Genomic DNA, 144,179 nt, shown 5'->3' on the forward strand with positions numbered 1-144,179 from the left:
ACAGGTGTGAATCAGGAATTAAAAAACAAGAAGAAGAGCTAGTTTTGTTGTATTCTTTAATTATAAGTCAATGACAGACTTATAATCCACAGCATAGGCTGTTTAAGTAACAATCTTGATGGGAAAAATCAGGGTTTGAATAAGGTGGGGTTATATGACAGCAATTGAACTTCATTTTTTGTTTGCACTGCCACTTTCCTAGAAACTGAATTCGGCATTGAAAAGAGCCTCAAAGCATCCAGTCCTTGCATAAAATCTTTTGTCCACTCAGAGGAAGAACATGATAAATGTCACAGCAACTTTTCTCAAAACATGATTAATATCAGAAACATGTTCTATTAGCCGTCCTCAAAAAGCTAGATATTGTTTCACAGTTTTGTGGTTCTTCTCTCAAGTGTACCTAGCAAAATTAGTGCACATAAATAAGGGGCACTTGAATTGGCTCAATTTGCTTCCACTTCTTTAGCAGCGACAGAAATTACTAGGCGAAGACGCGTAGAGCAGCCAGCACAAAAAATTACCAAGCATATAACATCAATGGTCTTGTCAACGACTTGTGATAGCTACGTCATACATGCTCCTCCATTAAGAACTTGCTGACAATACATGCCCAATACTTGCTGACAATACACCTGAACTCTTCTGAAAGAATCCAACAAATTTTATGCTCCAAAGAGCGAAGCTATCATCCGATGATCCCTGGGGATGTTACCTACTCTTTCTTCTCTTTCTCAGTTCACGTTCTATTGCTTTCTTCCGGTTGTTCTCCTGTGTATCTTCCATTTTTATTCCACTGCTGCTGCGATGTCCAGCTCCAACCGCATCATTTCTTTCTCCAACAGATTTTTTCCCTTTGCTTCCACTGCTAGCATAATTCTTAACTCTCCCCTTGTCAGGCTTGTCATTGTTTCTCTTAGCCTCAGTTGAGCTGGTGCCTTCATCAGGAGTAGAGATTACTGCATGATTGGCTTCCTTGGCGGAGACTCGCATGCTATGGCGTGCATTCTCAAACCATTTACTGATCTGTAAACACATTAGCACAGTAAGGTAATCATGATGTGTGTGTGAGAGAGAGAGAGGCATAGAGTTGTTTTATGAGAGATCAGACCTGCCTACTGGTCATCCCAGATTCTACTGCTAGCCTTTCTCTCGTCTCCCGGCTAGGATATTGGTTTTCGTTGAAGTAATCATGAAGTTTCTGCCAAAAAAAGAAGAAAAAAAATAACTCTAGGTAATTTTTGCTGACTAATAAACATTTTGAAGAGATCATCAACTTCAAGCAGGCATTCTTTTGAGAACTGGGAGGGCAGAGAAGGCAGGAAAAAAGGTTTTTCTTCGTCCCAGTTCACTTAAGGTGTGTTCATCCCGAATCACCTCCTGAACCAGAACTCTCAGATCAGTCTGTCAAAATAAGTGCAGACCTTAGCCGCTAGCCACTGTATCAGATATACCATGGACAGGATGAAACAGGACCCTCCATCATCTCTTCACATCCTTCTTGACACACACTCATGAAAAGCTCTCTTGAGTGAAGAGATATCATTTCACGACCAGGGCCTCCCCAAAAGGCAAGCTGGAAGGAGTTATTTGAATTCCTTGCCTTGTATAAGTACCCAAGATATGCCCAGTGGCTAGCTGATGTAGTACTAAAAATACGCCCGCACGGATCCTCATATAAATCAAACTAGAAACAACTTGCAACAAGTTTTCTCAAACAGGCACATGCTTAACGAAAAATTCTATGGCAAGATGGTTTAAGGATATTCACTGCACTAGCTACTTAAAGTGGTCATTCATCTTCAATCTTCACCCCAAGGTGATGAACATATTAATTCTATTTAGAAAAAATCTTCAAAAAATAAGTGAAGAAATTATCTTCCTCTTTAGAGATTGGATTAGAGCTATGTCCAGTGGCAGAAGTGGGAGATTTGAAATTTTGAAAAACTCCTTGATTATCAACCCCAAAATCTGTACATGGCCCCCAAGAAATCTCTCCATAGCAGCATGGCCCCCCTCTATCCACAATTCTGGTCTGGTCCCTGCATTTCAGCAACTACTCAAGAATTGAGAATGTTGGTCAGATCACAGTTGTTGTTGTTCGTTGTATTTAAAATATTTTCTGGAGAGAGATTTGTATTTAGAATTTTTTGGTATTCCTAAGAGAGAAGCATGTATTTAGAGTCTTTCCTTAGTATGACAAATATAGACTTCTTTTGAGGCTTGACAAGTCACGATTGGAGGGGACCCACAACAGCCACATTAATTTTCACATTTTATCTCCCTAAATCTATATTATTTCACCTTCTATACTCAAGTTCCTGAAGTTTTTGATTGAAGGGGACTCAAAACAGCATCATTAACTTTCACATTTATCTCTATCAATCTTCATTTCTATGCCCATTGACCTGGAGACTTTGGACTCTCTCTCTCTCTCCCCATCCCCATTGGAGAGGATTCAACAGTCTCATTTCCAAACAGCCACCTTTCGAAGTCTTCCAGCTCCACTAAAAGTCTCGCGGTATATATTCAATAAATTTTGTAACTTAGTTTCTCTTGTTAAATGTATAAAAATTAGTTTAAGTATTTTTTTTGTATATGCAATTAAAAATGTGTTAGTTTTATTCTAAAAAAACACACCTGAAAATCCCTTATATTCTTTAAGCATTAAAAATCTTTTCATTTTACGGACAATCTTTATCAAAGTTAAGATTTATCGATCACCTGCATGATGTCTATGTAGTTATGCACATAAACTTATATTTGTATAGTACTTTATACATAATGCTTTTCTGTTCTTTCATTTGTTTATCCATGATAGCTGAGCCTAATTGTGAAAGCAGCAGACTAGAAATTAAATTAGAATAACAAAGAAAAGCTAGGGAATGCTATGTAAATGTTAAAATTTTAGAATTTGAGTTCCATTGGCATAATAGCTTTTAGAAATATTTTTATCAACAATTCTGTCTATGGTAACGGCAGTCTTGCTTTGGCATTCATCTCCCCCACCCGCGCCCCCAACCAAAAAAAGGAGGAAATTCCTCATTCTGTCCCTTGCTATTGATGAAACAACAGAAGATCTCCTCATTCATTATGAAGTTTGGTTTACTCCTATCTTTTCCTTCTTCCCCCTCTCCATTTATATCACTGGTTTTTCCTCTCTTCTTGTTTCCTTTTTTTTCCTCTTCTCATATCATACATCCTTCATAACATTATGGAGGCATGTTATTTGTGATAAAGTACAATTTTCAGACAAAATACAGAGTCATAAGATCTTGAAGAAATGGGTTGGTAATCTAGCACGCAGCAAAACCTGGTGAATGAGTTGAATATGCATCTAGCAGAGAAACTAAGAGTAGGAGAGTGAGCATGCCAATGGCAAGACACAATCCATCTCATCAAGCCCTTGGTGAAGATTAAACAAACATTATCCACTTGTGTGAACATGTCAAAAACCACAAACCCATTACTTACTCATCGACTTTCACCAAATCTGATATTATTCTCAACACATAAAAATATTCAACTCGCTCTTATGCTTTCAAGCCAGTTTGAAAGGTGGTGATCTGCCGGTCAACACTTGAGTAATAGCATGATTTCCTGCCTAACAATTGGTTTCAATGTATTAAGGGTATTCTGCAAAAATGGCTTCACACATTTTCAGATTTGCAGGATCAGCCCCTTTTTCCCCCGATCTACAAGATCAACCATTTTTAAATTTTTCTGACCAAATTGCCCCTGGCTTCATACATAGATTCAAGGGGACTTGTGCACATATTATTACAGTTTACATATTTAGACTAACTATTGCACACAGTTAAACTAGGTACATTTAACAAGTGGTTTAATCTAAAATAGCTAGCTGCATACATTTAAACTATATGGTGCTCATAGATAAATAGGTAAAAAAAAAATGTGCGGTACACACATTAATGCATTATAAGAGATGCAGACATATAAACTAATTAGTGTATACATTCATTGAGATACACAAATGTGGATCGATAACATGCACCTCAAGGGTGATTCTGAAAAAAAGGTGATTCTGCGATTATGAAAATGTGCAAGGTCGTCTTTGCAAAATGCCCATACCATGATGCACCACTAAAGACAAAGAATCTGTGCCCCCAAGCAAATAATGCAATATCAGCCAATCAGCCATAAAAGCACATCCATGATCACTCCAGTTATGATACCTGTATATTTTACCAAGGAAAAATTTTCCCTGACCATATCTTGGGACTAAAGGTGCCCCAAGGTCCTAAGAGTTCACAAGTTGCATATTCTCACCCTTAACCTAATATCTTTATATCATTTACAACAATTTATCTCCCACTTCATTTGTACCAACATATGCCCAATGAGTTTCTCATTCTGTATCCTTATATAGTAAACAATGTGAAATCCATCATTCAACAATTAACAACACCCACATGCAAAATCTGCTGAACCGATACTGAAACCCATACTGGTCGGAGACAGATTCGGTACCATACCGACATGCGGTACAAGTGGCGTGCCGGTCATTTTTTTTAATGGTGATCATTTTCTTTATTTTTTTCAATGATTTTAAGTATAATTTGATGTTTCTTGATGTTTTTATCACCCCAATACATCCTAAATGATGCATGTTGATGCTTTAAAAATGATGCAAAATATAAAATATTTTTTAAGTTTACTTTTTATTTCTAGAATGCTTTGCATGCTAGAAGAAGCAACATGAAATATCCTAAAATCAATGTGAAATATAAAACAAAAAATGATACAATCAATTACATATATTTAAAGTACAGCATAAATATTTAAAATCTCGTCGAGGGGCTATGTCTCTCGTAAATATTTGGATCATTTGCATAATCAGGAGATACATCAGCCATCCCTCTAACCAAATGGTGTTGTAGTCTTGTACGCTTATCCCATAAGGAACACACTCCGTGTTATAACCAGTCTCAGATCTCTCACTGAAACTCTGGCTCTGAGAGGTATTCTCTGATTGATAATACAGTTGAGAAGCCCATCTAAATATGCCGGTAGCAAAATCTGACACATAAGATGCTCCGAACTGCGTAAGATAGTAGCCACCGAAAGACGCCTCAAACGCACCATATCCATATTCGTATCCGAATGGATTATAAACTACCTATGGCTGTGGGTAATAAGATCTAGCTGCATCGTATCCTCCTGAACGACGTCGATAAGCACGTTTTCTATATGCAAACATATCCTCACGGACTCTACTAGCTCATGCTCCGTAATCACTATCCTGTATGGCATGCATAAACTAGAACTCATCCGTGAATCGAAGACCATCCTACACTGTCTTATAAACGGTGGCTTCATATCCTCCACTCCTTGGCTACTAGATCCATGATCACCAGAACTAACATCGCTGCTATTTTTGGTCTCTGAATCTAAGTAAACCGACTGCTCCCTGCTCTCCATCGAGGCTGCAACTGCCTTGCATTTTTCTTTCTTGCTGTGCTAAGTAGCTACCTACTTTTCCTTCGTAGCCCTCTCTATCTAGCTATGTTGGAAGGACGAATGTCGCCCACATGACTAAGTTAACCGGATAGCGTGGTGACCTCGTTTAAGCAACTCTCAATCAAATCTCTAGGAGGATGTCTCGAATAAGGAGTAATATAATGATCGGCTCCCAAATGACCCCTGCAGCTATAGCTGATCAGCTGAAAAGATGCATGAAATATAGCAATATGCCCATTGCCCTGCATCCATCCTAGCCTCGCTGGTTATAAAACTGGCCGGTCGTGGAGGCAATCATGGCTCATCAAGCTCTGGCTCCTACTGGCCCACAAGCCATCCGATCATAGTATCATCCTCATCGTTAACAAAAGCATTGTGGATCAAATCCGTCTACTTCAGCTCCACTTTCTCCTAAATGCACTTCAACCTCAACCTCAAATTGTAGTGAACATATGCAAGATCTTGAGTCGCTTCTGTGTTAGACAATTCCTCTGCTTGCTTTGGATGAGGGTAAAGGTGCGCCAATTGCACTCACAGCCACTCCAAAAGACCATCTAGGAGAGGATTTGAATGGCTAGCTGCTTAAAATTTTTTATGGACAAACCAAAATGAATCCACCATTCAGCTGCAAATATATTAAAGAATATTGCAAATAAGATAGTATCATATTAGTAACTATCTAATGTCAAGAAATATTTATCGTTGATAAGTAATATACCCAGATTTATACTTTTCTTACTAACGACAACTGCCGAGACTCCAAAGCTGCCAATGCCCTCTCTAAATATTTGTCTGTGAAAAAGAACCGTGTTGACACGACTTAACTAATGCATGCCACTTAACTTACATCCTCTAGACATAGAGCTATGACTATAGATCAGGCTCCATTTTATAGATCACATTACGCAGAGCAGAGAGAAGTTCTCCATATCGATCCTAGGTGTGATATACTAGAATGTCGGATTCAAGTAGTAAGCTATAGAAAAAGTTCGTAATTGCTATAAAATTCTACGAGTACAGAAGCAGTATAATTTTCAACGTTCTTGTTTACCTATTATATGCAAGTTCCTATCTATCATGTAGTCCCACAGCCACTCAATGATGTCGATGTAATGATAGGCATGCTTCGATCTGCCTCTCTATCTGATTCCTTACCTTCTCCATCATATGATACAGCTTGATAGCCTCTCGCTGCCCATCTGAGGGTACCTCTCGCTTTTCATAGCTCGAAGCACTTTGTACAATGGCTTCACAACCTTCATTATCTTCTCGGCCTGCTGCCAGAATTTCTGCCTTGTCACCAAGTCCACCATGTTCCCTTTAATGTTGTCCCTCACAAATCTGCTCTCCCACCACTCTGGCACTGACAAACATCCGACGCATGTCTGTTTTTCTCTCAATGAGACTATCAAGTGTAACGTAGTTAGTAGCAAACTGTGTCATGCCTGGTCTCAAGATCTCTCCCTTGTATACCTCCTTATCAGTAAAAGGACTCATGTGTGGTTATAAATATATCTGAAGATAGTTTAGGTTGTCTCCACCAAGGTACGCCGAACCGGTACCGGTAGGCGTACCGGTGGAGACCTGAACCTGTACCAGTCCGATGGTACCGAATCGGTACCGAACTGGTTCGACTGGTTTGGCTGATTTTCGACTACGACAGCTTTTTTCTTGAAGTTCTCTCTTTTGGATTTTTTCTATGAAATGAAGTCAAATTTGATGTTTTTTTGTCGGTTTGATATTTTTTTCATGTTTTTTGATGTTTCTATGTTTAGATTTAAAGTTTAAGCTTGATGATGCATCTTAATTAGCCTTTGAAATGTTACAAGTCATAAAATGAAGAACATAAAATATCTTCAAATTAAGATATAATCAATTATATACATTTAAAGCACTCTCGAATATCAAAAATCGGATCGAGTGGTAATGCTTCTCATAGATATCCGGATCATCAGCATAATAAAGAAACTAAATCAACCCACCCCTCTAACCAAGCGATGTAGTCTTGTATGCTCAATCTCTGAGGAATGCGCGCCGGATTATAAGAACTCTCAGATCTCTCGCTGAAGTTCTAGCTTTGAGAGAAGTCCTTTTGCTGATAATATGGCTGTAAAGAGGCCCATCCGAATATACCGGCAGCAAAATCCGACCCATGAGACCCTCCGGACTGCGTAGGACAGTAGGATGACTCCGACGCACCATATCCATAGGCTGCCTCAGGCCGCGGATAATAAAATCTAATATACGACTCGAAACGTGATATATCTATGGATCCTACTCCATATGCGAGGTCATCAACAGCTACATCTTGTTCTTCTGAACGACCTCGAGGAGCCCGTCTTCTATATGCAATGGTATTCTCGTAGGCTCTATCCGATGGACTACCGTGGTCTCTATCCTATTTAGCATGCGTAAACTGCGACTCACCAGTGTATCCAAGACCAGCCTCCGGTTGTGTCTCATAAGTAGTACCATACTGTCCTCCACTTCCTTCATAACAAGTAGATCCATCACCACCAGAACCTTTATCGTTGTTGGTCCAAGTCTCCTCGACACTCTCCATTAGGACCCTTTGTTTTTCTTTTTTTGTTTGTTGGGCAGGTGCTTTTTTATCTTTTGGGCCCCTCTGCCTGGCTACCACGCCCTCGTGATCGAGTCGACTGGGTACCAAAACGTCCTCATCTGAACATCTCTCAATCATCTCTCTAAGAGGGTGTGCCGTACCAATCATGTGGTGTCTGGCTCTCCTCTGCCTGCAGCTGATCAGCTGTAGCAGTGCATGAAATATTGCGCTCAACCCATTGCTGTGGATCGACCATAGCCTCGCTGGCTATGAAGCTAGCTAATCGTGGAGGCGATCCTAGCTCGTCAAGCTCGAGCTCCTGCTGCTGGCCTACAAGCCAGCCAAGCATAGGATCATCGTCATCATCTGTGAAAGTTCTATAGATTGGATCTGCATACTTGAGGTCTACTTTTTTCTGAATAGATTTTAGCCTCAATCGCAGATTGTAGTGCACATAAACAAGATCGTTGAGGCGCTTTTGCGTCAAACGGTTTCTCTATTTGCTGTGGATGAGGGCAAAGGTGGACCAGTTGCGCTTACAACCACTCGAGAAGACCGTCTAAAAGGATTCGAATAGTTATCCGCTTAAGATTTTTCGTGGAACCGCCAAAATGAATCCACCATTCAGCTGCAAGAATATTGAAAAAAATTACATATATGATAGTGCCATATTAGTAAGCATGTAACACCAAATAAATGTCTTCCTGATGTGTAACATACCTAGATTCATAGATGTCTTACTCACGACAGTTGCTCGCTGTCCAAAGATGTTGCTGCCCTCTCTAAATAATTTAGTCAGTGAAAAAGAAGCATGTTGTACTATGTTAATAATAAATGATGACGCTATGCTTATACATGCTTCTAAATCATGTTACCTCTTCTATACATAACGCCACGACTTCTGGATTAGCCTCCATTTTGTAAATAACATTACGTAGAGCGTCCAGAAGTTCGTCATCCATATCGATTCCAGCTTCGCTGTTTGGAACCGGATGTTCAGATAGTATGCTGCACATAGACGAGACCGTCTTAGTAAAATTATACAAGTACATCCATCCATATAAATATCAATGTTCTTGCTTGCCTGCTAGATGCAATTTTCTATCCATTTGGGCTCCCCACCGCCACTGAATGATGTACTCATGGGTATGGGTTGGATCTACCTCAATGATCTGAGCTTTTGCTTTGTCCATCATGTGATACAGAAAATCCATCTGGGGATACCTCTCGCTATCTACGGCCCACAACACTTCATATAATGGTTTGATAGCTTTGACTATCGCAACGGCCCGCTGCCAGAATAACTACCTCGTAACCAAGTCTTCCATCTTACTTTCTTCAGTGTCGGCCTATGCATACCTACTTTGCTGCCACTCGGAACTAGCAAATATCTGACGTAGGGCTCTTCTTGATAAGGCTATCAAGTGCAATATAGTTCGTAGCAAACCGTGACTCCTAGTCTTAGAATCTCTCTCCTTGCAAACTTTCATCAATGAAAGAACCCAGGTATGGCTATAAATATACCTGATGATGCGTTGGGCTATCTCCACCGTATACTGCACCCTACGGATCTTTCCAATATCTATCAGCATAAGGTCGATACAATGTGCAACAGATGAAGTCCATAAAATATGTGGTCGCCGCTCCATCAAGACCTCTCCGACCAACTTATATTGCAACCCATTATTAGTGACGATCTGCACGACATTTTTCTCTACCTGATCAATCACCTCCTCCAAAAGTTTGAAGATGTATGCGGCATCGTGCACCTGATTCGAAGCATCAACCGACCTATGAAAAGTCTTTGCATCACAGTATGTCAGAAAGTTGATGCTCAGCTTTGGACCGGTCCAACCATCACACATCACGGTAAGTCTATAAATGGGCCACTTGCTTTTATAGGAGGCAATCCATTTCTCTAGCTTCTCTTTATTATTGTCCAGAAGCTCACCGTAGATGTTCTTCGAGTTTAGAGAATCTACATCAGGACCGACAGACTGCATGGCGAAAATGACAGACCTATAATATGTATTGTATGCCACATTCGCTGGGATGTGGCTTAAGTGGAACCAGAATCCAATGGCTCGCCACATATCTTTCTTCTCCTTCCACATTGAGCTTACCCTCTATTGCTTCGAATCTCTGTTGGAAAAGACATGCAGATCTACATCATAAATTGACGCTCCTGGTGGAATCCCTTTAGATGACTTCTTTCAGATACCAAAACCATCCAGCATAGATGCAATCCGACCACGTTATCTACTGGCGCCCTTTCTGACTGAGGTTATCCTCATTAACTCTGGATCTTCTCTGCCGCTCGCAGAACTGGCGCCCGACTTGTAGAATGAGAGCCCAAATCGAGCCTTATGCCTCGCCACCTCCTCCTGCTATCACTGATCATCCAAGCTCCCCCGCATGGCAGCCTGGATTTGTTCCTGCTCATCTAGACCCTCGACCTCCTCTGACTCCCTGAAGTGATAGAAAGTGGCTCTGCCGCTTGGCTTTTCACCTTCGCCTTCTTCTTGGCAGCCCTCTCCTTGGCTTCTTTGATGTTAGCGAGGTTCTTCCTCATCAACAGAAGGATCTCATGTGAGCATTTGGGGCACGTAGCTACCTCACCGAAATAACTGACTAAATGTTGCTTCAATCTGGTTACCCCTCCTCCCTTGAAGCACTTCTGGCAATATTTGCACTGAAACTGGTGCCTTTCTCCGAGCATGTACCCATGCGCCCAGCCAATATCACGCTCTGAAAAGTTGGTTTTCTTGATGGCTTCATTCCTACCGGAACGGTATTTTTTTTATTTTTTAACTTATTTTTAATTTTTTAATTGTTGTAAATTCAAAAAAAATTCTGCCACCAAAATGACTTCTGAATTATGTAGAAAGTACGACTATTTTTTCAAAATTTTCTATTTTTTTATTTTTATTAGAAAATTAATTTTTAATATTTTTTAAATTTTTAATTAAAATATAAAAATATATATTCCAAAAAAAATAATGTCACAATGCATATCGTCCATATATCTACAATATATAAAAAAAATCAAGCCCAAATTTCAAAATTGGGCATGATCTCTTTTTTTGAAATTTTTAACCTATTTTTTCTAAGCAGCTTAAAAAAATATTAAAGAAAAAAAGATAGAGGAAATAAACCATACTTTAATTATCCTTTGCTATAATTTTTTGGAAGAACACTGCTCTCTCACCTCAATTTTTTTTCATGCTGCCTTTGGATCTCTCAATCCACCATCGTGGTTCTTCTGCTATCCGCTTCAATTCCTGACTGGTTCAGGCAGATCCTTCAGTTTTGATAACCAAAGCTATGCGTTTAACTAAGAATTTGAGATAAGACAGTGCATCGCACTGTCAGAGGACAGGGCGTCGCGCGCACTGTCGGCCTTTTTAGAAGGCCATGCGCGCTGTGGTCAAAAAAACGACGCGCGGTTTTAAAAAAATCCACAGCCAAACCGAACCGGTCAGGAACCAAACAAGTTCGGTAAGGGCTAAACCGACCGGTATGGGCCAGTACAGCATACCATGGTCTCTACTGTCTGCTACACTACAAATCTTCACAATATTCATCAATACGAGGTTGATACAATGTGCAGCAAATGAGGTTCAGAAAATATGGTCGCCGCTCCAAGATCTTCAAGGTAACCTTATATTGTGGCCCATTATCAGTGATGACTTGCACGACATTCTCCTCTCCAACCTGATCAATCACCTCCAATCTGAGAATGTACATGGCGTTGTGCATCTGATCGAAAGCTTCAATTGACTCCTAACAGAAATTCTTCGTGTCAGTATATCAAGTTGATGCTCCACCTGATAGGATCAATCTAATCATCACACATCACCGTCAGTCCATATATGGGGCCACTTACACTAGTATTAGGCAATCAACTTTTTTACTTATTGTTGTCAAAAAGGTCACCATAGATTTTCGATTCTAAAGGTCTACACCAAGATCGATGGCTTGTATGGAGAAAATGGCAGGCTTATAGTACGTGTTGCCTACCACATTTGCTAAGATATGACTGAAGTGAAACCAAGATCTAATAGCTTGCCATATTCTTTTTATCCTTTAGCACGGTGTCAACCCTCTACTGTTTCGAATCTTTGCTAAAAAAGACAAGTGAATCTAAATCATCGATAGTGCCTCTTGGAGGACAAGCTCTAGAGGACTTCTTTCTGCCACCAAAAAAGCTCCCAGCATAGATGCAATACGACCACCGCCTCCTCTGACAGCCTTTTTAACGGAGATCCTCCTGAACTCTAGATCTGCCCCGTTGGTCACAGAACCAGAACCCGACTTATAGTGTGAGAGCCCAAATCCAGCCTTATACTTGGCCACTTCATCTTGCTACCACCAATAATCCAGGCTCGCTTGAATGGCAGCCTAGATCTGTGCTTCCTTGTCATCTAGAGCGGATACCTCTTCTGACTTCCTGTAGTGATAGAAAAATGGCTCGGCCACTTGGCGGTCCATCTCAGCCATCTTTTTGGCAAGTCTCTTATTTACTACTTTGAAATCAGCAACGTACTTCTAGTTGTCAAACCTTCTCTGGGCATTTTCGGCATATAGATACGTCGGGATAACTACCAATCGGATACTACTTCAACCCAGTTACCCCTTCTCCTTTGAACTCTATGTTGCACCTCCAGTAGTGCCCATCCAAGAGCATTTGCCTATGATCCCAACCAATGTCATGCTTTGGATTCTTCTTTTTCTTCGATGGATCTATTCTTGCAGGTTTATCAAACACCCCAGTTTATTAATTATTTAAAAATAATAAAATTTTGTTATAATGAGAATATATTTTTTACTTCAAAAAATTCTTCTAACTTATCTAATACATAGTACTAATTTTTTATATTTCTTGTGTTATTTATATATTCTTACTAACTTTTAAATTTCAAAATATATTTAAATATCATAAGTTCAAAAAAATGTTTTCTACTTCAAAAATACTTCTGAATTATGTAATACGTAATACTATTTTTTATATTTTCTATGTTGACTATATATTTTTAATTATTTTTTAAAAATTTAAAAATAATTATTATATACAAATATTTAAGAAAATTAATTCGAGCTCATATCTATGCAGAACCCTACCATGGATGCTACATATATTTTTCTAAATCTGTGAAAATGCATCAAATGCTACTTATTTCTCAAATTTTTTTAAATTTAAACCTAGACCATTATGCACATGATCACATCAAAACTAGAATAAATGGGTACCAAATTTAGGTAGAAATAGCTTCCATACCCCTAAATAAGCATCTAATTTTATAGTTATTTTTTTAGTTTTATTTAATTTTTTAAGTTTTAATCCGAATATATATATTTTTATTTAAAAATATATATTTAAAAAAAATAAAGATTTTAGTGGGATCATTCATAGATCTACAACATATCATGAAAACATGCCAAAATCAAAAATTTTGGCATTCCCTAATCTTGTAATTTTCTCGGCATTTTTCGACATTGAAAAAAAAAGAGAGAATGAGGTAGGGGAGAGCCATCATACCTTGTTTTAGGTTGGATCCTCTTTGAATCATCGAAATTAGCATGTTTTTGGCGAATGAGGGGAGGGATTTGAAAAAAATGAAGAGGAATGGCCTGAGAAGGCTTCTGGCAGGCCTTCCCATTACCCGGTTCACATCGGTTTCGCTCTGAATTGCCCGATTCAAACCGGTTCGGAACGGTTTGGGGGCGGGGTCCGTTTTTTATAGCTGAACCGACCCGGTTCAACCCCAGTTCGATTCAATCAACCCGAACCAGCCGGTTCAGCTGACCCCGCCAACATGCAAGCATAACTTCTCAATGTTGTGTGGCTCTTAAATGGTGACAAAAATGTCGATTTTCATTGGACCACGGTCCATAGCTAGGCATAATTGTGCCACACATACTACTATAAATCAACTATTGCAACAAGAGAGAGTGGTCAAGTATTAAATTAGAATGCAGGCAACCATTTTCCCTCCAGAAAAAAACATTCATCATTTGATTGTTTGGCCACATAAACTTTGCCTCAGGCAAGGGCATATCTACGAAATTTTTCTTTATTAAAGAAATTCCCAACTTGTTCAGAAAATGAAAGTCCCATGGGAGAAGGTAGAATCTGTGCTCTGCTCCAGATTGCCACCATTCTCTCCGGAAGGCTGTCCAACTGGTCGGGTACATGGAAAAGCATGACCAAAGAGGCCTAAGACCCAACAAAGAAGGGACCAGCATACGAAGCTAGCAGACACCAAGTGATATGGCATTAGACAGATGCCAGCCAAAAATCAATCAAGTCAGATTGGTGACTTCAACTTTAAGCCAGGTTGAAAAAAAATCCAATGCCAAAAAATGGCAGCATCACATACATTCAACCCAAACAAGGACTACGTTGAATACTTGCGTTAACCTGAGATCAATGGATGTGGTTATGGATTCAAGTTCAAGTTTAACCTAGACTGGTTCAGTTCCAAAGCAATGCATCAGTCTTTGATTCAACCTTGATATAACTTAGTAGAGCTGATGTAGTTTTAGGAACTAACACTATATGACTAGGTGTCCAATCTACATGACATGATTACATATAATATGTCATGTGAAAGAGTTTGGTCTGCTATCCATTTTAGCCTAGTGATTTTGCTTTCCTTTTTGATGTTGGTGGAGTTGCAGCTGGCTTATTACCCCTGGCATGAGTCTTACTTAGGTCCTGGAGGGAGCCACCTAAGCCTATAAATGAAATCCTCATATCCACTTATGCATGCAAAAACTATAGTTTGTTCCTTCAATGCAACATTGTAAGATGGAAGTCTGCACCAACACCCAGATGACCGATGAGCAGCCCCTCTATGAGCCATAGTGCTGATTTCACAGGTTAACAAAGCCTATCCTTCTTCCTTCACCTTTCTCCCTTCCCTATACACTTCATTTGCTTTCACTTCTCCTGTTGCTTATGCTACACCTTTATGTATCACTTCCACTTGCCAGCCCAAATCTCATACAGCCTGCACACTCAAGTCCTGCATCATTCAATTATCATCAACCTCATGGAACATTTAAATTATGCATAGCACCCTTCATACAAAGAATAATAATTTTTCTACTTAATTAGCAAATCCTGTGCTATAGCAAATGTCCACTAAGGAATAGTCATCTACCCGCCAAACATTAAAACGAAGAAAGCTAAATTAGTTACCATCAAAATCCCTCCTTTAGTTGTCCATTCAATATTGATTAAAGAATCCAAATTGGTTGTTCTGCCTTAGTTGTCCTCCTATCACGACCAGGCCCTATATTACCTGTTGTCATTTCCTCACCAGAGGGGAGAAATTTTATAACTTCTATCACCAGGCTAAAGAGCACCTTTGGCAAAGCAACAAAATCAACTCATGACATGACAACCACTTGATGCACTTTCCTACAACTTACCTCCTAAAACCTCTTTTTGAGATCTTTACATTCACATTCAATTGCATATTATCATGATTTTAGCAACCTTTAACAGCAAGCATCTTCCTCGATGCTGATACTCCAAAAGAAAATCCAAGGAAGAATACCAAAGAATTCAAGTCATAACCAACACAAGAGAACAGCAGAACAAGTATTATTTTCCTTCAAGAACTGCTGTACAAACTGTCCTATAAGGCATGTGCAGCCCAAAGAGTACTCTACTACCCAAGTCTCTTGAGAGACGGACCATTCCTGCAGCTGCGACATAATTGCATGACCCATTCCTGAGGATGATAGTGGTATTTTGATGATTAACACAACCATTGAGAGAATATCTAATTAAATACTACAAGTTAACATGATGCATCATTATTGAGTTCGTCACTCTTGGTACAATCGATGAATGAGATCAAGATATATTTCAATGATTAATAATGAGATAAAATTTGCGATAGAAAAGGGATAGTGAATTCTAAATTCTAATTCGACAAAGTTTCAAGTTAAATGTATTCTTAAGGGGACAATAGTAATTTTCATTGTTAAGAGTATGTAGCACTACCATGACATACATTCAAAATTGCTTAAAGTATATCTCATTGATTGTATGGATGAATCTAACCTTAAGTTGCAGCAAAGTGTGGAATGAGTCGACCCCAAGATTGGCGGAGTCGACCCCGGCACATCATGAAACCATCAGACACACTTCTGCAAAAATGGCACGGATGAACAGTAGTTGAGTCGACCCCAAGCTTGCTTGAGTCGACCCCATCTTCAAGCCTCAAGAAAACAAGTCTCTGAAATTTACTGAGAGGGCCGACCCCAACCTTCCTTGAGTCGACCCCAGATTGAGTCGACCCCAGCAATGCTTGAGTCGACCCCAACTGAACATGAGTCGACCCCAAGGCTGTGTCGTTCAAAACTATGTCCCTGGAATTTCTGAGAGGGTCGACCCCAATGGAACTTGAGTCGACCCCACTGTACCTTGAGTCGACCCCAAAAATTATTGAGTCGACCCCAGTGAAAAACGGCTGAAATATAAGGTTCTGTGTTTCCTGAGAGGGTCGACCCCAATGTAGCAGGAGTCAACCCCAGTGAAAGTTGGGTCGACTCCAGTGAAAGTTGGGTCGACTCCAAGTCTGATGAACAGTGGTTTGAGTCGATCCCAGGAAAGTTTGGGTCGACCCCAGCACGGGCAGAAGCATAACGGCTAGTTCTGCAGAAGTATTTTTTGTCCTTCCAACAGTAAGTAACGGCTAGTTTTTGAAATCTAACCAATGAGGGGAGTCCAATGGATGTGGAAAACTATTTAAAGTGACACTATTCATCAGAAAAAACATCCTTTTGCAAAATATCAAAGCTCACACAAGAAAGACAAGAGCCCTCATCTTCTTCATCCAAGTGCTTCACTCAAAGAGTCAAAAGGAAGTGATTGAGCAGATTTTAAGAGACATTAAGAGCTCCATCAACCCTTGAAGAGTAAAGCAATCTTGGCAAAGAAGAGAGAAGTCTCATCAAAACGATAACTATATTCTAAACTCTTCTTTGTAGCTCATAATTGTTATATTTGCTCATCTAGGAGTTTTAACCTTTTTCTTCTTCTTAATCACCTTGTAAAGGTTTGTTGGTGAGCCCGTAAAACCAACGGTAAAGGTTTGTTGGTGAGCCCGTAAAACCAACGGTGTAGGTTTGTTGGTGAACCCATAAAACCAAAGGTTCGTTGGTGAGCCCGTAAAACCAACATAGGTTTTTGGTGATCCTGGAAAACCAAAGTGTAAAGGTTTTTGGATTGTGAGCCCGGAAAACAATCCAACTGTAATCTGCGAGATTATAGTGAATTCCCAAGGGGTCGCTTGGGGAGTGGACGTAGGTGCTTAGGAGAGCACCGAACCACTATACTTCTTGTGTGTTTGCATTGTGTATTGTTTTAACTTCACTCACTCATCAATTAACTCAATTAAGAAAGTAAAAATTTAGAGAAACCAATTCACCCCCCCTCTTGGCTTGTCACCTTGGGCAACAAGTGGTATCAGAGCAAGATGCTCACATAGTATTTGTTGATCTCACAATCAAAAGACAAAAATCATGACAACCCAAGTAGGATGTTCTATGAGCGAGGGGCAATCCACAAATAGACCTCCTCTGTTTAATGGCACTAATTACACATACTGAAAAGCTAGGATAAGGATATTCATTCAAGCTCTAGATTTTGAATTGTGGAATATCATAACTAGAGGACCACACACATTAGATGACTAGCACAACTAAATACTAAAGCAATTAATGTACTTTACTGTTCACTAGATGTAAGTGAATTCAATAAAATATCTACATGCATCTCCGCGAAAGAAATTTGAGATAAACTGGAGGTCACACATGAAGGAACTAATCAAGTCAAGAAGTCAAAAATAAATATATTAGTACATAAGTATGAGTTGTTTAAAATGGAATCCACTGAGTCCATAACTGAAATGTTTACTCGATTCACGGAAATCATAAATGGGCTAAAGAGCTTAGAAAAGTCTTATACTAACTCTGAACTAGTGCGAAAAATTCTCAGGTCTCTACCAAGAGTTTGGAAGGCCAAGGTAACAGCGATTCAAGAAGCAAAGGACCTCAATACACTGCAATTGAAAAAACTTCTAGGATCACTCATGACCCATGAGTTGACTATGAGGCAAAATTCATAAGATGAGGTCAAGAAAAGAAAGACCATTGTCTTGAAGTCTACCACTCCAAAACAGGAAACTAAATCAGAAGAATCTGATGATGAGGAGGAATATGATGAAGAAGGAATGGCTATGCTTACAAGAAAATTCAGAAAGTTCATTAGAGGAAAGAAGAAATTTCATCAAAGGAAGCCCTTCCTCAAAGGTAGCTCAAGCAAGAAAAAGGGTAAGGACAAAGAAAAGGAAAAGGAAACACCAATTTGCTATCAATGTAACAAGCCCGGACATTTCAAGATAGATTGTCCGGAATTGAAATGGATGGCAAGAAAACTTAAGAAGAGGAACTTCATGGTTGAATGGAGTGAAAGTGAGGAGTCAAGCTCGGAAGAGGAAGATCAACAAGAGACGGCCCAAATCTGCTACATGGACAATGACGATGAGGTAGATTCTGAACTTGAATGTAATTTTACAGTAGAAGAGTTACATGATGCATTTTTAGAACTCATGGAAGAACACAAGAAATTAATCAACAAAAATAAAGTTCTAAAAGATGAAAATCAATCTCTTATCAAAGAAAAGCTAAAACTATCTAATGACTATGAAACATTAAGTAGGAGATTCACCAATGAAACCAAAAGACAAATTGTTGAAAATGTCAAGATAAAAGAAGATGCTGAAAAATACAAATCCTTAGTGGACAAGTTTACACTTAGCTCAACTAAATTAAATATGATTCTTGATAGTCAAAAGGCTGTATATGATAAAGCTGGTTTAGGATATAAAACAAATACGAAACAAAAATACTTAAAGAACATATTTGTGAAAGCCAAAAATGAAAATATAACTTGTCATTGCTGTAATAAATTAGGACATAAAGCATATGAATGTAATTATAGAAAGTCTGGCTACAACAAATTGAGTAATAATTTTAAGCTAAAATCCAAGAAAATTTGGGTTCCAAAGGAACATCAAGTACTAACCCTAAAGGACCCAACATAGTTTGGGTACCTAAAGCATGTTCTTGATCTTGATTGCAGGGGTGTCTTGCAGCTAATAAGGTGGATAAACGATAGTATCTAGATAGCGGCTGTTCAAGACACATGACAGGTGACGTAGAACAATTTGTTACCTTGGAATCAAAGAAGGGTGGAGTGGTAACCTATGGAGACAATGGAAAAAGATTTATCATTCGAAAGGGTAAAATTTGCATTACTCCATCCACCTTTATAGAAAATATTTTATTAGTTAATGGTCTGAAACATAACCTACTTAGCATAAGTCAATTTTGTGATAAAGATCTTAAATTCACATTTGAAGCTTCAGTATGCATAATCACAAATCCTAAAGATAATAGCATTGTACTTATAGGACAAAGGCTAAGAAATATTTATATAGTAGATCTTCATGAGTTAGGCAAGAAAAATAGATTATATTTAATTACTAATGAAGAAAGAAAAAATGAAACAAGTTGGCTTTGGCATCGTAGACTAGGACATGCTAGTATGGACTTAATATCAAAACTAGTCAAGAAGAATTTGATAAAGGATGTGCTGAAATTGATCTTTAAAAAGGACAAAATCTGTGGACCATGCTCATTATGAAAGCAAACAAAATCATCCTTCAAATCAAAGAATATAGTATCAACCACTAGGCCTTTTGAACTCATACACATGGATCTATTTGGACCTACTAGAACCGCAAGTCTAGAAGGGAAGAAGTATGGACTAGTTATAGTAGATGATTTGTCAAGATATACATTGATTTCATTTCTTGCACATAAGAATGAAGCATTTTCAACATTCTTGAAATATTATAAAAATATCATAACTGAAAAGAAGCTCACCTTGATAGCAATTCGAAGTAATCATTGAACTGAATTTGAAAATCAACACTTTGAAGAATTTTGTAATGAAAATGGTATCTCACATTAATTTTCAGCACCTAGAACGCCTCAACAAAATGGGGTTGTTGAAAGGAAAAATAGGACCTTGGCAGAAATGGCACGCACAATGTTGTGCGAGTCAAATCTTCCAAAGTACTTTTGGGCTGAAGCTATAAGTATTGTTTGCCATGTTCTAAATCGGGTTTTAATACGACCTATAACCAAGAAAACTCCTTATGAACTTTGGAAGAATAAGAAACCAAGTGCTAAATATCTTAGAGTATTTGGATGCAGATGTTTCATTTTAAACAATGACAAGGAGGATCTAAGTAAATTTGATGCCAAATCAGATGAAGATATCTTCTTAGGATACTCTACATCTAGTAGGGCATACAGAGTATTCAACAAAAGAACTTTTGTAGTTGAAGAGTCAATTAATATCATTTTTGATGAGTTTGATAGTGAGTCTCCTAGGAGAGAAAATACTTTTGATGATGATGCAGGAATTATTGACTTTGAAAAATTGAATATTGATGACGTGCCAAATCAAGAAAAGGAAAATGATCGCGTGCCACCACAATCTCAAGACTTGCCAAAGGAATGGAGGTATGCACATGGACACCCTAAAGACTTAATCATTGGTGATCCATCTCAAGGGGTAAGAACTCGATCCTCTCTTAGAAATTTAAATGACTATCTTGCTTTTGTTTCACAATTAGAACCTAAGACTTATGAAAGAAGCTGAAAAAGACATAAATTGGATAAATGCTATGCAAGAAGAATTAAATCAATTCAAAAGAAGTAATGTATGGACATTAACTGAGAGACCAAAGCATAACTCTGTAATTGGAACAAAATGAATATTTAGAAATAAATTAGATGAAAATGGGGTAGTTATAAGAAATAAAGCTAGACTTGTAGCTAAGGGATGGGATACAATCAAGAAGAAGGGATAGATTTTGAGGAAACATTTGCCCCCGTGGCCAGATTAGAAGCTATTAGGTTACTTCTAGCTTTTGCATGCTTCATGGATTTCAAACTGTATCAAATGGATGTAAAAAGTGCCTTCTTAAACGGTTTTATAGAGAAAAAAGTATATGTAGAGCAACCTCCTGGTTTTGAAAATCATGAATTGCCAAATCATGTGTTTAGATTACATAAAGCATTATATGGATTGAAACAAGCACCTATGGCTTGGTATGATCGACTAAGCAAATTTCTACTGAATAATGATTTTAGAAGAGGACATGTAGATAAAACACTTTTTCTCAAAAGAAAAGACAAAAATCTACTAATAGTACAAATATACGTAGATGACATAATCTTTGGTGCCACTAATGATAATCTTGCAAAGAGTTTGCTAAATTAATTCAAGGAGAATTCGAGATGAGCATGATGGGAGAACTAAATTTCTTTCTCGGATTACAAATCAAGCAAACTAAGGAAGGTATCTTTATTCATCAAACTAAGTACACAAAGAAAATATTAAAAAAGTTTGGGAATGAAAATCACAAGGAAATAGGCACCCCAATGAATCCCACTAGTAAGCTAGACAAAGATGAAAAAGAAAAAAGTATAGATATAAAGCTTTATAGAGGTTTAATTGGATCTTTGCTTTACCTTACTGCTAGTAGGCCAGACATAGTGTTTAGTGTGGGAATATGTGCTAGATACCAATCAGATCCTAAGGAGTCACATCTAAGTGCTGTCAAAAGAATCCTTAGATATTTGAGAGCAACCACAAACATAGGTTTATGGTACTCTAGAGACTCCTATCTAGATAGCTACTTGCATATTCTGATGCAGATTTTGCTGGTTGCAAATTAGATAGGAAGAGCACTAGTGGAACATGTCAATTTTTAGGAAATAACTTAGTATCATGGTTTAGCAAAAAGCAGAATTCGGTAGCATTGTCAACGGCTGAGGCCGAATATATAGCTGCCGGGAGTTGCTGTGCTCAAGTACTATGGCTCAAGCAACAACTAGAGGACTATAGAATTAAACTAGACAACATTCCTATAAAGTGTGATAACACTAGTGCCATTAACCTTACTAAAAATCCGGTTCAGCACTCTAAAGCCAAACACATTGAAATAAGATATCATTTCATTAGAGATCATGTGCAAAATGGGAACATATGTATTGAGCATGTATGTACTGAGAACCAATTAGCTGACATATTCACAAAACCTTTAAGTGAAGATAGATTTTGCATGCTTAGGAGGGAATTAGGCATACATGATCCTTTTGATTGAGGAAAGACAAAAGGAACAAGTTGTCTCATGATACTCTCCCATTTCGAAAAACTCATGACACATTAGTCAAACTAGTCATCTATAGATTCCTTACTCATGTATCATTGTCCCATAAAGAATTTGTAAGGATTGGAGGAAAGGAAGAATTTTTAAAAAGAAAGGAAGAGAAAGAAAACTTTCTGAACTGAGGCCGACCCAAGCCAGAATGGGGTCGACCCCACGTTGAGTCGACCCAAGAAAAATCTGGGGTCGACCCAACGGCAGGACCCTGCTTTTTAAAGAGGGACCCGTGAGCTATTCTAGGGCAATGTTTCATCGTCCTCTTCCTAAAACCCTATTTTCCACTTTCCAATCCCTTCCAATCATCTCCAAACAGTGCTAGATTGCTTCTCTACACCGTTAGATCAAGACCTAAGGAAGGATTTGGTGAAAATGGAACCCAAGCGAGCCGTTGCTGAGATCCGAAAGAGTCTCACGCACAACCCGTGTCGATAGTAATGCTAGAGATTCCTCTGCAGTTCTCCCACAAGGTGAGACACGTGTTGAGCCTCCTCCACCTCCTTCCTCCTCAGTTCAACTTGCTAAATATGCGGGGAGACCGGTGACCACGGGGAGAAGGATCCACTCCAAATTTTTGGATCAAGAAGGGTTCCGTTTGGGGGAGTGGATCCGAAGGCAAGGATGGGAGTATCTTTGCTTCCTAGATTTAGTGACCTACCCGGGCTTGGTTCGTGAGTTCTATGTCTTCCTAAAAGTTGGAATGGGAGGGCTTGTGTCTGAAGTTCGAGGTGTACGGGTTAGGATTTCGGAAGAAAGTTTGAGTGAGTTGCTTCATCTCCCCTGCGAAGGTGCAACTCCAGAAAGGTCGGAAAACAAGTTGAGAGCTCTACAGTTGATCTTTGAGAACGATGATTTTGACTATTCTGAGAATGTGATAGCGAGCTCCATATCAGCTGAGATGAGGTTGTTGCACAACTTCATAGGTCGGATTCTGTTTTCGAAAAGTGGAAGATTTGATTATATATCTGAGAGAGATTTGGTCATTATGGAGCACGTTATTCAGGGCATTCCCCTGAACCTCCCAGTTATGATGATCAGGCAGATGAGAGAGGCTATATGTAAGTCAAGAGTTTCCTTGCCCTATGGTATGATACTCACCCTGGTCTTCCGACAGCATGATATATCTGTGGAGGGAGAGATCTCCAGGCATCTATTATTTACTGACACTTATACTGCACGGTCCCTAGTTCGTATGGGTTATGAGAAGGTGAACGGATAGTGGGTGCGTGCAGGAGCAGGGATACATACACAGGAGGGTGATGCAGCAGAGGTTGGAGACCTTATCCCTGAGGCTGAGGTACCTGAGGATCATCCTACGGCACCTTCAGAGGCTGGCCCATCGTCATCCGTACCCACAGGGTGCACAGAGAATTTTTAGAGCAGGATGACTGAGCTTGTGTCAGCTCAGGTGAGGACTCTCTCTGATGGATTGACGAGCAGGATGGACATTATGACTGCTAAGATTAGCGACCTCAGAGAGGAGGTGGAAGCATTACGGAGAGAGAGAGGCTCATGGTCCATCTGTGCCCCGAGCAGCTGAGTCGGAGGTTCCGGCACAGAGTCATCCAGCTCAGCGAGGTCCACGCCGGACTCAGTCCCATCAGGCTCGACCTCCCATCGCCACTTATACTAGGAGGATGAGGACTAGATCACAGCCCTTAGATACCCTCTAGGCTGATGTTAGCATTATGATTAGTGCCTAGAATTTATCTAGCTCTCATATGTATTTTGCTTTGTTCATGTACTTTCCACTTTGATTGAAGAACATTGTATGTTTTTGGCGTTAATGTACTACAATGTTCCATTTTGATCAATGAAACATGATTGTTTATTATTTACTAATGATAACAAAAAGGGGAAGAAGGAAAGAAAGAAATTGCAATAAGTTGACAAACAAGTTTGAAAATTATAATAGGAGATAATATACACTTAAGGGGGAGCGATATGTAACAATGAAAATGTTAAAATCTAAACTCTTTCAATCAAATTTCAGAATTTGGCACATACCTCTCATACCTCGATACATAACCTGAAACTCTTGCTTTATCTCAAATTTTTAAAATTTCATCTTTAACCAAATATAAAAGAAAGGGGGAGAAAATCAAAAGTTCAAATTGGCAATATTTGAATGAAAAAGGGGAGACTTCGCTCTCAAATTTGAAAAGCTAAAATTCGGCAACTTTAGCTCCTCTAAAACTAATTTTATGATAAGCATCAATATGCTCATACTCAATATTTTGTAATCATCAAAAAGAAGAAGATTGAGGATGATAGTGGTATTTTGATGATTACCACAACCATTGAGGGAATATCTAATTAAATACTACAAGTTAACATGATGCATCATTATTGAGTTCGTCACTCTCGGTACAATAAAAGAATAAGATCAAGATGTATTTCAATGATTAATAATGAGATAAAATTTGCGATGGAAAAGGGATAGTGAATTCTAAATTCTAATTCAACAAAGTTTCAAGTTAAACGTACTATTAAGGGGACAATAGTAATTTTCATTGTTAAGAGTATGTAGCACTACCATGGCATACATTCAAAATTGCTTGAAGTATATTTCATTGATTGTATGGATGAATCTAACCTTAAGTTGCAGCAAAGTGTGGAATGAGTCGACCCCAAGATTGGTGGAGTCGACCCTGGCACATCGTGAAACCATCAGGCACACTTCTACAAAAATGGCACGGATGAACAGTAGTTGAGTCGACCCCAAGCTTGCTTGAGTCGACCCCATCTTCAAGCCTCAAGAAAACAAGTCTCTGAAATTTACTGAGAGGGTCGACCCCAACCTTTCTTGAGTCGACCCCAGATTGAGTCGACCCCAGCAATGCTCGAGTCGACCCCAATGGAGTCGACCCCAACTGAACATGAGTCGACCCCAACTGAACATGAGTCGACCCCAAGGCTGTGTCGTTCAAAACTGTGTCTTTGGAATTTCTGAGAGGGTCGACCCTAATGGAATTTGAGTCGACCCTACTGTACCTTGAGTCGACCCCAAAAAATATTGAGTCGACCCCAGTAAAAAACGGCTGAAATATAAGGTTCTGTATTTCCTGAGAGGGTCGACCCCAATGTAGCAGGAGTCGACCCCAGTGAAAGTTGGGTCGACCCTCGTGAAAGTTGAGTCGACCCCAAGTCTGATGAACAGTGGTTTGAGTCGACCCTAGGAAAGTTTGGGTCGACCCCAGCACGGGCAGAAGCATAACGGCTAGTTCTGCAAAAGTACTTTTTGTCCTCCCAACAGTAAGTAACGGCTAGTTTTTGAAATCTAACCAATGGGGAGAGTCCAATGGATGTGGAAAACTATTTAAAGTGACACTATTCATCAGAGAAAACATCCTTTTGCAAAATATCAAAATATCAAAGCTCACACAAGAAAGACGAGCCCTCATTTTCTTCATCCAAGTGCTTCACTCAAAGAGTCAAAAGAAAGTGATTGAGCAGATTTTAAGAGACATTAAGAGCTCCATCAATCCTTGAAGAGTAAAGCAATCTTGGCAAAGAAGAGAGAAGTCTCATCAAAGCGATAACTATATTCTAAACTCTTCTTTGTAGCTCATAATTGTTATATTTGCTCATCTAGGAGTTTTAACCTTTTTCTTCTTCTTAATCACCTTGTAAAGGTTTGTTGGTGAGCCCGTAAAACCAACGGTAAAGGTTTGTTGGTGAGCCCGTAAAACCAACGGTGTAGGTTTGTTGGTGAACCCATAAAACCAAAGGTTCGTTGGCGAGCCCGTAAAACCAACATAGGTTTTTGGTGATCCTGGAAAACCAAAGTGTAAAGGTTTTTGGATTGTGAGCCCGGAAAACAATCCAACTGTAATCCGCGGGATTATAGTGAATTCCCAAGGGGTCGCTTGGGGAGTAGACGTAGGTGCTTAGGAGAGCACCGAACCACTATACTTCTTGTGTGTTTGCATTGTGTATTGTTTTAACTTCACTCACTCATCAATTAACTCAATTAAGGAAGTAAAAATTTTAGAGAAACCAATTCACCCCCCCCCCCTCCTGGCTTGTCACCTTGGGCAACAATTCCCTTGTAATCTGAGAAAGGAAAGTGGAACATTGATCTCCCCCCAAGTACCAAAAGCCCCTTTGATGACTGCATAATTAGCAGGATTAGACTTCCAAAAAGACCCCACTGGGATAACATAACAAGTCAATAATAGAACACAAATCCTGCATTTCAATCAAATGCAAGCCCCACATTTACAACTGAAACAAACTCTGGATATGTACAAACCACAGGAGGCATTCTAGCATCCCAAATTCCATACGTGTAGGGTTTGAACTATTTGAGGCAGAGATGCCTCGTGTACTCATTTGAGAAAGAAATTTCAAACATTGAAATCACTCGGCAAATTTTAGGTTCATAGTAACGTGAAAGGTTAACTTTGCTACAGAGTACAAGTAATCTACTATAGAAAATCATCGACCTCCAGTCAGTTATGCTGTTAAAATGGTCAAGTACAGACAAGCATATATCCATAAATGTGTTTCATAAATAAAACTCACAAAATATTAATACCATGTGATCAAACAATGTTAGTATACTATGAAGGTAAAGGCTTAGCAAGCTGGTAAAGTCTTTGGTAGTTGTATCAAAAGACCTAGTATCGAATCTCGGCTTACTAGGGTTTGGGGTATCTGGGGAAGGGCTACCCCCTGTTGTGTAGCACATTGACTACAGACCCTTTCAATCAGACAAATGTTGGCATACTAACAATATACAATTTATTAATTCAACAAATCCCCCATTGTGAGACTTATCATGGAATGTAGTTTGAACTCTTACCAAACAGTCATTCACTAGAGGATGGTCCTTCAACAGCATTATCAACTAAAGCATTTCCCTGAAAGAAGATAAAAAGTGCATCGTTCTGCTACCAATAATCTAAAAAGGTATTAGAGGATTCTATTGGCATTGGAACTCATAGGACAGCCTTGCAAAGCTATTGTATTCAAGAAGTAGCAGTAGAATTCCACAAAGCATGGAATGGCATCAAGCTCCTACCAAGCAGCTATTCACTATAGGATGGTACTTCCACAGCATTCTCAATTAAAGCATTTCTCTGCACGGATGGTAAAATATACATTGTTCTGCTAGGAATAATCATATAGTCATTGCATGGATTCTACCGGCACCAGAACAAAAAGGTCTGACAACCATGTAAACTTACAGATATTCAAGATGTTTACCAATATATATGTACATATAGACAGCTGCAGAATTCCAAAAGCAGAAATTTGACTAGTAACTTCATCATAGATTAGGTTGTAGATGAAAGGAAGAGTAAACAATCAAGCTTCTAGAACACGCAACTTGCAACAGCTTGGTATGCTTAGATACTGTAACAGACAAAAGAAATCCGCAGAACATGAGCTATCCAAGGAAAAGCTACCAAGAACAGAAAAGCCAGCCTATCCCCCACCCATCTATCATATAATAAAAGGATTCATCAAAATAAACATAAAAATTAAAATTCCAATACCTGAGTGACTACCGGACCAAAACGCCTTTGAACAGAAGTAGTTGCCTCGTTTCCCTTAGAATCCGGCTCCCGAGGGTCATCATGCTTTTGTGTGTGATGCAGAGAAGTAGATTGCAGCCTTTGTTGATGTGCTTTTTTGGGAGTATCTTCATTCACTGCCAGTAGAACTTGCTTTTGAACTAAATCTGACTTTGTTACCATGTGTTCTACTGTAGTCTTTCTCTTGGCCCTCCCAGAGCTTCTGTAATTCTCGATAGATTGAGATATTGCCTTTGGCAATACATCAGTCTCTTCTACATGGTCATTTTTCTTTCCCTTTTTCAGTGCACTCTCATCAGACCAGTCTTCATCATCACTTGAATCAGAAGATGCCTCACCATAAGTCTCCTATAAAATTCAAGATAAGACATACACAAGTAAAGAGAGTGAAGTACTAGACATGCTAGACAATATCCATAATAAAATTAAAGTTGAGTCAGCCATCTAGAAAGTGTAACAACAGGATAACATAAAACCCATTATTATAGAAATATGTGCGGAATTATATAGAAGCAGAGTGAATAAAGAACCAATTATTAAGTCACATCCAAGAGCTAGGTGGGAAATGAATATCTAAAAAGAAGAAAAACAGAATAAATATAAATATGTCTTTGCATAGTTCACCTCAATTTATAGCTGTCCACTAATAAGTTCTTTTCAAGAGATATCATGCTAAAAAATATAACATAAATACATACATTTGGATAAATATATAAAAGAGGGACTAAATTCCAACCAACTTCAGGCCCCATTCTCAGAAAGCAGACAGGTAGAATCATTGAACGACAAAATTTGAATAAGCATCAACTAGGATAAGTCCAGAAAAAAGTCAAGAAAGAAGTTAGATATGCTTAGCTAATTGAATGCAGAAAAGCCTATGTAGTCCAACGCTAGATGATACACTAAAAGTCGGACTTTGAGAAACATTGTACTCCTCAAGAGATGTAATAGAACCTCAGTTCACTATGTCTCTTATATACAGTTTATTATCACCATAACTAATCAATTTTCAAGAACGGTTATAAACATCATAGGATGCTTTTTCTATATCTTCTATCATCATACACCAATATAGCATTTATCTTGTAACATAACAAATGTGATATGGCATATAGCCTTGAAAATTACAACTGACGGTGGCTTCATGTCTCGGCCTTTAAAGCTATGTTGCGTTGATCTGGCAGAAAGGAGATTCTCTTCTATATAGCAACTTCGAGATCAACTTTGGCTTTTTTTGCTTTGTATGAACAAACCTACTCGGTCAAATTTGAGAGGAAGGATTTAATTCTGTTGACAGACGCAAACCAAAGGAAGGAATAATCTGGAAGAAGAACACCCACTATTAACCAAAATTAGGAGAATTCTAAACATTATGAATATAAATTATTGACAACAACCACATCTCATAAATTTGTCATTGTGCATATCTGTGTAATTATTAAAATGTATGATATAAAAGACCAGAATAGCAATATCCCTAAAACCCCCGCACATGATATGCACAATAAGTATGGTGTTATTCACTTGAACCAAAACCTCATATATTATATATATATATATATATATATATATATATATATATATATATATTTTACATAGATAGATGCACAAACGAATGCATGCATGGAGACACATCTATATAATTACATATACATGTATAAACATGCATATGTGTCTGTACCTGAGGGAAGGGAAACTTACATCATATAGCTTCTTGTAATCTAAACGCTCACGTTGCCTTTTTCCTGACATAGGTAAGGCATTCTTTTGGCTTACATCTCGCTCCAACATGGAAGGTAGCTCAGAATTTGTGGCATTTTTGTTTCTATCGCTCACACATTCTCTTTCACCAGAAGGATCTAGTGGCCTGAGATTTGGTGATGAATATGCTGAAACTTCATCAGTACCTCCAATCTTGTTAAGCTCAGCACAGAAGTCATCGGAATCAGATGTGAAGTCTGATTCATCCGAACTTGAACCTTCCTTCTGGATTTCCTTATCAGGATCTGGACCCTCAGGGTCATAATCATCATCTTCTGAATCATCAGAGGATAATCCAATATCATCATTATGCTTGTTCTTCTTTGAAGGCCCTGAATATTCAGATGAGTAGGTAAAATATGATTCTTCAGAACTTGATTGTTCTTCATGAACCTCTTCAGAACTAGATTCCTCCATATGATCTTCTGTATCAACTTGAGGGACATCAGGATCATAGTTGTCATCCTCCGAATCATCTGATGGGAGATTGGATAAATCATATAGCCTGTCACTATTTGCAGCTTCGGGAAAAACTTTCTGCAAAAAAAATAAGAAATCCCGATTCAGAATACGCTCAACAGCTCTCACAGAATGAACTGTCAATATAATGCAGTATAGCTATATAAAAGCCATCCATACAAAGAAAATGACTGATGATTTGCACATTAATGCTTACCTCCCATGAGTCCCCGATTGAAAGAACACTTCCCTGAAATTCATTAAGCAAGTCAATGCAATCTACCTTGCAATCACATGCAGGACACAACCATCCTTCATCTCCAGGAGGAACTGAGAGAGAGCAATTAAGCACGATTCAAGAAATTAGAACTATCATCATCATTTCAAAATGTTAAACCAACAGAAATATAGGTTTCAGATATTACTGTTTTCACTCAGAAGTGGGGGATTCAAACACTTCTGGTGAAACCCTCTGTCACAAGTGCCATCACAAAGTATGATATCATTATCAACTGATACGTCTTTCGAACCACATTTGGCACAAAATATCTGCAATACGATGGACAAATGTTTATCAAAAGTAGACACAAACACCATAGAGGAAGACAGGGCATTATGAAAGAGCGTATACTTTGATTAGGTCAAATGAGTTCACATACATCCTCACTGCAAATTTGTCCATCAGAATCAAATAAAGATTTCAGAAGCCTGCCCTCAGAAAGCAAGGAGTCTAGACACCGAAATAAGTCACGGATTTTCAATTTGCAGCGTAAAATTTCAGACTTGGCTCGTTCAAGTTCCTTCTCAGGCCTGATCTTTTCCAAGCTGCAAATCCGCACAGAACTTATACATTTTTTAAAAAAAAATGAACAATTATTTAATAGCATCATAACAGACGCATAGGAAGTAATGTACGTAATGATGAAACATGATTAAAAGATGCCCGAAAGGGCTCTGAATGTAAATCAAAATTTGTTCTCCCTTAGTAATATTTAAATTCAGAAAAGAAAAAGACAAGCAAAGGAGCTGTTTGGAAACTTGTCATTGAAGTTGCACTGCAATCCAGGTCGCATTGCAACTCAAATTGCAGCAGTTGACTTTACAAGGAAGCTCACTTTTTTGTGTTCAGAGGAGAGTTTGGGAAAAAGGAGGACATCTCGGACAGACATTCCATCAAATACTTTGCAAGTGGATGGCAAGTCGGAGAACTCGACATACATGGAGATAAGGTGTTTTTCAAGAAGAGATCGGCGTTGAAGGTACCAGTGGTGAGGGCTCGGACATGGACCTAGGCACCCATGAGATGGAAACAGTTGCCAGTAGAGGCCTTGATGAGGGTGGACAAGGTGAAGGAGAGGGACGGAGGAGGTGGGCGGTGGAGGAAGAGGAAGGTGAGCTACAGTGGAGAAGGGTGCCGCAATGAAGCCCAAGGCAGAGGAGGCTACCGTGGGCCTCCCAGAGGTGATAAGGGCCAGTGACAACATCACGAGCAGTGGTGAGGAGGGACTTGAGAGGGGGAGGAGAGGGGAAGGGAAGAAGGAAGAGGAGAGTGTTTTGTAGTTAAGATACCTACTTAAGAGGTTGATAACTCGTCCTGCAGCCATTTTGACCGCAAGTAGCCCTACCATAAGATAATCTTGAGTTGCGGCCCAATTAGCGACTCAATTTACTGTATAATTCGAGTCGCGTGCATCCAAACAAGCAAGTTGGCCCGCATTTGCAACTTGTGCTGCATGCGGCTCCACTTACAGGACTCCAAATAGCCCCAAAATTAAAAATAAAACATGTCAAGATAATAGTACTCCAAGTAACATCAACTAATACTACAAAAACAATAAAAATTGTTAAAAGTTATAACTCCACATTCTTTTGTTGGTTTAGGTAGGGCTTGAACCAAGGTCTCCAATAAAGTAGAACTTAGACATCTGCAACTTGACGTGCATGTAGTTGGGATCGCATGAGGTTGTAGTTGTTGCATTTGCAACTACATTGCCAATATTTATTTCAATAGTTTTGTAGTTAGAATAAAACAAAATCTCATGTTTATTTACCTGTAAATAAGAACTACAATTGTATTTAATCATACTATTAAAGTCTCGATATCGAATTTTGCACCGATATCATCCTATTACAGTACCGGTATGTAGTATGGTACGAGACAGCGAGGCGTACCGAGTGTTGGTATGTACGAGACTGCGTACAAATTGACATCGGTACGGTACACCCAGTATGGTACGGCACACCCGGTACGGTACAGTACGGCAAACCTTGATTAAAGTAGTATTAATTATGTCCCCACTAACTATTGTCCATATTGGACTTAGACCTATCATAAAGATGTCTGTAAAGCTTTTTCCAAATGCATCAGCTTGTCTTATGGCCAATTTGGCCATAAAACATAATACTGTAAAAGGGTCGCCAAATACAGTTTCACTTATAGGATATTAGTCTAGTTATAGCAATCCAAACACTATAAAAGAGCCATCTGTTGCAGTTGTGGTCCACTTACACCCAATTACAGGCATACAAACACATTAGGCTATTTGGCTGATAAGTTTTGTTAAAATGGCTATATAAACACTCCAAATGAATGAGTTTCACCAAAACAATTGTTTGGTTGGTTTCCACAAAACATGTTTTGCGAAAATTGACAAGATTTAAAGCCTTAAAATTGAGCTTTATGAAAAAAACAGGTCTCCCCATACTTCTGTATAATCTTTATTACGAAGAATCATGTTTTATGGACATTTCTTTTAGTCAAACTCACTAGCAACCAAACAGCCCATTAGAGACTTCAACTCTGCAAATGTTACCTACATGTCTCCACCTCCTTGTATCAACAATTTTGGTAGTACTTGTCTCTCTAAATTTACCAACACATTTTGTTGATGTTTCTTGAGCATTTCTTCTTGAAACCACCATGAAATGCTGAACCGATCCAAACTAGGTGGTTCTGCCCATACTAAATCAAACCAACACCAACCCAGAACGGTTCAACCATTCGGATCGGTTCCTTTACAAAACCCTCCCCACCCCCTTCCACAAAGGGTTCGAAAGTTCGACTCTCTCGCTCGTGCTCTCCCCCCTCTTCATCTACCAATGTCTCTCTCCCCTCTTCGATGTCGTCCATGCCTCTCTCCCCTCTTTGATGTCGTCAAGTAAGTCGTCTCTCTATCTCTCTCAAAAGGGATCCGACGCCGACCGGTTCCACTACTCTCTACATCTCTGTCGACAAAGATTCCACCGCCAATCTCCTCCTCTCCTTCTCCCCCTCCCTTGCTCCCTCTCCTCCCCTATTTCGGTATGCCCCGGCACGGGGCAGTAAGGACACGTACCGTACCACACCATTCACCAGCCGATACGAGCCCTAGTACCGATCCGGCAAACCTTGCTTGAAACAAGTATTTTAGTTTCACGACAAGATGGATGAAATATATAACTTCTCAAAAGCGTTATTTTATACAGCCAAAACAAGGATCAAGGATTAAATGTATATTCAGCAAAAAGCTTCACATATATTAGTCGGAGGTATAATAGCAAAAAAACAATGCAAAAAAGGTAGAAAATTAACCATTCAAAATAGGATATTACAAAGAACAAACCTTTGACCTTTCCATCCTTCACTAGAATATGCATCAATCAAACTTTGCTCGTAGTTTATTCGTGTCAACAGGTACCTTACACGTTTCCTAGTTCCTGAAAATTCATCATTTGAAGCTCCCTTCACTTTTCTCCTCTTTTTTCTTATTTTTGTTGTTGGATTTATAGGGGGAGTTGCAGACTCAGCAGCAGTCTTGCTTTTCCCCTTTGACATTGATCGTAGAACTCTGACACCATCCAGTGAAGATCTTAAGAAATATTTTTTGCCTCTCAAACTTTTAGAAGCCTTCTTTCCCTTCTGTAACGATTTTTTCAAGTTCTTTTTCGCACCATGCTTCATATCTGCTTTTTCAGATTCTGATTTGATGCTTTTGTCATGCTCTGCTAGGGTAGTCAATTTTTCAGAATCAACATGATCACGGTCTGCACACCCAACTTCTGCAGAATCATTTTCCATACCATCAGATTTAAGCCCTTGCTCCTGATGCCTAGAGTTTTGTTCAGGGCATAAATCATTAATGTTATGGTCACTGTCCCCGACAGGAGAAGCAATATCCATATGATCCACGAAGAAAATTCGGAATGTAGTTTTATTCACGAAAAAAATCAGGATGTGTTGCTGTCAAACATGATGTCACCAGTAAGGCCCACAACATAACAGCAAGACTTATTCCATCATTACACAATATGATGTCACCTGCAAGGTTGTCAGACAAAATACAAAACTTAATAAGCTAATTAGCAATAAAGACTAATATGCACAGCAGATAGTACTTCACATTTTAGTTCATTGCTTGCTTTCCCGTGGTTATTCTTTATCAAGCCATTCTCTTTATTGCAGTATGGACCTGTAAGGGTACTCTCAAGGACTTCTTGTTTGTATGAGTATCTTGGAAAGATATTTTGATTTCTTTTTACTAGACATTGTCTACTAAAGTAAGTACTAGGATCTCTTGGGGCTCTAGGGCATTAGAGTGAAAGAGAGCAATGCACCTGTTTTTCTCTAGATGATTCTCATTTTGTATAGGGAGAGACGGTTAGCAATTTAGATTTCCCGCCCCTTGCAAGCTTCATTCTTAACTTTTCCTTTATTGGTGAAAGCCCTTCAAAGATTTTAATAAGTAGTTGTCTTGTAAATCTGTACATTTTCATTCATGGAGAATTATATTTTGTTGAAATCAAATAATTTCTTTCTGAAACTTTTTGTTTAAAGAAATCTGTTGCATGTTAAGCATCTTCGTTCTGCTTGTTTTCTTGTTTGGTCTGAAGGTAGATGTATTCACATTTGTGGATTTCTATACATTAAATGACTGGCACCTGCAAGGCATGTGTATGCAAATGTAACATGTTTAACTATTAAATTTGGTTCATTTTATGATGCCTAATATCTATAATGTTACACCCAATTCAATCAATAAGCAAGTTTTATGCCAATAATCAAAATAAGATCTTCTTAACAATAATGAGTAGCCAACTTGTACAAATAATAACTGCTTTTCTCTACCAATGTGAGGTAGAAATTAGATTTAAAAATTTGGTGACAAAACTACATCTAGTTTGAAGAATGAACATATGGTCTTAGATTACGATATGTTTTATGTACAAGACGAATCAAAACAATCTTTTTTTTTCAAATGCTTTCCACAAAGTATTTAAAGTTATAAGATGATTGTGATATTAATATAGACTGCAGGAACATCTGATAAGGACTTCAAAGTATGATGTCAGCATTCTTAAAATCGTTAGTAATATATCTAACATACTGTGCAGAATATACTTTAATTGCTTTGAAGTCATGAAGACAAATCCAAATAGCATATTACAGGAAGTGGGAATATGTATCTTGTATCTATATTAAAATTGCTTCACGTTCAGCTTTTTGTTTTTACTCAAGCTAATATTAGGAAGTCCTTTGGATTTCTTTTTAATTACCTTAACCAAAATATAGAAAGCAATTAAGTGCAACTCAAATTAATACAGGCCACAGGTTTAAAATAAAAACTTACTGATAAAGACCTAAAGTTGACAATATTGTCATTTATTAGCTGCTTGTACTATATCCAAGGAATCTATTGCATAAAATTTTAATTGGTCTGAGGTTATGGGATCGAAGCCAACTATGGAATTTTTTTAATTGCCTATAACTATATCCAAAGTTCATTGTCTCAGTACAGAACCCCGTATTGGTACCATCCTATTACATTGTCGATATGCCCAGTACAGAGGCCGGTTCGGCGTACCGAGTATCAGTATGCCCTCTGTACCGCATACCGATTTAGTACCGATACCACATGGTATGGTCGATACGCACCAGTACTAACTCGTATAGCAAACCTTGATATATATCATGTTGGCTTAGAGGACGCTTCATGTTGGCAGGGAAATTGACTTAGAAGACAGCAAGTAAACGACAAAGTGATCCCTAATGTCAACAGGTGAAACTTTTCCAACTTAATTTCAGAAGATACAAGTTGCATTCCAAGGCAAATTTGAAGTATGAACCTACAAACACACAAAGTGAGATCTATTTAACGATAAGCACTAGGCAGATTCACTGCTAATTCAATAACATCTAGGAAAATAATAAATAGTTAAGTATGAAGAAGAAAAATAAAGTAGTTACAAGGCCATAAGATGCTCACCTTATAATTCCATTAGCTGGGAATTTTGAGAATAGTATTCATAAGTATTTTGGCATTCCAACATTGCTACTGGTCTTCAGATCAGAATTTATTCCACATTAAGTATTAATAACTGAATGCTGCTTTAGTGTTACAGTTGAGAGAGAGAGAGAGAGATTTCTTCAGAACAGGAAGCAGCAAAGCTATAGTTTGACAAATTGCCATTTTGCAAGCCTTCGGTTCCATTGATCTTGTTTGTTTCAGTCAAAGTCATTAGAAGTACAGCTCCAGCAAATTAGGGTTCTTTATTTTTTCCTCCTCAGGTTACAACACAAATCGGAATGCTAACAAGACTGGGTTCAGTTTGATCTGCTTGGAACTAATGGGTTAATTTTTGTCCAGTTGTGTCAGCTACAGTCTGATTGGATCAGGTAGAATCAGCTATAGCACCAATGAGGTCGAGTCCGACCAAGATGGGTGAAGTTGGATAAGGTTGACCATATCAAAATGGCTGGAAATAGGTACAGCCTGCTTAAAACCTCACTCTTAATTTTCACAAAGTGGAGAGACTTAGAAACCGGGTTAGAATTTTTGCCTGCACTTTCGATGAAACAAAAGCCCAAAATTGCCACTTCTAAGTTCTAAGTGAACTCCAGTTCAGTCCTGAGCTACACCAAGTTTGATGGAAATCATGATGGGGTCAAAGTTTGCACTTGAAGTAGTACATCAACAATAGAAATCTTGCATAGATCTTGATGACCACATGCTTTGATGTGGAGGACCTGAGGTCAAGTTCTGGTCTTCACTTATTTCAGCTTTTTCTTCAAGGAATTCTTTGCTTAGTACCTTCCAGTTTGAAACATTTTGTAATTAATCAGAGGTCTGGAGTTTAATTAGCCAAAAAAAAATAGAAGGGGATTGTTTTCAAAAAGGGGCTAACTTGCAGAAGAAGCAACCATGCATCAATATGTTGGACTTGTTCCCCTGTATTTTCTAATATTTGCATATGCTTTCAGGAAACACAATAAGATGTTTCTCTCTTCTTTAACATGCATGTAGGTGTGAAATAGGTTCTGAAAGCTCACGAGGTTAATTATGCAAACCAGTCTAAGATCAGTCTACTTTCTTTCGTCTTCTCTTTCATACTGTTTTTCATTCTTCTTTCTTTTGGAATTATCCATTAATTATCAATTGAAATGCAAGTAAACAAAGAAAGAATGTATATATAATATCAGCTAATGATAGTAACATCTGCAACCCAAAATCAAGCAAACAATCACCACTATCATCAAGGATCATGAACAAGGCACTAGCTTACTTAACCATAGATTTTATCGATTTTTATTTTCCAAAAATTTTATAGCATGACGTAAAGTGCAAGTTTGCTGCATGCCCTTCCTTTGAGCATTCAGCTTATTTCATTCAGTAAATCAATTTATCCTCTCTTTTCTTGGTGATCTAACAACACTTTAGTTAATAAAAAAACAAAAAATGCAACACCTATCATAGAAAATAGTGTTTAGTTATCTAACAGCATAGCTATACTTTCAATATACTAAAATCTAAAATATTATTATAAGTATTTGATATAAGAAATAATTTTTTAAAAAATCAAAATAATTCCAAAGACATTATTTTTTGTTAAGGGCTTCTGTGAATTGGTCCCATGTGCACATTATATATAAAAATTCCAACTCAAACAAGTGTTTTCGCCAGATTGATTTGAACTTCATAATAATTTCCAGTCCCGGTTTAGGTAGAACTCTGGCATGTCCATATCGCACCGATTTTGGATCAAATTTTGGTAGCTTGAGTATATCACTGATGCAAATACACTACCTTTTTTCCAGAAGTTGAAAAATTCATTCTAAAAAATTTTCAAGAATTTTTTTTAATAAAAAAATCTAGCCACAAAAATAACCTAGCAAAATCATAGTTGGGCCCCTTCTTGACAACTTATCAGAAAATCAAAGTGAACAAAAACCAATTGCTCGGATTATTTTTGAATGTACACAAACGTTTGGCATAGAATTTTGGGGATCAACCCAAATTGCCAAAAATTGTTAACTCTGGTATTAGATTCATGATTTACTACATGAATACAATGATCAAAAAAGGTTTAATCTCAATTTCATGGAGTTCCCCTTTAATTTCACTAAGTAGTCATGAATTAGTTAGATTATTGATGAAGTTTGAAAAGGCATAGGAAAGGAAATTACCTAGCTAGATAGCTAAAGGATGGTTCAATTCAAGATCAAAATCCCTATAGCAACTTGTCCCCTCTTCCTCTCATTTCCATCTTCAAATGGTCGGAAAAAAGAGAGAATCACCCGTTGACCCACTTTCTCAGTAGTAATTGTATACTCAATTTGAGAGCAAACGAAGGTTGCTTCAAGGCAAATTGACCTTGATCCACCCCAAAATCGCTCGAGCTTATATCAAGGAGGCCTCGGTATGGCAAATATTGAGCAACTCGCCCCGGACAACTTGGTATTTCAAACATTGTTTCATACTTGGTTTCTTACAAGGTTCTAAGTGACACATGTGAGCGATGGTGATCAAATATTGGCATGATAAATGCCATGCCAATCTGGCACTATTAACAATGCTGTGTCATGCTGTGTGGGATGAGCAATGGAATGTTACATGATATGTCATGCAAGTGCTTGAAGTGTATTGGCATGCAATCATGTCACATGCAGGTCCAAACCTAACATGATATGCCTCCAAGAGGCACAAACCAGCATGGCTGGCACTTTAAGTCTTGATTTTATGTATGTTGCATTCAGATTTCATATATTTTCTACATATCTGGATCATAATTAGGTTTAAATTAAACAACCTATTAAGATTCAAGTTTCATAAGTGGGGGAATCCCTCCACTTCCCCACTTATTCTTAGTGTTGCTATTAAGATTCAAGTTTCATAAGTGGGGGAATCCTCCACTTCCCCACTTATTCTTAGTGTTGCATGGACATAAACACAAGAATTGGATTTGGACATGTGTCCAAGTGTCTGATTCAGTAAGAGGAGAAAAAGGAGATACAGGGATGCATAGAAAAAAAAATCAATCATGACTAAACTATAATTGGTGCCATGTAAAAGATAATAAAAGATATTATTTCTTACGGTCTTTTAAACACTTTTAGGAAAATGACAATTTGCCCAGTCATTTTAATATGTACATTGTTAACCAATCTCTGAAAGAACAAAACCTCATTTTAAAAATTATTATGGAGGGTCAACTCATTGATAGAGCAGTCAACTCTCTACAAACTTCTAAAAACTGCAATTAATAAATCTTGATAACTATCCAAGAAATGTTCGCCATCTCAGTACCGGACTTCATACCAACACTATCCTATTATAATGTTGGTATGGCCGGTTCAATGTACCGAGTGTTAGGACGCCCCCCATACTGCATATCGGTTCGGTACCCATACAGTATGATACAGTTTGTATGCACAGATAACAACCGGTACAACAAACCTTGACCCAAGTGTTTGATATATATCCGACTCGGATACATATCCGACACAAATTCTAGGTGTTGGAGACAAGCGTATAGGTAACGCAGTTTATTATGCCATGATTTGGTGCTGGCACAAGAGGCTTATTCCCCACTTATGACATCCCAGGGGTTATCCCTCCACTTATGTCATAAGCCAATTCCAGCCTTGGGCTTGGAAAGGCTTATTCCGCGAAATTGGACGGAAACCTATTTCGCCCGATTACCATATTATACCTCAATTTGCTCTGTTGCCCCTATCCACTCTCTAAATACAAGAAAAGGTGAGAGCAATATTGTCCTTGTGATAAAATCTGAATAATCATAAAATCCAATGCACATTAAATGTCCCTTATTCCCTGCACTTACTCCTCCAATCAAATGCCGACAAACCTTATCCCGTGGAATAAGTCAATCCCTTCTATAGTACCCGGATAACTTTCCCTTACCCCCTGAATGTTTATTTTGCAACCAGATGCTACCCTCAAAGACTGTTCAATAGATTGTTCCCTAAGGCTGCTATGCATTAAGATGTTCAACATAAAAAAACAAGGAAACAAATTGTCATGTAAGAAGGCACTACGCTTGTGCCAATCGCAGATCAGCACAGTATAACATCAGGTTGTATTGTAACATGATCATGTGCCAATCAACACCATACAGAACAAGAATACATGCATTACAAAGCAACGTGCCCCATGTCCTGCCCGTATCTTATGAGCATAATATATACTGTATGGCATAGACCAGCATGAATTAAACCCATGCAGGAAATAATACAAGTTATATTCTCCTTTAACTACGGCTGAAGATTTAAGAAAAACAAGTCATAGGAGTAAAGGAGTACTTACATGTTTCCAGTAAAAGTATTTTTGCTTGTGAACCATTAAATGCGAATAAGAAAACAATTAAATGCACAGGCATAAGATGATACAATTTCTCAAAAAAAGAAAAAGATAGGTGCTGAAAAGAAAAATATAGGACAGCAAACATATTGACCTGCAAATTTTCTGTGCAAATGCACAAATATATTCTCGATTCCAAGCACCTAGGTGTAAAAATGGTGCAGATGAGCTGATGTAGATTGTTGCATGTGCATTTCATGGACAAGAGCGAGAAAAGAACCTATTCCCTCCAAATATAAAATTACTTCATTAGACTATTGCCCTTGTACAATGAACAAAGAGAAAAAGGTTGTTGACATCAAACAGAGAGGTGAGGGGGACAGAGAGGGATACTTTTATAACAACCAATTCACAGCTTCCACTAACCCACATAGTAACAGTATTCTTTGGATCACAGAAAATCTCTTCGATTATTCGTCTTTTTCCCCAACCGAAAGACTTTTAAAATTACTCAAGTAAAACAAATTGTACAAGAACTCCTTCATTATCCTAGGCTTATTCATGGATTTTTAAATTTGTTCATGAATGATCAGAGGTTAAAGTAATATATATATGAACTACAAATGAATGATGCTATATTTTGTTGTAGGTGGTGTTGTTTTCACTTTTATTTATCGTTCTTACTATTAATAAGTATTTTGGTTGTGTTTTCACTTAAAATTTTTAAAATAAAAAAAGGGTCACAACTAATGAAATAGGGGTCCGGAGGGCGAAACCCATGGACCTTTGGGACCCCTCCGGCAACCCTCCCTCTCCCTTCCTCCTCCTCTTTCTCTCTCTTCCTCTCCCTTCCTTCTCCCTCTCCTCCCACCTTCTAGTTTACCGTTTTGAATGCCAAAACTGTCCCGGTTCGCCATCGGCACAGCTCAGTATGCCCCAAACCGGGCGGTTCCGAACAGTTCCGCATTCCTTACTTCTGAGTTTGGTAGAAATTTCACAAATTATGATATATCATGAAAGTGTTTTAAATTGTTTATGTCCATGCAAATGCTTACAGCATGTTATAATGTTATTTGACCAAAGAAAACAAAAACCAAGAACACAAAATTAAATAGCTGAATATTGAAAAATATGGTTGTGATTTTATATGAAGCCAATTGCTTCGGCAATCACCCAAGGGCCTAGAAGGATATCTCAACAATAGTCTAGGTCCACAGGCCACCAACTAGGGTAGCAACAATAGTCTAGGTCCACGATCCACTAACTAGTGTAGCCAAAGGTAGTTGACAACTATGCTAGTAAATCTTTGATAAACAGCTGCATGACATCCTAACATGCAACCAAGCCAATGTGGGATTACCATATCATAGCAAGTGGAACAGTTGCTCAAATTAAACTAAAAGTGGAAAATGAAGCAGTGGGACCAGAAAGGCCTTGCTTACCCCAAATGGCATGAACATTCTGAGTTAAATGAAGTAAATGGATGAAAAAGAAAGTTGAAGCTAAGAAATCAATATGGGTTCTCAAAATAGAGATGCACTGGCTTTTCTTAAGCTTCTCATGATCATAACAATGTCACATCAATATTCACATCAAGTTCTCCCAACATTGCATTGGACAGAAGGACTTGAGATAGGTCGGCTGCTTATTAGACCATTTGATGGTACAATGCAGCATCAACCTTCAAATGGGTCCAAGGTGCTTTGAAATCAGTGTTCATGATAAATGGAGCAAAAAATCTCATGGGCAGCCCCTACAGCCAAATGAACTAAAAAGTAAAAGAAACCCTAACATCCATGTCCACCATTCATCTTGCATAAAAAAGGCCCATCTCCTTCCTTTTCCCACCTTTTCATTCCATACTCTTCTCTTCTCCTCACTACTCTCTCTCTAATGGCTTCTCTTCTCTACTTGCTCTCTCTTCTCCTCCCTCTTGACCTTGTCCTTGGAGTCAACACATCCTCCTATTGGAGAAGATTTGGCTGACACTCCAACAACCCGCCCTGTTGGAGAACCTCCAGCTCTCCTCGTGGAACACTTCCAACCCACCCCTATATTTGACACATCTTATAGTGGCCTTCATCCCTCCCTTCCCCCAACCACAGCCTTGCTGTCCATTCCAATTGTTCCCTCATCACCAATCCCTCCATCCACCCACTCCTCCCCAACCTCACCGGGTCCATCACCCCGAAGATCAGCAGCATCTCCTCCCTCCAATCCCTTTATATTGGTGTCAACTCCCTCTCTAGCAACTTCCATTCGATCTTAGCAACTACCCCTCCCTCACCAATATCAACTTCCATTCAATTTAGTTTATTTGGATGGACTTTTACCACATTTATCATGACTATCAATCTCAAAATGCTCCATCCCCATCCAACAATCGGTGCTGCAAAGGACCTATCTCAAACACCAAATAAAGAACCTTGGAGCAGCATCCAGGGTAGCACAGAGACATGAATGTGACAACAAGGTTGAAATACCAAGAAGAACACTTAGGAGAGCACCTCAAGCAAAATTTGTATTCATTCACCAAAAGAGTAGAAGAGGTATAGGCTTTGGAGCCTCCATGCTCGAAGACTCTTGAACAAGGATCGTCGAACCGGTACCGGTCGGCATCCAGGTCTGGTACCGGTCGGCATCCAGGTCTGGTACCGGTACTGAACTAGCCAAAAAGACGTGTGTAGTGGCCAAAAAGCCACAACACGCCGTGGCATTAAATGCCACGCCACAAATCGAACCAGACTCAGTGCCGGTTCACATCGAGTCCTAGCCGAATTAGACAAAACCGGTCCGGTTTGGAACCGTTTTCTGTGGCCGAACCGACTCAGTCAGAGACCGGACCAGTTTGGCACAGGCCGGTTCAACATTCCTTGCTCTTAAAGGTTTTAGAGCTCCTTAAAAATTACAAAATTCAAAAACAGGCCAAGAATCAATCAAAAGCATCCTGCCTACTATATAAAGGTAATATCAGCAGATTTGACAGCTGTTAAATAAGTCAAAATATTTCTATGTCCGACATTTGATTTGCAAGATACTTAACTCCTATGAAAGCTCATTCAATAAGCTATTTAAATAATTTTTTTCTTGACGTTATATGCATCAAAAACTATTTTCGGTGATATTATTTTTTGAATGTTGCTTGTCCTTGACCTAATGGAACTACCATTCAACTCCTAATAAAACTAGAACTTCAATCAGAGTTTGTAAATTAAAACTCCATAACAAAAGTTCTATAAAGAACTAGTCATAAAATAATGTCCAAGAAACTATGTATGCCAACGCCAGTTGTTGCGTATGACTGATACATTCACTTTGGTCTTGTGATGTGCTAGCATTGTTTATCTTCCCTAGTTGGATTCATTACCATAATCAAAAACCAGATCAGATGCTATTGGTGCCAGATATACAGGGCTTCTCCACCTATACCATAGAAACTTAGTAAGCAAAAAAAAAATCATAAGAAAAGAAAAACATTGTATGATAATGCATAGTTCTAAGCCTACTAAAACGCTGCACATGACCCATCATAATTTCTAATGTCTTCCCTAAATCAAAGAATCCAATCCATCTTGATTACCATGATTGATTAGAATAATCATGGTCTCATAATCGCCCAAGTCCTCTCTTGTTTTCAAGCAACAGTTTGCACCACGTATAAACAAGAGGGCAGAATATGGTATCAAACTATCAATGATAAAAAAATTGGACCATGTTATGGTATGGTTAGCAAAAAACAAGAGAACTTTGACTTGTCTTTCATAGCACGATCTCGTGACTGTGACAGAGGGGGAAAAAATCCTTGAATATCCATGATATCAATCAAGGTTAATCCTAAATCCAATTTGAAGAAATTCATCCTTGAGGTTTTAAATCTCATGGAAGAGTATTTCTTAAAACAAAAATTGCTAAAAAATATCTTTGAGTATGAGAAAACCTAAAAAGTATGAAAAGCATTTAAGTATTCTATTTCTTTAAATTCTCACTTATCACATCATCCATAGTTTATAACTCTTCATTCACTACTCACCTAAAAAAGATATTTATATATGTTTAAAGCCACTAGCACCGTCTCATTCCTTGCAACTTTGCTTCAAACAAAAATAATGTCTTGGCCCACTTCCTCACCCAATTCCTATAGCTCCTTTTGCAAGAAAAACCTTTGCATCGATACTTCATGTAATTTTTCATATCTCCTGTTTAATTCTAGCAGCTAAGTATGTTCTAAAATATAGGAAGAAAATGGAAGACAACTTAAGCCCATATTAGCAATACAAACCTCAACTATAGTTAAGCAAAAGCCAATAAATTCTGCCACATTCATGTTGCATAGAAAATTGGGAATGAACCTAGTAAGAAACCTCCATCTTTTATTGCCTGACAGGTGATCAGTAAATTGTTTGTTAAGAAATAGTGTGATACCTCTTCACTGTAAGTCCTGAAATTTTGGGTGTTATAGAAGGCCAAAGCACAAATCAATGAATCATGAATCTCATACAAAAAATAATGATAAGGTGATCCTATGGTAAACCTAGAGTGAATAGATTAAGCGATGAGTACAATAGATTAAAGCATAAAAATGTCAAATTTTCTAAGTAGTCGACAACAATAGGACATAAAATGTGCAAGGAAGATTTGAGGAGGCTATGGTAAGGATAGGAGCTCAGACTCGTGTACAAGAAGAAGGAGGGCAAACCAACAAAAAAAATGGCTATGGAAAACAATTTGAATGGACAAATAATGACATCATATGTAGTTCTAATAGGATAATTAGCAAAGGATGATTCGTAAAATTGATCTTGAATTGTAAAGATAAGGCTTAAATTTTATGGTTATGGTTTCTCTTACTGGTCAATCATTTTAAATTATAATTTGTTCTTAAACTGGCAAACCATTTTACAAGTGGTTATGCCTCATTTTAAAGGAATATAATGTACATGCATGCCAAAATAATGGGACTATTTACTTTTAATACGAAATATGTGTGTGTGAACTCTAATTTGCAACATTTGTTAACTATAATTTACTTCGCAAAATACAACCAAGACCTACAGGATCTTACTTGGTTTGAGCAAGTCCGGCAAAATGTTTCATCAAGTTAAATTTGTGACCCATGAGCAAGGTCGACCCAAAAGATCAAGAGACAATCTCAATTTGATGCCTTGAACTTTAGATAAGCGAATGCATGTCATAACTGTTTAGTTTTAATTGAAATATCAAAAGCATTCATAACTTTGAGGACAATAGGCCGAACATACCAAAACTTTGAAACTGCAAATCTTTACTTAAAGATGTCTTCAGTTTTCCAAAATGATAAACCCAAGCACCATCTTTTTGCCCACACATCCATGGATTATATGTTCGACATTTGTAGCCTAAAGTTCTCTTTTGTTTAACTCTACCTAAATTTTATACCAAGCTATAATGATAGCTAAGATCAAGGTTCCCATGTCGGATGATGTGGATATTAGCACTGTCATATAGAATAGAATGATTGATTATTTCAAGGACATCATTCCTCTAAAAAAGACTATAGAGTATATCCACTGATGACCAAGCCATGAGGCATCTGCAATATACACACTAATAAAGCCAGCAAAGAAGGAACAAATCCTCACTAGACTCCTCGAGAAACTACCTTCCTTCTTCTTGCAAAATAAAATCTTTAAGAAAAAGAAATTGAAAATTTCTTAGATACATTCTTGAATTTTGTTGAAATATGCTACTCTTTTCATTCATATGATACAGCATCCAGTTTTGTCCTCGCACTCCTTGATCTTGCGCATAAACTAATTCACATTCCCCCCTCAATCACATCAATGTATCAGCCCTCCTCCTACCACTCCCCAACTCTTCCTCCCACAATCACCTTACCATACGAAGATCTAACTTCTAGGGTTTTCGACATATGAATACGTAATTCACAAAAGATGCGGCTCCCACAACCCATGCCATCATCCATCTAATCTCCATCCATTCCTAGCCACAAACACGACCACACACACTACCTTCCCCGCTCTGCCTCTCTCTTCTTGTTCTTTCCCTCTAGGGTTAATCAAGAACGCCACATTTTCTCACTAGAAGAAAAACCCCGAGAAACCGAGCAACAAATAGAGCCAAAGAAACAAAACAGAAATAATTTTGACAAAAAAAAAGGGTAAAATAAAACGAGAAGTAAAGGCAGGTCGGAGCTTTACCTTGATAATTTCAGCGCCGGTCACAACCGAGCTCTGCTCGTGCGAGCGGTGAGAGAGAATAAGAATAGAGCGAAAGCGGTGCCCTTTTCTTTCTCTCTCTCTTTCTTTCCTTCCTTCCTATTTTAATATTATAAAGTCCAGATGGATGCCGCGGCGCGAGAAGCTGCGTGCTCCCGCCGAGCTATGGATGGGCGAGAGAGAGAAGGAATAGCCGAAGACAAGAAGCAGCGAAGATGGAAAAAAGAAAGAAAGAAAGAAAGAGGAGGGATGGAGTGAGTGCGACTCCCAAAGGCTGGAGCCCTCTGGAAGCGTGGAAGGATCGAGGGCTTGGCTTCGCGTTTGTTTCTTTTCTGGGTCGCCAGGGCAGCGCACGGATTTGACGGAGCGAGGTGCGGTGCCGGGTGGATGCGTTGGGTCACACGCCCTAGTTCTTGGCCCAGACTGACTTACAAATGACCAACGCAGGACGGACGGACTTGGTCCTGGGCTAACCTGTTTGCGTCCCGGAACACGAGGACCCAATGCGACCCATCGGATACCACCGGAGGGAATTGAGGACCCGGCCCAATTTTGGCACCCATTGGAGCATGGATCTACTGGAAAACCCAACACGGGTCTAAATCTGAATCCTAGCACCACTGCGCGATCCAATTGTGTTTGGGGTCGGGGTTTCTCTCACCCAGCCCGGATCCATCTCAAGCAAAATTTAGACCGGGTCGGGTTGGATTGGATTTGATTAATTGGATTAAGTGCAAGTGTACATGGATCTTAAGGGCATCATGGAATACTCTGCTAAGAGTAGGCCCATTGACAGTGTTTCAAGTTTAGCCTCCATGACAAACCCTTGCAACGTAGCCTGTCCTTCTCATCATTGAGCTTAACCAAAAGTGAGGCATAAACCGAGCTCGAACTGATCTTAAAATACCCAAAGAAAGAGCTTGAGCAAGCGGCAAGCTGGAGAAACTTTAGCCCAACTTACAGAATGACGACATATTTCTTTTTTTCCATGCCATTTCATTTAAACCCTCCTGTTTCAACTTAACGGTATGTTGTTTAAGCCCGGCGAGGACGTCATGGCCCAAGCATCATGTAGCTAATGGTGAGTTTGCCCATTTCACAAAAAAGGTATGCCTGGTCAATCAAAATCAGAATTGAATTTGGAATATTTGGGAATGAAAATTGGAATAGCTATTGTTGCCGCAGAATCTTAGACCGAGGTCGGAGTATGGGTCGAATGGCTATAAGGTTGGTGAGAACCGAACTGAACGAGTCGATCGAGGCATGGAAGAACTGGTTATGAAAGATTTCTGGCAGGAAACTACGGATGCCTAAGTCAGAACAGTGAGACAACAATGTGGAAGGAAGAAATCTTTGCAGAGTAGAGTCTCTGAATGAGCTTACCTGAGGACTCTCGGACTACCCCTTTATATAGAGTAGCTAATTGATCCATTACCTGATTTGGCGCGACATGTCTTTATTTACCAAATAACGGTCGGTAGCGCATTTACAATGTGGAAAACGTTCCTAATAAGCAATGTACGATGGTGATCACGCTGATCGTGCGTCGACAGTAATATTGTCATAACTATGGTTGTTATTAGCACATGCAGATCGGCTCGTCGGCTTTCGTCGAAATTGTTCATCTCGGTTTACACCAAGGTGAAGGAGGTCGGTCTAATTTGAGGTCCAGATGTCCAACATTTTCTCCATCACCTATATTTTCCAACGCGTTTGGTTCGTGATTGGAATTGAAATCAAAATTAGAATGTAATTTGAATACTAGATGAGAGTTGAGATTAAATTTTGGAGGATTGGAGCATTACTTTTCTCCTTAGAATCAGAATAGAAATGGAACTCCTCCCAACCAAATGGTTGGAATAGAAGCCACTCATTTTTATTCCTATTCCAGTGCCTAACTCTTCCTAACCAAACGTGTTCCAAATGTATTCTGTCTCGGAGAGCAATGGCCTTTCTAGCTTTAGCTCTTAGAAAAACTAAATCATGCACAAACACCAAGCCCAATACCTTAGGCATGAGCTTGTCTACTTTGCCACTACAAACTAAATCTGATCATCGGCCAAACTTAGGCATAAAAAATATCAAATTTTATATAGGCCCAACTCAAAGCGTAATTAAAAATTAATAAAATTTAGATCCGAGGTCCGGCTTATAATCAATGCTCCATAAGCCAGTATATATTGATTTTTAGCATACTGCCCTGCGCCGGTAAATTAGATCTCCATGAACTTTTAGCTTTATTTGCTCGAGACAATTCTTTGGTACTTCTGGTATCATAATACGTAAAGTTTCTGTGGTTTTCACCAATGGCAGATATAAGGATTTGGACCACATCTGCATGCAAATAATGACATTACCGTGTGGTACGTTCCTAACTGACATGAAAAGATGAGAGAACGTCTTATTATTTTACACTATATATTATTTAAACATAAAAAGGAATATTACTATGTGCTTATCAGGATTGAAATGTCACGTGTCAAGCTGGCTGGATACAAATTAATACAATACTTCCCTCAAAAAAAATTTAATGTAAAATAAAAATTTATAGCAGTTTTAACAGTACAAATTTATATTCGACAATCCATATACATTTGGCATGCGAGACTTCTAACAGGCCTGATTCAGACCCAGAAAGATGAGATATCGGGTACAAGGAAGAAAGCACCATGCAAGGCCCAGACACAGCCCATTTAGCCCATGTAAAGATTATGTGTAAAGAGGACTAACATATTTTTAGAATCTTTTTTTAAAAAGTAGTTTTAAACAAATGTCGATGTTTGACCTTTTTTAACTTCTTTTGATCTTTTACTGAATTTTTAAATTTTGATCGAAGTAATGCAACAAGATTCAGTTCCAAAAACAACTCTAGAGAACCTCGCGTACTCCAGCCATGGCCATGGTAAGCTAACTGCCATGGCGGCCTTGTGAGTCTGTTGTTCTATCTATTTGAGCAATTTACTAAGCTAGTAGACAATATATTGCGAGGCACCCATCATCAACTGAGAACTCTATGTCCAATGGATCTGTCGTTCAAGCTTGTGATCCTTCACAAAAATGTTTTAGCAACTCGGAAATGTAACTCAAAAATATCACCATTCCAGTGTATTGCATTCTCATAGCTCCCTTTGTTCTTGGATTGTGAATTGTGTTATACAATGAAGCAACATGAATGGTGGAAGACCATGGAGTGAATTTTTTCGAGCGATTTTTTCGAGCTACCATGGCATTGCTTGACTCTTTATGCATGACGAAGAAGTATCTGGATAACACAAATTCATACATATCATAGCAACTCTTCAATATTATATTTGTCAGGTAGTTTGGTTGTGAATTGGATTGAGGAATGTGAACTGCTGCCATTGAAAATTGACTGGCCCCAGGCACCGCGACGATAGATGTGATGATGCTGGAGAGCTCGATGGTCGGCTACTTTGGTAGAGATCGGGGAAGGTCTCGTCCAGATCAATAACATGATGTCTGGCATGTCTGCTTTCCATCAATATATCATTGACATAAACCTCCATGTTGCGGCCCATCTGGTGCTCGAATATATTGTTGACCAGGCATTGATAGGTGGCACCAGAATTCTTCAATCCAAAGAACAAAACTTTATAGCAGTAAAACTCTCTGTCAGTGATGAAGGAGGTTTTCTCCTCGTTCTCAGGCGTTATCTGGATCTAATTGTAGCCCGAGAAGGCATCTATAAAGCTGCTGATGGCCTGAAGTCGCATCGACCAGCTGGTCAATTCTCGATAGGGGGAAGCCATCTTTCAGGCATGCCTTGTTGAGGTCAGTGAAGTCGACACAAATTCACCATGTTCTGTTTGGCTTCTTAACCAGCACAACGTTGGCCAGCCAATCGAGGTAGTCCATCTCTAGAATGAAACTTAGACGAAGAAGCTTTTCTACCTTCTCCTTGATCACCTTCTACCTTTTAGGGACAAAGCTCCTTTTTTTCTATTGGACCGATCAATGAGTGGGGTCCACACAACTTGTGGATAATAACTTTCGTGTCTATACCTGCGATATAAAAGGTCGACTAGGCAAAGACATCTGCATTAGCATGGAGGAATTCCTGGACTTGTACTCGAACGATATCATCAAGATGGGTTCTGATTTGCACTGTTTGGTTCGGCTTCGTCTCATCAAGAGGCACAGTGCAAAGGTTTTCAAGTGGGTCCCTGCACTATTGCCCTTGACTATCACAAAAATTGAAGCTTTCGATGGGAAGCATCTCCTTAGGCTTCTTTTCCTTGAACACAGCCATGTAGCATCTTTGGGCGAGCACTTGGTTACCTCGGGCTTTAAATTTGCTCGAAAACTTCATCAGTAGGTGGTAAGTGGAGGCTACAACATGTAGGGCATTTAAATTTAGTCGCCCCAAAATGGCGTTGTAAGCCAAGAGGACATTGACAACCAAAAAATCCATCATGCCCGTGGTTTGCTATGAGGCTCGTCCTGCTATGACAATATGTGTGATGACCCCTTCCACGGGAATTGGATCTCTAGAGAAGCCGACCAGAGGCGAGGTAATCCTCTGAAGCCTCTTAGCTGGTAGATTCATTGTAGAAAAGACCTCACAAAACATGATGTCTGCCAAGTTTCCATTATCTACTATTTTTTTGCATCATAATCTGTAATAGAAAGAAAGATTACAATGACGTCATCATGGGGGGTTTGTAACCTTCTCGGTCGGCATCCAAGAAGAAAATGACTTTCTCTATCCACAATTTCTTTCTCAACAAGCTCTCCACACAAGTTGCTCGCACATAAGCTCTTCAAGCAGACGAGCTAGCTCCACCAGCGGTCGTTCCATCGGCTATGGTGTTGATGACTCTAGCTATCGGTTGGTTATCTGGCTTCTCCTCGGGAGTGAGTCGCTTCCGAGTAGGATCAGCTCGGCCCCAAGGGTTTCGAACATAGGCACTAAGGTGTCCCCGTTGGATTAAGGCTTCAATTTCATTTCTCAGATGCACCCTAGAGCATCATAAGAGCCTTGGAGCTCTCTAAATGATCTAGAGGGTCCGAGGTGCCATCATATGTCTCCAACTGCGGCATCTTAAAACGGCGGGGGGGGGGGGGGATGCTCCCCCATTATCTTCATCGAGAATGGAGGTTCGGAGGTTCGGTAGTGAACTCCACATCTCGGTCATGATTAGCTTGGTACTCATGCAAATATTTGAGGCACTGGTGCATCTCATTAAGCTTGTGATCGAGGCTGGTCTCCCTCCTAGGGATCTGGTTATGTTGGTGGGAGGAGGAATGACCGGAGGCTGACTCCTCTTCAGAGAGAGAGTCAGTGGATCGAGATGGGTTTTCTTACACATGACTCCATGGCTGGCCATAGGGACTGTGTGGAGCTTTGCTGGAGCTATGGCGACGGAAAGGCTGGTCGAGAGGTACCTAACCCCACTTCAAGGTAGAGAACATTGACCCGAGCCATCCAGGCCCTCTCGATGGTGCTGCTTGGGGGCTCCTGGTGCTGTGGCTGCTGAGGGGTAATTGGCTACTGCATGTGTTGGATCGCAACAGTCAATGCCTAAACTTGTTGAAATAGTAGTTGGAATTGTTCAGAGGTCACTATCGGAGCCGTTTGTGGCTCTAGCGGAGGTGGAACCCTCCGTGGACTTTATAAAGAGCCGCCAGACTTCTTCAACATGTTTAGCTGGGAAGTAATAGGTGCTGGTTGAGCTCTTCGAGATTTTATAATAATGGAAAGACAAAACCTTTTTCTAGTGCCAATCTGTTGCCGCTAAATACTGACTGGTCATAGGCACCGTGGTAATAGATATGACGATGCCGAAGAGCTCGTTGGTCGGCTGCTTTAGTAAGGATCGGGGAAGACGAGCGATGCTCAATTGTCGTGGCTGAGATCCTCGTCGGATAGCAAAGCCCCAACCTAAAACAACATAGAGCAAGGAAGTCCTCTGGTTGGAATGTATCCGACGGGAGACCCTTCGATACCTAAGTTAGTGTAATTCTCAGAGAATAGAAGGAGGTTATCTCTCAATTTGTTAGATTATTTTTTCTATTGCTTACCTTTTTTCTTTTGTGTATGTTGGGTAGAACAGTTTACTTGCAATCAGAGGATGTGGGCACATGGGTCGGCCTAGAATGACTGGTTTAAGTGCGACCCGGATATTGGGTGTGAATGCGTCGCAGGCGGACGACATTCTGCTTGTCACATCGGTGGTATCGTGATGATCACTAGGTCCCCCAATAAAGATGCAACCAACTATAGAGAGCTCCCGATAGATAAGCTCGGCGGTATGGCATTGGGCCCGTCCGGTGGACCGCTCCCGACCCGCCAAGTGTTGAGGTCGTGGTGTGCTTTGATTAGCTGTTCCTTCTGGTGAATTTTAGTCAGATTAGAGGTGTATCACCAACCCTTCTAATCAATCATACCATGCCTTTGAGATATTTGGTGCATGGATAGTATGGTTGATGCAGTGGAATGATACCATGTGTTTGGTCGAAACATCGTTTTAGGGGTCTCTACAATTGTATGCTAGTAGATGCTAGAGGGATTCAGCTTGAGAAACTGTGGTGAGATGATGGCTCCTGTATCTACCCCCTCTCTTCACCTTCCTCGTGATATAGAACTCAAGCAAATGATCATTCGTTCTAAATATGGATTAAGTGCTGATGAGATTGCTAGAAAAGATACGATAAGTTGTATACCAACATTCCTATGAAAAAAAAAAGTGTGTTGGTAGCAAATAATATAAATTAATTAAGCCATATGGTAGAATAGATTGAGATACTGAGAGAATAGATTGAGCTACCCTGTGACACCTCCCTTGGCGTCACAAAAGAAGTGAATCATTCTTTCGTCATAAAGATGCAACCCGAACCCTCCAGGTGGGATTCAAGTTCTGGAGCAAAGAAAAGCTACGACATGAGCTTGTGTTTGAACCATCCGCTTGAAGTTGTAAAGCCAACTTTGCCCTTCTAAAATTGGATGGCTGGTATTTAATTTCTCTAAAAGATACTATAAAGATAAAATGCATCAGAACAGGACTCAAACTAATATCTCATGAATTTTTAATTATATACAAGCTACTAAGTTAAATATCAATAATATCTTATAAAATAATATATCATCAAGAACATCTCTTATTTTAATATATAAGTTTTTTTTTTTTTGGCACAACGGCAACTCACATGTCGGGCATGAAGCTAACACAAAGCATGAGGTATCGCCACGTGATCGGCCCAGATGAAGCCTCCAGCATGGTGAGCAACAAATGAAGCCACCCAGTCAGCTATGCTGTTCGCCTTCCGGTATATATATGTGGCCTCCGAGAGTCCATACTAGGCTAAAAGCCTACGGATGCTGCGTAGTAGCAGTCTAAAGCCAGCATCATGACTCGGCTCCGGCTCCGGATCCACTCGATCACTATGGCTGAGTCACCTTCAAGGAGAATGCAATTTGCCCCCAGCATCTATCTCACGTAGGTGACTCTCTCCCATGCATGCTTCAATGTGGAAAGTTTCTCAAAGATGACCTTTCATCGGTAATACAATTTAAACTTTCGTGTACCTTGTTCTATTTTGTTAAATAAAATTTGTCTGGAAGAGTTTTCACTATATTGAAAATGGGTTTGGTGCGCATGAAAGGTCCCGAAATATTTAATATTTTTGCGTCACTTCAATTTTTAACATCTCTTTTTGATTGACAACACTAAGTTTCAACATCAAATCAACCATCCACTATGCTCATCATTTTCCTCCCCAAAAGTAGAGGGAATGGTACAGTGTGCACTTTAGCAGAGAGTGAACAAAGAAAATTTGTGCCAATAATCCACCAAAAGCCATGCAAGATATTATGCCTTCCATGCTCTTTATCCCTTTTTTAATCATTTTTTAAAGGGAACTCCATTCTCTTTACTCAAACAAATCTTAGTTTCTTTTCTAGTTATAAAAGAATATGTGGTATGCTTAGCTTATGATTCCTATAATTAGTGATCAGAAATAGAAAATTTTGCAAAAAAATTAAAACTATGTGCATTCAATTAAGGTAAAATATCAAGAACAAACATTTCAATAATTTGCCAAATGGCGCGTGCATGCATATCATGCATAGCTTGTGTTGAACAACTCCGTTAAAATGTATCACATTGAGAAAATATAACTTAAAAAAAACATTCTTCATTACTATTTGTGCCATCTTCTTGTTATCATAATATACAAGACTGAAAATAACTTAGCTATTACAATATGGTCATATTAACTATAACTATTAATTTCTCTAGAATGAAAACATTTTCTTCGAATTCAAATTTTGATACCTCAAAATAATTGGTGAAATTAACAATGAGATAGTCTAACACCAACATTTTACATTGTAAAAACTAATAGATATACTTGAAAATTAAAAAATAAGAGAAGAACTAGTATTTCTATCTTATTTTACAATGTACAAGAGCAGCCTTTATATAGATTGGGAGGCTGACGAAATTTGGTAAAGCTAACTAAATTTGGCATAATCAATCAATCAAAGGACCTAATCAATCATATGATTTGAATATCCCTCCTTAAACTCAAGGTAGTAAAGTGGACACCAACTTGAGTTCAGAAATAAGAGATCGAAAATCTTGCTTTGATACCAAGTTGAAAATAAAAGAATAAGAGAAGAAACTAATAATTCTATCTTGTTTTACAATATACATGAGCAGTCTTTATACGGACTGAGAGGCTGATGAAATTTGGTAAGGCTGACTAAGTTTGGTATAATCAATCAATCAAAAGACCTAATCAATCATATGATTTTAACAGATATTATAGCACTATAGCCTAGTTGGTCTGAATCTAAGTATATAACTATCACCTGAACTTTCCACAAATTGCAGTTTCCAATCTTTCCAAGAAAACGAGGCAGATCCAACCAGGCGTTTTGAAACTTCTTTTCGTCTCAAAAGGTGGTTGGGCAGATATCTAGTGGGCAACCCACACATGAATCCGTACAAAAGGACATGATATCTGGTTCGATTTCGACCAAAAAGGGGCTCATGTCTCTCATTGCTTCAAGAATCTTGCTCATCCAAATGGGCTCAAGCAGCCTTTTCTTTGGCTCAAGTCTTTTCCTTTTCCTCTGCCTTGCCCTTTTGCCATTACCACGCGTTTTCTCATCCCTTGCATGTAATCCCACGCGTGATCTAAAACAAAGTGGAAATAATAATGGAGCCTCCCCCAACACTTCCATCTTGGAATTATTTTCTCTGTATCTCCTTTAGAAGTGAGTGCACTTCTAAAAGGAACCCCGAGAGGCAGGTGAGTGCAGTATGACTCAACTCCAATCAAGTTGCACTTCTAGCCGGTTGTTGGGGCTCTCACCTGGCCAAGAAATTAATAACAGGAGCACCAGCAGTAACAAAGAAAGAAAAGCTTCTGCTAGGCTGGGTGACATGAGGAAAAAAATATATTATTTTGATGGATAGCTGGAGGTGACTCGAGAGAGACGTGGAAAAAATATTATTAGTTAAACTAGATCTACCAACTCATCAACTATAGACCCATTCAACCACAAATTCATATGCGACTGCAGTTTGTTCTTCTTCTTGGGGGCCATCGTATACTGTAGCGCTAGTAAATCCGATCCAACCAATAATTTTTTCAGTGCCGGTTCTTTAGGACTTTGTTTTTTTTTTTTTTTTTGTGTGTGTGTGGGGGGTGTTTCTCTTCTCCATAATTCATCCGTACATATCACTTGACTTTTCAGACTTAAACATGCATTTCATGCGTGCAGTGTTCGGATTTGGACTTAGACTTTATGGTCGACTTGGAAGAGAGAACACACTGTCCTACGGTGTTTTGATTATATGGTTTCCACCTAACAGATCTATCTATTTCTTCGCAATCTTGCTTATTTTATTTTATTTTCTTCGAGCGAGGGGGAGGCGTGGGGATTAAACAAAGTGAGATTTCTTTTTAGTGTGATTGAAGAGGTTCCGGTCGTCCTGAATTAGAGACCAATGTGATCATGTTCCTACGTAATGGTTTCTCTAGCTGTAAGATTTTTTTTAACATGTCGATATATGCATGATAAGTTCTATAGAAATACGCTGCATTCAATCCAAAATAGAGTCCTAGCGATGCTGCCAACCTCTTATATTTGTAGCCAACGAGGTGTTAAAATTATGATCATTATTAAGCATCTGTAATTTAATAGACGTGCATGCCAACAACCAGTCTTTTCATCTGTAAAATAAACGCAATTTGCAATATTTAGCATCATGAAGGTGCTACCTTGTTAGGATTAATATAATCCTTGCCAAATTATAGCAGTTCTACATTAGCACCATCAGTAGGAATCTGCCACTTTTTTTTTTTTTTTACTTTTAAAAATCACCCACCTTAGCTAAACTGAAGTTGCAGCTATTTTTATTCATTATGCTTCTTCATTTTCTTTCTTTCCTAGCTAAACTGAAGTTGCAGCTTGTTTAGAAGTATGAAATGAATCACTGTTTTTGTTCTAGCAGCTCTTTATTGATGTATAATAGACATATATTATATGCATAAGACTGATGTTAGAGTCTCTGTTTCTGTTGACTAAAAATTTTGTTTCTGCCAACAAGATAAAAATTAGATTCGAGAGCAAGTAAAGCATAACAAAATAAAGGACAGAGCTGAGTTGTCAGCTTCCTTCTCCTCTCATTCGAGGATGTACCACTTGAAATCCTTGTAGATTCGAATAAGATTTTGTGAAGGGCTTGGATTTTGAGCACTAGTTACATGAAGCAACAGAAGCAGGGGTTGCACAGAGACATGGAGCAAGACATAACTTCGGCATGGGTGCACAAGTAGCTGATGTATGTTATCAGCAAACAGTTGTTCGACCACATATGCCTAGTATATCTTATTTTATCTTTGGTAGAAGTATCTCTCTCTCTCTCTCTCTCTCTCTCTCTCTCTCTCTCTCTCTCTTTGAGGAAATATATGCCAAGTATCTCTCAAGAGGCGGATGGCGGTAGGCGGATCTTTGATATCTCCATCATGGGTGCGGAGCAGCAGGTGGCATGGGAGGGTTTTACCCTTGCAAGGCACGCTTTGAGTGCAGAGCACATCCACTTAGAGGGCGACTCAGCCTCGGTGATAGAGGGTATCTGCGGGCGACCTTCTGAGTCGGATGGGCAGCCCTTGCTCCTTGACATACAGTGGATGACAGCGGATTGCGGCTCCTTCAGGGCCACGCATGTGTACCGAGAGGCCAACTCAGTTGCTGATTGGGTTGCCTCCTACGCGGCGCATCACTCGAAAAAGTTCCACTAGGTGGACCATGCAAATGTTTCCTTCTCACTGAGTTTGTTTCTGTCTTTTGATTTTCTTAGCTGCACTCATATACGTTCGATATGAGGAGCCGGTGTAAAAAAAAAAAAAAATCTCTCAAGTAGTCTACGTTCTTTACCATGGTTCATTGCACTCCTTGTAACCTAAAAAACTAGAAAATAAAAATAAGGGAGAACGACAAACATACATACGTCGATCGCACATAACATAAGTTTGAAGTCTTATTATAGGGCTGAGTTATTGGCTAACGAATGCGGAGCATTTTGTGAAGAATTGATCTAAGGAACTCCAATCATTATATATATTGATATATTGTATCTTCAGCTTTTCTTCGATTTATTTATTTATTTATTTTAATATTCATAGACGCCGAACAAATTAGTTCATGCTTCATATTTTGAACAAAAATTAAGCTGTTCATCATCATGTGGTGTATTTTGAATTAGAGAATTTTATGTCTGGGTTTGGCAACCGGATGGAATAATTTCTTGCTAACTGCTAGATGTTTGCTATATATTCAACGCACGACATGTGGTTCATCCATCTCTATCATTCTCTATGTATATTTTAGCAATGTGGGTGACATGTGGTTACCACATCTCTATCACTCCTGTTATAATTTTAATGCAATGTGGGTTTGAGTGTTTAGCGTGAGCAAGATTGGAACCTCATAGTCTTCGCTCTTCCTTGCCGTCCTAAAACACCTACAGGGCAAGCATATACTATATGAACCTTGGTTTGAACTCTAGATGCTTTTCTACTGAAATCTTGAGACAGATTTCAACGTAGGAAGATAACAAGTAGGCCTTAACAAGAAACACCATGCCTAACCAGCTTGGACCACCCTAAAACTTCTATATCTTTTGGTGACAATGGATGCCATTATTCTGTTCACGCCCCCACTTTTCTTGCTCTAGTGGTTTGTTGATTAGTATTTCTTGATATCTGCTCCTTTGAAAACAAACGAATACCATTAGACTAATGTGATTAAAGGGGAAAGAGACAGGCCAGCTTTCCCTATCAAACCGATCTCTCCAATCGCACTTCATCAAATGATTAATCTCCATTAGGAGTTGAGGATTCCCCCTAATAATCTAGACACCAATCCTAGCATGTTACTGTCAAAGATCAATTAATTTGTAACAGTGACACAGTGTTTGGTGAATGTCATGACCGTGATGGGCAACAAGGTGGTCCACAGCACTTTTAACATCGCCCAAAAAAAAAAAAAAGGAAAAAGAAAAAAAAAATTTGTGCATTTGGTCTAGAGTTGCCATATTTTATATCGTCTCCATCTCAATTTGGCCTGGTGGATTAGCATAATATAGTTGGAATTTTAGTGCATCTTTTGATTGATTCAGTTTGATGGCCTAATAATATAGTTGTTTACCTCTATCAAACTAATTGTGATCATGAAGCATCAAGTAAACAACTAGGACTTGCTCTATTTACAGGATCAAATATTCTACCATTATGTTAACCATTCCTCTGATGATGTTAGCACTTTCATACTATTTTTAGTTACATGTTTCATGCCATCAATTAGATTGGAATATTAAACACTTCGTGGAGAAAAAGTTAGTCTTGGAATGAGACATAGATTAATTTAAAATCCTCGAGTAGCTCATGTTGTACAAAGCATACCCCTCCGCTTCACCAAGAGATGAAACTAAATGTACTTATAATACATATCTGAATCCATAAGTAAAAACTAGAAACTGTCCTGAAGCATCGACTAGGGTTCTTGAAAGAGTTGAAGATTACCCGAGAAATTTCAAACTAGCCACCATAGGCAGCAAGTAGATAAATAGTTATAGTAATCCATCTTTTTTTCTTTATAGCGTGTTTGCTAGCCTTTGTGTGCTATACATGACACAAGATTATAGTAGTCATTTTTTTTTGTACAAATTATGGTAGTCAATTAAGAGATAAGATTTGTATAAAGATTAAAGATTAAGCATTGTTGAGTCGATTAAGCAATAACCATCAATTCCTAAAAGAAGTGATTTCTATCTCGAATACTCAAGTATTTCATAATATATTACCTTATTGACTTCCATCTGGACCATATTCTGTTAGCTTAAAAAGAGAAAGACATGCATGGCTTTCACATCTATATTTTCCTTGTATAACATGCCTAGTGTGCCGCTAATATCCAAACCAAGAAGCCCAGATTGATCAAAGACTGAAGTGAAGAGGTGAGGTCGGCAAGTTGGGCTCCGAGCTTAGAAGTTAGGCTGAAATATTGGTGGAAGAAGTTAATGACGATTGAACCTGAGTTTGGACCGAATGGATCACCTGGCCAACCTAAACAAGAAAGGAAGTCCACTTTCTAGAATTTGTCCAACAAAAGACACTTTGATGCTTGAGTCACTTGGATTCTAAGGAAATAGTGGAAAGTTTGAGAGTAATAGAGTTTTAACAGAGAAAATGGGTTCAAAAACATATATAGAGTTCGATCATCCTCTTTTATAGAATAGGGTCGGGCATTCATTTCCAAGATTGACTAGGTGTGCATTAACTGCTTGATAATGATTTCCACGTTGCACATGTTCTGATAACCATTTTGATAGACAGTAATAGGCGAACTAGTGTAACCGCTCCTAAGATCGCGATCACGCCCTTAATAGGCATTAACCGCTTTTAAATAGGTTTAAATTAGGGTTATGTAGCGCTCCCCCATTGTTCGGTTGGATCAATCCAGCACTTTGGTCAATACCAAGGTAAAGTTGACTTCAGTGTGTACCTAGATCAAGTTAGCAAATCTACACCACATCATCTAGCATTCAAGGAATTCCTTGAAACTCATTATCATTGATCACTAAACAATTAATTGTAAAGATTTTGTTCCGATGTTGCATAGGAATCATCGACCTTGGAAAACGATGGCTTCATATAGGCCTATGTATAGAAGGCACCTATTCTCCCCCACCATGATATCAAATCATTCACTTCAAAAAGTCACGCATTACCCACCATATCTCTCGGTCCATGTCATGCCTAGGCTGACATAGCACTCAATCTCCCTTGAAACCACATATTGTCCATCTAACCTCCTACCTCCCACAGCCTCTTCTCACTCCAAAAGTAACTCCATCCACACCTTCTAACACACGAATCACAAGGCCAAAAACACTTCACTTACCTAGGTACAGAAAGTCTCATTCACCAAAAAAAGAAGTTACTAGGTCTAAAACGAAAACCCTAGAGTCACTCTTCCAACGTGAGACTCTCCTATTATTCAATGTGGCAGCACACAACTTTAGTTTTTTGCAACATTTTATATGTCATGCTACTAAACAATCTAAGACTGCCTTTGCAAATATACAAAATTATTTTTGGACGGCTAAGAGGAGAGAAGAGACATGATAATGATCTCCTTCCCCTATCCGTCCAAGGGGACGTCACTAGCTGCGGCAGCTGCCTGGGCCGCCGGCAGCCCATCCTTATCATGGCCCACCACCCCAGCCCTTCCCAGCCGCCACGTGTCGCCATGACGTGCGCCACGACAGCCTCAGACCTGGCCCCTGACTGCGTGTCCGAGACTCTGGGCCCACATGTCGGCCTCGAACCGGGCCTCTGACGCTCCCGTGGGCCATCCCCTGCTCCCTTCCGGCCCAACACGTCCGACGACACCAATGCTTGCCCGTGTCCCCCTACGTGCATGGCTCCATCCTCCTCCCCTCCGTGGGATCGGATCGTATCTTTTGCGCCAAAGAATGATTAATCTTCTTGCGCGACATCAACCGTCGGATCGTGTATTGCACAGATCTGAAAGCATTCCAAACGGACGTTACGCGATCCAACGGTTGACGTCGCGAAACAAGATGAATCATTCGTTCGCACAAAAGATACAACCCGAACCCCCACTCCGTTTCTCCTCTGGCCCCACCCCTCCCCCCTTCCCTCTCTCTCTCTCTCTCTCTGACGCCAAGGCTAAAGCCTCTTCTATAAATAGCCATCCCTTTAGAGCCTCTTTCTCCATCCCGTTCTCATCCTTCCTCCTCTCTCTCTCTCTCTCTCTTACTCTCTTTAGCTCTCGATATCTCTCGTTAATTTAATCTCGAGATTAATTAAGTTAGTTAGCAATGGCTGTGGAGACGACCGTTTCAACACCGCTGGGACCGGCGGCATGCGAGAATGATGCGAAGAAGCTTCAGTTTATCGAGGAGACGACGGCGAACACGGATAAGGTGCAGGAGAAGGTCCTGGCGGAGATTTTAAGCCGGAACGCCGAGACGGAGTATTTGCAGAGGTATAAGTTAGGGGGGGCGACGGACCGGGACGCGTTCAAGGCGAAGCTCCCGGTTGTGACCTACGAGGACCTGCAGCCGGAGATCCAAAGGATCGCAAACGGCGACCGGTCGGCTATTCTCTCGGCCCACCCTATCTCGGAGTTCCTCACCAGGTGCACCACTTTGTTTTCGTTAGTATTTGCTAGTGTTTGTCCATGATTTCGGATTCATATTATTAAGAGCTAGCTGTGGTGGTACTTCAAAAAAAAAAGAAAAAAAAAAATATGGTGATTGATGATGGTTGGTGTGGTAGTTCTGGGACTTCGGCTGGGGAGAGGAAGTTGATGCCCACCATTCAAGAGGAATTGGACCGGCGTCAGCTGCTCTACAGCCTTCTCATGCCGGTCATGAACATGTGGGTATATTTTTTTTTAAGTCCTTTTATTTCATTTGACAACCTCAATGGATTTTGCCCATGTAAACAAGTATCCGCTGCATTACAATATATGAATTAAAGTCGTTAAATGTCTGATCACTTCTCCACACACACACACACACAAAAAAAGAATATGAAAAAGAAAAAAGTAAGAAGAAAGATACCTAGCTATCACCTGCATGTGAGATGAGGGAGAGGTTGAGGTGCGACCTGACCTGGACAAGAAATTCATGTTTATAGTCTCGGTGAATTAAATTTGGTCAGTAGTTATCCAGTTTGGCATTTACATCGGAGCACCTCTTTAAGAATTAAAAGGCTGCAGATTATTGATTAATTTTTAAATTTATGGGACTGATACAAGGCCATCATCTAGTTGCAATTCATGAAGGGGTAGGTTGCATTTAACCAGTATCCGAGATGGTACACAGGGAGCTTGTATCTTTTTATGGAAGAAACTTTTTCACTTTGAAGAGTCCAATCTTACGGTACGTGTAACAAGTACAGATACGTGCCTGACCTAGACAAGGGAAAGGGCCTCTACTTCCTCTTCATCAAGGCCGAGACCAAGACCCCCGGCGGCCTCACCGCCCGGCCGGTCCTCACCAGCTACTACAAGAGCGACCACTTCAAGCGCCGCCCCTTCGACCCCTACAACGTCTACACCAGCCCCACCGCCGCCATCCTCTGCGCCGACTCCTTCCAGAGCATGTACTCCCAGATGCTCTGCGGCCTCCTCCGGCGCCTCGAGGTCCTCCGCGTCGGCGCCGTCTTTGCCTCCGGCCTCCTCCGCGCCATCCGCTTCCTCCAGCTTCACTGGCGGGACCTCTCCAGCGACATCGCCACCGGCACCCTCAACCCGAGGATCACCGACCCCTCGGTCCGAGACGCCGTGGCCGAGCTCCTCCGCCCCGACCCCGCCCTCGCCCAATTCATCACCTCCGAGTGCTCCACCGACAGCTGGGCCTGCATCATCACCAGAATCTGGCCCAACACCAAGTACCTCGACGTCATCGTCACCGGAGCCATGGCGCAGTACATCCCGACCCTCGAGTACTACAGCGGCGGCCTCCCGATGGCCTGCACCATGTACGCGTCCTCGGAGTGCTACTTTGGCCTCAACCTCAAGCCTATGTGCAAGCCTAGCGAGGTCTCCTACACCATCATGCCCAATATGGCCTACTTCGAATTCCTCCCCCACAAGCCCTCCTCCATGACCGGACCAAATTCCATCAAACTTGTCGACCTAGCCAACGTCGAGATCGGTAAGGAGTACGAGCTGGTGATCACGACATATGCTGGGCTATACCGTTACCGAGTCGGGGATATACTAAGAGTGACCGGGTTCCACAACACGGCGCCGCAGTTCCGGTTCATAAGAAGGAAGAACGTCCTGCTGAGCATCGAGTCGGATAAGACCGACGAGGCGGAGCTGCAGGCGGCCGTGGATCGGGCGTCGGCGCTGCTGCGGCCGTACGGGGCGAGCGTGGTGGAGTACACGAGCCAGGCCGACGCGCGGGCAATCCCGGGGCACTACGTGATATACTGGGAGCTTCTGGTGAGGGAGGAAGGGAGGTGGCCGGAGGGGGAAGCGCTGGAGAAATGCTGCCTGGAGATGGAGGAGGCGATGAACACGGTCTACCGGCAGAGCCGAGCGGCCGACGGATCCATTGGGCCGCTGGAGATAAGGGTGGTCAAGGCAGGGACCTTTGAGGAGCTCATGGACTACGCCATTTCCAGGGGGGCCTCCATCAACCAGTACAAGGTGCCGAGGTGTGTGAGCTTCCCGCCGGTCATAGAGCTGCTGGACTCGAGGGTGGTGTCGGCCCACTTCAGCCCGGCCTGCCCCAAGTGGGCCCCTCAATAGGAGCTAGTGGTATGGGTGGGGCCCGGAGGGCATCTCAACCAACCAAACGACGAGCTACTCCACTAGTTATTTTAGCTGCATGTTTGATAGCTAATCGGCATCAGCGATGCCGGCTGCTTCAGGCTTTCGGATAACTTAATCTGGTACTGGTTCTGTAGTGTTTGTGTTTGCTGATCGGCGTCAACGATGCCGGTTGCTTTAGGCTTTCGGATAACTTAATCGGGTGTTTCTTTTCTTTTCTGTATTAAGATTGTCGTGTTTGGTTGGGCTCTTGCGAGCGTTAATTATAAATTAAGTGCTGTCCTTTTGGATCCCAATCTTGACTCGATGCGTTGGGTTTTGTTTTTTGGTGGTGGTTAAGGTGGAAAGACCACTGCAGTGGCTGACATGAAAGGCCTACCCATCATTTGAACTGAGATAGAGAGACAAGCCTTGGCTACTTGAGTCTTTTCCGTTGGCAGGGAGTAGAGAGTGATGTCTTGAAAAGGACCTTGAGAACTGTGGTGATTGCTCTGGAATTTGGGAAAACTAAAACAAGATGACACCCCATAGACCAAGACGAGAAGTACATTGGGCTCACAGGAATCACACAACCGGGTTTTCTTTTCTTCTGCGTCTCTAGCTACACTGATGTGGATGTTTCCAAAGGACCACCAGCATCCATGGAGCCAGTCCCCTTGGAAATATGATAATAATAATATTGTAACAAAATCCAGATATACCCCAACGGGACCCACCTGCCGGTGGGTGCCCGACTAATAGCTTTAATTTAACGCACGGTGCGGCACCAAGGGTCAACAGAAGGACTCCCAGTGGTCAGATGGAGAACAGTGCTCCAAATAATGGAGCTTGGATCCACCAAGGTATATAAAGAAAGATTTTATCTTAATTTTTTATATACAAAAAAGTGATACCATACAAGCAAGTTGTATAGCCCATTGTTAAGGACTCTACCCACTGTAAAATAATGGCTTTTTTGCATGTAATGTTTCTGTGCCAATGTAGGTTCTCAGTGCCTGAACCACAGGTCCATCTAGTTTTCACATGGACCCAGCCCTGTGACCAGCATCAGAGAGGGAATTTGTTTTTAAAAATCTTGTAAATGTACAAAAGGTGTACAATAGCACAGATGTTTTTTTTTTTGTGTGTGTACATTATAATGCCATACATGACATACGTGCACAAAGAAAAGAACTCAATAATATATTTGACCACACTACAGGCTACCTGAGAACAAACCCCTGGTTCACAAACTCCATCAGGCTACCTCTGGTCAAATGAAAAAATGCAGCTTGAGCATACCAGAAATCGGATAATAAAATTTACAATTTTCAGGTCCTGCAAGTAATCACAGCTGTATGTTAAAGAGTAGGATCTCTCAACCAGCATTCCCTAACATGATAAGAGTCCATGCAATCATTCAATTCAGAACATGCACCTTATTGATTTCCCACAACCAAACATTGCCGAAAGTTAAGCGTGCTTGCCTTGGTTGTATCTCGCAATCGCCCAACTTCAGCCTCAGCGATCCTTTCCAGTGCAACAATAAAGGACCGAAGTGTCTCATTCAGCACTCATCTCTGATGACGTATATAAATAGATGAACTTGAATCAGTTGTCAAGCAACGTAATCACTGTTTTGAGAAACAGATTCTGTATCACCAGAGATAGTAAAAAGTTGCATCAGCTCCAGCCGGTACTCCAGACCTCTAAGGTAATGGCCCAAAAGCATGCACCTGTGACCATGGCAAAACCAAGTTCAAATTTCAAAATTTAAAAACTGAGATGCAAACCACAAACTACACAAGCAATATGCTACTTATACCAGAACAGAAGACGTGCAAGATAATCCCGTGGAACTGATATTAGGGGTTGAAATTGAAGGGAATTGTTCTCCAAAAATTCTTCACAGTCATCCTTTCCAACATTTAAGGTTCCACCTATGGCATTGTCTGATTGAGGAGAAGCCATTGAATGCATTTTTGGAGAAAGAATTGGAAGGAGGCCATGTACAACAGAGTGGATGGTCTCGTCCACCCCAGGGCAGGTTGGTTCAGAAAGTTCAGCAACCTACACATAAAGCAATTTGAACTAAATGACATGAACTATTAACTGACAAAGTAAAAGAAGAAAATATCTACTGAATTGGTTGTTGAGCTTGATATATATTGTTGGCTCATTCCTTATCAGCTTAAGCTTTCAGGGTCAATAGGTTAACTAACATGGCATCAAAACTCAGTTTGTTGGAGGCCATAAGTACCCTCCAGTTCAGTTATTTATCTAAATATCCCCAATTGTCTGTTATCCTGATTCTCGTCTGCTCGACTTGTCCCTGTCTCGACTTGGTTATCCCTCCATGTGCATGGACCACAACACACATGAGAGGAGAGGTTTTTCTTTTTTCTTTTCTTTGGGTGGGTGGGGGGTGCGATTTGCTTTTAAGCATGATATACATTGTTGATCTACTCTTCATCAGCTTAAGCATTTGAGGTCAATTGATGGCCCCTTTTGCTGCAACATTCCTATGTTTAAAGAACAGGAGCATAGGAGCATCACAAAACTAAAGGAAAAAATTCGGACAACATTTTACTTTCCCAGTTTAACAATTTTCTCTTGTGTTATCGCATCAGGCTTTAATCCAACATCAAAAGTAGAGTATGAATTAGCTTTAATTTTGAAGCCTCCGTTATATACCTAACTTTTGAAAGTAAACATAGACATGCTTTGGTTAGATTTAACACTCATGACTGGCATAACTGTATTACAGCAGTCTACATAGTTCAATGCACCTTGGGCAGTGGCATGTATGCCCATCATGTGTCTAATCTTTGTCACACAAAGAGCAAGGCAAAAGAAAATAATCGATAACCAATCATCACAGTAACCTGGTGCTCTGTAGGAGGTGCAATGGTGATCAATGCACATTTAAGGAATCTGGTTTAGTCAAAACTTTCAATCAAAACTCATCACTCTATGCATGAGATCAAATGCATCTAGATTCATATGAACCATGTGCAAGCATATATCAACATTAAGTAACCCAGAAAGAAAAATTCCAGTCAGAAAACCAAATCACCATCTATTCTGGCATCACAAAAGAGCATCAATGAAACATTAGATGTACGCATTTTAATATTACCACACATGTTTGAAACTTCATCCCACAAAAATATATAAACTGTTATAAGAGTACCAACACGCTAACTTTTCAATCTCAGTCCAGCATATAAAAGGGGAGAATAAAGATGCGAAACAAAAAGGAATAAGGAGGCACAAAATTGTATCCAGAAATAACCGTTGCGGCAGAATGTGCAGGTTAGTTTATCTGAAAGTATTCTCACTAAAACCCTGTGCAACTAGTATTCCGTCCTAACAGTGATGTCTGTATAATCCACAGCCTGATGAAATCACTTTATATTTGCATGCCTTCATGTGCATTCTCATTTTACCTTAGCTGTACCTCATGCTTTTCTAAAATTAAATGGAACATTGTTTTTTCCCCATTTTTGCTGAGTTGTCAGGTAAAGACTATTTAAGAGCCTGTATGTTCATTATCACCTCGACCTGATATTTCACCTACTTTTTCACCTAGAGCATGTGACAAGATAATGGACATATGGTGCCGCACATCTGAAGATAATGTGGAAACAGACTGTCTCCTTGGGCATGTGGGTGCAACCATGTGCATTTAGAGCATGTGATGCAAAAATCTAGTTAAACAATACCTCACATAACTGCATCAGCAAACTCCAGATTGTTAATTTGACTCTGTACTAAAACAACATCAGGTGTTTTGACCTTTTGATAATGCGGGAAAAAAAATGACGAATAACACTGGCATATTCTTTATAGATAGTTTACAAAAAATCTATTAAAATATCATATATCAATAACTCATCAAAGCTTGACACATGACCAAGAACATCAATTATCTAATTACACCAAACCCAGAGGGTAACAACATGCTTGCCAGCATTTTTGGGTAAATACTTGTTGTACCAGTACCATCATGGTTGGTCATGGGACTTGAAATTTCCATCAACATGGTTTTTAATTTCACTATAATTATTCAGTTATTTATTAAATTTAAAGTGCAAGGAAAATATAATACACTAAAAAGTCAATAGGCAAGACTTCTTTGTAATTATTACTGAGAATAGCAGACAAAAGGAGATGAAATTTAATGAGCGCAAATGCTGGAAGTCATCATGGTTGAGATCTCTAACAGTTGCTAACAAAATGAAGATCAGAGTAAGGAAACACTGCACATCACCATAGCGTTAGATAGAACTATAACAGTCAAGACTCCAGAAAAACACCTGCTTAAACCCCAGTTCCTCAATTGCTCAGCATTAACTAATCATTGGTGGAAAAAGGCATTAAATACACTATCATGGTTTAAAGAGAGAGAGCTAAAAGAACTTATCAGTTTAACTCCATGATGCAAAAGAGAATTACATAATAAATATTTTGAATGAAATGCCTAACCTTCTCAGGTTGTAGTGATCTTAAGTAGTCCAACAAGTCATTCTTTTCTTCTCCTACAAAGTGTTGCATTTGTAGCGCAGAGTTTTTCCTTTTGATGTCACGCAGTTCCTGTCAGTTTGGAACAACAAATGTTTAACAAGCAAGCGACATATGGTAAGCACAAGATAAAACAAATTCATCTGAGATCCAAACATGCCTATAAACAATCGGCAAAAATGTGATCTGAAGAGTAGAACCAATTTAAAATGTACTATGTTTCCAATGATACTGAAAAAAGGCAAGACTAAGAACATTCCTTAGGAACTGTAGAAATGCTTGATGAATCACCACAAAATCAGGGGAAGAGTGTAATGAGAAGAACTTCAACAAACAACATCCAGCTCTTTGATTAGTAGAGTTAGAAGGTTTATACTGATGGATGTGGACAAGAGCAGAATGTGTATATGAGGAAGCTGCATTACAGTCATCATACTAATGGAGAACCATCAAGAAAAATGTCCCAATAAGAATTGAAATTCAATATAAACCTTGCCAGAAGATTACATGAGTGAGATGGTCAGTGATGTATCTGTAATTGGTGTGACAAGTATTGGAATATTACACCAATGCAATGAATACCACACATTTCAATAGCTTTAGATATATAATAAAATTAGGTTATGATTGTCTCTAAATAAGATGCAAAACACAAACAGTAACATATTATCAAATGCTACTTTAGAAGAGGGGGGGGGCATGAAAGGGAAACTCGTGCTTGATACAGTGCAGTAGCATGTATTAAGTATAGATCCAGGTGTTTATACAACAGTTGATGTATGAAACATGGCAAAAGCTGCTAAATACAGACTGATTGTGTACCTTATAACTAGAGCCTAGCTCATTTTCAATATGCACAAAACACAAATTACAAGATGACACAACTGATAGATTAGCATACAATGGCTTTGACCAAAAGTTACTGTGCACATCTGTTTTGACTTTACAAGAAGTGTCCATTGTGATTCAATGCCAATTGCATACCCTAATCGCATTCGGAAAGAGAAGGCATTCCTCCATTTTGCCAAAATTTATCCCAATTTAGCTAATATTACAGTAGGCCAGCAATGAAAAACTTGCATAACAAGCTTTACCACTGCGTGCTTGATCAGATGGGATCACACCTTGCCACTTGAGCAAGTGGTTGGGGGTTTGTTTCTGGGTTGGAGTCAGCCCCCAAGGGTGGGATCGGTATAAGGTAGCAAGGCAGGGATTAGCCCCTCCCAATCTCAAAAAAAAAGGTCTCCAACTATATCACGAAAATCTTTAATTGAAATTTCAAATTAAATATTGGAAAGATACCACTTCAAGTACAAAAATTGGCATATACCTTTTTCACAGAATTTAGACGAGATTGTAGGTAAAGAATATATTCTTGAGCTTCAGGAGTCATTTCCCCAAGACCTTCAACTCCCATATTCTCACATTTTGGCTGTTCTTCATTTTTGTCAAGGTTGGGTAACAGATTATTCTCTAAAGAAAAATTGAACATCGTCGTAGTTCTATCCGCAATCTTCTCATGACTATCAACTTCTACAATTTCTATTTTTCTTTTTTCAGTACGTTCATCATACATATCTAGGTTTCTTTCAAGGCATAGCCTATATTCAGCATTTCGCAAAGTATACCTGCAATGCATATAGAGAATTTAAAAGTTAAACTTCTACAAGCATACTAATTAAAATAGAAAAAAGAAAGACGTATAACTAATATATGTCGACGAACCATAAACATAAACCAAGATGAAGTACTTGACAGGTTGTCCAATGGGTTCAAGTTTGCATCTTTATGAGTTAAAATCACTACGGTATATGATGGGTTAAAAAAAATAGGGTAATGGCCAATAAGGCCTCATAAGCTGCAAAGTCATATGCCCATGAAGCCATTTCAAACAGGCAAGAAAAAGTATCTTCATACTGAAGATAACAGGATGAAGAAAACTTAGATGATCTCAGTTCCCTACCAGCAACCACCTACAGTTATGACGAATGGATAGACAAGATGTCATCTTTATAAATATTGAATAGACATAAACACCTCTCCCATGCTTCAATAAAGTATTGCATCACACAAATTCGCCCCCCCTCCTCCCCCCACCCCCCACCCCCCCCAAAAAAAAGAAAGAAAAAAGATAAGGCTGCATTTGGCATCGTTGTCACTTTTTTATAAAAAAATGGAAATAGAAAGTCTAATTCCATTTTTTTCAGATTTCTGACAACGGAAAATATGTTTGGTTCACTCCATTTTTCTTTTCTTAAAAAAAATAGCAGAACTAGCCAGCAAGGCTCTTTGGAGGGGAAGGGAAGGAGAGGCAAGGATGGGCGGCAGCGTATAAGCCGCAGCCTTAAGGACCTGGGCTTTGTTGCGGAGGTTGGCGAAGATGTAGGCGGCGCGGCCGGAGTGTAGGGCATAGGTGAGGACACCTTCCTCCTTGTGAGGGTCAAACTTGATGGAGGAGACCAAATCAACGACCCAAACATGTCATTGAATGGAGTAGTGTAGCATCTCCATTGGTTGCCGGTGGAACCAAAAGGGACCTTAGTTTATCTTTGATCGAAATATCAAAAAAACTAATAACAAGAACAACAAAGAAATTTTTTTTTTTTTTTTTTACATCCTTTCTTCTTCATTTTCTTACCTTTCTCTCTCCCATCCATCTCCATTATTATTACTTTATTAATTGCATTGCCAGAGGATGAGAATGAGGATGCAGACGAGGGAACAAGCCCTACCTTCAAAACCATCCCCAAACAAAGTCTCCACCTTTGTTTGTTTCTGCTTCTCTCTCCTTGTCTCTCCCTCTCCAAATCTCTCTGCTTTCCCCCTTTGATCCTTCTAAATCTTACCCGTTTTAGCCCTCTGCTTTTTTCTTGGAAGTATTCAGCATTTTGTGATGTGTTGGTGTTAATCTCTTGGAGGCGAAGGAAGAGCAGAGGGAGAGTCGATGGGCTTTTGCATGTCGTGTGCCACTAGGTGCCGGGCGGTGAAGCCCCCACTTGCTGGTCACCATGCATCCCCCTCACAAGGCCGAGACGGGGAACAAGGATGAGAGGATTGAGGGGGAGGAGAGGTTGATTCCCAGGCGTCGCTGCCTCATCGACAAAGAGTGTATCGGAGAAGGGGGTGCAGCCGTGGGGAGGTTGGGACCGGACCGGACCGAACCATCATTTAGGTCCCTCCTCCATTAGGCACCGCTTTCTTGGGCTTGGACGATGCCGTTGCCCCTTTGTTGGCCACGGAGAGGTCGAGGGTGGTGGAGCAGCCAACAAAGAGAGAAGGGTTGGAGCGGTCAGCAAGGAAGTTGGGATGCATAGGAATAGTGGGGGAGGGGTGCCCAAACTAAGACGTCACTTTAAAAAAAACGTGGAAGTGAATTTTTCACTCACACTTTTTCAAAAATAATGAAAGTTGTTTTAACAAAATAGAAACAAGGTAACCAAACATGTTTTGTATATTGGATTCCATGTTTCTCTTTAAAAGAAAAAGGGGAAAAACATCACCAAACATGGCCTAAAATTGGAGCCTTGTTTCTAATGGATAATGGATAAAAGTATAGCCTTAGGATTCAGCTATGTTTTAATGGATAAATAAAACTTCTTAAAATTTTGAAAAATGCTAACCCTAATCCTCAAGAAATAAATCCCAAACTTCGCAAATGCCTTATCAGCATAAAAGTATGAATAAGAATCATTCCATAAAATAAATTTATCATACTATCTTAAATAATGGATCCCACGGTAAAGATTGGAAACAGAATAACTGAAAAAGAAAGGATGCGAATGATTATGCAACTTAATTGACTCATTATCCCTCTCAAGCTTATTAAGGTAATATTCCACTTGTTCAATTTATAGAATAGGCTAGGTCAATAACGGACAGGCTTACCAAGACCAAAACCGAGGAAAATTAAGCAATGTTCTCAGATAACTACAGATTGGATACTTTCAAGCTACAGAATGAATTTTTCAATTGTGTTTCCAATCGTATTTCATAATGGTAACATGGTCACAAAGCTTAAAGTTTGCAAAATTGACATTGTGTTAGAAGATCAAAATATGAAGGAGTTGAATTGAATAAGAGCTAGGAAATTTCAACATTGCGCATGTTGCTGGTTAATATACATCCAACTGATGATATATTTTGTCTTTAACATCGGCAACCTCAGAGCTGAAATAATAAGAACTACTATTAATTAAGCACATTTTCAGACAAGACATCGAATCTAACTGAAGTTATCCTGTGCAAACTAGTACAAATTTCGAAAATCTACTGATACATTTCAAAAAATTTCTAATCTTCTTCGCTTGTCATAACCATCTTTATTTATTTATTTATTAGTTAATTTAAAGTCCGGGGTTTTTCATTACCCATTGTCTTTATCAATTTACCTTGAAAACGCTTTCTTGTCCAGCTACTTGAAAAGGATTATCCACTTAATTCTAGGACTGAGATACATCACATCTCACAACTTTCAATCAATACTTCTTCCCCACAAATTGCTTAATATATCAACACAAAAAATGATCTTTGCATATATAAAAACATCTTATTAATTCCAGAAACAGTTGTTGCATAGGGTTACATTCCATGATCAACCATTCCACAACTCTAAGCAACATTTAGTTTTATTATACAGGTAATTTCTTGTCAGAGACATGCTTTTAGATAATATAACTGATGCAATTTAATGAGAATGCAAAATGAAGTGAAATAAGTATTGTCAATACATACAAGGTATATATGCCTGACTAAATCCAGGATCAAATGTCTCAGTTTCAGTAACTAGTTTTTGTTCCCATGGTGGCTCCAATACTACTACACAATTGTTTGGCACTCCAATACTACTACTGACTTATTTTATTTTTATGAATCATCATTCATGGTTTTAAAAATAAAATAAGTTATAACTATGCTAATTATAATCAAATATAATTTGTCAATACTTCAGTAACATGGAAAATCTTCCAATTACAAAACAAGCATACCCTGTCATCATTGAAGAAACCAATAACTTGAAGAGGGGATCCCAAAATGCTTCCACGAGGACATGAAACTGGTCAGATGGGAGCAGACCCAGCATGCCTGATATCGTTCTCTTCATTGCATCCACTGTATGAGCTGGGACATCTTTTTGGATCAGACTCACATCCAAAGGCTCTATTTCTTGTATCAAATTTGAGAGGATGGATTTCTGAAGGATAACATTAATGAAAATATCAGGATATCAAAATATGTAGATTCTGCAAAAGAAAACTTAATTGGATAATGAAACAATGTAAGACATATATATATATATATATATATATATATATATATATTTAAATTTTAACATATGGTGCTAAGTTGCAGGGAGTGAAGAGTCAACATAGTACATTATGACTATTTTGAATCAAACACCCAATAACTAAAGGGCCAGAGTTTCCAAGAGAGGTCATTATTTTCAACTTGGCCGATGGAACACTTTGTACTGCAACCAAGCATTCACTAATTCGATATCTATTGTTATCCCAGCTATATAAACCAATACATCACAAGATGTCAGCTGATATCAATGTATTGGACAAGATTTACTTTATCTAACTTTAATGGGTTTGCTAATTATTACATTTTATAAAAGATCCTTGAATGGTAGTTAATCTCAACTTTACTAATATCAAGTGATATTTCAATATCTCAGTTATTATACATCAGCCAAGATATCAACATTTATCGGTTCTTCCAAAACTTCTCTGGCCTTTACTCTTGGCTGAAACAAACCAGCATTTCTGTTCATCTTGGTTTCTCTTTCCCACTAAGATAGCCGAGAAATTAGCCTTTAAAAACCATGAGACTCCTAAAGGTCAATCTTCTGACAACTTTTAGTGTTCTGGTCAAACTTTTCATTCAGGCTTGTAGATATCAGAGAAATAGTTGGTTGATTCAATGCATATGCATTAAACTTAGTATAGGACATATTTTGATCCCCAACTAAACATGGTTGAACCCATGGTCTGCCGTACCGGCCGGTACGGGCCGGTACATACCGGTCCGGCCTGGGACCAGTACCGGATCAGCGTGGAATCCGGTACCGGTGGATTATTGTTGGAGGACCGGTACGGGACCTGTTCGGACCGGTACGGGACCGGTTCGGACCGGTACGGGCCGCCACCGATATGCCGACCGGTACGGGTACAGCGGACCTTGGTTGAACCAAAAAAAAAAAACATTGGAAACTGGAGGTGGAAGAAATAGAAAGGAAATAAAGAGAAATGTGCAAGAGAAAGAAACGAATTAAAAATGAAATATGGGCAAGGCATGCTAATCAAAGCAGTCTTAAGGACAGTAGTTTTCTCATAGTATAGATGCAGGTGGGCTGCTAGAAATCCTGTCCCAAGGCACACTGCCCAATTGATAAGCTTAGTTAGACCCTACACCAACCAATTGGCTTATGGAATCAGAGGACTTAACCCAAATATGCAAAATTGAAAAAGTGAAGAAGACTTGGAAACAGGAATATTAGAGGATTTGTAAACGAGAGAGAGATGGTTTTAGAAACTTTATAAATGTTCATGGGTTTTCTTTAGTACAAAGAAAATATGTGCAAAGCTTGTATATAAGTTGTTGGTGTAAAAACCTTCTCTTTTAAACATCATAACTATATTATAACCCCATATTTAAACATCATAATAGGGGTGAAAGAGGATAGGATAATATCCGTCCGGATCCGTTTTCGTATCCGAATCTATCCAGATATGGATAGAAATTTGAGCATCCGACTAATATCCGTATCCCTAAAAGAAAAATGGGTATAGATATAGATAGACAATTATCCGATCTATATTCGAATATCCGATTCAATTGGTAACCCTATTTAATTTTATATAGCACTCATAATTTTTTTTTAAAAATAAATGATCATATTAATATACTATTAACTTGATTTATCATCCACTTAGTAATATCTTTAATTCTATGGTCATAAAGTTTAATTATCCGATTTGTATCCGTATTTATATCCATACTTTCGGTATTCGATTTGCATCCATATCCATTTACAACAAATATAGATATGCATTGTTGCATCCGACTAACGTCCGTATATGTATTTGTATTCGTCAAATAAAATAAATATGAATATAGATATGCTAGTATCCGATCCGTATCCGATCCGATTTCAGCCCTACATCATAACTATCTATACATATAGAAAATGATAAAATATATCCTCGCAGCACATCTAAGTGCAGCTGAGTTCATCATGTATGTTTGGCATGTGTTTGATAAAAACTTTAAAAAGCAACCATGTCATGAATTAACATGCAACAGATCCAAGAAGCATGGCAAAACATGAAGAGATATTCAACTATTTGAGGGGTATTTTTTAAGTATTGATTTCGAACTTTACAAGATGGTAGCATGAAGGAGAATATGATGGTTTGGCTGATACATAGTTCATCAGTAACTTAAGCAAAACTATGTCAAGTATAGATTCATGGATGAGAAAGCTTGTAAGCTGGAAGAAGATGCTGCAATCTAGAATAGCTTTGTGAGGAAATTCATCAGAAACTGCAGAAATGATAAACAGCACAATCAAGTGATTTATGTAGAGCAATCCACTCTGTCAAGCAGTGAGTCTGTTATGAAATGAAAGACCAAACTATTGATGCTTTTTATCGTGACTGGGAAATTATCAATGACAGAACGGTCAAGAAAATAGTTCAACTCAAAAAGAGAACATTTGCAGGCATGATGAATGCAGTCACCACCTTGAAATTCAAGCTTTGTACGAATCTGATCTACATTGAAAAGGTTGTTAAATTATCTTATGGATGAACTAATGACGGCATGTAAGAAGAAGGATAAAGATGGCAAATAGTCAAGAGAAAATGGAGATTGGTATTTCTTATTTAAATATATGCTTTGGATTTGGTTTCCACAAGAACACATTGTAGGACATGTATATGGGCACTTCTTGCATGCAATCTAAAGGTACCGTCTGTTACAATTGGCATTTTTATTCATTCTTTTTAGATTGATGTTTTTGGGATGTTTCACAAACCTTTGAACTAGAGAAGCCCTCCATTGTGGAGTGAGCATTTCAACCACACCTTTGGCTCTATTTTGTTTTGTTTCTACAAATTTCTAAACAAATGGGTCTCCCCATGCATGTAACTTGGTCACTGTTGAAAATCTGTGTTGCTGTCATTTTTGTTATCATCTCCTATTATATTAAAATGCCTGATTTCGCAATACTAGAAGCTAACCACATTGGTTCTTAACGGAGTCCAGAGAACTTGTGCCTGACTTATCGATATCTCAGAACTACCTTCGCAGTTAACTTTATTTTTCATTTTCTAATACAATTTGGGGCAAATGAATCTGGACAAATTCCGGTTACAAAACAAGCATCCTCATGGAACCACTCACCACTACAATCAAATAGAATACTCCCTACAACAAGACCGAGAATTTCTTACTAATTCACGCCATCTCCTCCAGGAAACAATTTTCATCAAATATAAACCAAACACCCACAATTACCAAATCCCCATTGGAGATTACCACGCAACAACAAAACAAAAGCAGTAAATTTGAGTTAAAATACTCAAAAAATTGCGTAATTCTTCTACATAGTTTATGCATAATGAAGACTTACCGCATGATACAGTCCCAATCACGACGAACTTAAGGAACCCAATTTGCATCTAACTCAAGAAAAACCAAGGGAAACGGAGGCGAACCTTTGAGAGGCGGCGATCGGATTTGCCCTTGGCGTCGAGCTCATCAAAGGAAGCGGCGGATGAGGCGACGAGTACGAGGAGGCGACGAGGCCTGAAGAGACCAAGGCGAGGGAGAGGAGAAGAAGAAGAAGAGGGAAACCTAGTCGGCCGGGAGGCGAGCAAGGGCCGAGAGCGAGGCCGCGAGGCGAACAAAGCCCGAGGGAGGAAAGAGGCGGCAGTCGGCATGCCCGTCACCGCCTCCGCCCTCTCTCCCTCTCTTCTCGCGGCGTTTCTTTTCCTCTGGGTCGACTGTTTTGAATTTAGGGGTTTTTTAAGGAAGGAATGGGGGGTGGGTTAAAATCCAAGCTTGAAGCGTCAAAATCTTTTGCGCAGGTGACGCGTGGACGCCGCCGAGCTTGGGGCTACGGTGCCGTAGAAGCATACCGCGACCTCCGTCTCTGTTATTCTTAGGACTTGGGAGAAGCTATACCATATTCCTATCCTATCCTATCTTGATGGACTACCTTGTCTTTGGGACCACACATACAGTGCGATCCATCCGTCCATGATTTTTTTCGTCCACGCAGTCCACTCATACGGATTGAATCGATTAGATTGCAACCTGCCCACGTATACTATGTTAGTAATGCAGAATTGTATTTAACCTAATTCTTCCATGAAAAAAAATATAATGGCTACAATGGTAACGTCCTCCGTGAAAAAAAAAAAGAATGGCTGCACTCCTAATTCCATCCTATTCGGCTAAAAGTTTTTATGCTATCCAGATCTTCGAATAATTTGCATTGCGTCCACCATTTCGATGCTTGGGAGATGATCGAGTAGATATGGGACCGGGTATGAAAGAAGTGTAAGGGTCATGTCCATAAGATTACTGCATAGATGGATTATGATGTTCCAAACTTCGGTGGTTGATAATTTTCTCCATTTCGCATCTTCATCTTAGCCGATCTCCGATCATACTAAAAATATCACAACAGCACAATCATATTATCATGCCATCTTGGATTCTGAGTGGACTTAAATCAAATGATGTAATTTAGGTTTTGGGGTGACATGCGAGTGCAAATAGATCAGACGTTACATAGTACCATGAGTATGCTTTTTATTGTCGACAAGTGATGATGACTTTTTTATTATCTTACAGCAGAGGCAATGCTTAATCTATTTAACTTGCTTAACTTGAGTCGAATAGGTTACTTGTTTAATAAAATGATAGGATATGAATTTTTTGACTCATTTAATAATCAAGTTGGGTTCGGTTTAATAGATTGAGTCTTAAAATAGAATTATGCAAGAAGATAAGATCTATGTACATGGGATGAGCATTATATGTCACGTCCTAGACTGGTCAACTAGCGGACCTAGGGGATGCCGCCGCATGAGCCGTGCGACATGGTCGCATGAACTCTAAATAAATATCTAATAACTAATAGCTAAATAATTCAACTAAATAAATCTATCATGTTCAAATAATCAAATTGGTTCAATTATAAGATATTCAATTACTCGTTTAGCATCAAAAAATATGCCACCTAACTAAACAAAATTTGACGAACACGAGTATCAACACCGATCAGTAATATATAATACATAAATTAATAAAAAACTATATATATACTTAATAAATAAGTATATAATAAGAAGCCATTATATACCGCATAATACAAAATCACCGATATATAATATAGCTTATATAATAGATGATTAATGTTCGAAAATTCTTATCCCTACTCGTGACAAACTCACCTAAGTTAACACCCTCATCTCACCAAATTTAATGTTAAAATAAGAATTATGAACTAAAAATCAACCATCTAGAATTCTCTATTGGGGTTTACCAGGATCTACCATTGAGTCTCCTGAATCCCTCTCCCACAGCCGTCTGGTCCAACTAGAGAGAGAAAATAGAGAGTTGAGAGAAGAGAGAGAAACTCTCTTCTTCCCTAAAAGAGGGGAGAGTTCCTCTCCCTTCCTCTACAAACCAGAGGTGGCGGTGGCCAAGGTGGCACAGCCTCGGTGATGGCAGTCGGCTCAACAACATCCACGATGGTTGCGATCGGCCTGACGGAAGAAAATGTGGAAAAGAAAAGAGAAAAGAATGAACCCTTCTCTCCCTCCCTTTTCCTTTTAACCATGGCCAGCAACCATTCACTCATCATGGGGCCAAGTGATGGTCAAGGGGCGACGGTGGCCTGCGACGATTAGCAAAAACTGTGAGGATCCGACAGATCGATCCGTTTCGAGTCGATCGTATTACTTATGATTAGATTTAAATAGATTTGAACCCTCATCCTGTCGAGAACGTCAAGACTTAAATATGAAGAGTATGCTATGAACCCAAATAATACAGAATCAAGGAACTCAAATAATACATTTCGGCTGGCCATTTTGGATGAGGTATTGGATTGTGATAAAAACAAAGAGAGAAGAAGAAAACAGGGAATACCTTGTTTCATGCCATCTGGCAGCTCACCGACCCAAATCAAGCGGCGGCCGTGGCTAGAAGACCAAAGAAAAGAAAAGAAGAAGAAGAGCTTGAGTCTTTATCTAAGTCCGGCGAGGCCGACAGGGTGATCAAACGATCTTATGTGGCAGCAACCCAAGGAAATTTGCAGCGAAAGGCTTAGTAATCGGCAGTGATTACTCTTTTATAGATGAGATCCGAGGGTTTAGACCCAGGTTTACTTGCCTCAGGACTCCCAAAGTCTGCCGGTGTCGGGGAGGAACAGAGTCTTCTTCTTCTCCACCAGCATGTGTCATGCACACGCGTGTGGCCTCATGGCCCGCCTAGGTCAATCCAGGCCGGTCCAGGCCCAACTTAAAAAAAGAAAAAGAAAAAGAAAAAGAAAAAAAAACATGGGTTCTTACATTGTATAGAAGAGAATACGGAGTGGGTGCATGGTAAGGATAAGATGGATCTTGCGGGAGGTATAGGAGGTCTTCTAATTGAGGACAAATTCCTGGAGAACTATCTGAGATATGGTATGACATGTGAAGCAAAGATCCAAGGAGGTCTCAGGTGAGGGTTATGCTTTAATGCATTCTAAACAGGAGGAAAAGACCTTTACATTTTGATTGGAAGTTGGAAGGAAGTATTCATAACGCCTTGCACTAACAGATGTGGCCCTTAATATATAGGAATGGCTTATTCAGAATAACTGACAATACCAAACCTAGGTGGTGGGGTTGCTTATTATGGTTTATGGATTATATCGCACTTCCAGACATTTTAAGATGTCCTGGTGTTTTCCTCCATCACTTTCTCTTGCAATGTGTGCATCACATCTAATTTTGGAGGGGTATTTTTTTTTTTTTGGCACAGTAGAGTATGAATTAAGAAGCAAAGGGACTTCCAAGTGATATGTGAATTTATGTGCATAAACATAACTGCCACTAGAATCTGTAGCTGTTTTTACCTATTGGGAGTAGAATATATAGTAGTGATCCTTGTTATCATGGCTCAATCAAAATTTTTGCAGTGAAGGCCATAATGCATGGATATCTGTGTCAGGTTAGACAGCATAACACACAAGCATATGATGCATTGTTGCTTATAATGAGTTCGATTGGTTGCATGATAACCACATAACACCTAGGAGACAAATTTTCTGAAGCATTGCTTCTGCAAAACTGCCAAAACATGGGATATACTATGCAACCTGCCACCTTTTCTCTTATTTTAGTTACTTCTGCCAAACATGGGATATACTATGCAACCTGCCACCTTTTCTCTTATTTTAGTTACTTTGCGTCTCTTTCTGTGTTTTTTGTTACTTCGAACCCTGTGATGCCAAACTCAATAAGGGAGTGGAATAGCAGTCAATATTTATACAGAACCATCTTAACTATGGAATTACCACAAATGCATAATGTACAATAAAACTAATACATCTCATTAAATCAGTTCTTCCTCTCCAATATTCGAACTTCCATGGTCATGTTGTTTTTTTCATCTTCGATGTCTATTGAAGCCTCGTGTATTTATCGTCAATATTGCTGACAGAAATGCTAGGCTAAGCAAAGGCTTTAGAAATCTGAGTAAAAATCTCTCTTTCCATCTCTCAACTTCTCCTCAAAATCTCTCTGTTTTTTTTTAAGCCATGTATGGATTTATGTCACTTAAAAGCTGTCCGAGAATCCAAACAAGGTAATAGCCCAATTACCTCAGAAGCCTGCGGTGTCTTTAGTGCAAGACAGCATAATCCTCGTTTGACCTGAGTCTGTAATGAGCTTGCCTACTCTTCAGCACTGTTGGGCTGTAATGAATCTTACTAAAACCTTCAGGGTGTTTCTTCCAATTGAACATATTATTCCTAAAATAAATATTTATAGGCAAGTTGATAAACTTTATTTCTGGACTAAGGACAAATAATATTCACATCTACTACTTCATTTTGTGGACAAAAATTTTCATTCCAGAGTTATTCCAACCAGATGGGAACTCAACACCTGCTTGTTTTCTTGTTTGCCTGTATCTCTAGTATTGACAAGATTAGCACTTTATATTGAGTCCCGGTGGGACACAGTTATGTGAAAGATTGTGAAAGAGCCTCGTTGCATTCTGGCTCCCATCTTTGCTTCTATTAGGTCCTAATAGTCCTGAGCTCCAAAGGTGGCTTGATAAATAATTGAGCCTAGCATAGCTTGGTTTCAACAAGCAAAATAATTAACCATGCATAATATTCTTCTCTATACTTGTTACGTTATTGTGACAGTTAGTCCTTTTGGTGCAACGAATCCTACGATTTAGTAAAAGAGGCAAGGCCATACCCAAAAAATTAGTCTCTTGGGTTCACTTACAAAACCAAGCTGGCCCATCTGATACCCTCATACCCAATATTAACACATTGTAACATAGTTCTGTCCGTGCCTGTGATATAAAGCAACAGTCCTAGCACATATAAACGAGAGGATACCTTGCATTCCCTATTACTACTATTTCTTTTTTTGACTGGAAATGGAGGAAGCAAAGCGCTTCCCCCGGCTTTACTAATGAGAATCTATATATAAGATTACAGAGCTAGTTACAATATATTGCCTCAGCTAGACAAGAAATGATACAAGGATGATTATGAGTTGTGGATTCGTAGCAGAGGACTGAAAATTCTGAGAAGCTTTTTATGAGACTTTCTGGCTTTTGGCTCCACAAATTCCCCAAGAGTACAAAAAAATTCAGAGCCTTGTGGAGTGTCGAACAGATTGGGCCCTTTCTTCTATAGAAAAACTTGTGTATTCCATTCCAACCCAATGTGCCAGAATATTTATATACTCAGTAAACCTTACCGAAAATAGCTAGTCAAAAGATATTATTTAGATTCTTTGATTCTATATAAGTATAACTGATATAAGACTAAACACACGTATGCACGAGTACTTACATACTCCCACCGTTTAAGTCCTGACGTACTCGCCAGGCAAAAAGGTTTAAATCCATTCAAGTCTAATTACAAGCACTACGATCGGCCCGTAGTCGGCCTCAATGGATCCATGTTGCAATGTCCCCTAATCCACATAGGTTATGGCCCGAGTCCACTCTGATACCATTTGTAACAACCCAGAACCTCACTCAAAATGGCTAGCCGGAATGTATTATTTAGGTTTCTTAATCCTATATAAATACAACAAATGTGAGACTAAATACATGCTCGCACGAGTACTCACAATACTGAGCTGATCGCATCCTTTTTGCAGTTCTCTCTTAATTTTCTTCTGCCGCCAAATCATCTAAAGATTCCAAATATCTCTGGGCTAGCATGTAATGTTAAGGTCAAAGGAAACCATAGACTTTTAGCAAAAGCACATTCGACAAGAAGATGGAACGTGGATTCATTGTTACTCCGGAATAATGAGCCCCCACGTTTTTTTTTTTTGCCAAAACCTCTCCTGTATGCAACCTATTTTTTAATGCAAACCACACAAAGACATCAATTTTCTCAGGGACTGCTGCTTTCCATATGACTGTGTGGTAAGGCCAAAGATCACCATCACAATTAATAAATTTACTGAAGGAGCCGATAGTACGGTTACCATTACTTGTGAGTTTCCACATAGACACATCTACTAGTCTGGAAGGCCGGATTGGCTCAAGGGTTCGAAGAAGACCAACGTGGTGCTTTGATTCACCGAAAAACAATGGCCCAAATAGTTCACTGCAAAAAGATGAATCGAGAAGAAATAGTAGAAATAAAATCAAACAATCACAAAAACAGCAATTTTATGTCCACGAAGGCCACATATACAGATTCAATATATTCAGCAAGAGTTACAATGATCTCTCTTCTCCGTTGGAGATTGCACAACTAGGATTTACAAGAGAGATCAAACACTTATAAAATTTACAAGAGGGATCAAAAAAAAACACATAGGGTTCACAAAAGACCCTATTTATACGTTTCCAACACATAAAGAAACTTTCCTACGAAACCCTAAGTCAAAAGCCCATCTTGCCATCTGTTTCAATCAATCCCGTGATCAGAGGTCGGCTCGTGATAAGTTCGAGTCGACTCGAAAATCCAAGGGTCAGCTCAAAAATCTGCAGGAAGAAATGTTACGCTCTGTCTTCTTGAAAGAATCGACTCTTTCAATCTTAGAGTCGACTCGAGCAAACCTCAAGTCGACTCCTACAGGGCTTGAGTCGACTCCTGCAGGCAATCCGAAAAATACCTCTCTGTCTTTCTTTATGGCACTGAGGGAGTCGGCTCCCTCAGTCTAGGGGTAGACTCCAGGAAACCTAGAGTCGACTCGACCAAGCGTGAGGTCGACTCCTGCAACCTCAGAACTTTGCAGCTCTCTGTTTCTCACTGTGGCACGTAGCGAATCGACCTTTTCATCCCTAGGGTCGACTCAAGCTTCACATGAGCCGACTTACAGATGCTAGAGGTCGACTCCATTAATCTGGCAAAGACTTTTCAAGCAAACATAAGCCGAAATTCAACTGCAGTCGTTTCGAGTTTCGAGCCAAATTTTCTCAACACAATACACCACCTCTAGTTCCTCTAGCTCCAATATGAGGCTACCGGAGCGTTGCATTTTATAACAAGTTTTTAGAAATCATCATTGAGCAAGGTGAGAGGAATAGAATATCCAATCATCTTGTCACCATTGCTTAGTTTAAAAGAGGTATAGTTCCAAAAGGCCCTCGAATTTCTAGAGATGTTTTTCCAACCCAGCATGATTTGTACCAAAATTTTTATCAGCTTTATGCCATATTTTTTTTTTTTTTTGCGCATAGTAAGCATTTTTTGATTTGGTTGCTCCAAGTTGTCTCCAGTCCCCCAAGACTACTCCACCAAAGGGGAATGATCGGTCTCAATTGACAGGACCGTTGAAACCACAAATGGCCTCTTCACTTTCCCCATGGAAAGCTTTCCCTGCCACTACTATTGCACACCAGGAATGTTAGTTGGAACATGCCTACCGGTCCAACGAACTCTCTTCTTACTTCCATTTGAAAGACCAGTGGCTCAATCTCCTCTGCATCTCTTCTCACACCCCTTCAGCTCTCCATTCTCTCCGCCACCACTCCTTTCCAACCAGCAAGCAACCTCGAGCACCTCCGATGCCGCGCTATCCCCCCTACCATCACCACTTACCTCCTCACCAAGGCCAGCGCAAGTGCGCTCAAGCCCTTCTCCTTCTTCTTGTTTGGATATGGGGCATGTAACTCTTATCCTCTCCTTTTTCATTCGATCACTCTCAAACACACTTTCTTTCTCATTGCTTCCCTTCTCTTCTTCTCTGAACTTTGAGGTACAGTGGCTATGGGCCTCCGTTATGGTTACTACGGCAAACACCAGCTTGTTTTGGGACCAAACTCGTCGCGAATGATGAAGACCAGCTCGCTTTTTGTAGAGCAAGTTCAGGTGAAGGATAAAGCTAGCCAAGGGATACTGCTTTATGGGTTCAAGGAGAGACCAGAGCTTAGCTTGGAAACCAACTGGACTGTGTCGAATCATTTGTTTGTCGACTCTTATGATCGCCAGGTACGATCTCTGTTTTCATTTTTTTTCCTCATGACTGAGTCGACTGGTGCTGGTCTTAGCGAGTAGGAATTTGTTGTGGTTTGTAGGGATTCTCCATGTGGTTGAACAAAGGGTCCAGGATTTGGATGGCATGGGAGGTGACCCATGGTGGTGGAAGCCATGAAGACATGCTTGTGGTTCTGATCAAGGGTAAGTGCTTCGTGGTATGGTTCCTAGTTGACTCTAATTGGCGCAAGAGCTCGGTAATTTAGTATGAGTGCATATTGATCTTTCTTTTTTTGCCTAAATAAAAAATATTGCACTCGTTCTTGTGCTTGTGTTTCTTTATAGGAGAACAGAACTTGAAGGAGTTGCAGAGATACTACCCAGGCTCCCACGTTGCTGCTGAAGGTGAGTAGTTTTTTTTTGTAACTCTCTTTTTCTTTTGTTTTGGGGGTTTAGCTAGATATATATTCTTTTCACTAAGTAGAGCCATCTCGATATAGACAATAAATAAAAGAGTACAGCGACTAATTAGGAGCATATTTATTAGTTTATAGCTGTTCGGTTGTTCTCGTTTTGCCCAAATTGACAAGTCATAGAACTTAAAGAATTAAATTTTATGAAATTTCCCATTTTTCATAAAACCAGTTGCAGAAAGAATTATGTTTCATGATTATTTGTTTTAGAAAAACCCTGTGAAGAAGAGCTCTTTAATGTGTCGACAAAATTAATGAGATCTTGAGATCACATACTCTATCTTGTATCTATCTATCTATCTATCTATCTATCTTCTTCTTCTCTTCCTTCCTCCACCCTCTTTCCTTCCTTCTTCTCTTCCTCCTCTTTTCCGAGTAATTGTCTATGTTGTTTGAACTAGCTAATGCTGGTTTTGCTGAAGTTTAGAATTTTTATATAGCATAACTGCATAAACCATCATAAGAAAATTAAAACTTCTAAACAATTAATCCCCTCATATCTTAACATTTTCAACAAATTCATGTGAAATTCCTGCTGATCATCTGGTGGTTGGTTACTTTGCATTTCTACTTTTATAGAAAGTGTGAATCTAAATTTAGAAGTTTGCTGGGAGGTTCTATGCAAAAATGATAAGACATTTAGGACATAAACCATTTGTGGCATCCTTCACCATATTTGTAGAGGTTTTAAGGTTTAAAGATATAAGGTGTTTCCTAAATATTTAACTTGAGTAATGTTTGCTTCATTTATCTGAAATAGCTCTCTGTGCCCCTAGATTATACTTTTTTTTAGGAAAAAAAGAAAAAGAAAAATAACCTGCTGCAATAACTTCCAGAAATTTGTCACAGTAGTTACACATCAGCAATTCACGATGGATCTATAGGATATTAGGGACTGTATGCAAATCGAACTCTTTTTAGAGCAAGTAGAAATGAGAGCACCTAAACTAGACTAGTTTTTATACATTTTGTGTCCCACCCTTAATCCTAGAATCATAATTCGAGGGCATGACAAATTGACAACCGTCATATATTTATAGGTCTGCCCTTATAAGCGTGCAAGACATGCTACCTGTCAATGAATTCAATATAACTTGAAAATTATATAATTTATATATAGGAGAAAGTGTATATCAGAATAACTAAACTATTAATTCAAGATATCACATATATTATAAACACTACTGTTCCTGGAAATTGGACCCGAGGGTGACTGCGGATCGAGGAAGAGGAGCTCCGGCTATGGTGGTGTGGTGGCGGACGGCTGTCTCCAATGGACCTGCAAGAAGCCTGTGACCGGGGGTTCCGGCACAGGCCCTCCGATGCTTAAGTCAAAGAGGGGCTTTTAATGGAGAGAAGTAATAGAGAGAAGCAGAGTATGGATGTATTTTCGGTCGGGGAGGAAGAAGAGGTCCCCTGCCTAGATCTCTCCCCCCTTTTTATAGGAGGGGGTGTAGCGGTTACCTGTGATCGGGCGTGATTGCGCGAATCAATGAGCTACCATAAATGACCCGAGATTTTGGGCTAGCTGGCGATCCATTGAGATCGTTTGCATTCAAATGTTGACAGCCGTTGAGATGGAGATCGCAGGATTTGATCCCAGAGATGGAGGGCTTGATTTTCGGTGTAGTGGGGAGGTCACTTTGACTGGGTCTTTCTTGGCCTTGAGGTCGATCGGGCTCAACTCTGCTGAGACCATGCCTGCCAAGGTCATGTCGAGATCGAGGTCGTGAGCTATGTGGTTGTCGATGCCGAGGCCAAGCGCTTTGAGGTTGGGTGCTCTGAGAGTATGCTTGCTGTCGTCACATTCGTCATCAAGTGCCGGCGATTTGACTACGTGCTTTGAGTGATCCATTTTTCCCCCAACACTACTCCCCGACTTCTGAGTTCGAGCCGTTCACGAGCTCGGACGAAGGAAGTAGCTATTTCTGTCATGCCGGCAAGGTCAGGCGGCTTTAAATTGTTCCGCCATTTTGAGCGCTTTGGGGGCATCTTCAATGAGAGTATGAGGTAGTGGCTTTTTGTTTTTCGAGGCGGTTTCGAGCCGTGGGTTCATGATGAGGCTCCAGTATTCGACGAGACGCTGCTTCGATTCTATTTTTAAAGCGACGATCTGATGTTGATACGCTGATTCGGTTTCTGAGGTTCGCACGTGGTGCGATCTGGATAGGAGGCGTGGCTTGGCCTTATCGATCTGAACCGTCGGGAGGGTCTATATAAACCCTGACATGGCCCTAAAAACTTTTATTTGGCTGCCGTAGTTTTTGCCTTCTTCCTCTTTCACCTTCTTCATTTTGCTTCTTTTTTGTTGTTGTTCACATTTTCCGGAGGTGCCTCTGAGTATTTTCTGGAGGTTTTTCCCTTCCATTTCTAGTCGCCGGCGCTTTCGACGGGGACCACGGTAGGTTTTCCACCCATGCTTGCTCGGAGGCTTGTTCTCTTTTCTTCTTTTTCTTCCTCGGTTTTCTTTTCCTTCTTCTTCATTTGTGAGTGGAGAGGATGTCTGGCGGTACTTCATCTCCTACTGGGGCTTCTTCTCGTGAGAAGGAGGTCGGGCCGGAGGTGAGCCATGGCCCGGAAGGGGTCGGGTCGACCCTGACCTTGGCAGAATTGGATGCGCTTCGAACCCAATTTCCATTTCCACGCGGGTTCACGCTTGAGTTTGCAGGGGTGTGGGATAGAGTCACGAGGCCCCCTCCAGGTTGGGTCGGAGTGTACGTGGACACCCTTCGGGCCAGCCTGAGGTGCCCCCTACACGGGTTTGTGAACGAACTCTTAGAGACGTATCGTCTCGTCCCAGCACAGCTCGCTTCGAACTCGTCGAGGGTAATAATGGGTTTCCTATCTCTCTGCCTTGCTCACGGCATACCGACTTCGGTCAATGTTTTTCGCGGGTGTTACATGTTAAAGTCTAACCCCGCAGACGGAGGGTGGTTGTACTTTGCCCTTCGGGGAGGTAGACCACTCTTCCGAGGTGCTCTTTCTTCCATTCGTAGGTGGAAGGAGAAATTCTTCTTCCTTTCCTCCGAGCTTCTGTGGGGGTTCAACCCGACGTGGGGCTAGCCGATTATCAAGGCCAATAATAGAGCTCCTGAACTAACCGAGGGCGAGCAGAGAATTCTTCAAGCTCTTCATTGTCTAAAGGGGGGTATCCTTCTGAATGACCTCCTAAGCGAGGAGACTTTAAAGCGCCCAACCTCAGAGCACTCGGCCTCGGCATCGACAACCACAGAGCTTCACGACCTCGATCTCGGCATGACCTTGGCAGGCATGGTCTCAGCAGAGTTGAGCCCGATCGACCTCAAGGCCAAGAAAGACCTAGTCAAAGGGACCTCCCCACTACACCGAAAATCAAGCCCTCCATCTCTGGGATCAAATCCCGCGATCTCCGCCTCAACAGCTGTCAACATTTGAATGCACACGATCTCAACGGATTGCCAGCTAGCCCGAAATCTCGAGTTGTTTATGGTAACTCATTGATTCACGCAATTACGCCCGATCACAGGTAACCGCTACACCCTCTCCTATAAAAAAGGGGGAAAGCTCTAGGCAGGGGACCTCTTCTTCCTCCCCGGCCGAAAATACATCCATACTCTGCTTCTCTCCATTACTTCTCTTTATTAAAAGCCCCTCTCTGACTTAAGCATCAGAAGGCCTGTGCCGGAACCTCCGGCCACAGGCTTCTTGCAGATCCACCGGAGATAGCCGTCCGCCACCACACCACCATAGCCGGAGCTCCTCTTCCTCGGTCCGCGGTCACCCCCGGGTCCAATTTCCAGCAACAACCACCATAAGTTATACCACAGAGTTTTTTCTTCTAAATTTTACAAGCCAAAACTTCTAATGTTTAAGTTATTTATACATCATCCAAAAAATATTATAATATATATATACTGATCAAACTAGTTTTACTATATGCAAGAACCGCCTTACCTCTAATATTTTTCCAAAATGCTGATATCATCTAGTCTCTAGACCTTCGATCTGAAAAAAAAATACATGAAGATTATGAGCTTCACAACTTATTAAGTAACAAGTATACTTTATAAAACTAGTTCAAGCCATATTAATAATGCAATTTAATTAAATCACATAAGATATGATACATCTTTACAAGTAATATTTATAACATTTATTATCAACGATACCCACATACCAAAATTACATGTCATCTTTTCAATAATATTGACAAAAAGAATCAATACATCACAATAGAGTCTAATACAAGTCCAATATCATAATCATACTCATATTTGTATACTCGAACTTAGGTATCTAATCCTTTTAGCCCTGACTGCGGCACATTTATACCCCTATGGCTCATGTATCATCACAATTACCTCCATGGTGGGGTCACCACGATGTCCTCCATGGTAGAGATCACCAGGATTATCCCGTGGCGAGATCGTCACACTACATCCTTGTGGCAAGGTATCATCACAATCATCCCCGTAGCAGGGATCATCATACAATCAAAGTCCAAACTCATACACAGGATGGTTGAGAGTCAGATGATACACGCCCTTATATATATTCAAGCATTTATTTTCTTTTATGAAACTATTTTGAAGTGTACAATCAAATATGCAACATTCATGATGTTACATGCTTGATCTAATCATAATAGATATCATCATCCAATTTAGTTAACAGCACTGAAATCACCAATTAATTATCCATATTTATAGAGATTTCATACACAGTTAAATTTGAATTAATCCTAATCATTGGTACTATTTTGAATGACAAGATAATTTTTAATTAATTCTCATTAATTAATATAAAGTGCATATGCTACTTACCTCGTAAATGTCAACCACCAGGCATTATTCTAAGCACCTCTCTTGAGTTTCTTAGGACCTAATAATCCAAAATCACATACATATATCGAATCAATGACATGATAATATTTTAAAATTAATTTCTAAAAGTTCACAAATTTTCAAAATTTTCTCTAAAATTTTTAAAAATTTTAAAATCATAATGTTTACAGTAATTATCACTATAACAGGGAATTGGGCGACTACCCATTGTGATAGGGTTCTCAAAAATTTTAAATTTTTTTAAAAAAATTTCAAAAAATTCTAAAATCATAGTGTTTACACTAATTATCACTATAGCGGGGAATTGGGCCACTAACCTTTTTCTGTATCCTGTGAGAGGATGAGAGTTGGTACAGTAAAGATCCTTCTGGAGGCTAACTCAGAGAGAGAGAGTGAGGGAAGCATGGATAAGAAAAGATCTCTTTGCCTGCTACACACGCACACACCAAGGGAAAGGAGGGCGGAGATAAGTGGAGAAAGAAATAGAGGGAAATGAAGAGGAGACGGTGGGGGAGAAGGAGGACGGAGAGATGAGAAGAGGAAGGAAGAAGGAGGGTAAGAGGGAGAACGGAAGGGGCGGTGTGCTTGCGGGAGAGGACTAAGGCGTACAAGAAAGCGGATCGAGGGTGGAGTTGGCACGGCAAAGAGAAAGAGAGGGCACGAGGCCACGGCCCAGGTATCACACTTTGTCGATCCAATGGACCAACCCACCTTGCTTGCATTTCTTGATGCTTCCAATAAAGTTGATACTACATGTAGAAAATTTATCATAATCAAAACGGATCGAAATAAACTTACTTGTTGTAGATCGGATTGTATCACCAATTTTCAGTCGAATCATAAGTCATAAGCATAATTACAGTATCGAAAAATACTTGTTGATCACAACTCAAGAATCTTTTTTTGTTAGAAAAATATAGAAAAAGATTACTCTGCTTTTTGATTTTTCTTTGTACGTTGGTAGTTATGAGATATCCAACATGTATCATTGAATGATTGTTTCCCTTCAAATAAAATGGATCGGGTTGACCCGACTCCAAAAACCAATACTACATTTAATTGGCAACCGGTATGAAAGTATAATTACCGCTTACTAGTAATAAGCTTCCTCTTTCTGAATGATCAGGCAATAGAGAAGCAGAGTACACCATTGCTGAAGATGATAGTTATTATTTCGGTGTCGTGAATTTATCTCCTCGAACAATGGTGTTAATCATGAAGGTTAATGTTACATCAAAGATATACGATATCAGTCGAGCAAGCAACATATGTTCCACAACCGATGGTTTGTGCAAGCTTGAGCTCCACCTTCCAAGCACTTGCTACTACGTGTTAACAACACCAAATACTGATGTAAGATTCATACCATCTCACCATCAACACCAAAAACTAAGAATTTATCAACAGCTGTGTCATAAGGAAGGAACTCTAATGTAGTCGTCGTCGTCTTCTTTAGATGCCTATCACGGTTTGGCAAGTCGAACTTTCTTTTGTAGCACGGCTGGTCTCATATTTAGTGATCACAGGTAGCTCCAATCTCCAAACTTCCAGCCATTCTTTTGTATTAAGTATCAACGAATCTACCACCTTCTTTGATTTGTTATTTCCTATGATCTTGCAGGGTTTATCGTGGTTATTGTGTATATGGTTTTGAAATATCTCGGAGCTTGTGATTCTGAGCAAACGTTACAAGTGCAAGTGCAAACAGAGGCGACAGAGACCGATCCAATACTACCAAGAAAGGAGATGCCTTGCACTTATGGAACAAATGAAGAGGAGCCTGAATCGAGTTCGTCTTCCTCTTCGGAAGACTTGTATGATGGAAAGATATGTGTGATTTGTTATGACGAAAGGCGCAATTGTTTCTTTACTCCTTGTGGGCATAGTGCTACTTGTTATACGTGCGCAAAGAGGTAAGAGATCATATGAATACGTAGTTGGTGAAATAAAATACAAACGAGTATTTCAATCTTCTTTTCTTGTGTTGGTTTTCCAGGATAATGGAGGACGAAAACAAGGTGTGTCCAATCTGTAGAAGGCTCATTCATAAATTAAGAAGATTGTTTAGTTCCAGAGATGATCCACAAAGTGCAATGGCGAAGGAGGAGGAAAATCTTAATTGTGAACCAAACAATATCCTGAGGGTATAACCCCTCATTTGTCTTGGGGAGATTCGTTGTTTGAGTCTTGGAAATGTTTCCCAAGTGTTCGGCCTGGATCATTTTTCCAACTGAATTTTCCCATCTTCCGCAGTAAAGGAAAAAAGATCTTCACTTTGAAGATGGCAGTAGTTATTTGCATTTCAGATATCCATCACTCATAGAAAGTAGAAGAAGTTTATTTTGAGGAGAAAGGCTCGTAATTTACAATTTATATTGCATCTCAAAAATAGATATCAACCATGTCATGTATGTGGAGCTTTTTGATGATCAATCAAGTGACAAGACATATAGGTCAGGCTCAGCCCAATGGTTTGGTGCCCTCAGTTATCTTGGACAAAGTTTGATACAGATGGAATGCTTATATTGCAAACTTTGTGCATGCTTCCCCCAAAAAAACTGTGCTTGTGTGTACATGGACATAGAGTTATTTCTAAATTATAATATAAACAAATCATATCTTAACCTTATAAAAGTTTGATATACTCTCGAGCATTTAAGTCAGGTTGGCAACGATCCGATCCAAAACAATCCAATCCCATCCCACATGGACCTCAAAGATGCTAGTATTTGGTTCGTATAATCTATATCCAAGCGTTTGTGCCTCAAGCCTATACGATTTTTTTTTTTTTATTTTTTTTTTTTGTGAAATGGATGTATATGGATACAGCCAAAAAAAAATAAAAAATAACAGATTTCAAAATGCACTGGGCAACTCTCTCTCCTCAATCCAAAGAGCATCTCCAAAGTGGTTGGCCATATACGAGGCCACCCAATCCGCTGCCTCATTAGCCTCTTTGTACACATGCTTTGTCAGAAAGGTCATTCTGCTACAGACCATAGTCCGAATATCTCTCAGCAGCAGGTGGAAGTCACTCACACCATCCATACTCTGCTAGATCCAGTCAATAACCGTCGCTGAATCGCTCTCAAGCAGTGCAACTTTAGCCTGGAATCCAGACCTCTTATGATAAAGCCGGCACCTCTCCTCCTACTGCCATTCAGTACGCATCTATCGAAATTAACTTTAAGAAAACAGAGGAGTGGAGGCTAGCCTATATGCTTTAACCACATGTATGGATACGATAAGATATGCTCGTGACAAGATTTGATGCGGCAATGTCAACTATATTGAAATGATGAGTCTATCCATTATCTAAAGTATGATCAGAGTTGACTAGTTTGGTGATATTTAGACTCGGGAACAGGAGATGGATATGATAAAAAGATATCGATACTACATGATGATGCAGGCTATTATTCCTCCAAAAAAGAAAATGCAAGCTAATTTATTTTTTTGAGTTAAAAATGCAGGCTATTTTAAGAAGATGAAAGAAAAGGAGGAAGGACTATCGAGAGATTGTATGTACATGTGGACATTGAGTTGAGATTTTATAGTAGTACAAATAAATCATATATTACTCTCATCTACTTTGACAAATTTGGTTGTCTAATTAGATTGGGCTGGCAACTTTCAAGTTCCAACCCAATTAAACTCAAGAAATTACACTTGCGGAGACAAGCATGATGAAAGTTCACCAAAGTTATACTTTTTTCAAATGAAATTTTTTTTTGTCATCAAATTTTTTGTCACTAATAATCTCTTTTATTATAGTGCAAATACCAACCATATCATGTATACATATAGCTTTTCGATGATCAATCAAGTGACAACACATGCAGGCTGAGCTTAGCCCAATGGTTTGGTGCCCTCAATTATCTTGGACAAGATTCTAGATTTTTCTCCTACCATACATGTAAGTTTGATGACAAACTTTGTGTATGTTTCCCTCAAAAAACTTTGTTTGGGCATACATGGACATCGAGTTATTTCTAAATTCTAATATAAACAAATCATATCTTAATCCCATAAAAGTTTGACATACTCTCCAACATTTAGGTTAGATAGGCAAAGATCGGATCCAAAACAACCTAATTCCATCCCACATGTACTTGAAAGATATTAGTATTCGGTTCATATGATCTATATCCAAGTGCTTATGCCAGGAGCCCATATGCTTTCACCTCATGCATGGATAATATATACTCATGATGATTTGATGTGACAATGTCTACTATATTGGAATGAGCCTGTTCATTATCCAAAGCATGATCAGGGTTGACTAGTTTTGGGGTATTTAGACTCAGGAACAGGAAGTGGATATGATAAAAGGCATCGATACTGTATGATGCAGGTTATTATTCCTTCAAAAAAGAAAATACAGCCTAATGTATTTTTTTGAGTTAGAAATGCAGGCTATTTCAAGAAAAAGACTTCATTATAGTATAAATAAATCATATATTACTCTCATATACTTTGAAAAATCTAGTTGTCTAATTAGATTGGGCTGGCAACTTCCCAGTTCTAACCCAATCCAATCCCAATTCCAACCTAATTAGACTCAAAAAATTACACTTATGGAGGTAGCATGAAATAAGCTCAGACCCATAAGGATTGGAAGATGTTTCATTTGATTCTTTCGAATTAGCAAGCTTCATGCTGTTCCTTCTCCTCGAGCACATTACTTTGCTTTGCCAAGCATCACTTTGATCGAAGTAAACGTCCTTCGAACAGCAAAATGATTTCTACGAATCCAAAATGGAATTTTTTGTTTTGGCATCCAAGATCATGGCAGGCTCCAAACAGAGAAATTTGCTGTTCAGTATTTTACATGAGATAGAAGAACCCTTCTTCTCATTTGGTTCATTAAAAAAAAAAAAAATCCTCATCAGAATTATTTTTTTTAAAAATAATTTTTAGAAATATGCTGTCTAAGCAAATAATTTTGGTATATTTAGTTGATCATGAAAAAATGACATATTTTAGAGTGACTTTTATTTGGTTAAGCAGCTATTTTTTTGAAAAAGTTGTATAAAATATCTAACATGCCCATAATAAAAAAAAAAATCTTATCCATAGATTTTGATGTTTAAAGATATTTTTTCTTAAAAAAGAATTCCAATAATTTTTTTTCTCATAAAACGTAAGAATGTTATTCCAATGAAAATACTACTTTTCTATTTTTTAAAACTCTAATTAAATAAAAAATATATTTTTTATTTTTTTATTGCCTATTTTTTTATTCTGTTTTAACGAACCAAACGAGTCATAGCTTTTCTGGCTAAAGTACCATAATCTCTGTCCATCTGGCTAAGACTTAAAAAAAACTAAACACACACAAACACGCGTGGCTTTTTTGTTTCCCCTTTTTAACATGAACTCTTTAGAAAAGAGAGAGCATTTGGTTCCCTCCCCCCTATCCATCATCCGGTCTCCCTCCAGATTCCTCTATCGGGATTCCCTGCTTCCATCATCCAACCTTCTTAATGTGCTTTGTTTGTATTTGTTATGCGGAGAATCATTGTTGGAAATCTCCTTTCTTTTAGTAGTTTGTAATGTTGAGAGGAATTTTAGTCCCACATTACTTGTATAGAGTTTTTTAAATAACTTTATAAGCATTCATATCCTATACATGTTCAAGTAATTTTTTGGTAAAAATTTGTGGAGAGAAAGCCAATATTATATTAATCAAAGATTGGCAGTTTTTATCCGTTTTATACAAAATAACTGCACGAGCTATGTTGACATTGTTCCAATAGTTGTGTTGGTTCAGAGTTATAAATAGTCAATGTCCTTCACAGATGAAAAACAACTTATTCTACAAAACTTTTTATTCAGTTGTTTTGGGAAATTCGCTTAAGGACAGTGTTAATTCACGCTTCAAGACTGGTTTCAAATACTAGAGATCCTCCTGATTCAACAATCATTAGTTGTCTACACTCCTATGCTTGCATTTTTATAGTAAAAAGTCAATTAAACTGTATAAAGACGGAAAAAAAAAGTTATTGTTGAAATATCATAACTATAGATTAAATTTATCTACTACTAGAACTTGGTATGTACCATACATTTAAGAGTATGCATGTGAGGAAGTAACTTGCTCAAGAAGGAGAGTGAAATATTTAGGTTATGGTGAGTGACAGTGTGATCGTTCAGGCTAGGCATGTATTTAGAGAGGTTAACAGGGTCACAGACTGGATGACATCTTATATGTCAGTCACTTCGGAATACTCTATGGGTCGGAGAGAGAGAGTTACCTAAAGTGCTTCGAGACTTGCTATTTTCTGATTTTATTGGATGTATTCGTGCTTGAACGACAAGTCTCGTTCATGACGAGAAATGCAAGGATGTGGTCCATCTTTTTTTTTTTTTTTTTTTACCAAAAAAAATAGTAAACTTGATTAAAGATGGTTGTACTTCAAGTCCTCGTCCAAAAGCGAAGATCCTTTATTATAATCAATTCATTTTTTTATAAGAAACCTTGGATACTCACGAGAAGTGGAAGTAATACCTAGTGCTGTGAAAACCAGGATCATCCAAGTTTTCGTCGGCAATGCTCAATAAGGAGGGAGGAAATTTCCTAGCAATGCCGGTCTCTCTTGGTACACAACCATACAGTCCTTGTGTGCAAGTAAAAGAACCCCATCCACACCTAATTTGTAACGTTATGCCCCGCGAGCATGTTTTTCTAAATTTTGATATGTCAGTTGCCGTGGTCAGGATCAGAATGAATTGAGATCTTGATTTGTTTAGATGGATATGGGAAGTAGAAAAGTGTGGAAAGGACCATGATTTTCCAAGATCGGGGCCAATATTTTTTGGACAGGTATGAAATCTCGACCAAAGTGATAGATTCAAGATTAACAACTATATATTTAAATGTTGACTTTAAACTTTATCAGTTAAAAAATATTTAACCAAGTAAAATAATGATTAAAAAAATCTACTAATATGAATATTATCAATGGGTATTTTGAATTTTATTAATTTATGTCGTGATGCCAGCATGCTACCCTCTCTTTTTTTTTTTGTGCTAGAGCGGGTGACTCATACTTGACAAGTACGAATGCACCTAATATATAGAAAATAAAATCTCTGGCAGTGCCTCAGGCAGCAAAACGCTACCTTTGCAAAACTAGAGGAATACTATTCTATTAGGCCCAAGCAGCATGGAGGCAGCATCTTGGAAACCATAACTTTATATATTTCCCACTGATGCAGCTCTTGGTATTTATTCTCGCACCACTAGACTAAGATAGTGGAAACTTTTCTTTTATAAGATTTTTTTGCATATATACTTTTTAAAATACAAAATGGTATAAATACTTTTATAAAGTTATTATTTGCATATATATATATATATATATATATATATATATATATATATATATATATATATATATATATATATATATATATATATATATATTATCTATACCTATACCATCTAGCGTCAATAAAATTAAATAGTTTAAATTTAAAATAACTAAAATACCCTTACAGGTAGACATAAGAAAAAATAAATTAATAATGGTATATATATAAATAACAATTACATGACAATATGAGGGTATTAATATAATTTTGCAGATTTATGAGAGTATGTAATAAAAAAAAACCAGTAACAATATGATCAGCAGTAAAAACAATTCAGTTATTCTTAATTAAAAAAGATGAAAAAAAAGATTAATATTATCATGTCGGATGATCTCATGTTAGTATCAATTTTTATAGAATAAATTATGTTGCCTTTATGAAATTCTCGCCTCAACAAACAAACAAAAACTCAACATTTATAAATCACTAAAAGCATTTTACTGATCTAAATATCTATAATTAATTTCAATGCAATATACATTAATTTTTTAAAATAATGAAGAATATAAAGATATTATAGACTCAATAATAATCAGTCTATCAAAATCAAATGGAGAATATTACCAAAAGGACCACTTAATATTCCTACTTGATCTAGTTAAGTTCTTAAACAAAATAATAATAATAATGTGACTTGTCAATCCAATCGAATCATGAAAGACTTGGCAAGTCTCAACCAAGTTTTGATCATATTTTTATAAATTTTTTAAACATATATTCTTCTAAATATGAGAAATTATATGAATACTCTCACAAACTTGCTATATATATACTCTTATAATTTTTCTTTTGCATGTCCATCCCTAAGGATACTTCGGTTATTTTAAGTTTAAGCCATTTATTTTTTAATAGCGTTAGATGATATAGGTATATATGCAATATCTACAAACACACACACATGCATATATATATATATATATATATATATATATATATATATATATATATATATATATATATATATATATATATATATATATAAAATAAGTATTTTGTAAGGAGATATATGTAAATAGTTAGTTGATAAGAATATTTATATAATTTCATATATAGAGAAGGATGTGCATGTAAATTTCTTTTTTATATATATATGTGTATACAAAGTGGGGGAAAAGAGAGGATGTTTCCAAGGGGATGGAGGCCTACTCCGCTGGTCCGACCAAAGCAGCAAATGCCCGCACGGCGGATTTAGACCTCCCCGTCCCCCCTCCCCCTTTCCCTCCCTCTCCCTCTCCCTCTCCCAGCACCAATAAAAAGCCCTCCTTTTCCCCTCTCCGCGTTCTCTCCCCCATGGCCTCCTCCCACTCCGCCGACGAGGAGGAGAGCTCCCTCCTCCCTTCCCGCTCCACCGATCCCGATCCCCACGAAGAGGAGGAAGACGACGTTGAGGAGCGCGCCTACGACGCTCGCGAGAAGATTGTCGTCCGGATCTCCGGCTCCGGCGACGACGACGCCGGCGGCGTCCCGCCCTTCTCCTGGCGGAAGCTCTGGCTCTTCACCGGCCCCGGCTTCTTGATGAGCATTGCCTTCCTGGACCCAGGGAATCTGGAAGGGGACCTCCAGGCCGGCGCCATTGCCGGGTACTCGCTGCTGTGGTTGCTGTTCTGGGCCACGGCCATGGGGCTTCTGATCCAGTTGCTGTCGACCAGGCTCGGGGTTGCGACGGGCAAGCACCTCGCGGAGCTTTGCCGGGAGGAGTATCCTGATTGGGCAAGGTTGGCGCTCTGGTTCATGGCGGAGGTGGCGATGATTGGGGCCGATATACAGGAGGTTATCGGGAGCGCTATTGCTATCAAGATTCTGAGCCACGGGGTGCTGCCGCTTTGGGCTGGGGTCGTTATCACCGCCATGGATTGGTGAGGATCTGGGTACCTTTCTCTCTCTTGGTTTAGATCTGTGCCGGTTCTTGTTGTTTTGGATGCCAAAATTCTAGCGTTCTTCGGAATTCTGGTTCTTTGAGTGAGACAGAAGCTAAGTTCATGTTTTATGTTCTTCTGCTTTAATTTAAGACTGGTTTTTTATCACGATTTTTTTTCTGTCTGTTTCTCCTTGTTAAAAAGATAGAGACTTTTCAAATTATGCTTCATTAGATGCCCTCAATGTGTGGGTGTTTTCTCTTTCCCTTGTAGGACTAAGAATCTAATAATCTATTATGTTTAATATAATTTGGCTTTGCTTCTTAAATGATGCATTACAGTTTAAGCTTAACTTTTTCTGAAGTTTTATATTTTATGTTCAATCCTATCAAGACCTGGACAGAAGCTTGGATCTATTTGATAAATTTCACTTTTATAGCTTCTTGCTTGGTGATTTGCAAATTTTACTACACAGCTAGAGTTTCGGCCATTAAAAATGCAAGACTTCTAAGCTAATGGTGATTAACTTTAACATGACTTCCTAAAAAATTTATGCAAGACTTCTAAGCTAATGGTGATTTGCTTGGAAATATTTCTAAAAGAAAATTTATCGAAATTAACTTTAACATGACTTCCTAATTTTTTTTTTCCCCTTTGCATGGTGATTTCTAACATCTTTAGTTATACACCTTTCTAAAATACTTTTTCCTATGTATGGTGATCTTTAGCATATTTGAAAAATTTTAACATATGTAGATTATTTTTATTATTTTTAAAAAAATGTGGATATTTCAGACGCTTTTTCTATGATTTTCTTTCTAATTTTCCCGAACTTTAGAGAGGGTTTGAATTTTCTCTCTCCTTTCTATTTAATAGATATAGAGATAGGGCTTTACCCCATTGAGGAGCTAGGAAGTAGTAAGCAGGCACGTGCAATTGGCATTCAAGGGACAAAAAAGTAGAAAAAAATATTATGATACAACTATAAAATGTTATTTCTATGTTCAGTCCATTTGACTTTCCTAAATAGATAGCATTGTTTTGAATCTAGTTCTTAAAATAAATATCATAGAAAGCACGGTTTGCCATCTTGGTATTAGACTCAATATTGGTACTATCCTGGTACAATATTGGTACCTCCAAAGTGGAAGCGGTTTGGCGTACCAAGACTCGGTACATCTCTCGTATCTCGGTTTGGTACTGTACGGTGGTATAGGGCGATATGCACCTGTTTGAAGAACTTGGATGGAAAATTTTTCTTATTCTGATGATGACTTCTGAATTTCTTTACATCACTACTTTCTTCAATTTTACAACCAGTCCATATTCACTCCATTTTTAGATCCCAGATATATTAGTGGCCCACTTTTAATTTGAAGGGTCAAAGTTTTTCTTAAATCTTTCTTTACATTCTAGAATTTTATATTTTCTTAAAAATTCTTTCCTAAATAGATCAGCAGCTTTTTGTACCTCATTTGAAATGCTTCCATAAATCAATTATTTCTGGAGTTTCCAAAATTTGACTAATTGAATATTGGATTTTGAATAATCTTCAAAAATTTCTCGCCTGATCTGATTTCTCAAATCCTTCCTAATATCAGCTGCAAAGGGTCCATACGTAGGCATTTCATGTATTTTATGAATAGCGAGAAGGTATTTTATTGATCAAAAAATGATTAGTGGAATCTGAATGGAATATTCTGAGATCTTAAAACTCATATTTTTGATACAGTTGAGATAATTTCTCTTGCAAAATAGAATATTCTATAGAATATTGGTCAGTTCAGTAACCATTTCCATTGTCTAAAGCCCTACTTCTCTTTCGTCGGAATTTAAAGTATGTTATAACATCATCAATGGAGATCTTATATTCACTATTTTATTGGCAGCTTTATTTTTCTGTTCCTTGAGAACTATGGTGTGAGGAAGCTAGAAGCTGTTTTTGCATTTCTCATTGCAACGGTGGCCTTTTCCTTTGCTTGGATGTTTGGTGAAACCAAGCCCAGTGGGAAGGAGCTTCTGATTGGTAGATGCTTTAATTTGTCATACAGACTATGCTTCTTGGGTTGTTTCCTTTTTTGCTTCATCAAGCCCTTCAAGTTACAGTGGATCCCTTGTCCCTTTTCACAGGTGTATTGGTTCCAAAACTAAGCTCGAATACTATAAGGCAGGCTGTTGGGGTTGTGGGCTGTGTCATTATGCCCCACAATGTATTTCTGCATTCTGCTCTCGTACAGTCGAGAAAGATTGACCCTAACAAAGAAAACCGTGTTCGAGAAGCACTAAACTATTATTCCATAGAGTCTACTGTGGCCCTGATCATCTCCTTCGCAATAAATTTGTTTGTTACAACAGTTTTCGCTAAAGGATTTTATGGTACTAAAGAAGCTAACAGTATAGGTCTTGAGAATGCTGGGCAGTTTCTACAAGAGAAGTTTGGGGGAGGGCGATTTCCTATTCTTTACATCTGGGGAGTCGGGTTATTGGCAGCTGGGCAGAGCAGTACGATAACAGGCACCTATGCTGGACAATTTATCATGGGTGGATTTCTGAATCTTCGCTTGAAGAAATGGGTCAGGGCATTGATTACTAGAAGCTTTGCAATTGTGCCAACTATAATTGTTGCTTTATTTTTTGACACGTCTGATTCTGCATTGGATATTTTAAATGAGTGGCTCAATGTGCTGCAATCTGTTCAGATCCCTTTTGCACTTATCCCACTTCTCACATTGGCATCAAGGGAGAAAGTTATGGGAATTTTTAGAATTGGCCCTACTATTCAAGTAAGTTATGAACATAATGCTTTTATTAAATTGTTACTTAAGTATGTGTTATTGCTACATATATTTTGCTTTTTGTCATGACTGTTTTTTGCTAGCTCCTTGCTTCTTATTTCTTGGCTAGCCAGTGGTTTATTGTTTTTCACTAAATTTTCTTGAGAGTTTTTCATCATTCCAGTATACAGTTTTATCTCTTAAAAGATATGCGTCTGGTCTAAAAGTAAGGTAGTTTTGTCAGACAGTTTTTTTAAATTTTCATATTTTCTGGAAGTAGCAAAATCATTCAGAAAACGAGTGATATACAGATGATCGAATCATGCTTATCTTAAACTCTTCCCTTTCATGCATTTTGGCTTTTGTTTTAATATTTAATCCATTGTTCTTTCACGTAAACTTGGATAAATATGCATGCAAATTGCACAGAACGTATTAATTAGCAAGAGTGTTAACTAAATTGAACCTTTTATGTTAGCTTTGTTCATCAAATTTCTTGTTTTAGAAGTACATCTATTTATCAGTATAAAACAATTAAAAGTAAATCTACGACTTGTATTGTGGAATTTCTTTCATGGATCTTACATTGCTTTAGCATATCTTTCAGCACTGCTTCCTGTTCTTTCACATGGATGCATCCATAGTTTTGGGCATTTTTGTATGGTGTGTCTTTTGTGCCACACCTTGAACGGAACCGACACATTATGTTATATAATTTAAATCCCCTGGATATAGCATAGATAGTACTTTATGGAAGTTGATCTGGTAACTTCCTTGAACTGAAAAGGATCTGTCTAGTATGGCATTAACATTTCTTGAAACATTAATAATGCTTGTCGAATTTTATCTTAACTGACAACACTGCGTTTATAACTATATGTTCTTACACACATGCATTATACACACACACGTCTGTATGTATGTGTGTATGTATGTATAATCAGTTATTTCTTATCTGGACTCCCTACTTGACTGTAAACATATTGTATACACCATGCTAATTGATGTTCATCTTTCTCTTGCTGCATTCAGAGACTTGTAAAACTTTAACAAGAGTAACATGCATTTCTGTATCTAAAGCATTTGGTTTGATGTACAGCCATAACTTTGTTTTTGGAATATGATACACCTGAAATATGATCTAGATGAAGACATAAAGCATGCTAGTCTTATAGGTTAGTGTTGAAAGGACTCTGACCTAATGGAATGTTTTGTAAACCCCAAAAACTCTAAGTTAACAATGTTTACAGATATTTGCTCTAGATACAACTCTATCTAATGTGCATTTTTGTTACAACACAGACAGGAACTAAGTTGTCATCTGAATGGACTGTTGCCGTTTATCAAATATGAATGCTTTTATTAACAATGCTTGACATTTCATGTGCCTTTGTGCACTATACTGTGCAGCTACATTAGCTGCACTAATAGTTATATATGCTCGTGCTCATTCCTTTTGGACTCAATTCTTACCTGGGGGCTTTTGATGGTACTGAACCTTGCAGTACCTCATAACTTCAAGCTATTTTGTCAGTAGGTGATTTAGGGAGGGTCTTATAGTTAAAGATCAAGATCTTGCCAAAAGTCGTATCTCCTAAACAATTATTACATCATGGAGGATGAGATATGGCATATTTCTTCTCACACTGCAAATTCTCCTTCTATTATTATGTTGCTCGTTAAAGTCAGAAAATGGTGGATTCTTGGATGTATTATGGTGTGAAGTAAAGAAAGAAAGAAATGGAAGCATCGTTGAGGATTCTTCCTCGTACTTCTCATGAGGATTTAGGAACACTAGGTTATTTCCCTTGCAACTGGTTTGCAGTGGTGTGTTCTATCTTCCTCCTCTTCCTTCGCTCTTGCATGTTTTCTTGCAAAAAAGAAACTGCCTCTTTATTTTACCTATTCAATTCTCATTACAAGGTAGAAGGAGCTATCCTCTCTTGTGTGTTCTGTCGTAAAAATTTCTGCTGCTTCTCAGAAGAGGAAAACACTGTAAACCTTCAGCAACATTATAACCGTGTTTTTATTTGTCATACTAGAATTCACCATTATTAGTTTGAAAATGAGTTATTTTAAGTGGCATCCACTAATGGTGGGAAAATAAAGAAAAAGAGGAGTATTCTTGGCTATCTCAAAGAAAAAAGGGGTATACACCATCAGCAAAATTTTAATTGTTTCCTTGATTTTCTTTAACTGAATTTCACTGCTAACTAGTTAAAGAACTGGTTGTTTCAATTGGTTTGCACTTTCAGCTAGGAAATGATGGTTAATAATTTCAAGGTGTCAAGCACTGACTCTTATTTAGCCCGCAGAGAGAGAGAGAGAGAGATGTGCTGAAATGAGCCTTTGACTAACTGATATTTCTTGAAAAAATCACATCATAATATGACAAACTATCACATACTCTTGGTTCAGCTGAAGTCCACATATAAATAGTTAGAGTACGTATCATTTCAATTCTTTGCATTAGGAAGAAAGAAAATGATGGTATATGATTCTAAAAAAAAATTATTTTTATTTGTGTTATTCTTAATTTTATCTGAAAGTTCATTTCAAAATTTACTTTCAAAGAAAGTGTCTGGTTTAAATGTGATTTGAATTAGACAACTGCTTGCGGTTCCCCTCCCTCCCTCCCTCCCTCCCCCTCTCTCTCTCATATTTCTATGTTTAGTTCTCTCTGGAAATGATTTATTGTGAGGGGAAGGATGATTTTATTGTCTTTCATTCAGTTTGTGTTCTGTTTTATAGGGTCTCTAACTCTCTATAGTATAGGGATCTGTGGTATACGTTTCCGTTACCCTTATGGTAAGTAAAATTTAAAATTGCCGACTGGACCTATCTCAGCTGGTTGGCACCCTTCTTCTGAGTGCTTGTAGTCGAGGGAATCTTGAGTTTGACTTGCAATGGTGGCATGTCCATTGTACTTCTCAGACATACAGACAGACACACACACACACACACAGAGGACAATATGTGTATAAATTCCAGTTAATGAGGAGAATATGGCTTGCTGTAGTGCTGTTCCCAAATGTTGTCCTTGTATTGCATGATATATACTCATCTTTACTAAATTAGTATAGTTATGTGTTATTTACTGGTGAAATCTGTAAGCATTCTTGGTTCTTTCTATAATAAAATGTGTAAAGCTTGCTGTTGGTTATTTTTAATATGAATATAGTCAACAGAAATCTGTGAAAAATATGTGATTCTAAATGTTCAAAATTGTACGAAGGGAAAGGGGGTAGGGAAATCAGGGAGTTAAGTCCTGTTAAATGTCCATGGGCTTTCCTCCCTGCAAGACAATTTTAAAAAGGTTCAATAGTAAATAAAACTTCGGTTCAAAGAGCCTATGACATCTGTAAGGATAAGGCAATGCGTCCCCTCTTGCCTAGTCAATCATTTATTTTTCATATAAACTTCTTATAAGAAAATCTCAAATTTGCTTAAGAAACTACATATCGTTTTGTCTTTACTATTGTCAATTTCAAAATATTTTAAGGCTCTTTTGTCTTCTTTAATTATGTTAGGAAGGTGACTAAAGATGTTTTATAGTGCACCCAATTTTATATTGATGCTAGATATTTATTTATTTGACCTTTTGTTTCTACATCACTATCAGTTAAATGTATGAAAAGTATGGGAATATAGTAGGGATATAGGGATATCAACATGTGTATTTCATATGTGAAATGTTGCACATAACATGTTTGGAAAGAGAAACATTCCCTCTTGTAAGGCTAGAATGTAAATATATCTGGAAATGTACAGGTTAACAAGCTAGATCTGCATAGTTTTACTTTAATCAGTTTTAATTTTAATTTTAATGCATGGATTCTGTAAGTTTCTTAAACATATTAGATTTGACATTCACAGTTTAGTACTTGGTTTGTCTTGTGGAATATGGAGGCCCAAAAGTCTATCATTTTAAAGACAATAAAAAGGTCCTTCTTGAAGGAAGGTCAATAACATAACATGAAAATGTTGGAAAGACATGGAAAGAGCAGAAAATAAATTAAAATGATATCATATTATAGTTCATGTAAGCAGTATCATCTAATTTCATATGCCTCTGTAAATTGCTGCATGTATGTCCGTTCACAATATGAAGAAGGCCATTAAAAGAATTCTTGCAAACAAGAACTTTTCGAGATGAATCTAAATGGGAAAGTACTGTTGCAGGAATAATGCATACAAGTCTTGAGTTACAAAACAAAATTATGAATGCTCAAAGCATGAAAAAGTGCATGGTGATAGGATTTTTTGATATCCATTACAATTGTATAAATTTGTGTTAAGAAACCAAGTTGGCTTGGCCAACTATTCTATTTAGCATTTTTTTTACAATCTTAAATAACTGTATAAATATTAGAGAAGTACTTCACTACAAGTATATATAAAAGTAAGGATGTATCATACATGATAACTTTTACCCTACAAGATGGTGGAACAAATATTAGATATGTGGCAGTGATCTAGTTGCATTGACTTATGCTATAAAGCCGACAATTTTCATTTGACTTTCTTGCTCTTACTTGGTACTTACCAGTTCTTTTTGTGTGGGGTTATCTAGAAACTAGAACCTTGAACTAGGTTAAAATTTGGACCTTGAATTGACCACCTAATGCTGCCAAGTTGAGTTTAGATGGGTCTGAAGACTACCATTTGCAGCTAACTTATATATATGCCTGCGTGTGTGGGTATGCATTTGTGTGTGAGCATTGGATATGTGTTCATGCATGCATGTGGGTGAATTTGTGCATGTGTATGTTTGTGTATAAGAAAATTTACTTTGGAATCGTGCTTGCACTATCTCATCTTTTGCAAGTTTTGTCGTTCCAACTGGTTCATTCGGTACCAGCACAAAGTGATGAATATAGAGCTATTAAGTTGCCAAAGATGCACTAGAGTACATCAAATGTAATCCTTTCTATCTCACTTTGGAGTTGACATTGGAGAAGTTATGCCATCATTTGGATGTGAACTTCTGATAGTTTGAATTGTATGGCACAATCAATGGCATAACTGAAATGACGTTTTAAATTTTCTAGTTTAAGACAGGTAAACTACCTTTCTGCTTTTCTATGTTTATATATTTATGTGTTTTTTCTATCATTTGCTGTTCTTTTCTCTTGTAACAGAATTAGATCACGATATTGATCTCAAGTAATATGTAATTTACTGCTATTGCACTAGAGTACTGATGCCTTATAGAGCTGTGTGCTTGTTTGTATTTGTAAAACATTAGTACTTATTAGCCGTAACGTTCTTATACATCGTTCCATTTTTTTTCTGTAGATGGTAACCTGGACCGTCGCTGCTTTGCTAATAATAATCAACGGCTACCTCTTGCTGGAATTCTTCTCTTCTGAAATACATGGCACATTGCTTGGCTCTATTGTGTGCATTGCCATAGCTGTATATGCAGCATTTATAGTTTATCTCATCTTAAATGGTGGTGAATTATCCACTCGGCTGGCATCAGCAATCCGCAAGAGATTCTCCTGAGGATTGGACTCAAAAGAGATTTTGTTCTACCATGTCTGGAAGACAAAATAAGTTTGCAATCCCATATTTGAGAGATTGGAGACATGTTGTACAGTGAAGCTGCGGGAGTTCCAAGGGCTATATTGTTCTATTGATCTTTCCATCATGCAAATCAGTCAACTAATCAGCGACATCATTGTTGTGTTTACAATAGGTTTACTGTACTCTGCCACTGTGCTGAAGAGGCCAGTGGTGCTGTAATAGATGGCATGTCAATTTCACACGATCAGTTATTCCGGGCTATTTGCAGAAGCCTCCTTGGGATGGTTATCTCTAGCAAATTTTCTCCCTGTTACAGAACAGGAGATGGCGAGTAATTCCTTCACAGGTGAATTTATTGTTAGGTTGAAGAATTGGTACGTGCACTGGAAGACGAAACAATTTCAGTAGTAGAAATAAGCAGACTGAATCTTGTGACCGAGCAATGGTTTTGTCCAAACCTCAAAAGCAGATCGAAGGATTAACTCAATCTCTCAAATGCATCTCCTTTTTTCCTCTCTTTTTTCCCCACTGTTGGTCTCTGATGACTTTTTCCAAGTAGAGATTCCTTAGTTGTTTGAATTAAGCCGGGCTTGCTTGTGACAGTAGCGTCTATTACTCAATATGTTGCAGGCTTGAATGATGCCATTAGCTTGTTATTGAGAAGGATTACATAAGGAGCTCAAATATGATCTTGTTCACTGTTTTACAGGTATCAGGTGGCTTATCCAAGGGAGGAGCTCATTTCGCTGATCCCCGGATCATTGAAGTCAATACCAAGAAATATACATGTTGCCCTGCCATGCAGCCCAAGAATGGAGATAAATTGGACTTTTCGAAAACTTAAATATAATGCAACAGAATAAAAATATGATAAATAAATATTAATTTTAGTAACAACTAATAAGTAAATATGCAGAATTAATGCGAACAAATTAAGCAATGCAATTACAAAATTTATAGCGGTTTGGTGCCAAAACGTCCACTTTCTAAGACATTCTTTTTGGAAGTTTTTACTATAATCTTTATAGGAGTATAGGTTGATTGGTTTACACGGATTTACAATCAGCTCAGTTGATTTTTACATATAATTAACTAAAATTTATATTGAGCTTATTCTCAGGCTCAACGTAATTCAATTCACAGTTTGGATGGATTTTTTTCTAAATTTTAATTTCTGGAATTGGTCGTTATAGAGTATAGAAGGTGATGTGTATAGCACAATAAAATGCAACTTCTTAACAATAAATATAGAGAAATAAATAGAGCTTGACTTAGTTGGTAGGCTTTGATTGTTCTTGAATGTACTTTACCAACTCTTAATTGAAGAGGATATGATCTTTCAGCTCTCAATAAATGCTCTTGAGGATTTTTCTCTTTGAAGCTTTCTTCATTTTGCACTTCTTGTTCTTTTCTTATTCTTTTTTTTGCGTACTTTTGTTCTCTAGATGTTTTGAAAGTGGTTGGAAGACTCTCCTAGCTAGTCAGGTTGAAAGACCTATTGTGAGATGAAAATAATCGTTCCGACTTACAGAAAACTAGTCGTTATTGTTGTCAAGCCCAAAGAGGTCGACTCAATATTTTCAATAGTCGACTCGAATTTGATGTTGTTTTTGTTGCGCTCTGTCTTTTTTCTGCGATCATTGTGGAGTTGGCTCTCTCAGTTCAAGAGGTTGCCTCATTGTTTTTAGGGGTCGACTCTTCAATGGATTGACTTTTATTAGTTTCTGTCTTTCCAATGTGGCCATTCAGAGGTCAATTTTTGTTTGATTAGAGTCGGCTCATATTTTGTATAGGTTGACTCGTTAATGTGATGAATTTTTCAGCTTCCTTTTTTTTTTCTGTGGCTATTTAGGGGTAGACTCGCCTATCTCCAGGGTGACTCTTGTTAAACTGGAATCGACTCATGTACTTAATAGATTGACTCGCCAATATGGTGAATTCCATAGCTTTTTGTTTGTATTCTGAAACTATTATAGAGTCGATTCGCGATCTGGTGGAGTCGATTCGCAAAAGCGTATTGTTCAGTGACAGTGTACTAGGGCCGACTTGTTGCAAATTGAGGGTCAATTTTTGAGATAGCTCAGAACAAATTTTTTGTATTTGCATTTGAACTTCCAAAGATTGTTTCAAGGTCTTTTTGGAGTTGTACTTCTTGGTGTAGAATTTTAGATAAATAATCTTTATTGAAAAGTTATTAAAAACTTTCTTCTTGACTTTCTGAAATCAACCAAGCATACTTAAGGCAATAGATTAATGATACTTAATTTTTTTGCATCACCAAAATTAATCTTATAGGGTCAACAATATAAAAACATGGCTGCAAGCAAGTTGGGCAGGCAAAGTTGCAATCCCAACAAATAAGAGAAGCGGCAGAATATGGACTAAATCAGGGGGGTTTTCTTTTTTTTTTTTGTTAAAAGGGAGGTTTTCTTTCATTAATCCACTGAACTATGCAATGTGGGAGCATCAGTCTAATGTCAGAAATGTGGCTGCCATGGTGATCTTTAGTCAGGTCTATCATAGATAAAGTAAATCTACTGAAATTACTGCATAGAAGGGAGAATATCTGCAGTCCTTATCATCATTTAACTGAATACAGATGCATCTGCTAAAAGAAAAGGAGAATGCCCTAGTTTCTAATTTAATATGCAGTCAGGATGCACTAGAATTTAAATCTTCTTTTCTTTTTTAATAGCAACCCCCCCACCCCACCCCGAAACCACAATCGATCATTATAATAGTAATAATGGCCATTATTTATCTCAAAAAGTAACTACTAATTTTTTTTACTATTAAAGTACTCACTGAAATACTATAACGGTGTTAAAACAGGATAGGGCGAGCAATAATAGAAAAAAACGGTGTTATGATTCCTTTTATCAGATATAATAATACTCTTGGACAGTCCAATTATTTTCCTGAAAGAATAATTATTTTTTAAAAATAAATTACAAATAAAAATAAAAATTGCTATGTAGGAATAGCAATGGATAGAATGTCTGTAAAATTTATCCTACCCATACGGAACTTATTTAAAATCCTGCTATTCAAATTTTTTTTAAAAATGAATAAAAATTTTCTCAAAATTTGTAACCCATTTTATTAAAAAAATGATAAATTTGTCGGATATATAAATCCTCTTGATTAATTTTTATTTGGATCAGATAATTTGGGAAGTTCAAGGAATAGTATCAAGTAAGAATGGATGTAAATGAATTTTGTAGTTTAGTTGCAAAGGTAGAAGTTAGGTATTTTTGAGATTTAGGTTCACGTTATCTCATAATATATATACTTTTATAAAAAGCACAGCTTTCAGCTTGACAGCCTGTTATGCGTTGAGAAAATCTCCAGATGTGTCTGCAAAAGGGTAAAAAAAAATTAAATGAAGCTTCGTTTTCTTACCAGAAAAATGCTGCGCTGGAAGAAAATAATAGGTTTTATATTTTTAAATTATTTATTTTAATAATATAACTGGAAGCAGTCTCTATCTATCCCATCCGAGATTTTATGGAGCCGCCACCGTCCCATCCATGATGCATAGAAATTTGAGTGGCAGCGCTTCTCAATGGAGAAGGATGAGCGGGCTCCACCCCTCACTTGTTTGTTTGTTTTCGTTTTTTTCGTTATTTGTCTAGCAGCCCCACTGCCTCCCTTCCATCAAAAAATATTCGATAGGGACTGTAAGTTTCTGCATATTCTTTCCGATCCGTAGATTTTCTCCACTAGAATCTTCATCCACTTATGAGTACGTCACTCTAGCGCCATCTCAGTACCAGCGGATCAGAAAGTGCTTTCACTTGATTTTTATGCACCCATTCCACAGCCCAGCCCGAGACGACAAGAAAGATAGGCAAAATTAAGTACGATCCAAAGAAAAGATAGGCAAAAATAAGAGAAAAATCAAACAGATCTCATGCCTAAAGCGCATACAAATAAGACTCCAACCAATTCTCAATACTCAAATGATGCGAGAAACACGAGCCTGCGGTTTCTCTTGGTGGGAGGAGCAATGCTGTATTGCTATGCCCCTCTTGCTTATAACTATTTTTTATGATAGTATGGAAGCGGTTGTGCTAGTATTATTAAATAATAGGATAAAACCAAATTTAATCACAAAAGAACCTAAAAAGAGATTGAAGGGAACCAAAACAGGATAGTGCATCGCCTCGTTCGCTGCGCAGCATTCAGGAGAGTTTCTATGGACCCAACAAGTTCTAATTCCGATTCATTTTACTAGTATTCTTATTAGTGATGTAGTTGATTGTGCTGCTTAAGCAGCCGAACCACCAAAAAAAAAAGAAAAAAAAAAGAAAAAAAAAAAGAAACACTAGGTATGCAACGCAGCAACAAAGAGTAGAAACATGTGACTTTATCCCTCACTACCCTTCTCTTCTTAAACATCCGTAGAGATGTTAATAGAATATCCAAAATAAGAAATGCCTCCAACATAACCAATATCACTTTGCTTTATATTTTCTTGCTCATCCATTATTTAGAAGATTTAACTCAATCAAAAAGCATGTAAAAGATGAAATCAGGGGCTAATCATTAGACCAACAAGTGGATCTTGAGTGAGATTAAGGGGAAATATCCTTTCTTTAATCAGAATTTTGGGAAAATAATGTTCACCTGAAGCCCATCAGATGGATGGAAGGAAGGCCCCCCCAAAAAAAATCCTTTTCAATCATAATATTAATTAATAGAAAAAAGGGTTTCTACCTGCATGCGTTGTATATATTTTCCAACTGGAAACCAGGCAGAGAATTTTTCAACTCATCTTTTGTCAAAAGAAGGAAAAAAGTTTGCGTCCGGAATCGAATAAGTTCCCAGTTCCCATCTCTCCGGCGTAATAATTGAGTCCCCCGGACCCCACCCGCTCTCCTTTCTTCACAACGGCAACGACTTGTCTCCTCTCGTTGTTCTTATAGGATCGAAGAAAGCTTATATTAAGTTAAAATGGGCGGCGAGGTGGTGGAGGAATCCGCCGACCCGGCGCCCGGCGGTGGCCCGCGGGCTTCTTCTTCGCGGCCGAAGCTGACCGTCCTCCCGCTTATTGCCCTCATATTCTTCGACGTCTCCGGCGGCCCCTTTGGCGTGGAGGACTCTGTAGGAGCCGGCGGCGGCCCGCTCCTCTCCCTCCTCGGCTTCCTCTTCTTCCCCCTCCTCTGGTCCGTCCCGGAGGCCCTCGTGACAGCAGAGCTCGCCGCCGGCTTCCCGTCGAACGGCGGCTACGTCCTTTGGATCTCGTCCGCCTTCGGCCCCTTCTGGGGCTTCCAGGAGGGCCTCTGGAAGTGGGCCAGCGGCAACCTCGACAACGCCCTCTACCCCGTCCTCTTCCTCGACTACCTCAGCCCCTCCCTCTCCCCCGCCGCCCGCGCCGCCGCTCTCGCCGCCATCACCGCCGCCCTCACCTTCCTCAACTATCGCGGCCTCCACATCGTCGGCCTCTCCGCCATCCTCCTCGCCGCCTTTTCCCTCTCCCCCTTCCTCGCCCTCGCCCTCCTCGCCCTCCCCAAGATCCAGCCTCGCCGCTGGCTCGCCCTCGATCTCCGCCGCGTCAACTGGCGGGGCTACTTCAACAGCATGTTCTGGAATCTCAATTACTGGGACAAGGCCAGCACGCTCGCCGGCGAGGTCGAGGACCCCACTCGGACCTTCCCCCGGGCGCTCTACGGCGCGGTGGTCCTCGTCGTGGCCTCCTATTTGATCCCCTTGCTCGCCGGCACCGGGGCGATGGATGGGTCGACGACAGATGAGTGGACGGATGGCTACTTTGCTCAGGTCGGGTTGGTGATTGGGGGACCCTGGCTCAGATGGTGGATCCAGGCCGCCGCGGCGATGTCGAACATGGGACTGTTTGAGGCCGAGATGAGCAGTGATTCGTTTCAATTGCTCGGAATGAGTGAGATGGGGATGCTTCCGGCGTTCTTTGCTATAAGGTTGGTTGATTTTCCTCTTCTCTTCCTCTCATCTGATCCTAAAAATGGAAGCTTCTCAATGGTAATTCTCCAAGAATCCAAGTAAGATTAGTATCTTTTTTTTAGAAAAATGGACAATGCCCTTTATTCAAAAAAGATTTACAAGAACAGAGCCCAAGGTCTCAGAAGAGGGAAGCCATCCAACACCAACTCAACCAAAGGTTGAGCAACAGACGTGGGTGGTCCGGTGGGCACTTGCAGGAAGACAGCAAAATAAACTACAGTGGCACCATTAAAGGATAACCCTAACATCTAAACTCATCAACCATAATGGACCAAAAAGATGGACATCATGGGCAACAAAAACACGGTTGTCTGAAACAAACAGGTTCGTTTAGTTTCTAGTTTGTGCATTAGTTATTAACGAGTTCCTCTATAAAGAAGTTCCAAGTGAGGATTTGGTTAAAAAGGAGTTTTTTTTTTTTGAAAGTTAGGACTTTTTGAGTTCTTAGATGCAATTCATTCTAATTCTTCATGCAATGAGAGTTTAGACAGTCTCTCTTTTCTATTCAAACTAATTTGCAGAAGCAGATAAGGGTATACCTGACTGTGGAACTTTCTTAATGGCAATTTCTTACGCTCGTCGATGCTGTTATTTTACAAAATTGATGTTATGAGAGCTTAAAGATAACTAATCAGTTTTTTTGGTTGCTTAGAAGTTGATGAACTAGTTACTAATACAGATCCAGTGACACTCAGATATAGATTTATAAGTTTTCTTTAATTTAGACTCGCATATGGGAGGAGTATAGAGTTTGGGTAAAGCTTTCAGATAATTTGAATTCTGGAGGAAAATTTTGAAGGCTGTGATTTGTTTTCTTGGTAATATTTCTTTGTAGATTTATATAGCAACGCACTTAAGGCTATGACATGACCTTTGTTTTTCCTTTTTGTCTAAATGATGCTTTTGTAGATCAAAGTATGGAACCCCAACCATTAGCATCTTATTCTCTGCAACTGGGATTATTTTCCTGTCATGGATGAGCTTTCAGGAGATTCTGGAATTCCTTAACTTCTTATATGCTTTGGGGATGCTTCTAGAGTTTGCTGCTTTTATAAGACTCAGAATCAAGAAGCCAGATCTTCACAGGCCATATAAAGTTCCAGTAGGGACATTGGGCGCAGTGCTGCTTTGTTTGCCTCCTACTTTCCTGCTCATTCTTGTCATGTGTCTGGCCTCCGCCAGGACATTTATTGTGAGCGGAAGTGTAATGCTATTCGGGGCTCTTCTATATCCTGCTATTGAACACATGAAGAGAAGAAATTGGATTGAATTTATTTCCACATCTGAGCTTTCTCAGAGTAGTTTTGAATCTGGCCAAACACAACAGCAAGTTATAGATGAGGCTTCTGTGAATCTTTTGCCAGATCGTTCATCTGGCAAAACAGAGCCAGAAGACCCTGAAATTGACTTGGAAGGGGTTTTAAAAGTAGAATAGTAAAGCCATGTACACATACATGAATCTTTGCAGAATTGATGATACTTAAGCCTGTAAGGTAATTCACTGTCTGCAAATGTATCTATTTTTTTTGACTAAAGAAAAGGTTTATTATGAGTCGGATGACTCATTGTATAGATTTATCTTTTTCCTCTTACTTACACTTTGCATATCTTGGTTTTCAGTGAAACTCTGGATTTCTGGTGCATATGCATGAACTCTTTCGATTAGTTGTTTAAAGATCTCACCATGCTGTATAACATATCCATCAAGTTATATTTTGACCTTTCTTTAAGTTTTGTTATTACTGCAACATAGAGTACTTAATCTCAACTGGTAATATGTGCAAGAATTATTACCAGTTAGGGTGTCTCTTGGGAACAAGTTGCAAGCATGCCCAGTTTGAGTGACAAGATAAGGGTCCGTGTATCAAAAGGAATGAGGACAAATAAAGAAACTAATACCACAATAACAGTAAAATCAAATCGCCTGAGGAGATAAGAGAGAAAATTAATACAAGTAATTGTAAGGAGAGTCAACATTGTATGGCTGTAGCGAACCAAATGAAAAAGAAGAACAATATAAGGAAATTAATGATGCAGCTCCAGTATATATGATTAGTGATAGACTGATATCTAATCTTTGGCATCTTTTTAGCAGATAGATATTGTAATCAGTTCCTGTTTAACACAAATTAAATTTAAGGAAGGAGTATAAAGCAGTTTTGGGAGGAGATAGATTGGTTAGAGAAATGAATTCTTAAGATAGATGTAGGTAGGATTCTGTGGGTTTTCTTGTTCTATTTTTAAAGGTTAGACTTGATGAAATTCATCTTTCAGATTCGATTTGTTGCACTTGTTGATAAATTATGTAATTTCCTATCATTGTCACCTAATTAATGGCTCAATTCAGAAACTATTGCAATTACATTTTCTAATTATGCAAAGAGGGCCAATGTCTTATTCAAGGTTTTAGCAGCTCATACAGAAGTTGTATCATGGGCTGAAGCAATTTGTTTTTGTCTATATGTTACTTTGATTGCAAATTCATTTACTAATTTGGAATCTTCTATGCTTCATATTCAGCAATTAAGCTATACAACAGCATCCTTCCAATCTTGGTGCTAAGGAGCCCTCCCAACTTTTACTTGATTATTCTAGGGTACATCAGCATTAACAAAGTTGGATCTCTTTTAAGGTATGAGAACTTGAAGAATATAGAAAAGCTTCTGCTGATATAGTTGTTTCTTGTGTTCAACATAATCAATCTTTGACTCTTCAACTCATGAGGGATTATGAATGATTTGATATACTAAGAATTCTTGGAATACAATGAGCTATGGAGGTTTGAGGCGTGACTTGAAAGACACATAATAGCAAAACACATTCTGATGGTTCGTCATGATGCTTTAGGTACATGGTGATGACAATCTGACAGTTTTCCCAACACAGTAGAAGCAAGTACAAAGTTGAATTTGTAATTCCATTGATTATCGATGTCCAAGCCAAACTTGCTTTTACATGTAGAATTTTCCTGCCAAAAGCAGTCAGACCCCAAGTTAAGAAATGAAACAGCAAGTATGATTTGCCACCAAGAATCTTGGTTTTAGAGAGAATGGTTATATTCTAGATCTTACATCAAGGTTTCTGTTTCAAAGGAAATAATAAGCTTTGCTTTCTCTGATGATATAGACAATTTTTTGTTTTTATTTTTATTTTCTATATTTGAGATGAAGAAGAAAAGATTTCACAACCCCTTACAAAATCTTTTCAGTTAGACGAGCTGAATTATCGAAAGACAGAACTTCAGCAATGAATAGAAGATGCATGTTGTCTCAATCCGTATTAACATCTGTCTGCCTGGCAAAGTTTCCACTACAGTCATCCACCCTGTTGGCCTCATGGTAACCATGCACAAAATGGATATGTTGGAAAGCCTTTGTACGAACCCAGATATCATAAAAATGTAGAATGACATAGATAGAACATTTTTTCGTGGAGGATGTTTTTGCTTGAAAGAATGTACACAGTACAGATATTCGGCAAGGAATGGAAGATACATGTCCTGATCCATACAAACCCAACTGCCTAGCAAAGTTTGTGTTACAATCTGCTGCCTTTTTGGCCTCTTGGTAAATATGTGCAAGATAGACATGCTGGAAAGCCTTCATAGGATCCAGATATCATAAAATGTAGAATGTAGTCAATACAATTTCCATTGGATTTTTTTTTTTTTTTTTGCATGAAAGGAATGCAAACAGGATATTTTCTGTTTGTCGAATCATACATTCCATGTCCATGCAGAAATCTAACTCAAGCTGATTTCTTTATTGATTCTGTGTAGGTGACTCATCGAAGCAAATATTGAATTTTGACCTGTTCTTGTATTTAGTCTGAAGAAGTGCAATGCACTTGTAACATATAAGAAGCAAGAAACATATTTTAAGCAGATAATGCAACTAATATCTGACATGGGAAACATACTAGTTATATCACAATAGAACACAGTTGTTATAGGTATTACAGAGATGACATTTCATGCTGCATGAGAAGAAAATTTGGTACATTATAGCATTCCAAGATCTGAAAATATAGTATTCAGATTTTCCATGATACGTTATAAACATATCTGAAAGCATCTTGCAAATTTAAATCTGGATCTTCATCTATCCCAAACTAAATGTTGTTATTTCCTCTCTATTCTTGCCAGAGTAGTGGAGCCAAAGGAAGGATGCTTCTCTGTCCTTGCCTTGATCTGTTTTTTTCCATATGCAGAAGAAGAAGAGGGTCCAATGTTGCATCATTTCTTTATCTCTTTCTTTCAAGGTTACAACTGAGAGATTTAGATAATGGATACTGTTCGACACGTGACACGTCCATGTTACTTACTAAACTCAAGTCAAGGGATTCAATAATCATCAACCACTTTGGATAATATAATTTAATTATTTAAATCATAATCTAACATCAGTTTTGGTTAAAATTAAATTTATTATATTTTTGGGACAATATGCAACAAAAGCTCTTTCTTCTTTCAGCACTAATTGTAAAACATCTCAGATTAGAATAATAAAAGAACTAGTGGGTGGGTGTATTCTTGTAAACATTGATTCATATGCTTGATGATTTATGTCCAATTATTAGCTTTGTCAATTACTTCCATTAATGTGGTTCATGTCTGTCAAAAACCAACTTTTAATCTAGAGACAGTTAGCACTGTTTGTCCGGTGATATTGAGAGTCTTTACATGTATGTTTCTATGTGGTCAAATCTAGACACAACCTCTATATTGGTTGTGCTCAGCCGATTCAGTATTCCTATTGCTTTATACAATTGGTTGTGCTCTGCCAATTCAGTGTTCTATTGCTTCAAACAACACCATAGCTGTTGTCCACATCATATGCGGCACTGGTCTGAACTATGATATAATGAACTTTAAGAGGTCTTTAAGTCGTACTGCTCACCAAGTGACCATGCCTGATACGATATTTGTTCATTTACCAAAGGTCTCATCTACAATTGCAATTAGAGTAGCATATTAAATCTTACAGATCTTTTAATGCCCAAGTGTCTGACTTCTGTCCAATTTCCAATCTGATTATAACAAGCAAAGCAGTGCTGTAATAAAAGGCTAGTCTTGCTTTTTGGCCATGGATTAAATAAAAAACATGACGGCCATTAAACAGCCACATCAAGATGTGTACATACTATTGCAGACCTTTCAAGTTACTCCTCCTGGTCAGCCTGCTCTCATTATGTCTTTCCTGGCGTTCATTCTTTCTGATGACATGGAACTTTTTACTGGACACACTGCATGAACTACATCTGTCTTTCAGCAAGATAAGATAAACTCCAACAAAATTTTCATAATAAATCTTTGTTAATTTATTATAAAAATATACAATAGCAGGCTTTAAAAGAAATTTTTTTCTCTTTTCTGTATCGCTAGTTTCAAATCAGTGATATATTCCACCTATGTGGCAGATGAAGAGTATGAAGCTACAAGTTCTTAATCACTTCTCCATGATACAATGTCATCAAGAGTCATGAAAAACATATTCTTTAGTATGCTCCTTGCTTTTCTTACTCCCTGCAAAATCTGAAAACGATTAACCTGTCACTTCTAGATGTGTTAGTTCTGCACACAAGCATGAATTCTTTATTTATTTGGAGTGCAATACCGCGTTTAGGACTTGGTAATGCCTAGCTTGCTTGATTCAAATCTAATGTACCACAAGCACAAACTTGAGAAGACATGAGATTGCCAAACTGCAATGAATAAGGTGTGTTTCGTGAGAATACTATCCCTGTCATTTTCTGAACATGATTCCTGGCTGAACTTTACCCCCTTAAGCTCTAAAAAAAGTTCATCTTGAACTTAACCCAAGCTAGTAAAAGCTCATCTGTTCTTATTCCTGTCAAAGTTTTTCAGCATTTCGCGGAAACCTTTTATAGAAGTCAAAGCCTCCCTTTGCTTTATCCATGAATATATCTAAATTCCAGCACAAAACCTGTTCACCAGTTGATAATCCATATCTTGCATGGAATTCTTCAGCTGAAGACATTCTATTTTCTGGTTACTGTTTATGATGGCTATCTTGACAGTTCTTGACTCAGTTCCAAGTCATGGTATGCCAGAGATGCCATTACTATTGTGATAATTGTTTCTCTATCAATCCAGTTAAATTTTCCATGTGTGAGAAATCCTCTGATCACCTATCCATCTGCAAAACATTAAGGAGAAAAATACACATTTTCTTCACATGTAGTGTTAAGTGCCAGATCCAGATCGAAAAATTTATGGGTTCATGCAGCTGCCGTGTATCATGGAGCCTGCTTGACTTAAAGTTGCGCCTCCGCAGCCAACCCCATTTTGACAGGAAAAGGCTTATGATGATCATGATATGCATCTCCCACATACTAGTTTGAGACGTCATTATTGATCTCTTTCTGTCGTGCTCTTAGAACTGTGTTATTGATATCTTCGTTCCACGCCTGTATTTCTCTAGTCTTTTTCTCTGATTAAATCCCCTTTGATTGTTTCTACCAAATGATCCACTTTGACCGTTCTTTGTGACTTACTCAACCCCCCATGATCTTAAAAGTAGCCACCAGATTAGGGAGGTACAGGAACCTGCTGTTTACTCTTGAATCTGCCAGATTGCCTTCGAGGATTCCCTGCAATGTATTTGTTGTTACTGCTTCAGAACTCTGTTACAGTGAAAAGATTCATAGTATATAAAAAGTCTTGCTTTAGCTAAACCTACAATTATTTGTAGATGATATTTCCAGGGGAGCTCTTCTGATTCAGAAGAAACCCATTGTAGTTAATTTCTACATCAAAATGATAAAATCAGAAAGATAGTTTTTAGTAGATCTTGAATCCTAAGTTTCCTTTTCCTTTTACCACTCCTTGCTATTTTATCCTTTATGCTTAATGTTCCTCGTTCTTTCTTGCACCAAGTGTTCAGTGATTGTTGAATCATTGATTTTCTTTTCATTTCTTTTCCCCCTCCACCTTAGTGTTTATTTGTTAAGCTTTTTGTTCCTCCTTTCTTGCACAATAAAGTGAAGCCTCTTTTTTACAAATTTAGGTCATGAATCACCTATGAATTCCGGGAGTTCTGTGCAGGTAGAGGATTTGTTGCAGGAAAAGCACTGGCCTACCATTAGCCTACGGTAACACAGAAAACTCAGACAAACTCGTAACACAACTCTGAGTGTAAAGTTATGAATGCTTTGTTCGAAAGCCTGCAATGGAATGTGTTGCACTGTTTGTGTAATCAATATTTTGTGTGATTTTTTTTGTGTCATCCAAGCATTTTTAGAAATCCTGTGTCTTTCTTTCTTTCTTTTGTTTTTTGTTTGGTAAAAAAAACCCTCTTTCTTTATGCATGTCCGTTTCTCCTCTGTACCAAGCTTATTCAATTCAGAATGGGGACTTCATGCAATTGCAAAGGTTTATTTACTTTCTTTGGTGCGGTTTTCGTGAAGATCACTATCTTTGTAATGCAGGTCTGGTATATGCTAGGTTCAGTATTTAAAGGACTCGAACCACAAGGGATGACCTCTGGTTTCATGAGGCTTGATTTCAGTGAAACGACCCTGTGGCAGTTCATTTAACTTGGCCAACAAACATTCCATGTCCCTGTACCGCCCTTGACTTGGTTGGTATCTTGCTCTAAAAAAATCCGGAACGACAGGGAAGCTCAAGACTCCATTTATGCCTAGACCAAAACTGGTTTGGAACCAACGAAAAAAAAAACGGTCTTGTCTCGAACTTCTTTGATCTTTGCTTGGATTTCGGCGCTGGCGTGTATCAATGAAAAAAAAGGCGGCCAAGTAATCATGGTGTACTTTTTGATCATGGAGATAGTTATATTGATTAATTATCAAGAATCTACTTGTTGGGATGCAATACCTTCTGAGGAAGTAATTTTTTTTTCTTTTCATTTATAACTCATATAGTTTACGGAAAGAGGAGAAGAGGGAGTGTGGACAATGAAAATTTAGAAAAATACTTTATGTTTAGTTGAAGTTTTCAAAAAAAAATGAAAAAGTAGCTTTTCTATGAAAATAAAATTTCTATATTTTACAGAACAGGAACATAGAAAAGTCCAATTTCCACCAATGAGAATTGAATATTTTTTTAATCAAAAATGTCCTTAAGCTTTTAGATAAAATGAGATAATATCTTTCACTTTATTAAAAGTATAACAGAAATTTTATATAACTTTTTGAGAAAAATAAATGCTTAATTAAATATAAATTACTTTGAATGTGTTATTTTTTCATAATCAACTAAATAAGCAAGAATTTCTTTTCCTGTTGTCAGACATCAGTTTTTCAAAAAAAATATTCCGATGAGAAGAATTTCTTTCTGCAAACTGAACTAGTCTTTATTACTGTGTTTCTTGTTTTTAAAATTGAATGAATGCATGGGACCTACACAAGAGATTTCATGTAATGTCGTGGGAAGTCCACGAAAGAAGGAAATATGAAGATTTCATGTGCACAAAAGACCCATGTCGGGATCCCTCCGGGGCTGGGTGGTTGGCGTGCAAGTCGTGCAATAAAGAATCCTCCAATAATGAAGCAGAGGGAAAGAACAATTTTGCGGATGTCACAAAGTTTATCATCAAATGTTTTGCTTATTTCGAGATGAAAACATTAGATATATTATGTAGATCGTTGTTAGATGTTCCATAATTTGATCTACCCCATGGTTTTTTTTCCTAGCCAAGGTAGCTAGAACTATGCGGTGTATACCCCTCGCTCAAAGAGAAAACAAATATCCATGATATTACTTTAGATGAGGCAACTGAAGGTTGCATTCATATATTTCATTATTCACACATAAAAGGATCATTTTCTAAAATATCACAATTTGGGCTTTCTAAGTAATTAACCACATAATTACATTGAACATGGATTTGATATTCTCTTGGGTGCAAGATGCTAACTCACTACTTAGAAGATTTACACTCAGTTCTTGTGGTGATTCAAGTTGAGTTATTTTGAGAGCTTTTGCATTTTGTTTTCGATTCACTTGCAATAAGAGACAGAAAACTAAAATGAGAACAAAGAATGCTCATGCAAACAATATTGCAGCCATCAATCTTCTATATATTGATACCTGATCTACAACTTCTAGAGGTTTGAGATATTTTGCCCGCTGGATGCATTTACTTCCATTCTCAGCAGCTAATTCTACTCAACCCAAAAAAGAAAAGAAAAAATTGTTTGCAATCTCAGTGATAATGTAAACAGCCAATCAGTGGCTTCATCATGAGACTTAAGTCAATTAGGTTTTTCTTTTTAATAAAAATGGGTTCAAGTCAACTATGGGGCACCATTCTTGTTCAAATTTTATGATTTGATTTCATCCTTGGATCAAAGTAATATATAAAAAAAATACAAACGTGCCATGATAGCCATGTCCTTGGTCCTGAGGCCAGGAGGGCTTAGACAGCAATGACATAATGCCAAAGCAACTTGTGGTACCAACTGCCAAGTGCTACAACAACATCATATATGATGAACATTTTACTATCTTTAAACGTTAGGTAACGAGATTTTAATGTGTCTTCACTCATAAAAATTTATTGAGAAGAAAAAAAAGACAACCACTCTCCGAGTAAAAAATAGAAATTTTTTTTTTATGATTATGCTTTTAAAAATTTAAATTTGCTTGAATATCTTTTTAAAATTTATATTTATTTTTATATTTTTATAAAATATTATTTTTGTACAAATATTCTTAATATAACAGTTTCTCTGTTAATAAAAATCATATTTATTTTAATTAAAAATAAAATAAAATTTTGAAATTATTTTTTTGTCTTCTACCGCGATTGTTTTGTAAATATAATTTTTTAAAATTTAAAATTATTAATTTTTTAATAATATTAGATGGCATGGATATATATATATATAAATAAAAATAAAAAAAAATAGTAAAATAAGTGTTTTACCGAAATATACACATAAATATTAATTTTGGGGGCTGTTCAGGCCCATCCGTCAGTGGGTTGGAGACTCGGAAACGGAGCAAAACTGAAAAGAGGTCTCAAACCACCGGGCAACCCACGAGCCTTTTTGCCTTAAAATAATAATAATAATAATAAATGTCACGAGCCTTTGACCCAGACGGCGCAGTTAGAAGCTTCCAAGCTCGGCCCAAAGGAGGCTCCTTTCCCTTTCTCCCCCAAATCGCCCTCTCCTCTGTTCCCACCTCTATATAAATGGAAGCAGCACGCCGCGAGGCCACGAAAGGGCAAAATTGAAACCCTCCTGACCCCTCTTCGCCCCGATTTCACCGATCGACTCCTCAATTCCAGAGCTCTTCGGCGCCAAAGGTCCGTTCTTTCTTTCTTTCTTTTCGCCACGCACATCGTTTCTTTCTCGATCACTTGCTCGCTTTGTTTGATTTTGATCGCCGATTTCCACTTAGGGTTTCTCTCGGAATCCGATTTCTTCTCAGGAGTTCATTTGATTTGTTTGTCTGTAGCAATTGATTACTGGTTGCATTAAATTAGTAGAAGATTTCCTTTTTTTGCACGGGAATTTGATATCTGTTGCCCCTTTTGTACTTTTGATCGATGAACGATTTTCTTTGAAAACCTAGTTCTTTTATTGATTTTCTTGAGTTCTTTTTCTTTTTCTCCAGTGATCTGATCTGCTGTAACTATCTGAGCACTGAAACTAGAATTGAGTTTCATGTTCTCGGAGACAAGAAGATAGCTTTACTATTAGGGTTTTGTTTTCTGGGCTCTAATGGTCTGTAAGAGATAGATTAGGGAGCTGCATTTTGGCGATTGTATGAAAATTGGAGGTCGAAATGCCATCTTATCGGCAGTTTTCCCGAGTTGATACTATGGAGCTCAAATCTCAGCTTTTTAAGAAGCTTGGGCGGCAAAAAGCTGAGAAGTACTTCTATAATCTGAAAAGATTACTCAATTTGAAGCTCAGCAAGTTGGAATTTGACAAGCTGTGCTATAGTACTATTGGGAAGGAAAATATTGCTCTTCACAATATGCTTATCCGCTCGATCCTTGGCAATGCATGTCTTGCCCTTGGCCCGCCTAGCAAAGAGACAGTTACAGGGAACTCGCGGACTAGCAAACTGTCGAGCTTTGGAGACACATTCCCAACATCCCCTCGAAGGGGAAGGTCTATAAGCAGCAGGGATCGGAGATGCAGTGACCGTCCGAGCCCCCTCGGACCTTATGGAAAGATGCCTCCTGGACATATGCAAGAAGTCACTAATTCGTGTGACTTGCAGAGGTCACGAGAGCAGCAAAGTGCTCCAGAGTTGATTTCTATTGGTAGTAAGGCTTTGTTAGAAGTTGCATCCGTGGAAGATGGAGAAGAGGTTGAACAAGTGAGAGCTAGTCCAAGTATTCAAAGTAGAAGCCCCGTAAGGGCACCTCTGGGCATTCCAAGGACTGCTGGTGCTCTTCCCCATAAGACATTTCGTAGTGGTTCTGTGGCTGGTTTTCATCTTTCTAAGTCATACGATCCTGAGTCTTGTCGTGGTAGTTCTGTATTGCCTGATACAAGGTCTTTAAAAAAGCAATTGGAGCATAGATTGGAGCTTGAAGGCCTTGGTTTGTCAGTGGACTGTACTAATTTGTTGAACAATGGTTTGGATGCATTTCTGAAGAGGCTGATCAAACCCTGCATGGACTTAGCTAGAGGCCGGTGCAGCAATAGGTGGACAGGTCAAGCAGATCGGAGGATTTTTCCTGGTATAAATGGTGTGCTGCAAGAGGAGCAAGTGCAAGGGTCAAACCCATGTTATTTTGCTTCATTACTAGATTTTCAAGTGGCAATGGAATTGAATCCTCGGTTGCTTGGTGTTGATTGGCCTGTACAGCTTGAGAAGACATGCTTTCGTCTCTTGGAAGAATGAACTAATGATTGAACATGATTTCAGTCTCACTGTTGCATTGACATCACCTCTGCAAGTCCTACGTAAAGGATCCACAATCCTCATGAGCCTTTGATACTATTGAAGCAACATAGTTCATCATTAGCGCGCAAATTACAGAAAATACATGAGTAGAAGACTGCAGAGTTTAGTCACAAGTTACAAACAATTCATTACACCTGCTGTGGAGAATAAATTTCATATGCCTTCCCTATCGATCAAAGTGACAGATAGGTGTCACTATCGAAGCCTCAATTTTATTTTTGTGATGGGTTCATGTCCTATCCATTGAATGTAAACCTTTCGACCCAATTTATATTACTTTCCAGTTTATGAAATCAATATGGTTCTGAATCTTCTGATATATTTACTTTTCTTGTAAATAAAGTGTTAGTTAATTGTTGCAGCTATTTATAGTCTTATTTTTCAGTTTTAATAAGCTGATTATAAATTCTTTATTTTTGTATATTATATTAGAATTAATTTTACTACTAATATGAGGATATATGATTGCTTATAATTTCATTGCAAACATGTATCCAATTTTGATATTTTGGATCAGCTACAAGAATATGCAGTTCTGCAGTGAGTGGTGCAGCCTACTGTTTACATTGAAAATCATGATATTTTGGCATTTTTAAAGTGCGGTCTAGGGAGATTTGCTTCCAAAATCTTGCTGATTTGCATTGAGTGGAGCAGCCTAATGTTTTCTTTATCCATTCATCAGATTTATGAATTATTATTCAGTTGGCTACCAAAATTATTTTGCTAAGAGAAGATTCTATAAACCAGGAAAACTTTAATAACAAGTCAGGAAGCATTGGAAAATACATAATTCAAAAGCTTACCTACTGAAAAATATTGGTAGGAGCTACTAGTAACTTAATGTAAACTGTAAGATTATTAAGTATCAGGAAACTCTATTACTCTATATTTATTTCTGACACACTTATAGAATTAGGTTTAATCAAGAAATAATTGAATAGTTTTAGAATTTTCAGTTGCTTAAAAAAATGTCTGTCAGATAATACTGAATAATACACCTTCGGTTTGAAACTTTGAATATCATGTATAACACCCATTGCGAGATTTCTTCTGTTCTTTCCTTAAGACTTGCATCAGTTATTGCAGATTATTTGAATTTTTCAAAATTTTTGGTGCGGACACCAGTGCCAGACTGCCTGTCACTCGGGTCTACAACCGCCACAGAGAGATGGTTTAGCCAGTTTCATTATGGTTGGAGTAATTTTATTTTATTTGGGCTTATTAGGGTATTTTGTTATTTGATAGCCTTTAGGGCTTCTTTTGATATTTTGTTATCTTTGAGAGTCTTTGTGAGATTAGTTTCTTGTTGGGGTCTTTTTGCATTTTTTGGGTCTTATAAATATGTTGGGCCATACACTATTTAGGGTATGCTATGAATGAAAATCTGATTCCTTTTTTTTGCCTTGGTGTGAAACCTTGAGCAAGGGCTAGGCACGAAGCCTAGTTCTCTCCCTCTCTTCTTCTTCTTCTCTCCTTCTCTCTTTCTCCTTCTTCTCTCCTTCTCTCTTTCTCCTTCTTCTTCCCTGCTGTCCAGCATTAGCACTGGTATCAGAGCAAAGGAAACAAAACACCTTCTGGGCTGCTGTGGCCTTGGTCTCAATCCCTCCTTCTGAAGCCGTACTGCTAAGTCCTCCTCCGTGGGGATCAAGCCTCACAGGGAAGCAACCAAAAAAAAAAAAAAAGAAACTCTTCTTCCCTGTTCCCATGGACAGTTGCAATTTCCTTTCCAATACCCGCGACCTAACGGAGAAGACTGCCGCCACGGCCTGATCTCTAGCCGCAGCCACCACCCAAGGCTGGGTCCGAGAAGAGGAGCGTCCCGTGTCCGCGGCGCTTCGTTGCCGCTTGCAGCTTCGCACTCGGCCGCCACCGCAGGGCAAGTAACCCTTCCCCTCAAAGCCCACGAAGGACCCATGCCTGTAGTGGGTTACTGGTGCGGGTACGCCCACTAACCCGAATCCAGTTGGGTTGAACAAAAGAAAAGAGAGAAAATTACCTGTTCATCGTCTTTCTCCGATTGCACGCAGCGCCGTCCCGCCTTCACCGCCTCCGCCCTCACTGTCCCGCAACCGTCTTTGCTGCCTCTGCCTCGCCGCTCCTCCTTCGCCGTTTCTGCCTTCACCTGAACACCGCCGTCCAGACCCGAGGGGATCTTGCGCCATCGTGAAGCGTCCTCCTCGGTCCCCTCTTCTTCGAACCCTAGGGGACACAACCCCCCCTTCGAGCACTGCCGCCCGAGCCGCGCCGCCTGAGCTCTGCTTCCGCCCTCGTTGCTCTCCGCTTCCCCTTTGCTGCTGCCGAGCTCCACCACCCCTTCGCCCCTCTTCTTCTCCCATGATCGCCACCCCTCTCCCTCCCTCTTTCGTCTCTTTAAGGGTTTTGGCATTGAAACCCTTATTGTCAGGCCACACCCGATCCCGGCCACCAACCCATCCCGTCCTTCTCACGAGCCCACCTTTTTTGTCCCGCCCCTTCTTATCAGTCCCAAAACCACTTGCACATCCCTCTCAGGGCCCACCTCCACTCCGGCCCGCCTGCCTCGCCCTCTCTGCTGCAGGCCTTCTAGCCCGCAGGCCTTTCGGGCCCATTTTCAACAGCCCGCCCATCCCACTTCCCCCCTCTTTCGCCAATTCAGAGCCCACACCCCCCAATCTGCAGGCCCACCAAACAATATTGATCAGGCCCACAAATTGCTGAAATCAGGCCCACGAGTTGCTGAGATCAGACCCGCCGAGTTGCTGTGATCAGACCCGATTTGAGCCATTCGACGAGCCTACTTCCTACGCCGCTCTTCTGGTTGTCGCCCAACTCAGGTCAGACCCCTCTATTTCTGAAAATTCTATTTGTTTGTCTAAAATTCAGCATCGATGAACTCTTGTGTGCTCTATTAACTTAGCGTACTATGACTTCCATGCATACACCTCAAACAACCCTAAAAGCCTTGTGGCGCCCATCTTTGCCATTAATTGTCAAGCTGCCTAATCTTTGGAAGTTTTTCGAGGCTCCGTGATACCCTGCAACACAGAATACTGCCACTATTTGACTGTAATTACTTGCTTGCACTTATTACGTGATCTCCTGCTTGATTTCATTTGCTATGGATTAGCTTTCCGTTTATATTGAGCATATACATTGCGTTCTAGGCATCATTTTCATGCATTAGGTCTGCCTAGAAACTTACCACTATATTAGCTTTGTAAGGCCACGCACAACTTTGCACTCATTATATGCACCTTCGTAATGGCTGTGTTGTCTCTCAGTTAGAATCCCAATTTGCCATGGATCCCAATATCGAAGCCTTGTTAAAGGTTGTCCAAGACTTGACCATAGTGTTCACCCAGGCTTACGCCCGAGACTCAGTTGAGGCTTTCCTTCAGAGGATTATGGGATCCAAAGAAGGTAGTGCCTCCCATTTGGAAGGCCCAGAGATCGAAGATGAAATTCTAGACCACCTAGGATTTGTTCGACAGGCCGACTTTGACACTAATCTTTTCCCAGGCCGTCCACCAACCTACCCTCATCATAGAGCACTGGGTCCAATCCCTAATGTCGATAGGGGTTATCGCCACAATGTGGAATCTAGAGAGCTTCGTGACCATGATGAAGATGTGATGAAAGGCATTTGGGTTGAAGCTCCCACCTTTGATGGTCGCCTTGATCCAAATGTCTTTTTAGACTACTGGAAAAACAAATATAATAGACAGTTAAGGGAAAGACAACATTGGAAAAGTTCATGGGTTTTCACTACAGAAAATATATTCTTTTCATGTAGTTATTGCATTTTAAAGTGAAGTTGATCTTTGGTGCATAATTTAAAAATTGTGAGATTGGGTAGTTTTAGTTGGTCATTGTAAATTTGCTTTTGTATCTACCTTCAAACCTACTGTGCACTTTCATAGACATATTAATTTGATTTATTTTTCAGATGTGTATATCATATAAAGTATTAGAATTAAGTATAAAATTGGATGAATAATGTTGAAACATTTTTTACATATCTCTACAAGCATTGGAGGTTTACCTTATAAAATGTGCTGCACTTCCTTAAAAGTTTCATATTGATGCAGTCTGTAAAAAGATGCCTGGTTTTGCTATAAATTATCTTTCCATGGCGTCTAGTGTTTCTTTTACAAAGCTTTTGTAATTCTAGTGGCAGATACAGTTCAACACAGAAAATTGTTGGAGAACATGCCTTTTTTTTTTAACATTATAAGAGATATATAATGCTGTAAAGCTTGTTCTTTATTCTTTTTTTTTCCACTCATCACTATATTTGCCAATTACCAATTCTAATTAGGAATCATTTATTATTATGTACAATTGTTGTAACTTATTAGTAGAAAATTTAAGGTGTTACACCCTCTTTAGAATCTCTTCAAAAAGTTGTCTCTTCATCCACTTCATAAGCATCTCTTGTTCTAAATCTTCTCTAGAGATTTAATTCCCTACATTTGCACCTGAATCTGCTCCCACGGCTGCTCCTGCTTCAGGTAGCTGTTGAATGTCTTATCTCGAACTGCTGGGCTTCCAAAACATACCTTTCGCATGTACCAAGGTTTTGGCCTACTAGTAAAGCAAAATATGGTGCATCAATTGTGTTAGGAGCACAGAGAATTAGAAGTATAACCCTTGGTTTCTGCACATGGAGCCAATCCATAGATGTTCAATGTGATTCTCCATGGACGTTTACTATATCATTCCAATAGACAATCACAGGTTTGAACATTAATTTCTAGTTAAATTGCTGCATTGCATTCATTTATTTTGCACGAGCTAAGAGAAATGGAAATCATGAATTAAAGTGCTAGTGCCATCAAAGGGGCAAAAATGTTAAAAAACATTTGACTTTCATGCATAATTATATTCTACATTTGTTTTCATTTGTCTGTAATCTGTAACTAACAAAACATTAGCAACATGGAAATGAATTGTCCCAACAACATAACACGACGCACAATTTCCTGATTAGAGATGCAAGTCTTAGAAACTATTGCAAGTTGTATTGGAGTATAAAAGTTTGGAAAGTACCTTCTGAGCTGGTACAATCTGCACTCAATGGACTCAGTCCTAGAAATTGCCTCTTCAAAGGGTGATGGTTTTGAGGCTTCACTGGTTTTATTCCAAGTATTTCAGGTATTGTTCTCTCCTATTTCTTTTTATTGGACACATAGTGCTGAAAAGCAATATCCGTTAGTTTAATCAATTTCTGTTTACTGGCAGCAGATGTGGACTTATGCTTAAGTTTAATATACTTGCCTTCAGCACTGTTTTTGAGATTATAATCAATTAATAGCAAGCATGCTCATCTTAAGGTTTTAGCCATCTTCAATTTAGATGTAATTGGCAATAAAGCAGAAAGAAATAAGCAAATAAGAATTTGGAAAAATCTGCTTACCCTTCATATCTGTCTGTTATACAGTTAGTTGTTCAGAAATGGTTAATATGACTTTCTCTGGAGTCACGAGGTACAGCTGCTAATATTTTAGTTCATATATTTTTTTCTTGTAATCGAAACCATGTATTCATATTAACCTGGGACTGGTTTAACTTGATAAACTGTGGGTTTGCCTGATTATTTTTTAGCTGAGGTTGTTCTCAAGATCAGAACATAATGTACAATCCTTAGTTTGCACCTGAATTTTTACACTTAGTTCTGCAAACATCTTATTTTAATTAATTTTCAAAAGGTGTGATCTTTCAAAAAGCCAAATCTGTTGTGAAGGCTCCAGTTCTCTCCCTTCTAAATGACCCATTAAGTTCATCCACAAGCATTACGGAATATGATCTTGATGTTCTGATCCGAAGATTCTGTCATATAAAGACACAGATACCCACCCCCACTCCCACCCCCCCCCCCCCCCCCACCCAAAAAAAAAGGCCAAAAAAAAAACTCTTTTTCCATTTGTCTTATTGCAATTTTCTGTTTCCATGTTCCAAGTGGTAAATATTTTTTCAATGTTCTATGTACACATATTTGCTTGATGGCCTGCAGCATTGAATGCATTGATCTCTGAGTTCCTAGCCAACACTGTTGACTGCAATCTTTTGCACTACCAAAAGAGCCTGGAGGTCTCATTTGTTTTTCTGAAAAGTATTGTTGATTAATATAATAATCTTCAATTGGTTACAAGCTTTTATGTTGAGATTCATGTGTTAAATCTCTACTAACTTATGACTTCATAGACAGCTCGACCTGCATTGTACACATTAATTTAAGTAAGGCTTTGTGAATGGACTCTAAGATATTCATAACATTCTAGAAATTTGTTACTGTAAATATATCCGAGAATCATTATCCAAGCTATCAGGAGTCAGCATCATAAAACCTTATTCATTAATGATGTGTACTGAATCTGCTATCAAAAGAATTTGTATTAAAAGCTGCCCTTGATTTCATGAGAAATTTTTTCCACTACCTTCTAGCAAGTTCTGTCCAAGTTTCCTTAGCTTTTTCTTTGTTCCTGACCTTAGACACAAAATTAAGCGCTAAGTCTTTTTGGGCCACCTCACATCTTTGTTATATATGCTGCTTCTTCACCTTGACCATAATTTGTGCAACTCCTACTAGTCTGGTATACTTGTTTCTTACCATATCCTATTATCCTTTCGAAGCAGCCAACATATCCAAATGAAAATCCTCACCTTTGCTCCTTTTTCATCAACCAACATATTGAAATGAAAATCATCACCTTTTCCTTTGTTCTCCATCCACCTGGACCTTCTTATTGCCTAGCATATCTTAAAGTATTATTATCATTATATAGATTTTTTTTTTCCGGATCAATATTGATCACAATATGGTATCTCTTTTTCCATCAAGTTTTTTTTTTTTTTTTTTTTTTTTTTTTTTTTTTTTTTTAACTTGGGCATCAATTAAATTTTTCAGTTTCATTGAAGACATCTGTATACACTTAATGTTTTGCTGATCATTAGGTCCTTGTCTTATAAAGTTTTTCTTCATTGATCAACATTTGACCTTACTCTCATAAATTGACACCATGATATCCACAAACATCACCTTAATAGACATCTCTATTTGTGGACATCATGCAAATTACGAGTATCTCTGCTATAGTAATTTTATATTTGGTAGTCAGCGTGGTTCATCAAGCCGAAACTAGTATAGCCACTAAGAGCATATCACGGCTTCTTCCCATGGAAGGGGTGGTGCCATGGTTGAGAGGATTTGGTGAGCTCTATTGCATTATATGTTAGCGAAACCAAATAAAATGTTCATGCCTAACATGTTTGTGAGGGCCGCTATTATCAGAAAACATTATTTTTATTTTCTGTGGACCATTAATTTGCAAACAGCTTATTTTTTAGTTTTATGGCCACTCATATTCAACAAATAGACAACCAAAAAGGGTAGGAGGTTTGTTGGGTATCATGGACAATTTACATGGTCCAGTCACTACACACGGACGTTTTGCTCTAAGTTCCTGTTCTGTATAGCTGTTTTACATGGGCTGTGGTGTTTTTTAAGTTATGTGGTTATGCCCCCTTTTAGGGGTTCTTTGGTTATCTGGTTATCATTCTTATCATTGCTTTAGACTAGCCCTCGAAAAACAATATTATAAATTTAGTTGTTCTTTTGGCAACACTAAATTTGTGGCTTTAGATTGAGCCTCTGAAAGCAATGTTTTATATACTTAATTCTTGCTATCACATCTTCTAAATGTACCAATTTGGTTGTACAGTTAAGATATGATAATTTCAACATTCATTGACTGCTAATATAGGCCAGTACCTATGGAAGTGTATATATACGTATACGTATATGTATATGTATGGATGTATATAGAAAAGCAAGGAAATCATAAGACTCCCAAAAATAAGATAGTGGAATTTAAAAGAAATGGAAAACATAACATTCATTAGGGATGACTTTTGAAGAAAAGAAATTGAAAGACATTTGTCATGTTGACTCAGATAACAGATTTTGTGAAAGAATTGCTAGTGAAGTTTCTATGGAATTTAAAGGTGGAAGGCATACTTATTGAGCAATTTGATGTGTTAGATTCTTTAAAAGTGAGCGTGATATGATCTTTGAAGGGTGATGAAATCATGAAACCAATAAATTAATCTGGTTCGCAAGTTTGTGTGATGCAGTCTTGAGAATAAAGTTGTCCTAAATTATTAAAAAGAGTATTGTGATACCTTTTTGTAAGAAAAAGCGATACGCTAAATTGCACTATTGCTGTGAAGTTAATATATTGTTTATACTTCAGATTTGTGGAAGATGGTGATGGAAAGTGATCAACGCAAATGCCAACAGTGTATGGAATCATGTCAGCTTTTTGTCTGGTAGGTCTATCATGAAGGAAATTTTCTTGCCCAAGCTGGTGCTTATTTGGATATGCATAATAATCATTAATGGTTTTTATTGTCATGGAGGAAGCATATGGCAAAGTACTGCAAGAAGTAAACTGGTCAGAACAGAGGACGAACGTATACTCCGGGGCTATGTAAAATTAGTTAAGAAATGTATGGAGTGTTGTATTGTCATGAGAAGCATAAGGTTTTAAATTCAAGGGGCCTATATGAAGGACCAAATTACTTTAGTTATAGATGGACCCACTATTGATATCCAGGTGGAGTTCCATGGTTATGTAATTTAAAGGTAGTATGATATTAGTTGATATTCTAAGATTAAGATTCACTACATATATCCATAGTTATGATTGAAGGCTTTGAGGATAATTACTCGAAAATAATCAGCACGAGTAAAAGCATATGTAATGCTGTTCTTATTGAAACTGAAATGAATACAAGGTTGCAGTAAAAATTGCTACTTGTTAATCATATTATCGACAAACTTCTGTTGTCCTGATTTATTTACAGTATACTTGTAATGTAGATTTAAGGTTATGGAATATAAGCTAAACATCAATGTAAATGCATCCATGCGCTTCCATTAATCATACGTACATGTATTTGCATGCACACATACATGTATATGTATACATATTACATTTTCAGGGGTGGGGGATTGGCAGGAGAAAAAAAAGGAGTCATATGGCAGGCCCTTGTGAGATGCAATTGTTATATGCTGCAGAGGCTTCACCTTTTGCATGTCCAACTGTTACTATTTTTCATAAATAGTAGATTTGTGTATGTGTGCATGTGTATCCATACATATATATATTTTTCTCCTGATTAGTAAGCTGGATCTTAGGATTTGTTACCTTAAAAAATAATTACAAAAATGAACTATCTTTGTTAACTAACCTATCAGCTATATCCCTATCTCTGATGTTTATGCATATATTGGTACAAGGATATTTCTTTGTTTTATACCTTTCTCTTCTCTTCAGAAAATTTTGTGCATTACTTCTTTGTAATTTCTTGTGCAATTTTGACAATCGTTTCGCATTTCCTTGACTTCCTGGCTGATTTTTCTCAAATGCTGAACTAGTATGTACTTGAGTGGTGTGAGAGAATAACTTTCTGTTGTATTACAAACCAAAATTAAGTCCTATAATATTTTTTTCATACCTGAAGAAAAGCTGTCTATATGTTACATCTTTGTTTACTAACCTATCAGCTACACTCCTATCTCTGATGTTTCTGCATATATTAGTACAAGGACATATCATTGTTTTATGCCTTCCCCTTCTCTTTGAAAATTTTGTGCATTACTTCTTTGTAATTTCTTGTGAAATTTTGACAATAGTTTCGCATTTCCTTAACTCCCTGGCTGAGTTTTCTCAAATGCTGAACTAGTATGTACTTGAGTGATCTGAGAGAATAACTTTCTGTTGTATTAAGAACCAAAATTAAGTCCTATAATATTCTTTTCATAAACGAAATGTTGTCTATATGGGTATCAAATGCATCTGGATTTCCTGGCAGAACCACTTTTCTTCCTAACATAATTATAGTTATGCATGTCTCCTCTGGCACTTCAGGTCATATGCATGCTAGCGTGGCTTATTTGTTCTTTTAAATAGGCTTTAAGCTTTCTTTGGAGCATATTGGATTCTGATTGATTGGTTACATCAAGCCCCTTAATATAATGTTCTACTTGGGACAACTTGCTGGGTTTGAGTTTGGTCTTGGGGTAGGCCTATTTGAAACTTTTAGATAGGTCCAGCCCATTGTCGCTCATGTATGGTAGCTCTCCTAGTAATGGAACAAGGCCCACTTTGCTACCATTGCAACCTCAATCTTGATTTATAGAGGTATAGTCTGTTTTACTTGAAATGTCGGGAACTTGCGCATGTTCTGCAACCTGAAGAATGAAATCAGGATAAGTTTGGAAGGACAAAACTTTTTCAAAAATAGCCCATGATTTCACTGTTTCAAATAACTAAATGGTGACTAGAAGCTGCTAGGGCAGTATAAGTTTGATGGCTGCAATACTAGCAAGTATTTGTCTTAGAGGGCTAAGATTGAAGTAGCTACGGCAAATGGAATGTCTATACCATTGGTATTCTTTTTGGTTCTATTTATTTTAGTAATAAGTACTTCATTTCATCTTTTATCCATTATCCTATCTTTCACTTACCAAATATTTATGCAAAATAATCCCAAATAATCATTAAAGTATCATATGATTTGTTTATCGATTGATGCTTTAATTCATTTTTGTCATGTTCTGTGGTGGTCCTGCTGTTGCCTCTCATATCTATTGTTCAAAATGTTCTAAATACTACATATATCAACCATTAGACATTCTTCTCTGTTGTTTGAAATTTTATCTTTTTAAAAAATTCCAAAATCTGGGCAAATTTTCAGTCCCACCCCCTCAAAGGGAAAAAAAACTCACCACCGCTGCCACCACAGATTCTTTTCTAGCTGTATATTTCTTAAAACTCAAGGTTCTAGTAACCAAGTAACCAAGTAATCATGTTGCAGTAAACTGTTAGATGAATGGACATTTGGTTTATATTGGTCATATTGGATATCTCATGTCCAGAGAAAGAGACCAAGTAACCAAGTAATCACTCAACGTCGATATTCTTCCTAGCAACCAAGTAATCAACCAAAAAAATTGTCTTGTGTATTTAAACTTATGAATAATTTGCTTGCTAAATTTTCTTCCTGTTTTTGTTGTGAGTCCATGTCAAGGGATTCTTCACGGCAACCAAGTAATCACCCAAAAAAGTTGTCTGGTGTGTACGAACTTGTGAAAAATTTGCTTGTTGAAATTTCCTGTGACTTATTGACCTCATTTAGCTTTTATGTGGATAAAATAGACCTCATTTATTTTTTATGTATATAAAACAAACATGTTTCTCACGTTATCTTCTTTCTAAAATTAAATATATATGAACTGCACTTTTCCTTGATCTAAGTCAAGCACTTGAAAGAAAACTACTCTATCTAAATCAAGTTATTATGGATTTTAATCTTAATCACTTATCTGAAAACTGCATGGTTTGATTTTGTAATGGATAAAGTAATGTTGAACTTTTGTTTCAAAAACACATGTGACCATCTCTGTACCTCCTTTGAGTAAAATTAATGTTTACATCTGACCGTGCAGGTTAGGCTTGAATGGCCACTCCTTGATGGCATATTTGCAGCCCATTTTAGATGTTTGTATCTCCCTTTTTACAGCTGCTTACGTTTCCTTTACAGCCTTACTCACTTGTTTAAGCTAAGAGCACGCTGGCAGTTAGCACACTTTGTTTGGGGAAAAGTCAGGTTCAGGTGCTCCATACTTGGGACAACAAGATAATGCTGCTGCTTGAATTGAACTAACTGCATCCTTTACAAGTTGGCCTTAAATTAATACATAACTGGAAGTTTTCAGATAAAAAGCGTTTTATTTTATTTCAAGCTTGGTCGATGCTTTTACTTAGGAATTGTTCAACCTCTTGTTATGCACATAGAGTTCTGGAGCATGTGGCTCGTATAGTTTGTTTTTTATTTGGCTGCATTCTCACTTTCCTTTGCCCTGTTCAGTGAATGCGATTCTGTGCTGCTGAAAATTTCCCAGTGTGGAAATTGTCAAAGCAATCATAAATTTCAATAATCATAAAGTGTAAGTTTATCTTTGTTGACATCAGTTTGATTTGTTTTTGGAGTTTGTTCATCAACTCCTTAGACTTTTGATTTTTTAAGGTGTTAACACCGTTATAAATTTGTTGTTAACTACTTGTCCATGTATATTTTTTGGTCTATCAGCACAGGTCACTGCCCACATGATGAGGGCATGGAGTGTATTTGAAAACTATGGAAATATGGGATTCCGTCCTTCTAAACGAGCACTTCTGAGGAGGTAATATATTAGTTACTCAAAATAGAACTGCAATGAAGTTGAACTTCTATTGGATACTGCTTTTTCATTAGTAAATTTGTATCATGTTTTCGAGATAATAGTGCTAAAAAATAACTATATTCGAAGATTAACTACAACATATTTCATTTTTTTTCTGCTGAGTTGTGTTCCACACATTCCTATTCTGTGAAAAAAATACGTGGAAAAGGAAAAAAATCAACAATTGAAGGTATGTTCGAAAATGAAGTATCATGTAAAATATTTGACCAGTAAATTGAGTTTTCAATTTAAATTTATGCCAATAAACATTAGTTGGTATACAATATGAGGTAGTTGAGCCAGGTCTCCAGCATGTAGGCACCCTAGGTAACTTCTTGACTGTGCCCAAGGATCATATTCCTGAGTTCTTATGTTAAGGAGCTACTAAGTGAGACAGAGGTAGGGGAGAGAACAAAACGAATTAGATAGAGAGAAAAAGTACCCTGAGACGTGATATGTGAAAAAAAAAAAAAGAAAAAATAATGGACACTGGAATTTATATGATTTGCATTGGTCTAATTGTGAATTTTCTGTTTGAAGGCATGTTCTGAAGTTGATGAAGGTTAGATTGCTGCTGCTTCTGCTACCACCATGGCTAAATATCCATTCTATAGTATCTTATTATTACATGAATTTTGTCATTGTACTAATGTTATAGGAGAAGATGCTATGAGCATTCCCCGTAGTTGCTTTCAGTCGTGCTTCATGGGGAGGCATTATATGATGGTGCTAAAATATTTTGGGGTGCTTGTGCTCAGAGAATCCATTCTTTCATTATCTTTGGTTAGGCAGGAAATCGATGCTATGTTGGTTATACCTTTTAGAGATGTCTTTTTTTTAATTTATTTGATTGTGTTTGGAGGAGGTTACTTAGGAGTACTACTTCAATGCCTGTGAAAGCAATTCCTGGGAAATATACGACCTCATTTGCTCTCGATAATGTGGTATTTGGTTGTACATGAGCAATGGTGAACCTTCGTAGAGGGTAATGATCTAGTGATCACAGCTCAATGTGAAGGTTAATGAATCATTATGGTGTTTCCTAAATCTGAGAGACAAATTTTCGGGGAGACAGAAAATTGGATAATACTTAATGCTGCAATGAGATCTTATAAAGCTCCATGATTTTGAAATTTGATCAATTTAAACTGCTTCGACCTTGGAAAATTTTTATCAGCCACGAGCTATCTACAGGGAGTAGAATCTCTGGGTGCGCTCGACGAACTTTTGGCCCGGGTATTGTACAAACACCGTCCAATTTTGTGATGATCCTTCCGGATCCAGATTCTGAAAATTACTCTTAGGTTGGCTTTAAACGTCGTGCTGATCCTCTCTGTCAGACCAAAAAAAGTCTTATCTCTATGGTAGGGGCTCGTCTTGGTAATCAGATTTGGATGATTTGATGGAAATCCCACCTTATCCATCTATCATCGAAAATTAGAAATCTTCTGACGCTTCGATTTCCGATGCTGAGCTGATAGTGAGGCTTTCTAAACTAGGTATATATTCAGGAAGACCAAGTGGGACGTGAATTGAGTGGCCATTTATGGGCTTGCGATCCGAGCGGGCGAGCTACCCACTGCACTTTGTGACATTTTATTTACTAATTTTATTGGATGCATCCATATTTGTGTAGTATGACTTGCCAGCTTTAATGCAAAAAGAAAAAAAAAGAAAAAAAAAAGAAAAAGAAGAAGAAGAAGCAACCCGCCCCCTCGATTGCTTCGGTGTATGTACAAGAGAGAGTCAGAAATCGCAGAAAGGGACTACCAGGTGCCACACAGATTGTAGCAGGAGCAGGCGGAGGTGAGAAAAGTAGGAAAATACGGCTTCTCCGTTGCCGAGACCAGCTACTTGATATCGCACTCATCCGGAATATTCCGATCCCATTAGAAGGAGCGGCAGAGGTTATAAGGAGCGCATTCGAGCACCGCCGTCCACACGCCGCTCCTCCCCCTCCCCCTCCCCCTCCCCCTCCCCATCCGGTGATGCCTCCTCCTCCGCCGTTGGATCTTGCTATCACCACCCATCCCCACCGGCGGATACCGCCCGATCTCGGTATCAGTCTTCCGCAGCATCGCCCACATCACGTGCAAGTCCTCGTACTCGCACGTCCTCACCTCCTTCCTCAGCTTCCACAATCCTGTATGTCGTCAATCGAATCAAGTCCCATCGAATTCGAGTCCGAGGGTTCTGATCGTTGGAGAAAAGTGTCATCGGAAACTTACCGGTTTTCCGAACGCCGATGCGTGTAGCCACGTTGATCCAGACTTGCCTCATCGGAATCACCACCCGATCCCACAAGCACTCCATCCCTCCCAAATCCCTTCCTCTCCTTGTATTCCGAATTCCGATAGCCTAGCGACAGAGAGCGAGAGCGCGAGAGAGAGAGAGAGAGATTGGATGATCTGAAGAAGCAAAGGAGAAAAATTTTAACCAAAATCTCTTTCGGAAGCCCCTCTCGGTCTCCGGTCTCTAAATCTTTTTCCCGGAGCCGGGCTACTTCCCTTCTTAAAAATGGCTCCCGTACGCGTTACTATTAGCGGCGCGGGGGTGGTCCCCGCCGCGTGATGTCAGCGTGTCCCCACCGCGTCTTACTCGACAGGACGCGGACGGCCTTCTCAACCGTACACGTGGAGCGCTTGCGGGCTTCAACTCTTCTCGTGCCGTATGGTTCCGCAGAGATATTTGTGTGTGTGGTCGAGGTTTCGCTGTCTACCGTCAGGAAGGGGAGGGCGGCCTCGGATGCCGGCATGTGAGCTGATGCGCGTCGGATCGTACGGCCTAGATCTCGAGAAGATGCGTGAGATCTGGGCTTGTCGCCGGTTGGGTCCCTGTCGGACCTCGTTAGATAAAAAGGACACCTTTTTTGTCGTCGGCCGTCGGGCGGCCCATATTTTTCGGATTTTTGAAATAGGAGCGCGGGCCTGATAGAGAATGCCAAGCATCACCACCAAGGTGGTAGCCCAGTTGGAACGGGACATTTGCTTCTAACCAAGTGGTTCCAGGTTCGAAACGCACGGGCGTCGATTAAATTTGGGGACCGGATGCCCCGCGCTTGGACACGGGGTCTGGAAGTGCTACTGGTCGGCTGGTAGCCTGGGTGGTGCCAGGTGTGACGTACTCACACGGGGTACTCGTGCTAGGGCCCAGTGGGGTAACTGAGCCGGGGCCACAGGTGGGGAGGGTATGAGTAAAAAATGGCTGGGGTCTGGTGAGCTGGGTCTATACCAAACGGTCATTCTGCCCGCATCGAACATGCTCCTGGCGGGGTGAGGGCCCAGTGTGGGGCTGCTACGCGGGATGGGCTTGCCCTTCCCCCTCTTCCCCTTTTTTCATTAAAAAAAAAAAAAAAAAAAAAGCCAAGCATCCCCCCGGCTCCGGATGTCGCGTTCAAGCGGTCAACATCTGATGACGCGGCGTCTCCTGTTTTGTTAGGTCTATTATTAATTATATATTTAACCAATTGCCGACTGCCACGTATGAGTGGGCAGGTGCGGCGAGGGAGAGGGAGTGGTGAACAAAAAACGTCCGCTGAGAGCAGTTTTCCTTTTTTTTTTTTTTTTTTTAATGCCATGTATGCTGTTGTATCCATAAAACTAAGGATTCAAAATAGGATTAACTTCTTTTCTTAAGAAAGTTCGTCCGTTCCATAGCTTAAAAAACAAAAAAAATTACATAAAGCATCTTCTTTCTCGAGTCATTATTTTTCCTTTTGTCTGTCCTTGGGACTTTTCTTCTTCTCCTTGTTGTGTTCCTTTGTTCTCCTCCGAATCTTCTTGCTCATACAGTCGTCCATCCCAAGTGTGTATCATGTGGTCATACATTGTATATTGTTTGAATACTACATTATGAAAAATATGCATTAATTTGTCTGAAAGTATATATTTTATCGCTTAAAGTATGTAGCAAAAATCTATCGAGTATATCACTTGTATGTACCGTGTATCGGTAATAATGATATGTTGGAAAGTATACATCAATGTACCTGAATATCCATCAATTTGCTTGGAGGTATGTATTGGATTGCTGTAGGGTATGTATTAAATATTAAAGCAGCTTAAAGTATGTATTAGAACTCATAGATGTATATCATCTGGATATGTAATGTGTATTGATTAATATAATATTTTAAAAACTGTGTATCAATTTGCTTGGATGTGTATTAATTTGCCTAGAGGTATATATTGGATCGTTACTGGGTATTTATCAAAAAGCTTAAAACATGCATCAGAACCTATCGAATATGTATCACTTGAATATGCATCGACTTGTTTGGAGATATGTATTGGATCGCTGCTAGGTATACATCAAACAAAATTAAAGCATGTAACAGAAACTCGTCGAGTGTATATCACTTAAACATATACTGTGTAGCACTAAACATGATATTTGGAAATGGCGTATCAAATTACCTGGAGGTATGTATGGGTCGTTGGATGACTAATTTGCTAGATATGAATCATCAAAATATATATTGTATACTGATGAACATATCTCATGGCCACGTAGAGGAAGGGTCTCCATATTTTGAAGGAGAAAATGACTCAAGGAGGAAGAGGAAGGTCTCATAGATGGATGGAGAGAGAAGACGGCTTGATAAGAAAGAATAGAGGATTATGGGTGGACGGTTTTATGGATGATGTTTCATGTTTTTTTTTTTTTTTTTTTTTAAGCCATATATCGGACTCCAGATTCTGCCCCGCCTTCTATTTTAAAATGGATGTGATAGGACGTATAGCAAAAAAGAAAGATCATTCCTTACGATCTCCGAAGATCATTCCTTACGATCTCCGCTGATGCGCGCAGAATTTTATTTGAGAGCGATGGGGAGATGCAAGTGGAGGAATAAAATTTGGAGGAAGCTGGGTTGGTAATTGATGCCGTCTGTCTACTTGTGCAAGGTGCCTGCATTAGTTCCCATTAGTGCCTTGCGATTAAGCTCTCTCTTATCCATATATTGTATTATTTATATATTATATCAAAATTACTAAAGATTTATTATTATAGAAATTGTAAGTTGAAAATATGGTCAGTTAATTGTGTTTTTGAAATTAACACTTGTTCTATTAGGTAAAGTTTGATCTCAGAAAAGATTCTTATGGCATGCATAATTGATCCCACCAATCTCATCGCCTTTAAACTATTTTAATAAACTCATTAGAATTATTGATATATCTCAATTTTTTCTTTGTAAACATATATTTGTAACCCACTTAGTCTTAACAATCCAG

General features: G+C 38.7%; 8 protein-coding genes across 19 annotated transcripts; 5 read left to right on the forward strand and 3 right to left on the reverse strand.

Annotated features, from left to right (window-relative positions):
• Positions 1 to 245: 245 nt before the first annotated feature.
• LOC103700823 (homeobox protein HOX1A) lies at positions 246 to 47,287 on the reverse strand. 4 transcript variants are annotated; one of them, XM_017841289.3, is made up of 10 exons: positions 46,897 to 47,244; positions 40,854 to 40,979; positions 33,728 to 34,422; positions 30,785 to 30,950; positions 30,551 to 30,674; positions 30,343 to 30,455; positions 29,607 to 30,203; positions 27,867 to 28,253; positions 1,109 to 1,198; positions 246 to 1,023 (listed from the first exon to the last, which is right to left on the reverse strand). In XM_017841289.3, exons 3-10 carry the CDS (start codon positions 34,282 to 34,284, stop codon positions 709 to 711), a joined length of 2,349 nt encoding a protein of 782 aa, XP_017696778.2. In that variant the 5' UTR covers positions 34,285 to 34,422; positions 40,854 to 40,979; positions 46,897 to 47,244; the 3' UTR covers positions 246 to 708. The 4 variants fall into 4 exon arrangements, with proteins under 4 accessions (XP_017696778.2, XP_008780923.2, XP_026657923.2 ...); XM_008782701.3 differs by lacking the exon at positions 40,854 to 40,979 and having other exon boundaries at positions 46,897 to 47,286; XM_039114445.1 differs by lacking the exons at positions 246 to 1,023; positions 1,109 to 1,198; positions 40,854 to 40,979 and adding an exon at positions 26,452 to 27,723 and having other exon boundaries at positions 46,897 to 47,287.
• Positions 47,288 to 62,205: 14,918 nt separating this feature from the next.
• LOC103700908 (probable indole-3-acetic acid-amido synthetase GH3.8) lies at positions 62,206 to 65,058 on the forward strand. Its single transcript, XM_039114446.1, has 3 exons — positions 62,206 to 62,614; positions 62,755 to 62,856; positions 63,382 to 65,058. Exons 1-3 carry the CDS (start codon positions 62,295 to 62,297, stop codon positions 64,739 to 64,741), a joined length of 1,782 nt encoding a protein of 593 aa, XP_038970374.1. The 5' UTR covers positions 62,206 to 62,294; the 3' UTR covers positions 64,742 to 65,058.
• A 799-nt stretch (positions 65,059 to 65,857) lies between these two features.
• On the reverse strand, positions 65,858 to 78,435 carry LOC103700821. 4 transcript variants are annotated; one of them, XR_005506508.1, is made up of 8 exons: positions 77,986 to 78,435; positions 74,251 to 74,456; positions 70,596 to 70,893; positions 69,230 to 69,337; positions 66,567 to 66,811; positions 66,404 to 66,477; positions 66,229 to 66,321; positions 65,922 to 66,079 (listed from the first exon to the last, which is right to left on the reverse strand). XR_005506508.1 is itself a non-coding variant. In XM_039114447.1 (7 exons), the coding sequence occupies exons 1-7, from the start codon at positions 78,208 to 78,210 to the stop codon at positions 66,305 to 66,307; spliced, it is 1,173 nt and encodes a 390-aa protein (XP_038970375.1). In that variant the 5' UTR covers positions 78,211 to 78,435; the 3' UTR covers positions 65,887 to 66,304. The 4 variants fall into 4 exon arrangements, 2 of the variants coding, with proteins under 2 accessions (XP_038970375.1, XP_008780921.2); XR_005506507.1 differs by having other exon boundaries at positions 65,858 to 66,079; positions 66,229 to 66,477; XM_039114447.1 differs by having other exon boundaries at positions 65,887 to 66,321.
• A 6,983-nt stretch (positions 78,436 to 85,418) lies between these two features.
• LOC103700820 (E3 ubiquitin-protein ligase APD1) lies at positions 85,419 to 93,789 on the forward strand. The gene is made up of 8 exons (XM_026802121.2): positions 85,419 to 85,640; positions 85,741 to 85,967; positions 86,054 to 86,156; positions 86,298 to 86,357; positions 92,375 to 92,601; positions 92,705 to 92,774; positions 92,870 to 93,161; positions 93,245 to 93,789. Exons 1-8 carry the CDS (start codon positions 85,544 to 85,546, stop codon positions 93,396 to 93,398), a joined length of 1,230 nt encoding a protein of 409 aa, XP_026657922.1. The 5' UTR covers positions 85,419 to 85,543; the 3' UTR covers positions 93,399 to 93,789.
• Positions 93,790 to 99,742: 5,953 nt separating this feature from the next.
• On the forward strand, positions 99,743 to 109,459 carry LOC103700819 (metal transporter Nramp6-like). Its single transcript, XM_008782697.4, has 4 exons — positions 99,743 to 100,481; positions 102,371 to 102,507; positions 102,612 to 103,264; positions 108,554 to 109,459. Exons 1-4 carry the CDS (start codon positions 99,760 to 99,762, stop codon positions 108,761 to 108,763), a joined length of 1,722 nt encoding a protein of 573 aa, XP_008780919.2. The 5' UTR covers positions 99,743 to 99,759; the 3' UTR covers positions 108,764 to 109,459.
• A 4,204-nt stretch (positions 109,460 to 113,663) lies between these two features.
• Positions 113,664 to 116,344, forward strand: LOC103700818 (probable polyamine transporter At3g19553). Its single transcript, XM_008782694.4, has 2 exons — positions 113,664 to 114,723; positions 115,676 to 116,344. The coding sequence occupies exons 1-2, from the start codon at positions 113,741 to 113,743 to the stop codon at positions 116,199 to 116,201; spliced, it is 1,509 nt and encodes a 502-aa protein (XP_008780916.2). The 5' UTR covers positions 113,664 to 113,740; the 3' UTR covers positions 116,202 to 116,344.
• An 8,539-nt stretch (positions 116,345 to 124,883) lies between these two features.
• Positions 124,884 to 140,278, forward strand: LOC103700816. 6 transcript variants are annotated; one of them, XR_603060.4, is made up of 6 exons: positions 124,884 to 125,058; positions 125,370 to 126,926; positions 131,168 to 131,393; positions 134,909 to 138,669; positions 138,813 to 138,906; positions 139,486 to 140,278. XR_603060.4 is itself a non-coding variant. In XM_008782693.4 (2 exons), the coding sequence occupies exon 2, from the start codon at positions 125,541 to 125,543 to the stop codon at positions 126,612 to 126,614; it is 1,074 nt and encodes a 357-aa protein (XP_008780915.2). In that variant the 5' UTR covers positions 124,884 to 125,058; positions 125,370 to 125,540; the 3' UTR covers positions 126,615 to 127,038. The 6 variants fall into 6 exon arrangements, 1 of the variants encoding a protein (XP_008780915.2); XR_005506512.1 differs by having other exon boundaries at positions 138,818 to 138,906; XR_005506511.1 differs by having other exon boundaries at positions 134,909 to 138,220; positions 138,591 to 138,669; positions 138,813 to 140,277.
• A 361-nt stretch (positions 140,279 to 140,639) lies between these two features.
• On the reverse strand, positions 140,640 to 141,460 carry LOC103700814. The gene is made up of 2 exons (XM_008782692.4): positions 141,174 to 141,460; positions 140,640 to 141,088 (listed from the first exon to the last, which is right to left on the reverse strand). The coding sequence occupies exons 1-2, from the start codon at positions 141,256 to 141,258 to the stop codon at positions 140,835 to 140,837; spliced, it is 339 nt and encodes a 112-aa protein (XP_008780914.2). The 5' UTR covers positions 141,259 to 141,460; the 3' UTR covers positions 140,640 to 140,834.
• Positions 141,461 to 144,179: the final 2,719 nt, after the last annotated feature.

This window comes from Phoenix dactylifera, chromosome 16, assembly GCF_009389715.1.
Source record: "Phoenix dactylifera cultivar Barhee BC4 chromosome 16, palm_55x_up_171113_PBpolish2nd_filt_p, whole genome shotgun sequence".
In the NCBI taxonomy this organism is placed as follows: domain Eukaryota; kingdom Viridiplantae; phylum Streptophyta; class Magnoliopsida; order Arecales; family Arecaceae; genus Phoenix; species Phoenix dactylifera.

Excerpts from the sequence above, each read along its gene's own strand:
- LOC103700823 (XM_008782701.3), bottom strand. The coding sequence starts at position 34,284 with ATGGATATTGCTTCTCCTGTCGGGGACAGTGACCATAACATTAATGAT. Across the intron at positions 30,675-30,784 it reads GACAAATTTGCAGTGAGGAT|ATATTTTGTGCCAAATGTGG; the intron begins GTATGTGAACTC and ends ATCGTATTGCAG. Across the intron at positions 1,024-1,108 it reads CTGGGATGACCAGTAGGCAG|ATCAGTAAATGGTTTGAGAA; the intron begins GTCTGATCTCTC and ends ATGTGTTTACAG.
- LOC103700908 (XM_039114446.1), top strand. The coding sequence starts at position 62,295 with ATGGCTGTGGAGACGACCGTTTCAACACCGCTGGGACCGGCGGCATGC. Across the intron at positions 62,615-62,754 it reads ATCTCGGAGTTCCTCACCAG|TTCTGGGACTTCGGCTGGGG; the intron begins GTGCACCACTTT and ends TTGGTGTGGTAG. Across the intron at positions 62,857-63,381 it reads CTCATGCCGGTCATGAACAT|ATACGTGCCTGACCTAGACA; the intron begins GTGGGTATATTT and ends TAACAAGTACAG.
- LOC103700821 (XM_008782699.4), bottom strand. The coding sequence starts at position 78,210 with ATGCCGACTGCCGCCTCTTTCCTCCCTCGGGCTTTGTTCGCCTCGCGG. Across the intron at positions 74,457-77,985 it reads CCGATCGCCGCCTCTCAAAG|AAATCCATCCTCTCAAATTT; the intron begins GTTCGCCTCCGT and ends GTTATCCTTCAG. Across the intron at positions 66,478-66,566 it reads CTTGCACGTCTTCTGTTCTG|GTGCATGCTTTTGGGCCATT; the intron begins GTATAAGTAGCA and ends CCATGGTCACAG.
- LOC103700820 (XM_026802121.2), top strand. The coding sequence starts at position 85,544 with ATGCCGCGCTATCCCCCCTACCATCACCACTTACCTCCTCACCAAGGC. Across the intron at positions 86,157-86,297 it reads GCTTGTGGTTCTGATCAAGG|GAGAACAGAACTTGAAGGAG; the intron begins GTAAGTGCTTCG and ends GTTTCTTTATAG. Across the intron at positions 92,602-92,704 it reads TAACAACACCAAATACTGAT|ATGCCTATCACGGTTTGGCA; the intron begins GTAAGATTCATA and ends CGTCTTCTTTAG.
- LOC103700819 (XM_008782697.4), top strand. The coding sequence starts at position 99,760 with ATGGAGGCCTACTCCGCTGGTCCGACCAAAGCAGCAAATGCCCGCACG. Across the intron at positions 100,482-102,370 it reads GTTATCACCGCCATGGATTG|CTTTATTTTTCTGTTCCTTG; the intron begins GTGAGGATCTGG and ends TTTTATTGGCAG. Across the intron at positions 102,508-102,611 it reads TGGGAAGGAGCTTCTGATTG|GTGTATTGGTTCCAAAACTA; the intron begins GTAGATGCTTTA and ends CCCTTTTCACAG.
- LOC103700818 (XM_008782694.4), top strand. The coding sequence starts at position 113,741 with ATGGGCGGCGAGGTGGTGGAGGAATCCGCCGACCCGGCGCCCGGCGGT. Across the intron at positions 114,724-115,675 it reads CCGGCGTTCTTTGCTATAAG|ATCAAAGTATGGAACCCCAA; the intron begins GTTGGTTGATTT and ends ATGCTTTTGTAG.
- LOC103700816 (XM_008782693.4), top strand. The coding sequence starts at position 125,541 with ATGCCATCTTATCGGCAGTTTTCCCGAGTTGATACTATGGAGCTCAAA.
- LOC103700814 (XM_008782692.4), bottom strand. The coding sequence starts at position 141,258 with ATGGAGTGCTTGTGGGATCGGGTGGTGATTCCGATGAGGCAAGTCTGG. Across the intron at positions 141,089-141,173 it reads CATCGGCGTTCGGAAAACCG|GATTGTGGAAGCTGAGGAAG; the intron begins GTAAGTTTCCGA and ends GACGACATACAG.